General features: G+C 37.9%; 16 protein-coding genes, 1 long non-coding RNA gene and 1 pseudogene across 23 annotated transcripts in view; 8 read left to right on the top strand and 10 right to left on the bottom strand.

Moving 5' to 3' along the window:
- The first annotated feature begins 2867 nt into the window (after positions 1-2867).
- On the top strand, positions 2868-4210 carry LOC114537921 (XK-related protein 6-like). Its single transcript, XM_028559039.1, has one exon. It carries the CDS (start codon positions 2957-2959, stop codon positions 4208-4210), a length of 1254 nt encoding a protein of 417 aa, XP_028414840.1. The 5' UTR covers positions 2868-2956.
- A 2195-nt stretch (positions 4211-6405) lies between these two features.
- LOC114537937 lies at positions 6406-12519 on the top strand. Of its 2 annotated transcripts, none has more exons than XM_028559053.1 (2): positions 6406-6456; positions 11441-12519. In XM_028559053.1, the coding sequence occupies exon 2, from the start codon at positions 11504-11506 to the stop codon at positions 12143-12145; it is 642 nt and encodes a 213-aa protein (XP_028414854.1). In that variant the 5' UTR covers positions 6406-6456; positions 11441-11503; the 3' UTR covers positions 12146-12519. The 2 variants fall into 2 exon arrangements, with proteins under 2 accessions (XP_028414854.1, XP_028414853.1); XM_028559052.1 differs by lacking the exon at positions 6406-6456 and adding an exon at positions 6739-6771.
- Positions 12520-13843: 1324 nt separating this feature from the next.
- LOC114537917 (uncharacterized protein YdhS-like) lies at positions 13844-17597 on the top strand. The gene is made up of 2 exons (XM_028559034.1): positions 13844-13924; positions 15069-17597. The coding sequence occupies exon 2, from the start codon at positions 15111-15113 to the stop codon at positions 17031-17033; it is 1923 nt and encodes a 640-aa protein (XP_028414835.1). The 5' UTR covers positions 13844-13924; positions 15069-15110; the 3' UTR covers positions 17034-17597.
- A 6490-nt stretch (positions 17598-24087) lies between these two features.
- LOC114537922 (enhancer of mRNA-decapping protein 3-like) lies at positions 24088-37978 on the bottom strand. Its single transcript, XM_028559040.1, is given in 9 exon segments — positions 24088-27069; positions 35769-35904; positions 36005-36045; positions 36260-36359; positions 36859-36882; positions 37253-37338; positions 37341-37373; positions 37662-37739; positions 37918-37978. Coding segments are annotated over 8 exon segments (552 nt in total). The 3' UTR covers positions 24088-27069; positions 35769-35775.
- Positions 30515-32535, bottom strand: LOC114537908 (transcription factor Sox-21-B-like). Its single transcript, XM_028559027.1, has 2 exons — positions 32054-32535; positions 30515-31967 (listed from the first exon to the last, which is right to left on the bottom strand). Exon 2 carries the CDS (start codon positions 31762-31764, stop codon positions 30988-30990), a length of 777 nt encoding a protein of 258 aa, XP_028414828.1. The 5' UTR covers positions 31765-31967; positions 32054-32535; the 3' UTR covers positions 30515-30987.
- Positions 37979-41738: 3760 nt separating the features above from the next.
- LOC114537904 (telomerase protein component 1-like) lies at positions 41739-54300 on the bottom strand. Of its 5 annotated transcripts, none has more exons than XM_028559022.1 (22): positions 54218-54300; positions 51510-51959; positions 50859-50927; positions 50617-50723; positions 50169-50302; positions 49889-50022; positions 49319-49435; positions 49012-49104; positions 48748-48804; positions 48103-48248; positions 47792-47900; positions 47295-47399; positions 46900-47073; positions 46565-46752; positions 45815-46143; positions 45478-45637; positions 45255-45360; positions 45035-45163; positions 44596-44711; positions 44376-44508; positions 43637-43753; positions 42348-42629 (listed from the first exon to the last, which is right to left on the bottom strand). In XM_028559022.1, exons 1-22 carry the CDS (start codon positions 54221-54223, stop codon positions 42456-42458), a joined length of 3153 nt encoding a protein of 1050 aa, XP_028414823.1. In that variant the 5' UTR covers positions 54224-54300; the 3' UTR covers positions 42348-42455. The 5 variants fall into 5 exon arrangements, with proteins under 5 accessions (XP_028414821.1, XP_028414822.1, XP_028414823.1 ...); XM_028559023.1 differs by lacking the exon at positions 54218-54300 and adding an exon at positions 54044-54174; XM_028559020.1 differs by lacking the exons at positions 42348-42629; positions 54218-54300 and adding an exon at positions 41739-42256 and having other exon boundaries at positions 51510-52862.
- Positions 54301-55557: 1257 nt separating this feature from the next.
- Positions 55558-60550, bottom strand: LOC114537938 (putative leucine-rich repeat-containing protein DDB_G0281931). The gene is made up of 4 exons (XM_028559054.1): positions 60373-60550; positions 59717-59848; positions 58613-58989; positions 55558-58493 (listed from the first exon to the last, which is right to left on the bottom strand). The coding sequence occupies exons 2-4, from the start codon at positions 59817-59819 to the stop codon at positions 55647-55649; spliced, it is 3327 nt and encodes a 1108-aa protein (XP_028414855.1). The 5' UTR covers positions 59820-59848; positions 60373-60550; the 3' UTR covers positions 55558-55646.
- Positions 60551-61502: 952 nt separating this feature from the next.
- On the bottom strand, positions 61503-67425 carry LOC114537941 (STAM-binding protein-like A). The gene is made up of 11 exons (XM_028559058.1): positions 67195-67425; positions 66816-66880; positions 66544-66619; positions 66124-66225; positions 65739-66019; positions 64942-64985; positions 64506-64627; positions 64118-64255; positions 63922-64034; positions 63331-63433; positions 61503-62091 (listed from the first exon to the last, which is right to left on the bottom strand). The coding sequence occupies exons 1-11, from the start codon at positions 67333-67335 to the stop codon at positions 62032-62034; spliced, it is 1245 nt and encodes a 414-aa protein (XP_028414859.1). The 5' UTR covers positions 67336-67425; the 3' UTR covers positions 61503-62031.
- Positions 67426-67925: 500 nt separating this feature from the next.
- LOC114537939 (UDP-glucuronosyltransferase 2C1-like) lies at positions 67926-76013 on the top strand. The gene is made up of 2 exons (XM_028559055.1): positions 67926-69045; positions 75486-76013. Exons 1-2 carry the CDS (start codon positions 67941-67943, stop codon positions 75992-75994), a joined length of 1614 nt encoding a protein of 537 aa, XP_028414856.1. The 5' UTR covers positions 67926-67940; the 3' UTR covers positions 75995-76013.
- A 1294-nt stretch (positions 76014-77307) lies between these two features.
- Positions 77308-79623, top strand: LOC114537940 (UDP-glucuronosyltransferase 2C1-like). The gene has a single exon (XM_028559057.1). The coding sequence runs from the start codon at positions 77317-77319 to the stop codon at positions 78598-78600; it is 1284 nt and encodes a 427-aa protein (XP_028414858.1). The 5' UTR covers positions 77308-77316; the 3' UTR covers positions 78601-79623.
- Positions 79624-83231: 3608 nt separating this feature from the next.
- On the top strand, positions 83232-83726 carry LOC114537923 (latent-transforming growth factor beta-binding protein 1-like). Its single transcript, XM_028559041.1, has one exon. It carries the CDS (start codon positions 83232-83234, stop codon positions 83724-83726), a length of 495 nt encoding a protein of 164 aa, XP_028414842.1.
- A 2981-nt stretch (positions 83727-86707) lies between these two features.
- Positions 86708-87860, bottom strand: LOC114537924 (2-hydroxyacylsphingosine 1-beta-galactosyltransferase-like). The gene is made up of 3 exons (XM_028559042.1): positions 87852-87860; positions 86817-87779; positions 86708-86767 (listed from the first exon to the last, which is right to left on the bottom strand). The coding sequence occupies exons 1-3, from the start codon at positions 87858-87860 to the stop codon at positions 86708-86710; spliced, it is 1032 nt and encodes a 343-aa protein (XP_028414843.1).
- Positions 87861-90163: 2303 nt separating this feature from the next.
- On the top strand, positions 90164-91960 carry LOC114537926 (annotated as a pseudogene).
- A 1734-nt stretch (positions 91961-93694) lies between these two features.
- LOC114537918 (ficolin-2-like) lies at positions 93695-97123 on the bottom strand. Its single transcript, XM_028559036.1, has 5 exons — positions 96106-97123; positions 95473-95684; positions 95198-95237; positions 94617-95000; positions 93695-94264 (listed from the first exon to the last, which is right to left on the bottom strand). Exons 1-5 carry the CDS (start codon positions 96239-96241, stop codon positions 94005-94007), a joined length of 1032 nt encoding a protein of 343 aa, XP_028414837.1. The 5' UTR covers positions 96242-97123; the 3' UTR covers positions 93695-94004.
- Positions 97124-98713: 1590 nt separating this feature from the next.
- LOC114537948 (sphingosine-1-phosphate lyase 1-like) lies at positions 98714-106692 on the bottom strand. 2 transcript variants are annotated; one of them, XM_028559063.1, is made up of 20 exons: positions 106501-106692; positions 105666-105740; positions 105320-105413; positions 105002-105069; positions 104487-104567; positions 103784-103847; positions 103382-103461; positions 103218-103272; positions 102878-102951; positions 102688-102779; positions 102440-102476; positions 102249-102356; positions 101767-101829; positions 101483-101562; positions 101228-101294; positions 100848-101031; positions 100504-100558; positions 100162-100308; positions 99774-99894; positions 98715-99175 (listed from the first exon to the last, which is right to left on the bottom strand). In XM_028559063.1, the coding sequence occupies exons 1-20, from the start codon at positions 106591-106593 to the stop codon at positions 99041-99043; spliced, it is 1773 nt and encodes a 590-aa protein (XP_028414864.1). In that variant the 5' UTR covers positions 106594-106692; the 3' UTR covers positions 98715-99040. The 2 variants fall into 2 exon arrangements, with proteins under 2 accessions (XP_028414865.1, XP_028414864.1); XM_028559064.1 differs by lacking the exons at positions 105666-105740; positions 106501-106692 and having other exon boundaries at positions 98714-99175; positions 105002-105068; positions 105318-105395.
- A 220-nt stretch (positions 106693-106912) lies between these two features.
- On the bottom strand, positions 106913-113933 carry LOC114537932 (6-phosphofructo-2-kinase/fructose-2,6-bisphosphatase-like). The gene is made up of 19 exons (XM_028559048.1): positions 113605-113933; positions 112784-112927; positions 112371-112467; positions 111910-111976; positions 111578-111652; positions 111250-111306; positions 110780-110901; positions 110386-110447; positions 110033-110106; positions 109771-109842; positions 109517-109570; positions 109249-109341; positions 108997-109101; positions 108643-108684; positions 108507-108548; positions 108244-108289; positions 107768-107830; positions 107386-107453; positions 106913-107187 (listed from the first exon to the last, which is right to left on the bottom strand). Exons 1-19 carry the CDS (start codon positions 113738-113740, stop codon positions 107140-107142), a joined length of 1467 nt encoding a protein of 488 aa, XP_028414849.1. The 5' UTR covers positions 113741-113933; the 3' UTR covers positions 106913-107139.
- A 14711-nt stretch (positions 113934-128644) lies between these two features.
- LOC114537935 (nuclear factor NF-kappa-B p105 subunit-like) lies at positions 128645-135863 on the bottom strand. The gene is made up of 12 exons (XM_028559051.1): positions 135623-135863; positions 134471-134593; positions 133385-133419; positions 132967-133065; positions 132423-132574; positions 131933-132117; positions 131427-131585; positions 131190-131294; positions 130850-130882; positions 130608-130672; positions 130339-130477; positions 128645-129971 (listed from the first exon to the last, which is right to left on the bottom strand). Exons 2-12 carry the CDS (start codon positions 134583-134585, stop codon positions 129619-129621), a joined length of 1440 nt encoding a protein of 479 aa, XP_028414852.1. The 5' UTR covers positions 134586-134593; positions 135623-135863; the 3' UTR covers positions 128645-129618.
- A 2383-nt stretch (positions 135864-138246) lies between these two features.
- Positions 138247-142156, top strand: part of LOC114537909 — a 9166-nt gene continuing 5256 nt past the window's right edge. Inside the window, exon 1 of the long non-coding RNA XR_003688653.1 lies at positions 138247-138321. This is a non-coding gene — a long non-coding RNA (uncharacterized LOC114537909). The remainder of the gene's footprint in view (positions 138322-142156) is intronic.

Consider the following 142156-nt stretch of genomic DNA (forward strand, 5'->3'; position numbering starts at 1 on the left):
GATTTCGGTTTGTTAGTCCGATTTTCTTGCAAGTTTTTTTCACATATACTGTTGTTGGTGTCATGACTAATTTATGAATTCGGTAATGTAAGGCGAAGTATCTATATATTGTTTACTTTTATATGCCTAATTTATGTACTTTTGTAAATACCTATAGCCCTAACTTAGTTCTGTTGAAACTGTGTTTTGTTCAACTACGAACACGCAATGATTTCATCTCGCTCGTGTCTATAACTTTTCCTAAAAAACTTGGCTCATGCAGTGACATAAGACTAAAGTGAAATACAGCTGGGATATTTATATACGAGATCGCTCCTAGATATATTGTAGAGGATGTAAAGTGTAAACAAGGTAATTCTATACTGTAAACTTGAACAACCTTAAAATCTCGCCTGTTTCTCATGTTATGAAGTTCCCGGAACGACGTAGATAAAAACATCGTTATAGGAATCATTTGGTTGAATGTGTTTGAGCATATTCACCAGTGTTTAGTCAAAATTTAACCTTAATTTTTGGCTTCAGTACACAAACTCGGTATGTCTTCAATTGTGACAAGTATTCTCAGTTCAACACTTGGTTTATTATGGAATAAGGTCCGAGACTCAACGGCAGACAAATTCAAAGACGGCGATGTAACCGATGCAGAAATTCGTAAGATTGTCGTACGAGAGTTAAATGATATGAAGTCTAAGATCGATGGCCTTTCCCGATCAACTTTACTCGCCAGTTATAATTTCCTAGAAGAAGGAGTTGAGTTACTCAGTGTTTCTCTTGATAAATCAAATCACGAGCGGAAAGAGAGCGAAACTCAGGACGAACCAGGTGAACCTTCGAGCGTTATTCAGTCTGGTATCTTAAACCAAGCAATAGAGCTTCCTCGTGCCATGGAAAAGCTTAAAATCAACTCGGACAGAGAGTTTGAAGCTGCGAGGGAAAGATTCAAAGATGCGCGCAAGACAGCAACCACTGCTTTCTGGAATGAGGCATTTAGTATTGAAGATCGAATTTTTGCCGCGAAGCTACGAATAGTTTCAGAAATACTGGAACATGTCGATAGTCCTGAGACCGCAATCACAGGGTGTTTGTCGTTTTTAAAGAAGCTGCATAGCTTACCAGCTATTCACGAGATATTCTCGGTGTATTTGAACGGTGGAGTCAAATCGTTGTTGAATAAAACTCACCGAGTGGAGAACGTCAAGTCGGTTATGTTAATCAACTATCTGTTGTTTCAATATGTTTGGAAATTCAGCAGCAAGTATTCGTTTGAAGTGTCCGCCTTCCCCGGCTGCATCCCAACGATTGAACTTCCTGATCGTAGTTTTCACCCAATAAGAAATTGGAAGGAAATTTCAAAAAGAAAGTCTATGGGAGAGGAATTGCCTCATCCTCCAAACGAACAGTTCCTTGATGAAAAAATAATACCCTACATATCTGCTGTGAACAGTCAGAGGGACGTTCTTACTGTCTCTGGTACTGGGTCTCGTGACAACATCATGATTATCCATGATGCAGGAAAAATCAAACGGGTTGAAATAACTGAATTTGCAGGTAATATTTTAGTGGCGCTTGCTGTTGATATGAATAACAGTGTTTACGTGGTGAGAAGACGTTTGAATGTAGGATTCATGTTGACGATATTGGACGAGAATTACAATGTAAAAGCAAATCATACATTGGATTTTCTCAAGGACAAAAATTTTACTCTAGTTAGCATCGCGATATGCAAAGACGATGATATTACCATCATCAATGAGGAAGACCCTCATGTGTATGTTTGTGACAAGACGTGTCAATTGAAACACAAGTTTAAACGTGACTCGAGGTGGGCATTTTCATTGAGTACTTCCCAGCAGAATGAAATCATGATACCAACAGACGATGGTACGGCGGTTCAAATATACACCAAGGAAGGAAATCTGAAGACAACAATAAAAGTCCCAGAAGATCATAAGGTATGGAGCGTCGCATTTCACTACGAAGTTTGTAAAATATTGGTTTTAACCAGAGTTAGGAAAAAAGATTCCTGTTTCATTCTGTGCTACCCTGAAGCAGGCGGCGAGCTGGAGACTCTTACCTTCTTTTGTAAAGATGACAATCAGTTTCGTCCGTATCTGGTATCCCATCCCAGGGGTCCTCTTGTTGTTGTAAGAGACAGAAGCATCACTTACCTTTAAGGAATCATGTTTCATAGGTCAGATAAGACCCTAAAATCCAGATGTGAAAAAATCAAGATCAAAGATTAAGATCCATCGATCCTTTCTATGACATGCATGATTTCCACGTGCAGGGCCCGGTTGTATCAAGTCCGTTTAGCTTAAACGATGGATAAGTTCAAAATAGAAAGCAAGTCTATAGATCGTTTTATTCAACAAGCGAAGTAAATGTTTTTAACCTTAATACAACGATACCGTTTACAACTAGATATATTCAGTGCATAATATTCAAGTTGACTCATTCTAGAGAGATGTAAGAGTGTTTGTTATTTAATTTTGACTTATCCACCGTTTAAGCTAAACGGGCTTGATACAACCGGGCCCAGACAAACATTATCCAGTCTATAATTGAGCAAAACTATATCCTATATCATACAGGCATCCTCGAAACCGCCAGAAAACTGAATTTATTTCATCTCTTTTGCACTTAACAACTGCATGACAACTGTTTACATGCAGAGAGATTACAAGAGATTACTCTACAAAAGGATGCTTATTGATTTATAAGTTATAGTAAATATATGCAGAAGATGTGTTTGCTTTGAACAAGGGTTTTTTAATGCTAAAGTATATAACAGACGATCAAGGATTGATATGCGATATATTTTCTTCAATTGGAAGGTCGACCGTAGTCAACCAAACAGTTTATTTTCATTCAAAACGAGAAGAAACAACTGAAACATGTGTTTTAAAAACTACAGTAATATGGAATACGTTAATTCTAATGACAAGAACATTTCAAGATGAGAGGGAAAAAGGAGTTACTTATATTGATCACGGGTTTTTCGTTATTCATATTCGATTTGGGTTCCGATATATTCGTAGCCGTCAAATATTGGAAAAATGGAAACGTTGCGTGGTTCGCTGCGACGGTATCAATTATATGTGCCAGTTTATTCGTCGTTACAATCGTCGCGCGTGACAAAACGATAGAAGCAAAGAAAATTAGCAGGCTCGAAACTTGCGTGAGACTGTTTTCATCGATATTTTTGTGTTATATCCATCAGTTTAGGCAGTGGAAACGTAGGTATTGGGATACTGCCGGTCCATGCGAGGATAAGTGCGGGCGGGAGTCCTGTGTATTGTGTGAATCGTATCGTAATGAAGACAATAATTGGGTTAAATCTGTGTATATATTCTCTAAGATGCATTATACTGAGGCGATGGTGGAGTCCGCCCCACAATGGTGTCTGCAAATTTACATTATGTTACGACAGTGGCAATTTCCATGGTACACGGTGCTTTCAGCAGTATTTTCTCTACTCTCTTTAGCTTGGAATGTAACCACACTTGAAAGGGGCAGAACAGAAAGGGACACTAAATACAAACGAGGTCAAAAATGGAGCATAGTGTTTTCGTTATGGCAACTTTCCTGTTTCGTATCGCGATTCGCTGCAAAAATGATCTTCGCACATGTGTTTCATCAGCATATTTTTACTCTGCTTTGTATTCATCTAGTCATTGTAAACGTCGGACTGACTATTGACAAAACTTGCAGGAAAAAAGAAAACTTTCGTGATTGTTTAGTGTTTCTGTTAAAGAAGCCTTTGTTCATTTTCCCTCTCGTGTTTCATCCTTCAGAAGCGACGCTTTACTGGTGTGGATACCGTAAACAAACAGGAATGTACTACCGATTGTGTGTTATTTACGTTGTGTTATCTCTGGAGAATATCGCAATGGTTACTTTGTCTCTTGTTATATCGAGGCCTGACGTGCCACATGTTAACAATCTGCGAACATTAACAATAATGTTTCTTGTGATGGGGCTGATCATTGGAACAATCTCCCTTGTGGTGCAAAGAAACTTAAAACTAGCAAGAGTTTGGCCCTTAAGTGTAGTAATAAATACAATGGCAGGAAAAAAATTCAAAGGTACTATTGAATTTCACGTCGGAGGCCGTGATTGCAATTCTCTAGAGGAACCGGAGAGTTTACACGAAACCCAGTCGTCTGCTTATCAGTGTATAGAAACAAAAATTGATAATTTCTTAGAATGAAATAATATTTACGAGAAAGTGCAACAGCATGTTTTTAATAATAATAATTTAATAATCAAAAGCGGCTCGTGTTTTTTATCCTTTCCGAAAGTGTCGCAACATCCCTCGTGCATGGATCACGCAATCCTGCACGGAAAACCATTTGGTAATCTTTTATTCTGGCATCAAGCGTTATTTTTGTAAATTGATGTTGCTCTGACCTGTGCTAGACACTTTCGCTGGTTTTAAAAATAATCTGAGGGTACCTAAATATTGAGGCAGGATTCAAGTCAGGACTCAAGTCAGGACTCGAGCCAGGACTCGAGTCAGGACTCGAGCCAAGGACTCGAGCCGACAAGCTCCGATTTAATGACTCATCTACGTCTTGCTGATCATGATGGAAACTTCTATTGCCGTCTTTCCCGCGTGCCTGTTGGCGTAAGCGGGTTCTTCCCAGTTTAATGGTTCTTCCAGTGTGCGGACAAATTTTAAGCGCTTTTGTTCATTCGTTCCAGAATAAAGTGCCACGAATGAACAAAAGCGCTTAAAATTTGTCCGCACAAGAGAAAAATTTGCTTACGCCAACAGCCACGAGTGATTATTAACTCGGCTAGTTGCTCTCGTGTGCGGCAGGTTTTAAGTAGACTAGAATTTTTCCGAATTCGTTAAATGTGATTATTTATGATACCATTTTTTGAGTCCACAATTTTTAAATCGCTAAATGAATTCAAAAACAGAACTTTGCAAAACTTCTAGTTAGTCAGCAACATTGTATTGGTCGCATATAGCGTTAGAAAGGCTAATTCTTTTACCATTACGGTGCATGCACCATTAAATCGTAAAGATTTGAAAGTTAAAACAATGGATAATAGAAACACAATGTGTTTTTATTCTCCATGCCATGGTCAGAAATGAAAATTAACGATTTGCATCCGATATTTTGGACAGCAATTACCTGTTGGTTACGAGTTATGTTACCCCCAATTTTTATTTCATAAAATGATTTATTATAAAATCAACTATATGTCATCCAAATATGGCGGATTGGTCGCATTGCGTGAGAAAGGTTAATTGACTCGAGTCCTTGACTCGAGTCGACTCGAGTCCTGGCTCGAGTCCTGGCTCGAATCCTGACTCAAGCAATAGTATATCTCCATGACTATATAAAGAAATTCATGACTATATAAAGAAATTCATGTACAAGTTATTTGCCTACTCATCATAATATATAGCTTCGACCTAATTACAATTTATTACGCCTGGCATATGACAGAGATATATGGCAAAGACTTCTCAAAATTTACTTCCGTTAAAACCGCAATCAAATAAATCTTTATTTCATAATTGCTTTTCTTTACACCGGTTATCGCAACGTTTTAATAATGTGGTCATGCAATTATTAATAGATGTACGTATCCCGTCGTAAAAAATTAAATGAATGTTCATTGAAGTCTAATGACGGTGTGCATGCACGGAGTTAAAAATATTTTAAAAGAAGAAATATGCATGAAATAGAAGTGGCTCTTCAATTACATACAGGAAATAACGTAGAATCCCTCCAAATCTACCTCGATAAATATAAAGATTACTTTTAATTAAATTGCATGTGACAGCTATTCAAATCGATTGTTTCACTAGTAATATATATTATTCTAAGAATTGAAAACTCTATCTGACTGCCGTTAAAAGGCTCAGACATTTTTTTGCTTCATTAAGTCTACTCTAACAGTTTTTTATTTTAGCTACAGCGCTTTTAATAATTTTTTTTCAGCGCGTGCTCTAATTATATTTTGACAATGATATATGACTGTTATCAAATAATGCCGCGAGCAAAATAATGTTATGTTTCAAATTGCGTATTTAAAATAGGTTTCAACATCTTATCAGCTTCCCACAGACAGCATTGGGCCATTAAGCCGTCCTGACTTTTGGAAATCATTTTGTACTTCATGTGTATACATGCAGATTACACTATCTATCACCTTACCGTTTAATTACACGTCAGCATTTTTTGCGCAAACAGTAGTTTCCAAAACAATCACATCATCCCTGTCTGTTGGGCAACCTCCACAATTTATTACTTTCATTTAACACATGTCATCTTGTTTACTACAGATATAAATATTTTATTTCACGGGCCAGTGTGTTTTGCTGAGTAAGAAAACCACCGTGATTGTGCTAGAGTAAGAAAAAACTTTTCAACAATCCGTGCTTCAGTGTTTTTAGTAAAATAGGACGAGCTGATAAGATATTGGACCATTTCACGGGTATGTATACGAGTACGACCGTACGAGTACGAAATAATTGTATGTTTTGCCGTTTCGAGTTTAATTAAATTGGAATTATCTAGTATTATTATATATTATGAAGAATAATCAATAAAATGAGTATTAATATACTCCTAGCTGTCCTGCTCTCTCTATATATATAGCTACATGTTTCAAACATGCATGCAGCTATATATGCGAGTACAGAGAGAGAGCGCGCAAAACAGCTGATGTTTCGCTTACATGCATGATTACTTTTAAACATAATTATATCGCTGCTCTATTTGGTTGACTATATATATGAAAATCTGTTTGGTAAGTAGAAATAAAATACATGCATGTCATGGTAATACTATATACTACCTAACACGTTAGCGTTATATGGGTTAAATACATTACACTCGCGTGCTTATAGACGTCAATATGAACTAAAATACTAAAAGTCTACTATACGTATTGCACGCCTGCCGGCACACGTCGTTGACAATTTGTGTGAATATAGAAGCGCAATAGAGCTAGCTAATCTTGGCTATTGGCGTACGCTGTTTCTTCTAGCGTGCGCCGGACTTTAGTTGAAACTTTGTCGTCGCGAAATGTTGCAAACATGCGACATGAAGCAATCCAGGTGATTTTTTTCTGTTGCGGTGTATTAATGCATGCATTTCAACGTTTTGTAGGGGAGAGTTGAGAATTATCCGTGAGAAAACTGTTTGCACAAAAGCTATACATTGTATAAAAGAAAAAGAGTGTCTTTGCATGTGCATTACGGGCATTAGCAATATTTTTACGGTCGCCCCGTACTTGTAGGTGACGTTTTCTTCTCTTTTAGCCTCTGCATGTGTTTTCAAATATTGCGAGACAGTTGTTTTAGAGATTTTAGCTTTTTTAGCCATTTCACGATTTGAATACTTATTTTCCATACTTAAGAATCGAACCAGTGCCCGCGTTTCTTCAGAAATCTTTTGCACGAAGACCATCTTGGTAATTATAAATATACAGGATATCCGAAAAAACGGTTGATCTTACTAAGTATGCCTGGCCCGCTGTTGTATAGCATGACATATTAAACCACATACGAACGTCACATTCGACTGTTTGCGTCAAATATGCTCTGGCAGCATATATAATTAATTTTCCGTTGCTTTTTCCTAGCAAAATAATAATATAAATAATTTATTCACATTATTAGTACTAGGGAAATTTACAATAATCAATCATGCATTAAAATTAAGTATAATAGTTCTACAGACTATTTACAAAAACAACTTAACTAGACTACTCGCTAATGTTGGAGTTCCATTCCGACAACGTAATGTCGCTAGTTGATGTGATGGACGCAGTCCTCCAACTTCGACTGCCACGAACACACACCACGCGAGCTCTAAGCAAAGCAAAGGCGATCTTTCGTCGTAACCAGCTAACCACCATAGATGGAGAATGATTCTTCTTGTCAGCCAGCTTCGCACCCAGGAAGGAAAGAAAATGTTGGGTCTCTCTTCCGCATCCGCCAAAGGCGCTGAAGACGACCGGTGTGAAGGAGCCATGCTCGACCTCAACAATCCGTTGGTTGTAATGTCGCTTCTTTTCCCGTTCGTTGGCTTTAAACGAGCTGCTCAACGTCTGGCGTCGATGTGTAGAGGCGTATGGGTTAAACACCCTTACATCAAAAAATGCCTTTTCACATCTCTGCCAGAAACCTCTCGCAGCAATGTCCACTCTGGCGTCATCGGCTGAGTTAGCACTGGATGGAAGAACCTCGCCAGTCAAAGGAGCAAGAGCAGGTTCAATTGAAACATCGTAAGCAACGTCATCGATAGCAGCAGCAAGTAGATCACGGATCTCATTATGTCTTCGATGGATAAAACCTCCTTTCAGGCACGACAGGGCATGATCTACCGTGAACGATTTTCCACAAGCGCAGAAAGATGGAAGGCGTTTCAAAGGCCATCGATAACGCATGTAGATTGCATCAAAGAACTCACGCTTGGTCAAGATGTAGCCCTCTTCAGCAAGTGGCAGAGCAGTTAGCCAAGCTGAGGATCCTTTCAACTGGGCGAGGTCATTTGCTCGAATCTGCTCTTCACTCATGCTCGATCTCAAGTTCTGTAGCAGCAACGAGTTCCTAGCTTGACGTTGTTTTGCAATCTCACGGCGAAGATCGTGGATGGAATCTCCATGTTCTGCTGATGGTGTACCATTCTGGTGGATGATTCTACTTGAGAGAAGATGACAGATGGTTGTGGAGTTCAAATGTCTTCATCACAGATGTCGTTAAAGATCGGAATACCAAGACCTCCCATACGAGCTGGAAGCGAAACCAATTGTCGCTCATGGATGGACAAGCTACGGTTATCGAGGAGTGCAGGAAGGAGCTTCAGGTTGATGGTGTCGTCAACAAGCTGCATCGCGGTCTTGATACCTGGAACGGCACGAATGTGGTAAGTAAATCTGTGCCGAAAACCCGAGACAAACGCCGTGTATGCTGCTTGGGGTTGGAATTTGGCAATTTCACTCAAAACGTGAAGTTGCTGGCACCATTTACTAACTAAAGAACTAATATACTTATCTTTTCCGTCATCCGATCCAAGATATCCTCCAAGGTACTTATGCCCTTCACTTGAAATTCGTACATTAGTTCCAGCGAAGATCTCAATGGCAGTCTGCTCCAGGTGTGGCTTCACAATCAACCAGGATTTATCAGCTCGCGGGTAGTAACCAAGACTCGGACCATGCACGGCAATCTTCTCCCACCAGGCACGCAGTTGCATTAGCTTACCTGCCCCACTAAGGTCATCCGCGTACGCAACATGCCTTACATCACTAGCTTCACCAGATTTAATCATGAGCAGGAGTGGAGTAATGGCGACGGCGTATAACGGCATGGCTAACGGATCACCTTGCGTGGTACCTTCAGCTGATGCAATTTCTTTACCACCTTGCACGAACAATCTTGAAGCTGTTACATAACAATTGAACGTATAAACAGCCATTGCAGGACAAATGTACTGAATGTTATGTAACATGATCTTGCGGTTGATGGAATTGAACGCATTGGTGGCGTCTACCAGTAAGACAGCGTCTGTTTCTTCTTCTTCAAAAATCTTCGACATGGCGTGAACAGCAGCCTCGCAGCCTGATTGTTGTCCTGCACATAGCTGCAAGTCTCCTGCGCTATCCATGATTTGTGGTTTAATGGCAAAGACAATTGATTTTCCAATTATCCGTCGTAGAACCTCTCCAATCCCAATCGGTCTGACACCAGGGTTTTGTCCAGAGGTATTAAGCGACACGCTAAGAAGGTCTCTAAGCTGGTGGTCTGATCTGCTCCAATAACGACCTTCTGGGTTGCAAGTGTTCTCGCCATTAACGCTATTGCGGATCGTAGATCTTTGCCAGCATCTCCATAGTTGCGAGACACCAAAATATGCCGCCATCCAAGTGCGTCAAGACCTGAAGGACCAGCAGCACCTTGAGTCCTCAATGCTGCTTTTGCTATGGCTGCCTCGTCGATGTTGGCGAATAACGATGGATCGACATATGGAATTTCACCATCAATCATGACGGAATGATCCTCAGGTTGTGCAGGTGGATGTTTCTGCAAGAGGTCCTTGTACACAGCGTCATTAAGAGGAAGAACTCCACCACATGATTGTTCATCCAACAAACGTAGAGCTGCGTTCACTTTGCCACGAAACATGAGACTAGCGAAGGTCTTGGAAAGCTGTTCATTCGAAACCTTTCTAGTAGCCAGTAGTGTCGACTGGATGGTTCTGCATTCCCGAAGTAACCCATCAAAGTTACCTTGTTGCCACAAAGCCATGCGCCGAGACAGACAAGTCACATGGTCTTTCGATCTCGATTTGAAACTCGGTTTTTGTAAGAGAAGAGCAGGCATGATCATAGTAAGTTTTAAAGAAATATCATGCAAGATCTCCGAGTTACTGTTCCAAGCGTTAACAAGTCTCTCCAGTTCCCTGACGTATGACTTTCCAGCAGCTCCACTCGGCAACATAAACAGATTTTTGCGCCAAAAAACCACCTCTTCATAGGCTGCGTTAACAACTTGCTTTAGATCGTCTTTAGTGAGGCTGCCCCAAACACATGGTGATCCGCTATTTTGAGAACTTGAGGGAGTAACCGGATCGACAACAATAGAACCAGGCATACTTGATGTTTGTCCATCTTGTTGACTCGCTCCACCAGTTGCGTGTTTTTTCCTGCATGAATTTAAATGTAGCGACCGTCCTCGTTCCGAACCAAATTGTCTCGGGCACAAATTACATTGAAATACGCGCTCTCCGTCTTTGCTTTCTTGCGGCATAGTTTCTAATTAGCGTGCTTCGTCACCAACCAATTTACCAAATCACGTAGCACGCGGTTAACGGAATAACGTTCGCAAATATAATTTAACGGTCCAAACTCGAGAAATAGCAAAATATTTGCGTAAAAGTTCCAAAAATATATATAATATAACCAATTCGAACTCACAGAATTCACAGTTGAAGTAGCACTGGAAATTATTCACGCTAAAAGCAATGAACGCGTAACCACTCCAATGACCAATGTTCAATGTCCAAATCTTGATAAAGTCACAAAATGCGCGAAAACACCAAGTTAACAAAAAATAACACCAACGTTGTTTTAAAGATATCCTTACTTAAGTAATAACGCAATAATGTTTCTAAAAATTTAGCAGTAATTGTGTAAAAATTTCAAATGTCACGGAGCACTATTTTTTAGCGTCTTTACGCCATAGTGCGCGTGCTCTCCTCAAATAATAGCAAAATAATTGACTAGCGACTTCGAGCTAACCGCGTCGTAGTTCTTCGTAAATTGCCTGTATTAAATGCATGGATGCACATGCGAACGTTATGTAGAAACTTGTTAATTATGACTGTTGCATGCAAATTTATAACGCCATTTTAATACACTTGGCATGCATGTGTAACCATTTGTTTTCTGGCTTATTCATATGTGGTTATAGGTTACAAAATCACGAAGGAAGAGTACTAGATAAGATATCGCTGAATTACTATGAAGACTTAAAATGGAGGTTATTCCTGATCTAGAGAAATTGAAAGACAAGCTTCAGATCCAGAATGGTAAAATTCACAATCTTGATAAGCAGAGCTTTTGGAAAGATGAAATGCCAAATCTTAAGCGAAACTTGACTGAATGCGAGGAAATGGTACCACAGATCATAGAGAAAATCAGAGAATCGCCTCAGCTTTCCCGGGAATATGTGAAAAAACTAGAGGGAAGAATAGAATTCTTGGAACAGCGAGTCACCGAACTGGAAAAACAAAATTACTCTCTCCAAACTGGTCAGATTGCATTTGACTTCGAAAAGGATCTTGCAATATACATATATCCAAACGGTAAGAAATACGGATCCCGAAAAATATTTACGAGCATGAAAAATTGGTTGGAGATGAAAAAGGAGACACCGCAAGGAAGAGAAGCGAACAAGAAGTGGAATGATTTGAAGAAGAAGTTTTCCTGGTCGGAAGAACATGAAAAAGTGTTCTTCAAATTGCTCGAGTTCAGGAGGGTCTTTGCACATCCGCAAGTTGATCGTGAGGCGATTCAAACCCAGATTCCTGGCGACTTCAATGATGAGGAGAAGAAACGCATTCGAGATATGCTTGGCATGAATAAAAAAGTAAACGAACTAATGAATATTGATTGAAAAAAGTCTATCGAGACAGTCGCGACTGTCGCATATATAATTATATTAACGTACACACCAAAATTATACTTTTAAATTAAATGGTTGCAAAAATACAGACCTGTTTCAAAAAATAGACTTAGTCTAAAATTTTGAACACCTGCTAGACCACAGTAATCGGTATATCATAAATATGGGCGTTCTTAAAAATACTGTCACATTCTAAATTCCTTTCAATTTATTACATAGTGCTCCACTAGACTATATAGTAACGAGGCCATCAAACGGGCCCTCAAAAATCAGATGTATGCGAGCCTTATAAACACGGATCTAAACTATATACGTGCACGCCAAGCCGGGTTTTATTAATATTAAATATATATATATATATTATTGTGTTCTATACTATTGCATGTAAATATTGTAATCTAAAATATTAAATTAATGAAATACATATAATAAATTTAATATGCAAATATAATAAACAATTTCGTTAAACGATTCTATAACTGCATCGTCACAGAAGCCACTTCAGTCATACTGCTTGACCATGATTCTAAGCTTAATTGACTGTGAAATCAGACTGAGTGATGAAAGTATACTGTCTTTACTGTGCCAATAGAGCATCGTCAAAAGAAAAAATTGATAGTAAAACGAAAAACTTTTCTTAAATTTTCGTTGTTTTAAAAAAACTTTTAAATTGTTTTCAACTAAAGATGTACTGGTGTAGCAAGTAAAAATAGGGTGATGATACATTGAATTCAGTTGCCAACCTTATCCGAATATACTAGAAAATTAGTAATAATGCATGCATGTGCTATAGACAGAAATACTTCTGTAAAGGCCTTTTTCCCAGTTATCCCAAATTATCAAGTCATATTGGCTTTGCGAACTTCGCATGGGCCGGCATGGCTATATTTTCCGTATTTCTATATCTTGAAGTTAGTTCGTTTCTGGTCGCGGTAAACATTGCAAACTTCGATTCTCGAACGCTATGTTTTTTAACAGCAGGGAAACGGAAATTAACAAACTTCCAAGACAGTGTATTTTAAACTGTATTTATAACAGTAAGATAAATATCAAATGCTCAAAGCGATGGAATAGAACTCAAAGACAACATATTTTCGTAGTCATGCACGTCCGTGCATGAAGTATTTCAGTAATTCCCCGATCTGGGAAGTCACTCTTTCAAAACTAGGAGCTGTTGCTCGAAAGGCGTTTGGTTTAAACGGCACAGATCATCGTCTAGATTTTTTGATCGAACAGCTCGATTTTTTGATCGAACAAAATCTTCGTCTTGATTTTTTTCTCAATTGTGACCGGCCAAGTGAATCCGCTTAGGTCAAATTCCACAATTGAAGCAATAAAAAAGTTCCGCTAAGTGGAAACTGCTCTAAAGATATATTAGCAATAAAGAAATGACGGTCAAGTTACATTACATCTGTTCTATCTCCGTTTATTATTATCAAGTTTCCTTAAATATTTCGAAATCGTTCTTTCAAAAATTCGTTATTTTAGTCACCTTTCTTTTCTTATTCGCTGCCTACATGATGATAAAATAGGCCTACATGATGAGAACAATTAAAGTTCACAATATAAACATTCAGTTTCAACGCGTGATTCTTGGAATGATCGATATGACATCATTTCCGCAATATTACTATAATGAAAGAACACCATATAAAGGTGATGAATTAGTTTAAAGTAAATTATAATTTACATGCAGCAATACTAGTTCATTCAGCTGAACTCAAATCTGGTTGGGAGAAGTTTTTGGCCAAATACAACAGCTTCAAAATTGTAAGTATACGCGACCTGTATGTATATCTAACAATATCAGCGTTATCGATCGATAATTAGATCGTCTTAACTCGTCATCAATTTTAGTTCTATTAGACAAAGCGTATATGTTCTCATACTATAAACTGGCGTTTAATACCTAAACATCTTAAATAACTACAACAGTGCATGTATACCAGTGAGACGACTAGGCTGAATGAGGCCCTGCTTGATTTTCATAGCGATTATACGGCATAATCTTAAAACTATTTTATACAACTTCGGACTTCCGTTTATATAATTTACTTAGTTGTGCTACGTATTAAGAAATATTGCGGTAAAGACTCAAAAGAAAGTGTGATCAGATTGGCACAGCCGCATAGAAGGCCTTTTCTATCGCTCCCATGCAAAAATTAGTAATTCAGGCACAAATGAAGTATACGAAATAATGAATCGTAAAAACTGAAACTGAAAGAACTTGAATACTATATATCGAAACAATCTAGGTATACCTAAACGAATATATATATATACCTGCAGCTAATAAAAGTATGTGTCATTGCTTCCTAATGCATGAGAACTGAACTAGGATATCGTGAAGGGAGTTTAGTTTAATTGCGGTCTATAATACTGTAAGTAATATGTTTGCAGGTTTTTGCTTCATATTTAGGTTCTATTATGCATGCAGAATTAGTCGCCACTGACATCTTTAATTGAAAATTGGCAAATTTGTTTACATTTTTCATGCAGGCAAAGCCAAATGCCTAAATTTTTGATACTATATGTAAATTATTGATTAATGTACCTTTCTACTGGAAGTATTTCAAATTTGTGCATTCTGAATGGGTTAGTAAAATGTAAACAAATTTGGTATTTGGTCTAAAACGAAATTCCTCGATTCTTGTTGGTGTTAATTAGGTTGCTTTTTTGTTTGATCGGGTATTTTTCACTTGAAATATATTTAAAAAAAGACTACAATAGCCAACCTGCAGTGAAAACTAATCAGGTTCTTGGCAGGTTGGTTGTGTCTGTTGTGTATCTCGTGAGAAAAATACCCCATCAAACAAATAAACAACCTATAATAAACATCATTATTCTGCACTTGTTGTATTATATTACACCTGTTGTGCATTGGCGAGTTTGACAAAGTTTTTTCCTTCCCCAGCACAATCAACGCAACTTTGAAGCAATTAAACAAGGCTTAAAAATGAATAAAACAATTCCATCTTCAAATTACGATATTACGATTGTTGGAGCAGGTGCTTTTGGTACAGCTGTGCTTGGTCAACTTAGTCTTTTAGTGAAGGCCGCAGGATCGTTTCGCATACTAGTCGTAGAGGGAATGGAAGAATTTGGTCCGGGGTTACCCTACTCCAAGGAAATGACAATTCCAGATCATATTGTGAATATTGCAGCCGGTTGCACTCAAATAACCGCAACCTACATTCCTGTGTCTGAAAGATCCGATTTTATTGCATGGCTTCAGTCGCTAACTCAAGAGTGCCGTGCTTCGATTGGCGTACCGGAAAGTAAGAGCAGCACAGATTGGGTGTATCGTCCATTTCCCAGATATATCGTCGGTTTGTACCTTCAAGATAGATTCAAATCTTTCTGCAAGACGCTGGCACGCAAAGGTTTTGAAGTGGATTTGAGAAATCTTACAGAGGCTACTTCAATCAAGCCTGCTAACCATGACTCAAAACTTGGCTATGAAATCACATTGGATGATGAAAGTACTGTCTTTACTTGCACCCTTTTTATCGCCACGGGGCACTGGAGCCAGAATCGCCATCCACATTTTTCAGCGTGGATACCTTCAGTTTATCCACCACGCGTGTTGCAAGAGAGATCACAGTCGAAGACAAGCATCGGGATTTTGGGATGTTCTTTATCCGCTATTGATGCCGCACTAGCTTTGGGGAAGACAAAAGGTGTTTTCCAGCGAGTCGGCAAAGAGAAGGAAAAGAAACTGACCTTTTTGCCTTTCCAAGGAGAGGGAAAATTCAAGATGATAATGTATGGTCGCAAAGCAATTCTTCCCCAAGTGATGGGAGTGGTCGTCAATAAGATCTTCTCATACAAGCAGTTGATTCCGGAAAAGCTTATTCCAATAATCACAGCAAACAACGGTTTCCTTCCTTTAGAAAAGTTTTGGTCCCTTCTGAAGAAGGAAATCTATGACGAAGTTACCCATTTGCACCCGTATTTTCCCGATGACTGGGAAACTATTTCTTTGGAAGAAGCAGTGAACAGGCTCAACATGTACCTACGGCAGACGAATTACAAGGAAAGACTCAGTAAAGAAACAGAAGATGCGAAAGAAAGCCTAAAAAGTGGCATCCCTTTACTTCTGCAGAACGTCTTTTACCAATCATACGCCATCTTCGATGAGGTGCTGAGTTATTTCACTGCTGAAGATAGAATGCGTTTTGAAAACGTGAAAACCGAGTTGCATCTGTTAATCGCGCCCTTTCCTGTGCAAAATGCAGAGAAGATACTGGCTCTTATGCAAAGTGGCTTCCTTGAAATTCAGAAACTGGGAACTCAGTACACGATTACTGAAACACCCGAGACCAAGCAAATCAAGATTTCGTGGACCGAACAGAATCAATGTTTGGAAAACACCCATGACTTGGTTATTGATGCGCTGGGACAATGTGGTGATTTTGATAAAGATTCGTCGCCTTTGACAAAATCCCTAAAGAAGCATAACCTTCTACAAGAAGTTCTCGTCCCGTTTGGCGATTCGAAAAATGCCCAAAACCATTCCAAACATCCACAAGTGGTTCAGAGAAATGGTAGATATTTCTATCGTCCGGATGGTGCTCTTATTGATATACGTAGTTTTTCCCTAGTACCTTCAACAGATGTTACTTTAGCCTATCCAGTTTACTACATGGGTCCTCTTACGCAAGGTCAAGTCGCATTTCCTCAGGATTTGAGTGTTGTCACTACAGCAGCTGAGCGCTCAGTTTCCGACTTAGTAAAACGGGGAATCCTTGACAAAGGTATCAATACCTTTTCTCCAGAAGATCCTTCTCCTATGTACGGCTGGGTACTTAATGCAAAGGGTGACCTAAACGGGCAAATGAGATTAATGACGGAAGTACTAAAAGTACACAAGCGATAGGTTGATAGAAGATTCTTTGTTCAATCTTCGAACGAAAGAGACGTAGTTGCTAATTTAGTTTAAACAATTTTCTTTTTTAACTTGTATACTATGAACAGAGACAAGATAGGCGGATGCTTTGTAACATTTAGCTCTTATTCATTAGCTGTTGGGTTGTCCAACTCCAACCCAGTCCCTTTAAAAATAGAATTTTAGTTAAAAGCTGCTTTTAAATTGCTGACAAGATTTCGGCCTTGCAAGTAAAATAAAAAACTTTTGTCAAATTTTCGTTATTTTTAAAAATTGTTTTCAGCAAGGATACTGTGCATGAAGTAAAAATAATCATCGATAATTGCGGATGCCAATATTCATATATTCATAAGACTAGTGATTGCAACGACAACAGATTTCAAAAGAAATTGATAATGCAGAACATGAAAGTATGCATGAATATAGTCCCCCCCCCAATTATCGATGCTGGCTACGCCACTGAACATAATGCGACAATTAAACCTTTTCAGTTGCCAACCTTATCCGAATATACTACAAAGTTAGTATGCAATATATACTAAAACGTATGTGTAAGAAATATTTCTGAGTCACCCCACTCCATCTTCTAACTGATTATTTTTAGTTTTTTTTTTAGTTTTTGCTTTAGTTTAAACCGATTCTCTTTTTGAAATGCCTGTCTTGTTGCGCATGCATTAAATGAAATAGAATTTTAATAAAAGGCTTGAAATTTGATTAAAGGCTGCTCAAAAGTTGTTGATGAAAATCCAGCGTATCAACCCCTTATCGCCAAATAGAAAAATTTATAATGAAAACCGAATGAAAAACTTTTGTTTAGGTTTTTTTCTTCGTTATTTCGCTAAACTCCTGCAAAACGAAGAACGGTCAAGAGGATATACCGAGTAACACTTAGTATACATACAGGTGCTTTTCAGTCTCCGCCAATCTTCTTCTAAGCGTGACCTGTGCGTTTGTTTTGATTCAAAACCACATGCGACAGCTTCATCAGAATTATTTAGAAAATATAACGTTTATTCTTTGTAAATTGCAATTGTGCGGTTGGAAACTCATTCCGTCTCGTTATTCGTCGATATTTGGGAGATATAACCTGGCTGTTTTCTATTCTGCAGTGGTAAGTTCAATATCATATTATGTTATACGCGATATTTGTCGAATCCCAATGTGCGAAACGATAGCCGAAGAATGTAGTGCGAATTCCAAGTAAGAATCACCCTGGTTTTTGTGTTAGAATAGCAACAAATGTAAAAACCCAACAACCTTCTTTACGAACAAAACCTTGGTTTCTTAAATCTATCAAAAGAGGCTGTGTTTCTTTCGAATTCTCGGAATTTCGCCGGCAGGAAAATGCATAAAGTTCGTAATTAGGACAAACGCATTATACATTCAAGCAAGCTATAACGATGCTAGACAAACTCAAAATTTTCTGAAGCGTAATCAAATGAGACGTTCTTCGTATGGATTAAATGCAGTTATATACTAACATGTAGCTGTACCTTTGAAATATACATACATTGAACTTATTCGTCCGCCTAATCATCTGATAAATATCGATAATTATTTGATCTGAGAACAATTACTTTCCTAGCCATTGTGGCCTAGCAACGATTTTTGTTTTGCTTGCACGGTTCTTTCTGTCTGCACCGATGCATGGGCGCTGTTGCTACCGAAAAAGCCGCAACAAAAATATTCTAACTTTAACCCGCACTGTCACTTAACACCCTAACTATCAGGCGCTCAATAGTGTGCGAGAAAACGTGTTCTGTTTTTTTCAGCCGGAGCAGCGGATGACATTGCAAAGTTTGTAAAATTAGAGTTGCAAAAAAGTTGCGGGTACGCGGGTACCACCCGGAGGAAGGTTTGCTTTGAATGAGATTTGTAAGGAGGGTTCGAAGTCGAACACTCTAATTGATCACATGCATGTACCAAAAAACCAAATATTTCTTTATGCTGGTTGCCACTTGACTCAGTGACATAACGTCATTTTGAGGAAGGTTTTCAAAACTTGAAATCCTACCGGAGGAACTCTTTGCAACTCTGTGTAACATGCGGAAAGTTGTATGCTTTTGTTTTACACTACGATGGTGGCTATCAATACAATGGCTCATTGAAAGGGAATTCATAATTAATTAATATGGAGTTTATGAATAATTAAATATAGTGGGAGTTCTAGACGCCGTATACGTTCTGTTTATATACAACTGCAAATCTCCGATTTTCACGTCCTGCACAAAACGACTGCATTTCAGGACGCAGCGGGCGCTACCTCGAACTAGGCTCTATACAATTGATCCCAAACATCAACTTAATTTCGGGTGGAATCATACACAACTTAATCCAAGCAAGTCAAGAATGCTTTAACGTCTTATAACCGCTAAATTAACACTTGTACAGCAATTCTTGATATACTCTGAAGCCTGACTCAGTCTTCGCCGTTGTAGTGAAAATCTCGACTAGCTTGTCACGCGCCTTATATTTTGGGGAAAGTACTTAAAGTGCAGGTACATTTTTGACATACGTAGAGGGGGATTACCCGTTATTTTGCATTCCGTTTGTGGTGCAAATTTTAGATTTACAGTTCATGGACAACTTAAAAAGCACATTTTAGGTAAGGTTTCATTCACTTTTCCTATTTTTAAAGTAAGAAATCGTTCAGCTTGTAAGGGCTAAGCGATATGATACCTCAGTGATATTCACAAGTCTAATATATAATTGTACCTAATATGAAATGCTCACTTCTTTATCGATTATTTACTTGAGAATATACTCAAATATATACTTGGAAATATATACCCTTTTATTTATGCAAGGAGTTGGTTTTCATCGGACCTGGAAATAAGCAGTGTCGAGATTATCATGGCTGCAGTTCTACTTTTAATAGCACCATAAGGATACATAGTATGATTTTTCAGTTTGCCTACAAATTCTTTTAATGATATAAGCGGGAACATATTATAACGGTTACAAATCCTATACTTAAAGGGATATGGAAATAATTAAAGGGATGTAGAAATAAAAATTATTTCTGCATGTTTTGTTGAAAAGAAAATTTGCACTTCTTATAGAGCCTTTTAACAAAATTTGTTTATCTTCCTTACTTCGCAAGATATTGGCGATCAAAAACATCGACTATCGAGATATATCCGCCATGCATCAATAACAACTACATATGTTTACGCTTAATTTAGAACTCTTACAATTCAAACGTCATAATTTGAGATAAGTGTGATTGTAATACCATGGAACTGTCACTTTGCTGGATCGTTTATTTGAAGTTACAGAACTTATTTTTACCCAGCTGGTGACGTCATGCATATCAAAGCAAGAACACGCATATCCAAAATGGCGGATGGAAGATAATTTCATTCAAAAATATCTTGAGAAGTAATAAAGTTAACAAAAATCCATAAGCAAATTTTGTACATAATCATAACGTTCTTTTAAAACAGACAAAGATAATTTTTTTTGGCGTATCCCTTTAATAAGTGAGGGTGCATAGCGTCTATCGCATAAAACCAGTGTTCAGGCGCCTGCCACATGATACCCGTGTTTCAAAGAAGAGGAGATGGTTTCGTATTATTCGTGAGACTGACTGCAACAGACAATTAAGTGAATCACCAAGACCGTAAAAAACATGTTAATTTTACATTCGAGACATTCCATGTATGTTTTTAACAGCAGGGAAACAGAAATTAACAAACTCCCACGACAATGTATTTTAAACTGTATATTTATACCAGTGAGATAAATATTAAATGCTCAAAGCGAATGGAATAGAGTTCAAAGACAACATATTTTCGTAGTCATGCCCTGGAAAGTCACTGCCTCAAAACTAGAAGCTGTTGCTCGAAATGCGTTTAGTTTAAATAGCAGACATAAGTTCAAAATAGAAAACAAAATTATCTATTTTTTGAACAGTTGAGATGATTATATTTTCATTTAATAGTTTTTATTCATTGAAAGTATACATAGTCAATGCATAAGATTTAGGTTGACCATCCACAAGATGTCTGATAGTATATATTTATATACTTTGGCTTATTTATTTTTCAATTAAGCTAAACGCCTTTCAAACAGCTGGCCCTAACTTCAGTTGTGGCGTACAAATTAGGCAGTTGATCGATAAACCGTGCCGGCCGTAATAAAATTGTCGATGTGCCTGAAAAGAATGAAGTTTTCCAAAAGAATAGGTTTTAAAAGCTAAAATACCCACGAAGATGTGAATGACAGGAAATGGTAAAATACTAGGGGCATTTACTAAAACAATATTAGCTCTACAACAAAGCAATGGAGCTCCAATGGGTTCACCTGTGGGTCCTCCATATATACATTTCTACCATGCAGTTTACCAACAGTGCCATGCTGTGTTATTGAAAAGTTCTCCAGGAATAACTGTTAGATACCATTCTGGTAAAATAATCTGCCAGAAATACTGTAAAATATCAATCTGCCAGCTCAATGGGCTAACACCTTTGGGTAATTGTGCATAATTGTCAAAAAAGTTAGTATGCATGCTATAAATCAAATTGAGTAGCACTTTAAATGAAAAATAGATTTCAATTTATTATCACGACCTATGCATGTGTAAAGATGTAAATTCAGCATCCTTTATTACATGCGTAAGAAAACGACATTTTTCAAGCGATAATTTTGATGAAGGAGAAAATGTGTTTTAGCACAAATACGGCTGAAGGCTCCAGCTTAAATTTGGCCTCTGCACCTTGTTTTTATGTTGTAGCTTATTTTAACATTTATTGTTTAAAAAGTTTGTAAACTTACTTTTTTTTAAAAAAACTTTTTTAAAAAGGGCGTCCTTCTTCTCTGAACCTAAACCATACTGAACCTGAGAGAAAACCAGCAAGTGAAAAGAAGTAAAGACGGTCGTATGAAAGTGAACGCGTTCATCAATATCATTGTCTTCTAGTGACGTGCAGGATACGATTATTCAAGAAATTTATGAATCTTTGTTGAGAATTTGCAGGTGATTTAGTAGAGTATTACTAAAGGCCATAAATGATTTTGAACGTCAGAGCGGCCATTGGTACACACTTTAAAGTTCCTTTGCACCATACAGCTTTACTCTTTCAAATTTTGCACATTTATATTCTGGCGAACGTGAGACGTATAAATAAATATCATCTATAAAAAGAATACTCGATCAGTTATATTAAAAAATAACAACGCTCATCGATCATGTCAACCTTAAATTATATTATTAATGCAACAGTAAAGTATATTATTAATGCTTAAAAAATGTGGCTAGTAACAAATCAACAACCAAACTATACAACTTTCATTCATGTTTCAATTTAGACACAGATACAAAAATATACTGAAAGATACTTAAAAATATGGACAGGAAAGAAGAAGAGGAAGTCAGCTGCAGTTCGGAAGAAATGCCAAACGAAGTGCAATATGTGCAAACTAGAAAAACAGCCGAGATTACCTTTGGGAGATTCGCATCTCTGGAAACACTTGTGCAGAAAGCAATGATATTGCTGGAGAAAACAAATGAAAGACAACTACGACATGAATCCAATGGAATGTGGTCAAATGAAAATGAAAAAATACTTTTCTTACTGCAATAGAAGACAAACGGTAGAAGACAAACGGGCTTTGTGAAGGGAGTGCATGATTGCTTCTTTAACGCATGACTTTTAATTTTTGACAAATTAACGCAGGAAAACAAGAAGGAATTTCGTTTTGAACTAAACAAATCAGAATGCCCAAATTTATAATACTTCATATAAAGTGGTAAATGATGTACCTTTTTACCGGAAGTATAATCAATATTTATGCATTCTGATTGGGTTACTGAAAATGTAAAAAAAATACTGATTGGTCTAAAATGAAATTCCTCATTGTTACGTAGAAATAAACTGAAACAAGAAATTGTGAGGCAGGGATTAACTTAGGCTGCGGTTAGACTGTTTGCTCAAAGTCAAAACAGTTTCGTTGAACATAACGGAGGTAGTACCCGTTCTTAAAGACGTATACACATATGTGTTTACCTGATCGCCAAAGAAGACGGGCACCAGTACCAGACACAATGAACACACTTTAGTCCCTCGTGTCTTTCTAAGTTTGTTCCTTATGAGGGATTTTTTAGTTTGTTCTATCTATTTTTCAAAATCTCTGAAAGTCCGTTCTTTTAAGGTAGTCCTAAGAAGAAAGTAGTTCTTATGACTTTAATACACATGCATGTCCAATATATCAGCATTAATGCCAATTTTGTAACTTCCCATATTTCGTTTAACGAACTATATACAGTCTATATCGCGCACGAGTATGGCTTATGCAAACCCTCGAAGGGTTAATAGAGTTTTACTAGAAAACATGTATATAAATGATTGTACCATTTGTAATTAATTTTGTTAGATAATGCACGGACAGGGGTCAGTTGTATAAAAGACTAGCTAAAAGTTAACTGTAGGACCGAATTGGCCAATCAGAGTTGTATATTTCTGAATTAACTAGGATTTAACTATGTAAAATGTAGTTAAAGAGTTTTATACCACCGGCCCCAGAACAAATACCAATATGCGAGCAAGGTGTATTTAGAAACCTTTAATTTCTTAGACAATCGTAGACATACGATTCTAGCAGTTTTGATGGTGACTACAGCAATTGTTTGTGAACAGCTGTGCTTGATTAACGGTATGCGCAAATAAACGACTGAAAAAAAGGCTTCCATCACTAACACCCGTTCAGCTTATCACATAGAGATCGGTTGCAACAACGAGGAAGATTCACAAGCCACTGATCTCAATATAGCAAGTGAACGCCATCTTTTCTGCTTTCCAACAAAGCGCTTGGGCAACATATTGATACGTTCAGTAACCGGATTGAATAAAATTTACCCAACCACAATATTTCCATTCGAAATGACTGGCGTTTCGCAAAAAATAGCAAGCACGATTTTTGAATCGGTCTATGCACGATTTTTATCATGATATTCAAGTCAATATTCATCAAGCGGAAGGCACATGCACTATAACATTTCCGAACACAAATGCACGAACGTGTTATTATTGCATGTGTCTTTTGTATTTGTATTTCCGACCATTAATAATAGGTTTTCAAAACGTTGCTATCTAAGTCGATATGTCAGTTCTTTGTATTCTAAACAGCCTTCGATCCGACACTCTCACAAGGTGATCAAAACCGGCCCACGCAAATTGCTGCTCTTTATACCATTTTCAAAAACCGATTGAAAATTTGCCATTACATATTGTTCTTAGTATAAATAAGTTAAACAGGGGAATAATTGTACGGGACTATCTTACAAGTACACGTGTCTCACAAGTGGTCATCGTGAATATTGGCTGGAACTTTGGCCAGCTTTCTTGGCATATTTCGAGGTTGTCGGATTTCAGTCGCAGCATCAAAGGAACAAAGTCCGATTCAAATTGTTGCTTTGAAGGAGTGCCCAACTCACTTGGGGGAATTCATTACTGATCTTATCATAATTAAATGATCCAAATACTTGGGAAGATATCACCCGCCCCGCAATATAAAACGCAAGAAAGTTCACGCGACGCACACTTTAAACGGAAAACATACTTAAAGTTTAAACTTTTCCCCAAGTTTACAAATCGAAAACTTCAATGGAACGTTTTACGGATTTCCTGAGCCTTCAAAGTCCGAATTGTTATTCAGCAAAAATCAACGAAGCGAGCAATGCACTTTGGAACGCACGAAAATCTGTTCTCGATTACTATTCTTTTTCTCGGCCAAAACTGATTCGGTTAGGTAGGAATTTCAAAAACAACTGCATCACAATTTAATGATGGTGGTTTCCACAAAGACAGCTCTGTTTTACAATAACTAATTATTTCATGTTCTATAGCAAGGTAATCAAACGCTTTCGAAATCGCTGTTCATAATTTGTGAGGAATCCAAAGAATTATAACCGCATTAGACAAAAGGGTTTGTTTTGGGTTGGTTTCGCAGCGGGGCTTAAGAAAATCGCTGTCACGCTGCGCCATAACCTTAATATACCGTTATCACGCGCGCCACCCTGGGTATCGACGCAGCGGCGTTTCGCTGGACGACCCTGACATTCGCAAAATGCAGCCAACTCATCAACTCGTTGGCAAGCGAATATTGGCTTTTGCACTGCCTCCATTGTAGCGTGTACCCCGAAGGCGGAAAGTTAAATTTAGGAAATAATTTATGCATCTGGTGTAGGCCAAGGACAAGCTTCAGAAAGAAACGCCGCGATTTGCTGGAACGCCCAGACAAGCCCGTGCACGGTTTATAATTAACCTAATTTATACCGAGGTTTTCCAAAGCTGCAAAACTGCAGGTCTTCTTCCCCGAATTCAGCGTGAAAATCCTTTCCTAGCCTACGTATGCAGTGTACCATTCAAAAGGAATTCAAACTAAATGCACTTTGTATTTCCTGGGTATCTCCAATAGTTGTTAACTCTCCACGCCAGAGATCCAGTGGCAGTGACATCGGTCGGTATCCAATCTGTTACTGATACAACAAAATTATCTACAAGCGGAATAATTCTTTTCGATTATATCGATACAATCATCTTGTAACTAGAAGCAACTTGGAAGTTCTCATGCCTACCTACTGATTACGTCACACAGGGAAGGTCGCTTTCTCGAATGTTCAGTCTGGTAAAAACACCATGGGTTAAACTTTAATTAGATTAATTCGTAACCTTCCTGGTTGTTCTATTTTATCTTTGATTTCCTGCGAGCAAGCATCTGTTCGCCTGTCTCGAATGTGCAATTTTACCTGATTGATGCTACACGGGGCTCGTGCCACTCCAAGATTCAAAGCGTTATTTAAACCATATACACAATATATTGTTAGTGCTGAAACAGAGTGAAGACCATGTTTTTAAATGTTGGGTTGCTTTTTTAATAAACTCACAGTCACGGCTGTGCTGAAGCATGATATAACATGCAATTATAGAACGTACTGTCTAGAAGGTGGACCATTGTTGCTGTTTGATAATGTACGGAATTTACTTTCGAGTTATTTGATACCATTAATGGTTATTGATGTGAACAACTATATTACATAATTTAAATGTTGGCTTCCAGAGCGATGATGATGATTACAGAATCATATGCAGTATGTGCATGCACGGTTACCTAAAGCACTCAATGCCAAGTTATAGATGATTAGGATTATGAAGAACAAGTAATCTATAGTAGGTACTGTAGGTCTTAAAGTAAGAAGTCTAATGTAGAGAACTCACAGCGAGTTATAAATGATTATATTGTGCAGGAACAGTAAATGCATATATAGGCATGACATATGTGGTTTACCCTATAAGGATATTTTGTGTATGAGAGGCAAGTCACTGCATATTGTGGAAACGTGGTTATCCTAAAGACCCATGCAATGTTGTACATATAGGTAACTGAGGCAATTGGATTTTGAAGACTAATATGTGTAGGCTTATATGCAGCTGAGATTTCAGGAAATTTAATGTTAATATGCAGAATTCGGGACTTTATATGCATGCATGCTTAGATAATGAAAAGCAAGTGCTTTGACGTTGATATTGTGGATTTCCTTAAAATCATCTTAAAGGTTGTACAGTACTGACTGCAAGGTTAAAAGTTCGTATCTAGTCAACATGCAGATTGCAAGTGTATAGACTCGAATTTGACTTCGCATAAGGTGCATGACCTAATCTTGTAACAGTATTAAAGCTGTTGAGGAAGTATGATTAGATTATCGAAAATAAATGTATTTGGGATGACTAGACACATTATTTATGATTATTACAAAGATCATCGCAAATAAATTTTGACCATTTTTTAATTCCGCTGTTAAGAATTTTTTGTTAGTTTATATGTCGAATAAGACGTATATTATTGAACTGGAGTACAATTTTCAGCGAAAGTAATGCAAAAGTGATAAAAAAAACTTAGCTCAAGACCTTCCTGTACATGTGACAGGCATCTTTTCCATCTCAAAATCTTCGTCACCTTTTCAAAAACGGGACCCAATCTCATTTGTCTTGTTGTTAAAATCGGATAAGACTTTCACTTCCTTCCCCTTCAACAAAAACAGAGATGACATTGCGACACCTTAAAAAAATTAAGTACGAATACCGGTTCTAGACCTACTGAAGAGGCTGTGTGAGTGCAAGGGAAATCGCATGCACGAAATTTTACTCTAAAAATAAACCAGGGTTAAAAATGATGTACAGCTCGTATCTTTGATTTCCTTATTTTCATTCAATAACTAACCTCGTTGTATGAAAAAATATTTTCGTTTTTATATTTAGAAATTATGACCGAAATATATCAGCCCCCATTTAAATTATAGATTATATCATGTTATATATGTAAGATTTAATATAAACCCCAGGCTTCGTTGCACTGTCTTTCACACCGTCCTATAGTTTCGGGATATTTCAAGGTATATTTCATAACATTCATTCAATGTATCAGTAAATTACAAGGGGCTGAAATATAAAGTAAAAATCAGCTCCTTGAAATGATTTGCAATCTAATACAGAGGAAATCGTGGGTTGCTGGCCCCCAAGCGAAACTAACAACTTCAAATGTGCCTGCAAAAATGCGTGGCATTTGAAAATTCCAAACCTAAGACTTAAAGCTATAGTTGTGTATTATCGATGCTATATACTCAGTATGCAGGAATATGCAATTTTGAAAGCACAGAACGGGATTTAGTCAAAAGATCTGAAAAGCTGAAATAATCATATTTTATGCATAATAACAGCGAAATTTGAATGAGCCCTCTCCTTTAACCTACGCATCTGCGAGTATACAATGACGCATCCGTTTAAGGAAGCTTTTGAGGGCGACCACAAAATGTGATATAGTGTCTGCACCTATATGTGCCATGTTTAACAATATGACAGGGAACTTTTGTTTCAAGCGATGGTGTACTAAAGTAATGTAAGCCACTCTTTTATTTACAGATATACACATGATGTAGCGATAAAGTCTGAAACAATTCCTCCAAGTGACGCCGAAGCGTTTTCAATACGGTAAAAATCACACCCGTTGAGAACGCTTTGAAACGAGAATTTTCACAACCGCATTGATGAAGGAAGCGTAAATCAAAACAAATCAACACACTGCAATGCACCATCACGTTTATAACCGTCGAAACGAACTTTCAGTGATATATACCCTTTCACAAAGACTTACAGCTACAATATTAGTTTATTGAGAAATCAATCCGTAACCGTTTGAAGATTTGTCAGAAACAACTTATAATCGTAAACCACATTTATTTCAAAACAATTACACGCATCGTGTACCGCCCATTTCAAGTATAGGCTATAATACCTAGCGAGAATCTACACAAACAGCATTTCCAAGGGTTTTAAATAGGTTGAAATAAGCCTTCTGAAGTTCGTATATGCCACAAGTAGTGGAAACGTAACGCCTAAAGTGCATTTCAAGACACGTGCAACAAAAGGTGGTTTTTCACGACCAGGAAATAGAATTATTATGTACACGTATACCTTTGGCTCTGTGCACCACGTAAAGTTCCCAATATAGCCTTTCTTCGACTATATATAACCAAAGTGATCAAAGACATATACGTTTCTTTGACAATGCGGAATTTCATGTCCATGCATGATCTATAGACTATAGTTACATCACGAAAATCACCTCGCTATACAGTATAATTCTCTGCAAACAACGAGCTTTCGTTTCGACTGAACAAGTTTATTTGTTTAGTTTATATACATGCGGATTTATAATAACCCCATATCGTATGGCAAATTGAAAAGAGGTCCTATTTCCCCATCCTCACAATGTTTTATATTTGTTTGCAGATGTAATGCCGTATTGTCTTGCGGCTGCCAACGCATTGTGCTCGCGAATAAAGCTTTTCTTTCCTGACATTTACATGGTTAAGAAACTTGTTAAATAGCCGTATTGTGTGTCGAGGACCTTTTGAATTAACGTTATTCAGTTTAGCGAATAAATAAAGGGGCATACCCATCCACGATTTTAAGTCGAACAGGTTCGTAGCCTCGGTACTGAGATGGTTTTAAAGTCAAAGCATATATAGGAAAGCATATTACGAAGCACCACAAATTATTCTATTGACTTTTTTGTCTTAATTAACATTTATAAATATACTTCTAGAAGGCCAACTTAAATCGACCGAGTTACCCGCGATAATAGCTCAGTAAGACAGTATTGTTAAACAGTAAGGTAAAAAACCAGAATGCATGCAATTAAATTTATTAAACTTCTGTTATGCGTGTGTGAAATTGCCACGTCGCACTCGAGTTTTGAAACTTTCGACGCGAGACTAATGACACTTTAACGTGGGAAGCCAGAAAAGCTTTAAGACAGGCCGACGGGAAGAGAATTTCTACAATAATAAAAGAAGGACTTTCGCTGTCAACGTAATATTTTCGATACTCCCACGATATAGATAAATATATACGTGTATTAGTGAACTTACAGAGGAATTTCCGTAGCTGTTTGACATAATACCCCCAAAGACTTATTATGTATAAGGTATGCAAATATGCCGACGGATTGAAGTGTCAGAAATTCAACGCCCTTATAACAAAATATTTATTGACGATTGCTCTCAAGTCCTGACGCGAGAGTCAACCCTCAAAAATAGTCAACTAAAGCTATTCCCTGTCGAACACCGAAACGCTTGAGCTATCTATATATATTATAAAACTCCAGTATATATAGTCATCTTATTCGGAAATATTGGCAACAAAGTTCTTGAAAAGTATAGCGGGGTTCTTGAAAAGGTAGCGGTTATATAAATGGTCCCATAAAGCGCACAAAATCCCCCGATTTTATTATTATTATTAGAGAGAGAGGATTGTTGGCAGTCTATATAGCTTTGGTCGTGACAAAGAGGATAAGTGCCCTTATTCGTTACGAGTTGTGCACACTAGAGTACCGTTATAAGCAAATACATAAACAAGCACTTATCTTTGAAGAGGTTAAGCCTCAAGAAATCTTTATTTTAGCCAAGACGGATTTTATATTTGCCAACGAGGCTACTTAAATTCCTCCAAATTGCTCACGACAACAAGGAACGAATTGGTGAAGTAATCGTGAATCTCTCTTTATAGGCGCCGTGTTTTGTTGTTTGAAAGAAGCTTTTAGTTCTGGCCGGTTTAGTGAATGATCGTCTAATTGTACGAATAAAACTTAACCCTTCGAGTCACACTGGCGTCTAAGCCCATTATTAGCGCTACATATATATGCTTCTTTCAACATTCACAAGACTTGATAATTAGTGATCTTTCGATCGTTGCCAAAATAATTTTGGCTCGAAGCGATTGCTGTTCTCGAGTACATGCTGTTCTCGACGCTTTCTTGAAGAACTCCGACACATTGGCACCCCGAAGTTCGAGATATAGGACATGAATAAACGCAGCTCAATATTGTGGTTATGCAAGCAAAACGGACAATGAATTGACGTGTATTCACACCCTGATCTTTCCCAGAACAACCGAATATCGCTAGTTTATGTATTCCGTAAGAATATATACACAATTTATGTATCCAGTTCGAAAGTAACAAAAATACAGTACAGAGTAACTAGAATACATTTAATCAATCACACAAATTGCAACACTCCCTTGCTCAGAGTATATGCCGTAAATTAACAGTTATCAAAGCACAAAATTTCAGCACAATCCGACGAGTTTCTTGCCGGCAGTGTAACATAAATACAAATCGGAATTCATTCACACAAAGTTCAATGTAAAACTCAGTTTTTGAAGTGTTTCTTCTGCCTTAGATATACAATGGCTTCCGCCGATGTCTTTCTTCAACCATATCTATAGCACTGAAGAACAGATTTGTTGGACAAGCTAGTTGAATTTTTGGAAGCGAAAACTGCCTAATGATATTCTCGATCAATAAATAATTTCACTAAACGTCTGTAAATCTTTATAAACGATTTAAAAACGAGCCGTCAGTGACCACTAGGAACTAAACGAATCTATAAGTTTATATGTCTCTGGGTAAAGTATTGTTGATAGTGAATTTGTGGGTTATCGGAATTCGTGGAGTTCACCGGCATAGCTGGGCTACTAAGCGACGTTGTGGTGCCACTATAAACCGACGTGGCTTGGGTGGGGACGTTGATTGGGTCAATGGGGTATAGGTGGGGTGGGGCTCCATGCATCTGGACGACATCAGGTCTGTACCCCGTCAGGTCGCGGCCTATATCACTGTGGGTGACCCCAGTTGGAGAATGGACATTTCCTTGAGATTGCGAGTAAAATGAAGCTTGCCTTGCAGCCTGATAGGGATCGTGGTATTGCATGTAGGTGCTTGAGGGCACTTGGTAGTAGGGGTACATGCCTTCTGGGGGCATGGATTGTGGGTATCCTGGTACCTTTAATGCACCGTTATCTGCCGTGGGTGGGAAAGGAAAGGGGAAGCGAGTGTCCTTTTTCACGGGTTTCGGTTTTCGTCGGCGGGGTTTATATTTGTAGTTTGGGTGGCGGACGCTGTGTTCGGCCTGCAAACGCTTGGCCTCTTCAATGTAAGGGACTTTCTCTTTCTCGGGCAATACTCGCCATTGCAGACCCAATGCTTTCGAGATCTCTGAGTTATGCATTCTCGGGTGCTCCGCGGCCATCTTGCGACGCATGTCACGGGACCAGACCATGAACGCGTTCATTGGTCGTTTGATATGTTGTTCGGATTTCGTCGATGGCTGCTCGTTGTTCGTCGCCGCGGCGCCAGTCTGTGTCTGAGTTGTGGTTGCCATCTCTGATCGATAAGTCACTTAACTCGTTTAAATATTTGATTAAAATGTTTTAAATCCTCAAATCTAAGTCTGTATGAAGCCTTGAATATATACTTCCCAGTACGACTTCTTCAACACTTGAGAAATATCGCCTCTTGTTCGCCTTTGAGATTGTCACCACTCTACCGACAGTTTTCCTTTGCTGTATAAGTATTCGCAAAGTCCTGGAATGCACAAGATTTAAACGTATTTTAAAATTCTCACTTTACCCTAAACGACACGTATTTCAATGAAGACAACTTTACAATACCTTTGGGACTGTGTTCGCAGGTTTCCTTCGACGAGTCCCTTCTTCGCGTGAAAATTCAGCGAGAACAAATTCTGTGTGGTGCTGTAAGTCTGGTCCTAACACCAAGTCCAGGCGCTCGTGAGAAAAGCGCTGTTGTATATGTAATGTTTTTAATCGCCTTAACCAAGCGACACGGGATGCAACGCGATAGCTGTGTAAGTGGCGAGGCGAAATTTGTCCTCGAAATAAATCTGTGCTAATCCTTGTCGCTTTGCACGTTTCCTTCCCTTGGCGCGTCGTAAGAGTTTTTAAGTCCGGCTGTCCGTTGTGCAAATACTGTTGTGAAAACTTGACTGTTTTCCCTTTGTCAACGTTCTTATGTGTTAAAGAATATAGTTAACAGATCTTTTCAACTGTCTTTACATCGCAAACAAACGAAAGACTGAGTTAGTAAGCTACGAACAAAGCTATTTAACGTTTACCCCTTGACTGAACACAATACACGTTTTCAAATGGTAATTAACATAACTATTGCCTCCATAATGCGCTCGGACAAAGAAGCGTAGGTTATTTACTCTGAATAATTAATTAAACGGTGACAACTTCACTCAATCCGCAGTAAATTCGCTCAAAACAAACGCGACCCGCGATAGGCTTCGCTAAAACCAGCCCTTTCTCAAAAGACAGCTCACCAACAACCCGTCGGAAAGCACCAAAACTTCGTGCAGATTTTGCCTGCCTCCCAGCAGGGGAGTTAAGCTAGACTTCACAATTCTTGGTATTTATATATCTTGCTACCCTAACGCAGCTTAATTGCTTTTGCGGCGTATTTCAAAAGTATGCTCAAATAACGCGAAGTTTGGAGAAAACTTTGAAAAAACGATGCATCGTTTAATGAAATTATTCATAAGGCTTTTAGGCTCGTTTAAAACGCTTTCTCAAGCAAATTGAGTATGGGTCGATAAATATTTTATCGACGAATTCTTTCCCAAGTTCATTGAGTAGCGGAGTAGATGGCTGGTTGAAATTTGCCTAAAAGCTTTATTGCTTTTAACTGCATCTTCGCAGACTGCTCGCTAGACATAGCATATAAATATTATGTATTTTGTTTAAATATCTCATAGAAAACATGTAACTATTATAGCGCTAGATTGTTTGACGCTTTTCAAAGCACGTTTCGCTCTGTTGCCGAGCGGAAATTGAATTTTATGTGACAGGCACAAACAAGTAAAATCAATTAAAATCATTGCCAATAATGTTCCTCAGTTATTAAGTGGTAACAATGCTCAATTTCATAACTAGTTAACAGTTTTCCTAAATCTACTTTGCACAGTTTTGTGTATGCCTTATTGAAGATTGAAGGAAATCATAAAATCTGTAATTTTCTTGGTCTGGTATAAAAACCCACGTTCTCGTCGGATCAGTCTAGTGATGGGAAAAACTATATGGCCGTAAACATTTGATCTCTACTCCGGTTATAGTGAGATTCTAAACTTGGAGCAACTTATTACCTAGATTATTTAACACTATAAGTGGCCAAAGTATATGTCTTGAGCTTAATCCTCCTGCTTTCCTGTTAAATTAGATTTAAAAGGATTTCTACTCCGGTGACAAATCATTTAAAATTGAACAGACGAAAACAGAACGAACAGTCGAAATGATGAAAGGAAAGATGTTCGCTTTTATATCGATTTTGAATACAAGAAGACATTTCTTAATTGAAGCGAGCGATATTATGTATACCTTCAAAATACACATTAATATCGACTTGAAAGAGGAAAAATTTGAAACGCGAAAATTTGAATTCAATTTACAAATCAAATGCTTCGCACTCGGGGACAAAGATGGCGGAATGTATTATATATTTAACACATTAAACTATACCCCATAGAAATTATCGATTACTGTTAATCTTGATCGCCCCAGAAATATATGTTGCATAATCGCGGCTTTATAGGGTGGGCCGCTCCGCATACCACTGTGATTGTAAACTGCATCGTCACAGAAATGAAAGAGCTATTCCGATAACAATCTGGAAAAAAAACACCGGCAAAATAGTTTCAAACCTGCGTCTAATGGTTCGCAAAACGTTGCTACAATCAACGCTGCAGTTGCATGACGTGAATTAAATGACTACAAGCAGTAATTTTCCATAGAAAAGCATTGAAAATATTTATCAGAAAGCCATTGAAATTTTGTATTTATTTTGACGCGGTATTGTCGAAATGCTTGACAAAACAATATGTAAACGAATTATTATTTCAAAGCGACACACGCGTTCTTTGTCCGTGGGCAAATATCGGCTTTGTATAGAGCATCGATACATTTCAAAAAAGATAGTCGTTTGCTTGTTTTACTGTTTGTTTCGCCTGTATAAGGTACAATGTACGGGAGTAGCGAATATATGATAAGTACATAGAGAAGAATCAATTCGACTTTCAAGAGCAACAATTGTTTGTCGCTGGAATGACATAAATTTGCAACGACGTACGTCAAATTCAAATATATTATCTCGTAATCGAATCAGTATCAATACGTTTCACAAATTACGGTCATTTGCATGCACAAGGATATAAGAATACCAATATCCTTGTACCTGTAATAAGGAATACTCAATGCAGCAATATATGTAGTCATTAAAATGTTCTAGAAGTCGAGAATTCGCTATTTAAATTCCTTGACCTTCTTTGCAAACTGATGCAATAATGTAAAGACTGTCGCCCAGGCCTATTTGTGTCTATAAAAGGTTATAGTTAGGGGAGCAAGTCTGCATGCTTAAAACTCATACACGACATACATAGAGTGTACTTTAGTCTGACAATCCCTAAAGCGAAAATAACCACGATGAATTGCACTTGGCAGTACATATAATAGTTGACCACTATATAGAGGCAGATTTGCTGGCTATAGCGCGCCAAGCAGCCACAATCAGTTTGAACAGTTCATAAGAAACAGATCTAGTCCAAAATTTCTGGAAGTTAGTGTTGGAGCAGATAAAAAATCGAGTCTAGAAACTGGTCCTGGAAACTAGATTTGCCACCTTCGTTAATAATTCGCCCGAATTCGCGGTTTATTGAACTGTCTTCAATAAAAGCGATTTAAAGACGTACTCACATTTGTGACTGTGGGGGTTGGCCCACACAATTGTCAAACGTTAAAATTCGAGCGATAAGCATGCGATGAACGCAGATGAACGATCTTAAGTGATTTTTAAACCTCAGGTGCCACGTAATAATAGAAATATATAAATATAAAACGAGTATATAGATTTGGTATAAGTAGCATATTTGTATTCTTACGAAGTCAACGAGGTGTGGTAGGATTAAGCCATAGATTAGGTTTACAGTTGATTCAGGTTAATCCTAAATCGAACCCTAATCCTAACATAATCGGCAACGATTAAATTCGTGTATTTAGAATTTACACGAGGAACGAGGTTACACGAAACCCTAAATTTCACACACCGCTCATATTCTATGGTCACGTAGCTGCCTAAACATGCACCACTAAAATATATCCGAATAATCAAATGCACTCCGAAGTGAATATTTTTAGCTGAGAATGAGTACTTTCGAAATCCTTAGTTTCGATAGTCCACACTCCAGTTACAAAAAGGAGCATTGCGTCCAGTGACTTAAAATATGCCCTAACCCCCCCTCCAAGCGTTCGGTGAACGATGTAAATTTGTATAAGCTAAAGCACGACATAACAATACAAAGAAAGGAATTCAACAAACCTTGTCACTACTGATTCAATGCAATTACAAACTTCTCTCCGAATGGCGAGGTGTAGTTAATATTAACAGCGGTGTATATTCCTTTTGGCATGCCCAGATCGGCCAGGTACGTCCGACACTCAGTTGGGACATCGATCTAAAGACAAATAATCGAAGTGTAAGATAAAATTTCTTTTAATCCTGTGCATATTAATTTGGGAAAATTGGTCATTTTCAGGTGTCACGGTCATACTTACCAGCGGTAAACCAAATGACAATGACCACTTTGATTCTACTCCTAAAACAGGTGTAAGACAATGGTTGTTAGAAACACCGCTGGATGGCATTTGAATGCGATGCACACCCATGCTGTACTAAACTAATTACAATAAAGATATGGAGACAAAATATCGAATCGTTTGAAAGCTGTCAGGCAGTTCAAAAATACAAACAGCTTGTCTATAATACTTAACAAAAGAAGCACAAAAGTTGGATACATTAACTCCACTAACCCAGCATCCGAGAGCGAGAGCAGGGGTCTAGTAACAAAACTGGTGCTTTATTCTCATTGGCCCATTGATTGACTGACGTAAGCTCTTGTGATATTTTATACTTGATTCATCTCTGGCGAAAACAGCGCGTGGATTACAAGGTCCACCGGCTCTTTGGGAAGATCTGGAGAAAAAATGCATTTCAACATGAACTTATACAGTACATGAAGGTACACGTGGGACTAAGGAAATTATTTAGGTTCTGTAGGACTTATATGCGTGTCGACCAATTATCTGCTCAAAACGTATTTTTGCGAAAAACTAAAGCATTTGCTTCAATCCTCGCTGAGTTAGCATTCCGTTTATTATACTTCAGTGGTGTGGACTCAATGAATGGCAATTTACCTCGCAAAGATTATACCTATACCGTACCTGCAACGTTTGAAATAAGTTTGGAACCAGTATGGAAAACACAAGATGCGGACTAGATTCTGGAATAGAGAGTCTTTTAATGCAAGAAGAAATTGAAATTCTCTATTTATTATCTACTATATTCACAAAGAAACATCTATATGGAACACTGCACTATAAATACAACAATATACCTACTTCTGTTTCACTGGCACTGTCAAAGTCACTTGAACCTAGGATTAGAGAATGTCATTTATAAAATTTTGACAATAAGCTTTTGGACAATGAAGAAGTCCTATAAACTGAAATTTTGCAACATCTTCCCGATTTCTTCCTTCTTTGAAGTTTAGATATTCAAAAATCAGTTTCGATGGATGTTAAACGCATTTATAAGGGCAAAAAATATTAGAGAAATTCTGGAAAGTGTCCGAACACCTTCTTATATAATACGTTTTATATAGCGACTTTTCACTTTTACATTATTGATCATTATTTACATTATGATCATTATTTTACACTCATTGATCATTATTTTACATTATTGATCATTATTTACACTCATTGATCATTATTTACATCATTGATTGTCATAGCAAGACTTGCCTTATGATTGGCCAGATGCCTGGCAGCACAAATTGCTTGAATACCGACAGCGTTTGGTCCAGCCAAGATCACGACATGTGGTGTTGATGAGCGTTACGTTGAGTGAGACGGTTACTGCCACCTGGGTAGAACAAGTCAAGAAAACGTCGAGTCAGCACGCATTATGTACTACACTGATCTAAAAACAATGGCTGGAGAGAGCGCACTGACCCACATATAGCACTGGATTAGCGCCTCTTGTGTTAAAATAAAGTAAATATCAACGATAAGTAGCGATTTAAGGGATTTAATTTTTAAGAGATTTAATATTTTCCTCTACTCTAAATTTAATCTAAATTTGGCGACAATTACAGTAAAAAGGTCGAATTTGAAATCCAAACTTTGGGCCGTTTTTACACCACGTACTTACCCACTAGTTGGAGGGCCATCTGACATGCGCACAGGCCTGCGTTCTCAACCCTCTGTGCCTCACTAAATCCCATGTTTTCTGAAAATTTAGCGAAAATAGTTATCCTTTTTGAAAACTAAGTTTATGATTTAAGCTCAAAACGTTTCACGGGTTCCAGACGGAAAAAGCATACAATACAGTTTTCCAAGCAATCCAGAGATTGTAAAGTCCCGAATAGGTGAACTAAACGGAGCAGATAAAGATATCCTAGACCCACCTGATACTTTAAAGAGTTTATTCTCAATTGTACTGATATACAAGGCACTATAACGCTTCATCCGTGTGGTACTCTCGTCCTGTATGCTAACGGCGCAACAACTACAGGAAGCGAATTACTTTATTAATGGTACTGAAAAAAGGTCATTATTAATTGCACATATTATGCATTTTTTCACAAGCTCTTTTTCTCTCTGCTCACCAACCCTACCCTGTGCAAGCAAAGCTATGCAATTAAATTATGGAAACTAAAGGAAAATTACAAATTATGGCTATTCTTAGCTAACTGATCTCTAATGGCATCTGAAGCAACCTATATGTTTTAAAGTGCCCAGGAAAGTGACTCAATTAACTCTTCAAACAACCAGAATCAACTAATCTACTTGCCTTAAATTAACAGGTTCTGTTCTTGTTCCAAGACATTTTCATCATGTCTCAATTTTCTCTCTCCTTGAGGTTTCTTCACTAGGGGCGTTGTTTTGCTTCCTATAAGATAAACAGTGTGTTAGGCCATAAAATACAATAAGATGAAATAACCTTTAACAGAATTTTAGTATATATAGTGTTAAAATATAATATATCCAATATACACTCTTACTTACCTTAATCCTCAAAAATAGCTCTTATCAAACAACTTCAGATTTTTCTGACAGAAAAGAGAAATTTTAGATACAGTGATTTAACAACCCTTTTAAATATAATATATAATATATATAAAAATAATATAATTAAATATATATAATGTGAATTGTGTGCAAAATATATTTACTTCAAAATCGAAATCAGGTACTTGATGTCATCCAGAGGTGTCCAAAACATTCCTATGAGAAAATAGGGGGTTATAAATTTTATTTGATACATATTACAAAGTTGTGAACAAATTTGTGCACATGTAGTAGTCATTGTTGTGGCATGTGCTTAACATACATAAACAACATAAAAACTTATTTTTCTTTTTAAAACTGATCTCCTGTTTCATTACCACTATTCTTTTTGCTCTAGAAATTGAATATTACAAGAATTAAAAAAAGCACATGGACGGTAAGAATTTTCTACCATTACAATGATTAGTGTTAGTTGTTAGAGTGCTAGACTAAAGAAAATCCGGACACTCCTACCTGGGGTGTAAATTTCTTTGACGCTGAATAAGTTTTCTTTGGAGACATAGGCTGCTCCTGTGAAAGCAATAGACATATATTGCTCAAAATAAGACTTCGTTATAGGTCAGTGGCAGATTAGAGAGGATAGTTCATGTAGTGCCTTATTTTCACTTCTCCAAAAGTGTTCAGGCCACAAATTTATAAGCATATGGCACAAACCATTACAGTTTTAGCTCAAACTGCAGTTGCTTCCATCATTCTGCTCAAATCAGTCTCTCCAGAGAGATATTTTCAACATTTTATTTCAGCACTCCCAATGTCACATCACCACACGGTAAGCTCTACCATCAAGAGAGCGGAAAGTAATGAATCATACATTGCTATATACAATAAGATAAACTTGCAGACTCGCAGATTTCGTCTTATTATGTACAAATTATTTAGAACAAATTCAGTTCAAACTTTTCATTAAATTCGTTTGTAAAACAAATTATAATAATAATTCAATTAACCATACAAATATGACTAAAATTCATTTATCCTAACTACTGTGCTATAAAAAGACAAAATGACAATAGTATTTAGAAATCTACACCAACAAAGTAAACCTCCACGAATATTCTGTTAAAAAATATACCCACCATTCTTAAGTTTCACACAATCAATTTGGTCATCGATCTCCGTGACTTTACCCGCAAAAACTCCAATTTCTCCACAATCCACATCAACTCTACATCCTAACCAACTCATTCCGGACATTGCATAAAAATATCAATGAGGTAAATTATTTTATTTGAATTTTAAACCTTTTAAAAATTGTTCTGTTTTTTAAATTCTTTGAGTTTTGTTCAGTGGTTTTGTTTCTACAGGTGGTCAGCGTGAAATATCAACCGCGGATACTTCATGTTACTACAACAAGCTAGGATTTCGTTTCCTGGCACCAGATTGACGCAGTGTCGCAGTGTCTTGTTCTTATTTGCCAAGGTAGTTACCACTCACCAAGGCTCAACTCCCGCTACAAGAACAACCCAATGGTTTTCTTCATCGTATAATTTTTCATTATTTTATTTCTCAAAAAAATCAAGCATCTGTCAATATTTGCGACAAAGTTTTTGATCAGACGTTTTTGCGAAGATATTTAAGTCGTACACATTACCTCTGTCAACAACAGGAAACATATAACTTCAAGAGTTTGCCGAAACGGAAATGCCGTTGACTGACTATAGACAGTCCATAACTGACCATATAACCCAGTCAATGCGGTTACGTCATACTATCTTATATTTTTACTTTTATTACCCCAAAGAACATTCCAACGGTAACGGACAATGCACTTGCAATGATCATGACACTTAACAGTAAAGCCTGTTTTGTGTGCCAAAGTCGAATAAAAAAAGATAGTGAGTCACCCGAGCTGATTGTTTTAAATGCATGTTTCTAATGAAACACGACGTTGGAAACATCACTTAAAGATCCACTGCATGCATGGTTATTTCTCGTTCTCCCAAACTCTCACGCGTGTTATAACTGTGCAGAAACACGGGAAATGCTTTCATTTCTAAAGTATATAGATTATAAAAACAATGAGAAACGGACTGAAATTCACAGTAACAGCTTATAATAACAAATAAATAATAAGAAATGTCATATCCTTATACAATTTACACAATTAATCAGCTTTCGCTGTTAAGGTTATAAAATTACAATGAGTTATTTCCATGTTTGAAGGCAATTATAGGATTGCATAATCACGATATACGATGGTAATACGCAGCCCAAATTTTCGTGATAATTTAAACGCAACAAATTTTCCCGTAATTTGTCATGATTATATCAAAATCTTAAAATCCCTGAAAAATTTCTCACGTTTGAATAATAACGCCCAGGTAACCACGGAGACCTTAACTAGCTGCATCGCTTTAGCCTGTTTAGTATTGCAAATGTTCATTCGTGGTAATCTTTTTCATTTCTAAGCTGTACCAGCAGCTAATTGCTCTCTCATGCTCGCAATTCTTACGTATGTTGGCTCTTTTAATGTATCCAGAGCGCGTTTTGCCTTCGGGTGACTGGGCCCTAGCACCTGAAAGAGTGGAGCACAGTTTAGCGTTTGACACCAACTGAACAAAATGGACTTTTATAACAACTTTTGTAGTTATTGCGTTTCTGGAGGAGCAATTTACAGATGAGAGAGTTACTAAAGAATCGGCAACTTATCTAAATCTCCTCTTGTATAGTAACGCTACTTCATCGGAATGAGCGACGGAAAAATGACAAGAAAAGCAGCTAAAGTGAAGTTGCACCATACCTCTATGCACGTATCATGCCATTTTACAAAGTAATCGTAGGCTGTCTCGAAATTTCGATTATCTTCATATAAAATACCAATATTGAGATAAAGACGCAACATTAACATGTGTTTTTCACCGTACGTCTTGGCACACAGTTCCTTGGCCGTCATCAGCATCTAAAACGACAAAGTCGTGATAATGTTTCGAGTCAATTTTCAAACACAATCTCCTAATCCTGAAGCAAATTCTCCCCTAGCCAAGGGACAATTTAAACAAATTGCCGTGGCTTGCAAAGTTAACCTGTATGCAATTATTTGACAATTCAAATCGCACAGTATACCTTTTCTTTTTCCGCAAAATGTTTAGCTAGACGGGGATTTATAAAGGACTTCGTCATGATAGCCTCAGCAAGGTGACCATATCATTTGCTAAACAAATGCAATTAAACGATTGTAAACGGTGACAAACGACTAAAAATCTTTTCAGGAGACAACTGTGTGAAATTAGCATGCAACAGCTAGAACATAGCTACTTCGAAACATCAGGTAAATGTTAAATTTGAGTCATGTGTATAATGTCACATTGTTAAATCGAGGATTTGCAGATTGTGCGTGGAAAAACTTGATCAAGCTTCCCTTGTTGCCCCGCATGCATCAAATTTGGATTATCGATCCAGATAGAATAAAACTGTACAGCTTTACCGGTGACTCCTAGCACAAATCATGGGTCTAATTAGTGAATTCTTTTGGAGGTTCTGGCCTATAAAGAACACTGCATTGGGGGTATTTAACTTTTACGGGCGATGGAAGCAAAAGAATATTACCCTTTTAAAGATTTCTATTGCGTTCTCGACTGAAGCAAAAGCCTGAGTTCGCACATCACTCGAGCTTTCAATATCACATATTGTACTGAGATGGTGCGTCATAATAATGTATATATTGCCCAATTTATTCTGCAAATAGATAAAAATAACAGCAGAAATTGTAATCTACGTTTACGCATGTCCAACTAAAGAGGTCGAATCCGGTTTATTGTGACGAGGTTTGCTCGTGATTCATTTTCGTTAAGAAACTTCCTGATGTAGGATTCGTAGGTCCTGGGCGTGAAAAAATATCGCATGTTTTCACGAAAGACGAATAAGGACTCTGTACTTAGTTGGACTTGCGTATCCTTTTAGACCATCCCGCATGCACTACCTTTTTAAATACTTCAATAGCACGTTCAATTGTGGCAAAAGCTTCGTTTCGCTTGCTTTGGCTGTGTTCCAATTCGGCGACAATGCTTAGATGATGAGCTATGAGTAGTCTCACCATTGCAGACTTAAACTACGAGAACGAAACACATTTTGAACATTACAAAACAAACATTTGAAATGATCAAATCAAACTGATAAACAAACAAAAAACGTTAACCCAACATGCACGAAAGCAAACAATCAAATCCAACACGAAAGCATATATTATGGCTTTACGTGCACAAACTGGTACACAAACAAACAAGCGTATAACTATCGATATCATATGATTTTTGCACTTTCGCAACACAAAATACAGCGGCACAAACGCAAACTATAGGAAAGAAACAAACAAACAGTAAACAAACATGCAAACAAACTGAAACAAACCATGCATAGAATTTTGTTGTTTTGATACACGAAGAAGGCAAAAGGCAAACAAACATAACATATAGTAAACAAGGTCAAGGAAATAAAAAATAGTACACAACAAAACACAAAATTTCACATAACTTTTTTTAGTTTGGTTACACCAGTGGCGGATCTAGGGGTGTGCAGGAAAATTACTACAGCTTAAAATCGAAATCGCATTGGCAGATTTTAATGTAAAAATATTCTTTTCAAATAGCTATATATAACCAATAGCGTTGTTATTAAGGTGTTTTGAACCCCTAAACCCACCACTGGGTTACACAACAAAAGAAAACTAGGGCAACGAACAGAATTACAACAGAAAAAGAAAAGAAAAAATATTGACAAGGGGTAAAACATTTGTACAATTGGTGGCCGGGTTTCACGTATTGTTTTCATAGTGATTTGAGTGGGGGTCAACCTAATTGCTTCGACCCTTATGCCGAACAGGAACAAATTATAGTTACGAATTTGCGTATATTTGCTACGAAGCACAAAGCCAACACATACAGTGAACAATTAACTCGTTCCAATTTATACTGTGTCTCGATTTCGAGATGACGCCACTGGAATTATGACGTCACATGAAATCAAGAATAGGTACATGGTTGTGTGGCTCGTATTAATTCCATTTTGTCTACAAATGAATGTTAGAGCAGTTAGAAAACACTCAATCTTAACTGTTACCTCATTCTCGTCCCCACTTAACTTCTCTCGGTAACTGATGCATTTTTCACAAAATCTAACAATCTCCTGATCTTCTTTGAGTTGATTTTTAGTCACAAAGTTGTAATTTTTGACAATCTACAACAGAAGTGATTGTACAAAGAGAACATAATTACGATCTACGAGTTTCAAATCGAGGTGACAAATACAAAATCGAGGTTCCAAATACAAAATCTGAAGGTCCAAAATTGAGAGTATCGATGGAAAAATAAATTTGTAAATTTAGTAATTCTACTAACTCTTACTAGAGAACTGTTTTGTCTATTTAGGCAGTTGTTATACCACATTTGATGCTAAGTTGTTTGAAGACGCTGGCACGCGGCTCCTTGGTTATATTGTAAATTTTGGTTCTAAGTATACATAATATCCCGTCCGTATTCTGAACGCTAACCCACACTCAAATTAACAAATTGGGTGGGAGAACTCAAACACTTCAAATACAGCGATTCTTTTGCGGTATTTTCACGCGAGCTTGATTTTTAATGTTTTGCCTTAAATCTTTCATTGATTAAGAGCGAACGTTCTCAATGATCAGTGATAACACGATTTCTATACGTCACATACAGTACCAAATTTTTGATGCAATCGGAATTTTCACAAAAAATCGCGGCGTATTTTTATCAAATTTTATCTCCCTTCTGTATTTCATGATTCCAAATGCATGATATTTTTAATCATTCAGAAGACATTCTCATCGTACCTCGCTTTTTGTCTTGGACATGAGTTGATAAATTTCCGCCATTTTCTCAGTTCTGGCTCCCATCTGCTCTTCTTCAATCTTTCTGAGTTCCTCCAGAAGTTCAAGAGACTCCTTGTATTGTCCGGCTTGGATTCTGCGACAAAAATGTATTTAAAAATGTTAATAGTACGCATTTACCAATGAATATGAACAGTAAATATGATGCAATCCGCCCGCTTACAAGAACGTTATGACCATAAACTTCCGCTCGGCAACTTCGGCGGCGGACGCACCAGAACTCTCGAGGATATTGAGCGATTCTCGGTAGAGATTTGAAGCTGCTGCATAGCCGCCAGCCTTTCGAAAAGAGATGAAAATATACAAGTTATGAATATAAAATAAAAGAAAACACAGATATAGTATAACACAAAAAGACCTATAAAAAGAACTCCTCTAATTGACTCCTCTAATTTTCATAAGAAAATATGCACATTTTTATGCACAACTCTTTCTTTGTACGAAAAATACCTAACAAAACGGACAATCAATATGAAACGATAAAAAATGGCGAAATACTCGACGAAGCAATATTATTAAGAAATAAAAAACAAACAGCATGATATAAAATAGACAGGCATTGGGCAATGATTCCGTGAAACAAAATACCAGCTAAAACAAACCTTTTGCCAAGAACGTAGTAAGTCAACGCTGAAGTCTTCAGAAAACAGACGCTCGAAAACAGGCCACTCAAGAAGACAACGAGTCAAACGGTTGTTGTCCAGCAATTGTTCAAGATGATACGGTAATTCCTAGCGGGCAAAAATTATAGAAGTTCTGTCCTTGAACTGAATGTTTTCAAGCCCAAACCAAGACGATTTAATCCATCGAAGTAGAACTAACCTCAGATTTGCGATCGAAATCCTCGCAGTGTTCAAAAAACTCTGCAAGACGTCCGTGCCAAAACGTGTACATGTGTTTCTTGTAAGCCTCATCGCCGCTAAAATATCTGTAGGCAGAGTAACAAACGAAAATCAAAGCATGCAGTAGCCCTCTATTTAGCTCAGCAACACCGCTGCAGGACATCTAATACGGAACAGAAAAAATCGTTTAATATCGCACTTACTTTCTTCTTACGGCTTTACTGATTGATCGATGATAGAAGTCTAATCTTCCCTCGCCCAAGTCCCCGCACGGTCTCAACAGCGGCTTCAAAGCGCGGTACACTATGGCCCACTTGACCGCTGGCAGGTGAATTCGCCGGCGTTTCTGGGATGAACTAGCTTCTACAGTTGTTGTTACAGATTGAAAAGAATATCAGCTAAAAACCCCTTTTAAACAAGCTAGAATTTAACGACTGCCCACACTGATTGTCTTTGAACGAAATATTAAATGAACAGCCCGTCCAAAGAAATTATAAAGATCATTGGTGAATATACATATCATTATACCATAACCCTTACCTTCTGCCTCTTCCTTCTTTTTCGCCTCGTCCTTAGACTCTGCAGTTTGAACATACGCAATGTTAACTTGCTCTTGTAGTTTATCAGCCAGAGCCTCGGTCGCGTCACTCATGCCGGCACCCTGGGACGAATTTTCCGCTTTCGTACTGCAGACTTCGTCATCGCCCGCCTTGTATTCCGGGGGGGTTAAGTTGCTCTCATCGGCTAGAAGCTCTAGGAGTTCGGTTTCCAAGAGGCCGTGACGCGAGGTTTCCAATAAACAAACCGTTGCTATGACTAGTTGCCCGCCATTCTCCTCCTCAAAACGAGTCAACACTTGTTCCTCCAGACTAAGAAAAATTAATTCGGATTAACAATTTATTTCCCTCTTCACTACCACCGCGAAAACAGGATTTTAGCCGGTTTTATAGAAATCCATTCTGTAGTATTTTAACGATAATATCTTTTGTTATTTTTTAAAACAAGTCGAAATTTTGGTTTGGTTGTAAGAACTATAGCTCTGACATAAATTGCACCCGAAATATAGAATACTTCATGAGATATTAAGCTGTTCTAACCGAGAAATTGACTTATATATCATAACTAGTCCCAGTCCTTTCCCGCCATCTAAGATGACCCGGTTAGCTTGGGTTTAATACTTCCTGTATATCGTCATAATACTCACTAAAACTTGGCAAACCAAACAGACAAGTTTTATCAGCCACAAACATATGGGACGAATGCCTTAAGGCAGGCCGTCTTATTCAGTACCTTAGTAAATCATCAGATAAAGACTGAATCTTATCATTGACCATCCTAAATACTCCGTAAACGCGAAGTTCCTCGCAAGCGAGAGACAACCACAAGGGATTGGCTGAACCTTTCTTACTAAGAAGAAGCTTCATCTGTTCATCGTCAAGCCGTTTATTGTAACGAGAAAGATTGTTCACGACTATTGCCTGAAAGAGATAATACGAAGACTATCATCTTACATGCCACCTTGTTATCTGCCAAACTGAAAATGAATTTCATATTTTCCCATTCTCAATATATTTTTCCAATCGGAACTCTACTATTCAAGTCATCAAAACCTGAGCCACTGTTACCTTTCTCGAGTCGTAATCCAGTTCACCAACGACAATCTCCGTAGGGTTCGTTTTGTACGCCCTCAGTAAACGATGACAATCCGTTTCGTCAATCATGGACAGAACAATGCGAACATTCGGAGAGACGACCTCCGGCAGCCATCTCGTTAGATACTGCAGTTTATCACTGTCCATCTATGAAGGAACGAAAACTTTCCCGTCAAGAACACGTTAAATATGAATGAATATAACTTAATTGAAGATCTAGAGCATTGATAGAAACATCACGGCCACACCTAAGAACATGCGACCACGGCCACAAAATTGTTCTGGAAGGTAACTTTTGAAATATTGACACCCTGCATTTGACCTAGATGATAGCTTGTTTCACATAGACTGTCATACTTTAGGAGTACCTGATTAATTGCATCAACAAACACAATCGTTGGCGGAGTATTCGGGTTAGAAAGTAGTGAATTCGCCAACTGTACAAGAGAGTCCAGATCACTGACCACGTCCGTCTTAGAAGAAAAAAAGGATAAAATTCTTGTTATTTGGGTTGGTAACTCTTTATACTTCTCCAAGTGTTTTATTTTTGGCTTTGGGAGATGTTTGGAAAGTCTTGGGTAACACAGTTGTGACCATAGCGCTCACGGCAGACCGGAAACAGAAATCTTCAAAGTCAAATGTGAAAAGTAGGCTTTGCCTTTTTTGCAGCCACAACCATTAACACTTCTTTTGAGAATATAGTAAAATGGTTGTTTGCAGTAAGTTCCAATGTTAAAATCTCTATCGTGAAACTGTGGTATCCCACGCATGCCGTAGACAAATATTGTACTTCATGTAAATGTAAATATTGTACTTCATGATGGCAAAAATAGCCACATAATGTGGAATTGGCAGACGTCATTACCTTTCTAGGATTAAGTTCTTTTGTTAAACGTTGAAGGAAAAATGCCAGGTCGGTTGAGCCCGGGGTGGCACCGACGAAATGAAAGTAAACTTTCCACTTTAACATTTGTCTATATAGAAGAGAAAGAAGAATAAAAAGCCATTCTCACTCTATGAAAAGAATCATTCTACGTACAGACATTTCCTAAATTTGCTCTTTCACAATGTAAACCAATTCAAAAGCCAAAATATACACATTACTATCAACGTCTTTAAAGAGCAGTCACACTCGATCATAAATAGTAGTATACTTCTCGCCTTTCTAGAACATACCTGGGGAAATTGATCTCCGTCGAATTATGCGACTTTTCTACGGCGTCGTGCGCTGACTTTGCCATAATAGCCGACTTTCCTGAGCCTGCGTTCCCAACAAGCAGCAACGGAGCATTCCTGGGATTACTACGAATATACTCCTCGATCTGAAAGATATTTCAATGAACATCTAATCTTGGTCTTTAAGTTTTCTTTACTTTAATTTAGTTATGAACAAATAACAAAAATAATAAAAATATCAATATTGAAATTTTCCTTTCGTTAAATGGTTAACGCAAATCGTAAGGGAAGTAAATGTTGCGACAAACAAGCAACTGTGTATTAGTTATTAAGTGGCGAAAATTGGTTAAATGAAGTTTTTAAACAGTCTAAATTGATGAAGAAACCTTCAAATCTTGAGACTTGGACTGTTTATTTTGCCCTGACCACACATCTGATAAGCTAATGAAATTGTCTTTTCTAGCCACCATATAATCTCATAAATACAAAAAATCTAATATAACGACAACGTGTTTAGAGATGGCTCTTCAGTTCTAATTAACAAACGCAGCACAGGACTAGTTCAATTATTCAGTTTAATTATAATAGTTTGATCTAGTTCATTTTTGTCGATGGAAATCAATTGCATGTCAGGGCATTCATTACCTTGGCAAGTACGCCGTCCCTTCCCAGAACACACTGCGACCTGATATCAAGAAATGACTAAAAAATCAAACAAAAATGAACTCATCACAAGACCGCATTAAATCACCGTGCAATGCAGATAAAAATGTACAAAATAATCTTCAAAAGGATCGCATAGCTTTGTACGGCATAACAAAATTTTCAACTATTAATGCATATGTATAAACTTCTTTTTAAAAACATGACCCTATTGGCTATTGGCATATTAACGTCCAACGTAAATACCTCGTGCGCAGTCCTCTGGGCCTCGAGTGGGTCCTCTGGGGTTGGATCAAGAGGATATTGTTCTTCTATCCTTGTCTTAAAGAATTCGTACACCTAGAAAACGCAGAAAATCGTTTCGATGCAAAATGATGATTTTCATTCGTGTAACGTAAGGTACTTCAGTATTCAGATTTAGAATATAAATCATATTTCAAGAGATAATAATTGTCACAATCGATTACCTATTTTCCGTCATTTCACGCTATTTCAGATCGCCTGGTTATTGAAATAAAATGTGGAAGCACTGAACGCTTTAATGTCTACTTACTGTTTTATAAAAGAAAGAGCCCTGACCGCTTAGGCCCTTCAGTTTCACATCTCTCTCAGTCATTCCCTCGACCTGCTCATCACTGCATTCAACTTGGTAATGATGGATGTTTGGCTCCTACAAGAAATAGACAGTAAAATACACTGCATATATATATATATATATATATAACATTCTATCCAATCAATGAACTCAGTCGTTATACAGCTGAATCCAGTTCATGACGTTGTCTTTGGAACACCTTCTACCTGACAAATATTCCGAGGATTTTTATTGAGTAATCTATGCATGGTTAGAAAAGAAAAACCGCATGCGGCTGATTTTATTCAACTACTAAATCGTTGTGTCCGGGGAACAGCTTAGTCCGATGATGATTTTGTAATAAAATGGAAACATCATAAGCTATATTTTGTGTTTCAAGATGGTAATCGTCGGCATCAGTTTCAGTATCTGGTATCAGTTTCAGTTTCATCAAATATCAGCAACATCCCATTTTTTCAGTACTTCCGTAGAAAACCTCAACCGAACTAACATTATTTGATCTACACGCCTAAACGAAGAAATCCTTACCGGGAATTGCTCGCAAATAACCTGTTTTAATTTCACAAGTTTTTTTTGTGCGAATGAGTCTGCGTCGACAAAGGCTTCTTTTACATCTTTTGGCAGTTTTGAAGCAAATTCGCCATCGCGAATCAAAAACAAAGCTAAAGGAGGAAAGAAAATCTTAATATTTGGCGAGTCCTCAAATCCACAACTCAAACAATAAAAGGCACTAGCTTAAACCATAGTTAATATATCAGGCATACTCAAACACTGAGCCTCATATGCTAAAAATCCCCAGCTTACTTACCATTTGGATTGCATTTTCTAAATGCACCATGAACAATTTCCATTTCTGTAACAGAGAGGCCGTAAACCCATCCGTACTGAGCAGCAAGGTTGTACGTAAGATCGCCAAACGTCGGTATCCAACCAGCCCTCTCGCTGTCAAAGCAAACACAGAGAGATCTTTAGAGAGAGTTTTAAGTTCTTTAGGCAGAACTTCAACCTCTCTCTGAATAAAGATTTCTTTCTATAGTTCTGTAAAAGTACTCTTGGTACTCTACTTCTGGAGAAAGATCGTAAGCACTTATTATTAGCACAACAATATCCTACACTGTATGTGCCGTCTGAGTAACATACTCTTAATTCATGTCTTTGCCCTATAAAAGATATTTCTCAAACATTGGGGATATTGTACCCTACATACAACTGTTGCTGTGGTTTTATCATGCACTAGATCTTGAATTAAATCTTACCAAGTTAAATTTAAGAAATATGGTAAAACATTTTCTTCGTGACAACGATCAAGAACCTCCAAACAAATTCGAATTGTTTCCTCCGAGGTAGAGTCTTTCGGCACACCCTGTAACAGTAGAAACTGGTCAATATACTAGCGGAAACGGGAAACTCAAATGTTGAAACTTTTGAAGACGTATAGGAAATAATAATTCAACAATAAATACAAACTGCAATAAGGAAATAATAAAAATGCAAGTACCCATCTGAGATCACACTCCACGAGATGAAGCTTTCGTTGTTCACACCACAAACGAAGATCGGGAAACACCTTTAACCGATAATGCAATTAAAAAATATGACGCATGCCCTCCCTCAGGGGGGGGGTGTGCCTATAGATTTAATGAGCGCGTGCGTTCGACTAAAGCTTGGTCTTCTCTTGTGACATAAGCACAAAGAAAGGCAAAAGCAAAACAATCAAAGGGAATGTAACGTGCAACTCAACCACTGACATATAGATAAGCACAAAACTTCAAGCAGTAGTCATTATAGCTAGGACAAAAGAAATGTCAAGAGAATATATTTGAATGTTTGTGCTCATACTCAGCTATACTGGGAAGCAGGCTTAAAAAAGCTATAATCTAAGATCTTTGTATAAAAGGGAAAGCAGTCGCTTGCGAAGTTTATTTGTTTGTTTTAATTGTTTGTCTGACAGTAAGCCGAATACGCAAAAAATTTAAAGGATCGTACATGGCCCAATTTTGAATAAAATTTCGATAAGATATACAAAAATTGACATATTTGGATAAGATTGACAAAAAAGTTTCCTGCTAAGCAACCTTTACATGCAGGCTTATTTAAGTTCGGAACACGAGTGTTTTGGAATCTCAAAAGCAAAGCTCAAAAAGCTCACCTCTTTAACTAAAACTTCTCTCTCAACATGAAAGTCTTTGAAGGTTGAGGACACAAACAGACGAATGGTTTTCCACCCTCGCCTACTTTTATTCTTTTCTATCGTCCACTTCTTACTCGGGGAGCACGTTTTCCGCACGGCGGCCCACATTTGTGCCGGTGTTTCGAGGCGCAGGGATGCAGCTTTTTCAAAAGAGATTTCCAAGGAATCGAGATCAGAATCAGCTGTTTCCGATCCGGGTTCTTGATCTTTCGCAGTCTGATTGGGAAGAGGGTGATTGTTGTTGGTTTCAGCAGGAGCAGGTAGGGACGAGGGGGAATGCTTGCTTGGGGTACTGGGTGGATGATCCTGGGTCGGGGGTGATGGGGGACACTTGTTTGGAGCAAGTTTAGGTTGCGATGCAAGAAGTGGCTGAGACTTGGAACCTCCACAACCCATACAGCCCTTTGGCTTTTTTGAAAAAAAACAATCGTAATGAAATCGCTTTAAAAAATACGTATAACAAGAAGAATAGTGAGAATAATAGAGAGGTGACGGTACTCTGTAGGGCAAAATAACATGAAGTATTCCTGTTTTACGTGCACCTGAAAAATTGAAAAAGGAGGGAAACTTCATCGTTTCATTGTCGTCTTTGAAGAGTAAGTATTTTTTTAATTTTTTAAAGTTTTTATTTTTTGTTTTAGTGCTACTCTTTGTATTTCCCCCTTCCCCTAGTGATTATTTTAATCAACATTAGTATTATAGTAAAAGCTCCGCAGCTATACTTTGAAATTTTCAAGGAATATAATATATAGTTTCACCCGCTGGTTCTATTTTTGTTTCAGTGTTTTGAATTTGGACCAATTTTAATTTTATTTATGGAAAAATATCAATACTCTATGACGACTGGCAAAACGTTTCATGCAAACGCTACAATTGCGTACAATTGACGATTGCACAAAAAATTCCGATAAATATTTCTTAAAATTAGGCTTGAGCGTAGATGTTTTTCCACGCGCCCGTGGTATCAAAGATTATTAAGAAATGCGATAAAAAAACCTTTCTTATGGTTTGATTTTTAGTTTTTATTACAAGAATTAAATATTTAGGGGGTGTAAGGATATTTTTTCCGCGTGAATAAACCCACTTATCATTCTTTTATATATCTAGACCTTCATATTCTATGCATGCATTTACATGCATACAATCCTATGCTGGTGAAAATAGGAACCCAAAAATAGAGGTGAGAAAGGTTGATAAATGATATTGGTGATTTGCTATAGCCAGGAAATAGCCAGTAATACAGTGAGAATTTTGTGATAAAAATTAAATAAAAGTTTGCACATTTTATTATTACAAAGTTCTACCTACATTATAAAAACAATTATATATATAATGTACATATTCTATATAAGGTGATGGATTGAAAAAACAATGGGCAACAGTTTGCTCGCAGAGGAAGGCAGAGTTTTCCAGAGTGAGGTTTAAATTCATTTAAATCCAATGCATAATGATGTATAAAGCCGGCGCCTGCAGGGAATTCTGGTTTTAGTAGTCACAGCGAAAATTCAAATTTCAAAATTTCCCGCTGTGACTACTAAAACCAGAATTCCCTGCAGGTGTCACAGCTTATCACATCATTATGCATAAGGTCTATTGAGGGTGTACAAAATTGATAGACAAACACCATATTTTGGCCTCTGAGAACTTGGATCCCTGTTGTGTGGTTCTAGGTGCATCTCTTAGCTTGTTGCCTAGCATTTAACCCAAATATGGCATATTTAGCTATTGTGCTGCCTGAAACCTAGCTAGGCTATTCGAACTTCGAAGTATGCTTTTCTCAATCCTGACTGCAGTCAACCAGAGTGGAAGGAAACTGAAATTAATACTGAAATGAATACTGAAATGAATACTGAAATTAATTGTTCGGACATCATCTGGCAACAAATAGCTTGTATTAAAATATTGCTGCTAAGATTCTTGATTTCATGCTACTTCAAGTTTTGCAAATGTTAATTTATAGAAAGGTTTTATATACAGCATTCTTGTCTTGACAACACAAAATGTGAATTATCACACTGAGCTAGCTGAGTTTCAAATAAAACAACTTGAAACCTCTCTTGAAAAAGAATTTGGTACAAGCTACACTTGTTCAAAATGAGGAATAAAAATCTAAATTGTTTGAAGTCTCATTGGTTTCCTAGGTCTAGGACCAGGACCAGTAGATACATGTAGCATGGTTTTGTGGGAACACTGTCATAATATTGCCCTCGGCTAACACATATGTATCAAAACCGATCACATAAATGTCAATATTCACAAATTAGCAAGGTATACTTTTATAAATGTCTGCAGTAACAAGCCGGAAAATATTTTTGACATATTATTAAAATTCTGACACATTTATTATACTAAAGATTAGGCGACGTTACATACGAATAAACATCAAATTAATCCGCTAACTTAACGACGCTGAGACTAAGTCGTAAAATTGGGAATATGACCTAAAAATTATGGTGTTACATACAAATATATTTGGTGTATAAACTACATACTTCTTAGATGATAAGGATAAACAGCATAAAAAATCCTCTGCGTAAATTTGCCACTCAACAAAGCAAATCTTTTTCGATCACCTCTTTCGCGAGCGTAAACAAAAGCGAGCATCTAGCAGCGCTATGGCAACATAGTTATATGTATTTGATGTTGTGATTAGTTATCCAAATTACCTGCATAATACATTCCCTCCATCTTCATCGCAGAAGCCATGTTTATTAAAAAAAAAAATAGAATACGTACCGCATTATCAACATTGTGCTTCCACGAAAAGTTGAGAAAATGACATGATTCCGTGATGGGATTTAAACACAACTTCATATCCTAAATTAGGATTAAGGTTGATCTTAATCAACCATAAACCTAATCTAAAGCCCGTTTTCCACTTAGCGATATTTTTCGCGCGAAGCGACTTTACTCTTTTGTATTTGAGCAATTTGTTCCAGATGGTTGCAGTTGAGAGCTCTGGAACAAAAGTAAAATGACGATTCGCGCGAAGAATATCGCTAGTGGAAAGCCGGCTTAAGAACTAATCCTCGCCCTGATCTCAAGGATTTATATGATAAATCCGTTTAATTAATGAACATGGCATTATTACCGAGGGGCGGAGGGTTGGAAGACAGATTACGGTAATTAATAATATTTGGCTAATTTAATCTGAAATCTACCAACTTTTTTTGGGGGGGGGTATCTGGGATAATTTCGAATTTTAATTTATCTACAAGAACTAAATGAGTATAACTCGAGAGGCCGTTTTCGGTTTTCTAAAAACGACAACGTTATAATACAATTTTTAAGAAACTATAAATTACAAGTTAATACGCAGAAGTGCGACCTGGAATTTACCAGCCCATTAAAGAGCTAAATAAGTGTTTCGCATTCTAAAATGCGCCTAAAATGCTATTTTACAAACACGTATATTAGATCATGGTAATTGTTTCAGCTAAAAAATTGCCGGCACATCGTTATGAGAGAAAGGATGATTAAAATCACTGGCCGTTAAATGTTCAAACTGTCTCAGTTTATTATTTCTCTTTATTCTTCCGGCTCAAAGCTCGGTTCTTTACTTATCTCTATCGCTCCATGTCAAACTACTCTATCCCCCCAGCATCGTTCCGTTCTATTATTAGATGTACTGTCACAAGATGAAGTCTTCCATCAAATCACATATCAGTATTCTAGTTCATAAAATTGATCGCGTATTTCAAAACCTAAATAATAAACTACCCTAGCTTGGAGCATTGAACATCCTTTGTTCTTACTACGGCAGTATTCATTGTTTACAGAAATATATGAAATTTTCATAAGTTTGTGTCGTTTTCTCGAAATTCCAGTGAACTGGGAAATTAGCTATATCAGCGAGTTGAAGATGTACCAAATCTTTGACGCGAATGTGAAGTAATGTCGCCTAACTCGCCTTAATTTCTACAGTTACCCAACAGGGATAAAAATTATTGGCTCCTTTTGGTAAACAATGTCAGTCGAATGTAAAAGATATTTTAAAATTAGCAGCTGTTTTCATGTCACGTCCACGTCGTAGATTAGGCGCATCTTAACTCGCTATTCGTTCTAACTCGTTGATTTTGAAAATTGGAGATAAAACTATTGCCCATCTTCGGCAGCAGATGCTGCGCTATCCGTAGAACCATAATTACTACCCGATTGCTCATTTTGTGAAAGAAGGCTCTGCGTTTCAGAAGCTTGAGCGCTTGCCGGAGGAGTCGGTTGCTCTTCTTTTCTGACCAACCTCATAACAGCTGCGGCGATACATACGACCGTAGCAAGGCTGTTGCCCGCAATAACCAGCCAAAGCAACGCCACATTTTGGCTGTTTCGTGCCGAATCTTGCCCGAGGAAAACGAACGATAGCAACAACACGACGAGAATCAAGCATTCGAGACAATTTTCCACGTCCACCTTAAAGCGGCTAACTTTCAAATATGACGAGCATTCGTAGGGCTTGCACGCCACGATGAAATGCAGGCAAATCAAAAAGCCAACCGTCAAAACAGGCACCTGAAAGGGCGAATGGTACGAAATGAAGGAGAGGATCGCGGCAAATACTGCTCTGCGAAGGAGGAAAAAGATTTCAATATAACTTCGAAATTCCTCTTTATATGCCAGATACAAAGAGCCCATCCAAAAGTCCCTTTCGTTTCCTTCACCGCCAGCTCCATCACGGTTAACTCCATTACCTTTGTTCCAAAAAGCGCAGATCAAGAGGGGAAGGAACAAGATAAAAGGAACGCCTAAAATATACACTCCTAAGGAACAGTAACCAAGGATTCGCATGACTCTATATTCGTGACTTGGGCAATCGACCCAAGGATTCTGGCCCATGTACCGACGGTCGATGTCTTCCAAACAAGGTGCGAGGGCCGAGAAAGAACGCTTGACGATTGGAAAGTAGGTGAGATTTAGAAACATAATTACTATATTGAAGGAAAAGTGCCTGGCTTTCTTGATTTTCTCATCGTCAAAGTGGAAAATCTTGCAGACGATAACGATGATAAGAAACACAAGAAACGCTGCAACTATCACGCCAAGTGGTAGCAACAGAAGGGAGGAAAATTTTCCAACCGGGGTGAACAGATTTGGAAAATAACACTCGAGGCCTTCAAACTTAAAGTTAAACACGTTGCTAAAATATCGCTGAATCTTCAGCACACCGGAAGGCCAACGGTGGTAGTTTCCTATCATGGCGTCGAGCAACTGGAAATAAAACAATGAAATCTTAAGAACACCGCGACATCGGCTGCCGTGTCCAACTAGCGCAAGAATGAAAACCACGATGTTAACCTCAAGCAACCAGGATGGAACAAAATTGAAAACATGTAAAAGGGTTACGAAAAGAATCTGCAGGAAAACAACAACGACAGACCATTTGAGAGATTTCCGAGAGTAAACTAACCATATGACAAAAACCAAAGCCAAGAACCCAGCGATTATTATAGGAAGAAGAATTTCGATTTTGTCAGAATCTTTCGACGGACATTCATTGCAATCACCACTGTGGCTGTAATAGTTTCTCTTGCACTTTGAGCAATACCTGCCGCCACTTCCCTTACTGCAAATACACCCCGGATCACAAACCGTGATTAGATCTCCATCTCTGGTCGAGTTAACTGAGCATTTGCATTCTCCGGTCGGAGTACAAACCGTGCTTATTTCTCCAGCGTTTTGGCACGATACGAGATGCGTTGTGTTGTGCCACGAGGGAGAAGGCCAGTATCCAGAAGTGATTCGCATGACAGAACGGTTGCCACACGATCCTCCGGACATGCAATGCAAGCAACGTCCTTTGGTTCCATAGTAATTCTCGTCACACTCACAAAATACCCTGTCGTAATACGTCGAATCCATCTTAATAATGCCGCTGTTGTATCTAAACCTGATCACAGGACACGTGTAATGATCGTTTTCGTTTTCCCGTATCATCGTGCTCTTGTCCGTCGTCGCAAATCTGGGAATTTTCGGCGAATCCCCCCCGGCATATCTGAGTGATGGATTACGAGACACGTCAAAGGTTTGAAGACTTAAGAGATCGGCGTATGATTCAGGTATATCTCCCATAAGTTTATTCCCTGAGAAATCAAGCGTAATAAGGAACAACATGTTTTGGCGTGGCAACGGTAAGAATCCAGACAGCAAGTTGTCTTTGACATTGAATTCAATTAAGTTCATAAACGACCACATTACGTGTGGAATATCTCCAGTCAGATGACACCCACCAAAGTCGAGCCTTCTGAGAGAATTGATTGCAGATTGCAGTATTTTAAAAACACAAGACAACTGGGTGGAAAAATCTTTATTTTGGGCAACAGTTAAAAGCGCGAGCTTGCTAGAATTGAAGCTGAATCCTTCTTCGAATCCACTGAGCGAGTTATTCGACAGATCGATGACCTCCAAATTATTAAGTTTGCCCAAACCTTTTGGTACCTGTCCGCTGAACTTGTTCCCGGCCAGATTTAAGTGAGCGAGAGCAGTCAATTTTCCCATTGTTTTTGGAATGGTTCCATGTAGATAATTTCTGCTAAGCAGACATTCCCACAGAAGGGGAAATGAAGATCCGAAGTCATCTGGCAATGTTCCATGTATACCGCTTTCTGACATGTGTAGAAATTTCAAAGATGAAAGACCCAGAAACGGTTTTATTGTGGTATCAAGGTCTCCCAAAGATTCAAGGTCGAGAAACCAGAGTTTCGAAAGGTTACCGACTCCCTCAGGAATTTTACCGGTAATTGGGGTGTTTTCTCCTAGGCTCAATACCTGAAGCTCGGTCAGCTGGCCTATAGATGGTGGAATAACTCCGCCGAGCTTGTTTCCGCTTAACTGAAGTTTTACCAAAGACTTTGAACCTGCAATGATTTCATCTGGAATAACACCATCGAGATTACAGCTAGCAAGATCGAGCCTCATTAACCTCGTCATATTTGAAGAAAGAAAATCCTAGGAATGAAAAAAAAAATGCACCACAGCCAGAAAAAGAAAAGTGTCTTGGAATAATTAAAGCTTGCAGTTTTTTCATTCTAAGATGAACTTTCTTACTTTCTTCTAAACTTACTAACCTCCATTTTTCCGTAGAGCCCAGGGTTTGCATCCAAACAAAGTCCTTGCAAATCTCTCAGCATCCATAGCGTCGAAGGAAGTGTGCCTTGTAGTCTGTTGGCCTCAAGAGTCAAAACTGTGACACGTCCATTTGTTATATTACTGCACCCGACTCCATACCACTGGCAATGAGAGCCTGAACCTCCCCAGCCTGAACTATTCGTCCAATTCAGCCCATTGGTCAATCGGTAGATTTCCAAAAGGATGCCCCGCTCGACGGTGGCATTAAAGGTGCTGTTCAAAATCAAAGGTTCCTTGGGGACAACTGGAAGATCGTGCATACACAATCTTACTTCGTGGGGATAATTTAATGTATCCCATGATTGCTCAGTGGAATCTATGGAAAAATAAAAATGAAAGAACGGCGTATATAAACATATCCGTTACAAGACATGAAACTGTTTCACTTTTTTGGATAGCAGATGCCTGAACTGATTGCATAAGGATACAGTTAGTAGGCATGCTGTCTTGACCTTCCACTAAAGTCTTGCTTTTGTCTTTTTGTTCATGTTTATGCAAAATGACATGTGTACGACGGCTGTGTTTTCAGACCAGGCTCTATATGGACTCTGGGAAGGGGCATCAATATCGCAAAACCATCAAGTTTTACCGCACATAAACTGTCTACTAAATAGTCTCCAAGAGATTTACCGAATAGAAGCTGAAATGTATACCTTCAAAGAGTGGTATTTAGATGAAAGTCATTCTAATATTTGCTACAGATCCAAGGAACTTGATAACGGAAGTGCAGTCAAAATTCCGGCTTTATTATATATTTAGTGAAGTTTCGCAATAGGTGTATTCATTAAGCCTGTTTGCTTGATTTCCATATCAATATTCAATAGTGATTCAATCATATGCATTGTCGTTATATCATTGTCTTTTTAAGTGATTTCTATGTATCATAATTAACCTAGGAAGCATTCCGCGTTGAAATACTGAAGTATGAAGTATTTAACATACAGATGCATAGATTTGTACGTCATAGTGCAAATCGGGGACAGATCTTAGTAGAATTAGGTTACACTGCAGTTAAGCCCCCGAAGCTTGAATACTAAACCTACCATTCACATGACTAAATGTCTGTTTATCAAAAACAATACTGTATTTCCCAAGGCATAATACCACCAAACCACATTTAATCATCAAATGGAGTCGCCCAATCATTTCGCCCGATAAGACTGTAACGCGGCCAACTGGAAATGAAGTACAATTCCTTGATAAGGCAAGTCGTGATACTGTGATGTTGCTATGTTGCAAATGATTCAACTAAGCTATTATAAGACGGTTCGAATATGTGATATTTCGGAACTCAATCTAGTCCTTTCTATATCTGTGCGTTTTAAAGTGAATTAGTGATGATGCGTGTGACTCAGGTATAGAAATTCATATTTTGATGTCCCGGTTTCGATTTCCACGGTGGTCAAGCTAAATTCAGCTTACTCAGTTGGTTACTCCGGAATCACAATATTAATTCATATCCCTGAGTCATCTACACGCATCATCACTATCACTTTAAGACGCACAGATATATGAAAGGAACTGTATTGAGTTCCTAGATGAGAAAGGAATTCGATACTAGAACAGTCTTGACCTGGTAGCTCAGTTGAAAGAGCATTGGACAAGCAAGATTCAATTCCCACCGTCATCAACTAACTTTTTAGCTTGCTCAGTTGGTTACTCAAAGTAGCAACATCGCAATATTAATTCATATATATACCTGAGTCACATTATTTCCCTTCTTGAAAAGGTCTCTGTTCTTTATGAAACAACAAATGATCCTTTGTTTTTGGTTAACTTTTTATATAACTCGATTGTTTTATTACAAAATATAAGATTATAATTCCACTTATATATACGCACGGTACTCATATTGATGCATGACCTTTTCTGTTAAACTTTAAACGGCTAATATTATGCGAGACATCCGCTTCTGCTGAAGCTAATTATAAAGGTGACTTATCGTATAGGATTCTTACCCTGGCGTATGTGAAACATATTAAACGTAACATTTTAAATTCTGTTCTTCAAAAAAATGAAAACGTTTTTGGCATAGACCCTGTTTAGCATTCGTCAGAATGAAAACTGTACACAAGTAATCGTATAATCTATAACTGTATAGGCCTTAAGGTAATTGAGGTAGTTCAAAACATGACCAAGACTCCGCAAAATATACATGTTTTGTGGAAGATTGGTAGCCCGTTGATAAAGCCCACATCATGCTCTACTACTACTGGTCCGTGTCAAAAAATTAGAAAAACACATTCTCCCAACGAAGTATTTACTTTAGATATATTCCACATGTGCTATTTGTATTTGAGCCATTCCACTTGAAAGCGAATAAAATTTAACTGAATGTCGCTTCGCGCGAATATTATCGTTGGTGGAAAACCGGCCTTAGCGTGCCTTGCCCCCTCTAGTTTTAAATATTGTGGTTCACAACATCCCAACTTACTTGCTTTCCTGTATTTTGCTCTTTTTCGGTCGTTTAGTTTGACGATTAGGACTTCCTTTCGCTTGGCTAAAGTGCTAAATATTCCTCAACTTCCCCCTATATTAACTACAGTATATATATGCGCAAACGAGTTGTAGTATTCCCTAATGCCTGACAGGTCACCCATACCATATTAATATTCAAATTACAAAATGTTAAATCACTTGCGAAGAATGGTGTTCCACGCAGGATAAAGATAAAAATCAGGGCTAAATATCACGACAGAATTCCAAATCCTTCTTTTCATGCACGACGCTGTCGACGCAAACTATTCCGATTGAACAAAATTTTTCGTTGCATAATTCGCAATGCATGGACCTGTCATTGTTTCAAAATGTGGTTTTAATTATTCTTTATCTTAAAATCGATAAAGTCTGATCAGGATAACGGCATATTAAGGTGATGTTTTAACTATATAGTAAAGCCTTCTTACTGTCCCCTTCAACCCGCTACAAATGTACAGTGTATTTGTGGCTCGTATATATTAGGCCTATACGGATTGAGACAGTAAGACAGATTGAGTGGCAGAGTCGGGCAGACAAGTCAAAGAGTAAACCAATCGGGACCAGCCTTGTGTCAGGTCTGTCTAACGCGCTGGAAATTGTGCAGGGAGTGAAAAGAAGCCAGAAGAATACAAAGCGCGCAAAAGAGAACTAGGGACTAGTCTGAATTGAGACGAAGCACAAGAGTGTCTGGTTACAAACAAGAGTATAAAATGAGTGGCCTCTTCGAGAATCTCTTCGAAGGGATGACTTTCTCACTTTTCTTTCGTCAAATTGTCCTTGTCGATCTTCCTGTGGACAGTTGATATTTTGTCGGGGTATGTTAGTTTATTTCGTCATAGAAGTATATTTTTCCTTAGTAGTTTATTACCATTCAATTGATTCACCGTAAATCGGCTACTATGGCTGACATGTTCGCATCTAACTTGATATGACCACTTTCCTGAAGGAAGAGTACAAATACATTTAGACAGACACTGGCGGCCTTGTCCCCGCCACGAGTAAAGACCCTGGGAACGAGGCTGGCTGGGTTTTTGCTGCTCCCCGCCAAAACACATAGATTAAATTAGGATCGAGTAACTTTTGATGAGCATTTATTTCCGAAAGATTGCTTTATGAAATTTACTTTTCGGGAGAAAAGATGTTCATTGATATCGATATTGACATCTTTCAGGTTAGAGAGAATAATTACACCTATTTTGACGAAAATATGACGGCATGCTGAGAACAAAACTCGAAATCAACAGGAAGTAAGTCAAATTGATGTCAAATATTTCTAAATTGTTTTCTCATCACAATGCAATGGAATGATTTATATTTTCGGCGATAAAAAGGATATTTTCAAAAGAGCTTACTAAAATTAGTAAAACTGCCAAGTTTGGCTGGGAGTTTATGTAAATTACGGAAAATATAGCCATGCGAAGTTGACGAATTTTGTATATTTTTGTATTACGGCCGGGAGTTTCCGCATGTAATACAAAAGTATACAAAATATGCCAACTTCGCATGGCTATATTTTCCGTATTTTACAAAATTTCGCAGCCAAACATTGCATTTGCACTAATTTAAGTAAGATCTTTCTAGCTGTGGTGATTTATTTCCTTCTAGTTACTTCGATCAAAAATTAGTCTAAAGCGCAAGTCGTCCATTGCTATTTGATATTTTACTTTTAAAATATATCAGTATATGGCTGTGTGTTTGGCGAGGTGATGCTATTAGCCCTTTCCCAAAGTCCCGGAACTAGTCGCGCAAATTCCGTTTTGGTAGGAAAAAAAAATATGGCAACACACATTTAAATTAAATGTTTGGTGTAAAATGGAGATATTTCATTTTTTTACAATGTAGTTAGTTGAAATTGATAGTAATTACTTTTAACTTTTGATATATTTGACGCCTGTTGTCGTATTTTTTTCCCTCTAAACAATCCCAGTATGCACTGTGGCCTCTTTTGGGAAAAGGCTAATTGGATGATGTTTTATGATGCAAGACATCAATTGTTTATAATAAGATGTCGACAAGCATGAACTAAGCTCCGTTTCAGACGTCGAACTTTTCATGTGCAGAACCTAATGTTAATGAACAAAAGTCTTTTACGTTTAATTCGACGTCTGGAACAGGCCTAAGCTTAAAAGGAAGTCTGAAACTTAGCCGAGTCTCTACTGACTGTGACATTTCATTTTACCTCGTATATCGGCGGTTCCTTGGGATGGGGATGGAATCCTTCTTGTTTACACGCGCGGATAAATTTCAAACCATATTCCCTCGTGAGGGAGTACATTCCGATTCTAAAGTCAAGAGCCGAAAACAAGACTTTTCAGTCGTGGTTCAGAGATATACATCACTCCATGCAACGTTTCTGTCGATGGAATCAGTCACCAACAGGAATAAACACAAAATTTTGATGACATTGTATATCTTGGACCAAAAAGGGACCTGTAGCGAAAAGGGCAACTGCGAAGTGTAGGCCCTCGGAACTGAATTTGGTTGTGCGCATAAACTTATCTTAACGCATGGAAATGCATATTAACTGTCAAATTTCCCCTTATTTTTCAGTATGCTAGTACTAAATTGGCACCTGAAGAAAGTGCGAAATATTTTGATAAAGAAGCGACCTTACAATTGTTTCTCCACAGTTAAACGTTTAAGACAAAATATTCAGTTTTAAATATTCAATATTCGGGAAAATGTGGCACGTATCGCTCCAGTTGTTATTACAGTTCAGTGACACCCACACGAGCTATAAAACGAGTTGGGAACAAGATATTCAACTTACTGTGAGTGTTTTGGAGCACAGACGATTGCAACAGCTTCAGGCAGCATTTGTTGATATGAACAGTGCGTGTGAAGGTCGATACTGGACATGAACGCCGTTTGAGAGGGATGAGTCTAAATGTAAGTACACGAATATTTGTTGTACTCACAGGAGGCAGTTAAGCCATTTTCTCTTTGAGTAATGATTATGCACTTACGTGAATCCAGCCAAGCGTGTTCAAATTATGCGCATCTAGGTATGTGAATATATCTTCTTCACCGAGTGTCGTACATGAGTCGGACGTTGACGTTTGCTTTGGAATGACCAGATGAGATATATAGAACGCATGGTGGCTCTAAATGAAGGCGAGTAGACAAATTGTACACGTGTACCGGGATATATATCGCGTTCAGCTCGTAATATAGATATCCTGGCGTGCGAAGGGCACAGATATCCATATTAGCAGCTGAATCCGATCTTTCATGCCCGGGTACTCGGCCGGATATATTCTAATATAACGCCCGGGTACTCGGCCGGACCAGTTAACCGCGACAACCTAGGAAGGGGGAGCCTCGAGGGTAGCTTCAATTTAGTTTTAATCTTACCAATTTGCCAGCTAATATCCCACAGGTTTCCCGATTCTGACGGGTATTTGGCGATGCAACATCAATAAATTTCCTCATTAATTCCGTTGGGACGTTTACAGTTCGCAAACCGCTGTCGAAATCTACAAGAAGTAATAAAAATGCGCTTTTCTCAAACTATTTTTAAAAGCTCCCTCAAAAATCCTTACTATGCTTTCTAAAATTTCTCTACAGTAGCCGAAACAGTCAACCTCGTTCCTCGAGTCAACGATCGTGGGCTCGATAAACGAGACTGTAAGACGGTCTTTCCTGCAGTGTACCGAGCGTTTCCTCCATTTTACATACCACCAGAGTGCAGATTATAAAAAGTGTAAAAACTTCCATTCTCAACATCATAGGAAATGGCGATATATAGATAGTAGAAATCGTTTGAAATAACGTGGGAAATAAAACCAACCTAACCAGCTTGGTTTTGTAGTTCTATCAATAGAAGGAATAGTTCTAAAAAAGAAATATTCCATTGTTAAGCCCCTGTCAAAGTAGCCAGGCGAAAGTTGATAAGTTTTCACAGTCAAACTTTACGCACAAATACTTGGAATTTCGAAAATTCGCAAGTTTGTGACAAAGCTCAAAAATTCACAATGCACTTCTTTAGATCCTTTTGATTTCTGAACCAATAGACCCTTTCGATAATTACGTCACAAAATTATCGATTTAAATTTAGGATCACCTTAACTGAGATGGGCTTCAAGTTTTACTCTCATTAGCCAGGTGCAAGATGCAAAACATCCTTCTTCAACACATGCATGAAAAAGAATTTCTCATTTTGACAAATCAGTGTGGAAATTAGCCATTACTCGAGAACGAGGCTCCTGGTCGTGGCCTGATAGCCTTGTTTTAGTGTTACGGCTTATTTTCACATTTATTGGTCGAAACAAAAAATATTTTTCATGCAATTTGTGTTGAAGTAAATTTGAAACGATAATGTTGTGACGTAATTATCGATTGTAATAACGAACTTAAGAATTTAGAACAACTTCCGAGTTTACAGAAATGCTGGAGAGAGCAGATTAAAACTGATCAAGATATCAGTAAAAAAAGAAAAACGTTTAGCACGTATATTCAAGATCTTAAGTGGTTTCTTTTCTACATCTTACTTGATGAATATTAATGCATAGGAAGTTAAAATAGGGTATTTCTTTAATGTTTGTGACGTATTGCACTCTATAGGATTTTAAAAGTATTGTGGATCACCTTTCAATTTCAGATGTCTGAACTTGCGACAAGTCATCATTTAGGCTTGAATACACCTTACTGGTTGTGTTTGAACTTTTTCCAGAATCTTTAACTTCGAGCGGAGGTGCGCTAGGCATGACCGTAGGTAAGTTATTTTTTGCCACCTGTGCGCTTTGTTTTCTCTCTTCATCTTTTTGTTGCTCAAATTGTTTTTGCCGTTCTAACTCCTGTTGTGCAGCATGTTCCTTTTCTTGTTGGAGAAGTCTGGCATGTTCCTCTCTTTCTTTTTCCAATTGTATCTAAACAGAACATTTCAGTACTTTAATAGAAATTAGCCCACTGGTTAACATAACATATATCAATCTTACTCTCTTTTCACTTAACTGAAATCAAAAGCAATTACCCGTTTAGCTTCCTTCACTTTCCAGATTTCTAGCTCTTCTCCATATCGTTTTTTCAAGATTTCCTTTAGTTCCTCAGCTCTTTTAAACGCTCTATTAACTCTCTGTAAACCACCATGCAGTTTCAGTTCATGCAATATTGTATGGTAGCTTAATTAGTACTTAGTCCACATAAAATTGATTGTATACCAGTAACGTATCATGTATGTACTATATACTTTGAAATACTGTATTACTATTATATATATTGTCTACTGCAATACCAGACACCAATTATTAACACTCTATCTTAGACATCTTGACAAAAGCAAATGATATATATATTTAGATTTATATATGTGACTTAGTTTATTCACAATCACTGTAGATGTGTGATCCAGTTATAGTCCCTGGTATATATCTGTGGAATCTGATCATAGTACCTTTTTCCCATCAGCTATGCTGGCAGTTGTTATTTGCTTATACTGAGAATGGTGTGGTAGTTTCTCTACCAACAATCTACAAAACACGACCAATAAAAATAAATTGTACAGTATATACATAGTTGCAACGTTGGAGCTTAGGGTCAGATTCAAGGCTTTTTATTTCAAATATATTATTTGTAACAAATAAATATTACAAATAAATTCACAATTGAAACTGTTCTAATGTACAACACTTTTACTTTATATCCCAAGACTTTGTACAAACTCACGTTATTAATTTGGTGTACAAAATAAAAGCATGTTCAAGATTCCCTTCCTCCAAGTAAATATTCGCCTAAAGTGAGAAATCGAGATTTATATTAGTATTTAATATAATGTTGCAATAAATTCTGTATGAAGTATTATGAAGAATCGTTGTCAACTTGACAACCAATATCATTTGCCGAAAATCTAGCACATCATTTCACTATCTCTCTTAAACTTTACCACGAAAGCTAAAGTTTATCGTTATAGTACCAGAATTAGTGAACAAACTGGCGACACATTTAAACGAACAAACTTCAACCACTGTTTATAATTATTATTAAAACATTGTAAGCAATAAAATGCTACAATAATAAGAATACAAAAATTGCTTATCAGTTTTACCATTCTTTCCATCTCTAAACCGGATCTTAAATATCTTCTTGCCGGCACATCATTCTCAACAGAAACGGCTGAGCCTAATTTACCCAAATTACGAAGTTTCGAAGCGGGATCGATGTTTTGCGGTACCGTGATGGCCGCCATATTTGTTGTCTTCTCGATCAAAACATTACGTCATTTTCTAATGTTTGCAACGTCAGCAAAAAAACTAAAAATCCCGAATAAGGTACGTTTCATACAGACAGTCACGATTGTCAGTCATTAACTTGTGTGTGCTTACTCCATATTCGCGTATATAGAAATTTCACTTCCATGTTGGTTGAACGAATCGTTAATGTTGAAGCGTTTTCCCAATAGAAACCTAGTATAGTGTAAGGTTTTTACGCACCGAGGGGTGTGTTAAAGTTAAACCTTTACCGAAGGAGGCTGGACGTTTTCCAACTTTGAGGCTGGACGTTTTCCGAAACGAATGCAGATTGCGTTCATTAGAAAGTGTGGCAGAAGCTGGACGTTTTCGAAGAAATCCGCGTAACATATCCGCTTCGGTGCAGTGTAAACGCAACTCCGTTTTGATACCTTTTACACCGTTTTCAGACTAATCCAAAGACAATCCGTGCAAACCTAGTCTGAGACGGTTTTTCGAGATTAAGATAGAGCACATCCCATCATTTGAAATTATTGACGAAATTATAGAAGTTTGAAAAGTGTGTTGTGGAAACACTGGTGGAAACACTGGGAAAATTCTCAGAATGGAGCGAACGAACACACTGCCATTTCTTATAATTTACCTTATTCTTTTATGCCTATTTTTGGTCAAGCAAGCGCAATGTGGACATATAGTTGGCTTTGCATCGATGAACTATGTAAGTCATCACAGAATGTTGTGGAAACTTGGCAAAGAGCTCCAAACAAGGGGGCACAAATATACACACATTTTACCAAATTTTGCAAAGGAAACCTACGATGACGTTGACGTGAAGATGTTCAATTCATCGGTGACCAGCAAGGAAATTCTGGATTGGTATCTGAATTTATCAACCTTTGGCGACGTAGGCAAAGACATCTTCGCATTAATCGAAGCACTGACTACAGTAGTTCCAGAACGCTGGCGGTTCTATCGGCAATTCTGTGAGGATCTTTTGAAACACGAACGCTTGATAGTGGATCTCAAATCATCCGTTGATTTAGTGCTGTGTGATGTGGCAAATGAATGTTGCTATATTCTGGCTGATATGTTGAATGTAAGTCGCGTTGACGTCTCTACCGTAGGATTTGCAAGTACACATGGTGTATACTTGTTCGATTATCCTCAAGCATCCATATATATCACCCTAGAAGCTTCACTATTATTGCCAAAGGCAAGCAAACTTTCATTCATAAACCGTTTGAAAGGTTTTTTGACTTGTACAGGCTTTTGGAGCTTTTTTGCCAGTTCTAAACTAGAAGATCTCTGGGAAAAGCACGGAAAAGCGAACTCGAATTTTACGCGCGCAGAAGACGCACGCAGAGTGCACGGTATTGCACTCATCCCACATGACTTTGCACTTGAACAGTCTCGCCCTCTTGGTGCGAATATCAAAGTCATCGGTGCACTTTCACCGGAGCCTGCTCGGAGACTTCCCGAGTATTTAGATAAGTTTATGAATGAAAATAGGGTCGTTGTAATAGTTTCATTTGGTACAATTTTTTCACACTATCCATCAAGCCTTGCTCAAACTATCGCTGATGAATTGAGCCAGGTTCGTGCTGCTGTTTTATGGAAATACTCTGGTGTAATGCCAAAAAATATTGGTAAAAATATCAAGATAATTCAATGGTTTCCAAAAAACGAGTTTTCGTTCAACGACTTATTAGGTGGATTGACAGTTTATATACACGTGCGTAGACACGAATGGAACTCATTATAATTGAACTTTGAAACTATGATGACAATATTAGGTATCAAATAGCAATCATAGCATTAGCATATAGACGCACAGCGAGACGGAAAAGGTGTAAATATAACGCATGTTTTGTTAAATAAGTAAATGAAAGAAAGACGGGCTAACCTGAACGATAAACGATGAAATAGACAGCTAAAGGATCTCGCCACAGAAGTAAGACATTGACTTTATATTCTAGTTTGTTTACGCAGAATTTATGCATTGTATGGGTAATTTATACGCCACACGTGCGAACATTTATAGGCTTATATGCATGTTTACTTTAATATTTCTTTGTATTAATTTGCTCTATTTAGATCGAATTGTTATTATATAATTTATAATGCGATTTGCGAGACTTCTTTGGTTTAATGTCTGAGATTACTTGCTAACCGGTCGTCTTGGTTCCGACGAAACACTATTCGATTTCTTGCTAACCACGGTTCGAAGGAATTTGAGACGAATTATACTGTAAAACGACAATGGAAAATATGACATCGAAAGACGGCAATTGCGACGATTTTAAGAAAGCTAAGATGAAACGACGAAACGGCAAAGCAGCATTAACACGGCTCGGGAAAGTTATAATAGTCCAAATCGAGGGGAAACGTTCGACCGATGAGGTTCAAAGGGCGCTTGATAATTATGAACACGCATTTGCCGACCTGGAAGCCAAACACGAAGAAGTGACAATGCTAATCGAAGATGACGAACAGTTCAATGAGGGGAAGAACGATATATTGAACAATGCCAGGAAACCTTTCTGCGCTTAAAAATTGACGCGCAAGATTATATAAAGCAACAGACGAAAATATCAGAGATGAAACAAAATACTGTCGAAACCGGAAGCGTAAATACTCCCGCAGAGAACTTGTCGAATGAAGAACAAATTAACGAAATCCCGGCCGGCGAAGAAAGTCATGCATCGATACCGAATGAAGAAAATCAAGACAACCAGATATCAGCACCAGTAGCTCAAGAAACCCAAAGTCATCCTGTACAACCCAGCACATCTATTAATGATTCATCGTTCAACACAACTGAGAACACCGCGGAGACAGCAACTCATATAAGCAAAGGAGAAAGCCTATTTCGAATTGAGAAGCCAAAGATGCCAAAATTCACTGGTGACGTCAGAGAATTTGGAACTTTTAGAGCGGACTTTAAGCACTTGGTGGAAAATAGATACAGTAAACGTGATGCAATAACCATTCTGAGGTCTAGTCTCCAAGGAAAACCGCTGGAAATGATCAAGGGAATTGGTCAAGACTATGATGCCGCATGGGAATATCTCGATTCCGTGTATGGAGATCCACGATTTGTTGCTGACATCATCACTCACGATATCTCCAAGTTTAAGCCAATAAAGGACGGAGAAGATGCCCGGTTTTGCGACTTGGTCCATTTAATAAAGCGGAGTTTCAACACCCTTAGAGAAGTAGGACGGGAGAATGACATGGATAACAACCACATGCTGGCTATCATTGAACAGAAAATGTTTACCGACGATCGCAAAGTCTGGTCACGCTATTTGGAGAGTTCAAAGAGTCAAGCCACATTGGAGTCGTTAATTTCCTGGATGACAAGTGAGATGAAGTCGAGAATGAGAGCAACGGCACCATTAAGAAGCTCATGGCAGTCACCCAAGCATGTTGGACATGTTACTGGAAAAGAAGATGGGAAGCCAACAAACCATAAGTGCTGGTTCTGCAAAACGTCTGAACATTGGACCGACCAATGCCAAAAGTTCCTTGCCCAGAGTGCTAGCGACCGCCTGAAAGTTGTGAAGGAGAACCATGCCTGTTATAGCTGCCTGAAGCGAGCTGGTCGTGGTCACAACATGTCAACCTGCTCTCGAAGGCGCCAGTGCAGCGAGACCATCAGCGGAGTTCAGTGCAAGCATTACCATCATCCACTATTGCATATTTTAAACATATCTGCTGTGTCATCTGTTACTACTAGCGGAGAGACTATGTTACCGACTATTCAGGCAGAAATCCTGGGACCACAGAAGGTCAAGAAACAGGCTAATATGTTACTAGACACTGGTGCTCAAATCAGTTTAATACGGACATCAGTCGCTGAGGAGCTGGGTCTCAAAGGCAAGAGTGTCACAGTAACAATGGCGAAAGTTGGAGGAGAAGAAAATGAGATGTCAACAAAGATGTATCGATTCCAAATTCGATCCCTCGAGAACCAGTCCATCCACACAATTGCAGCTGTGGGAATCCCAAGTATCAGTGGTGATATTTCCGGAATGAAACTTGATGGCATAGCTGAAGCTTTCAACCTTGAAAGAGAGAAATTACGAAGAGAGAATGGTCCAATAGATGTCCTGTTGGGAATTGATCAACCGAAGTTGCACACTGGTGAGACAAAAGAAGCTGGTAATCTTGTTGCAAGATATTCGCCATTGGGATGGGTTGTCTTTGGAGCCACGTCTGAAAAGTGTGACGTCAGTCAAGTCTACCATGTCAAGTGTTCAAATCCCATCGATATGACCGACTTTTGGACCACCGAATCAATGGGCGTGGAAGGGAATATGTGTTCTTGTGAAAGCAAGAAGTTAAGTCCAGTTGAAGCCTACGAAGCCAAGATTATAGAACAATCCTGCAAAAAGATTGGTAATAAATGGTTAGTTTCATACCCCTGGGTCAAAGATGCATCTGAATTACCGGATAACAGAAGCCAAGCGGAGAAGAAATTGGAAACAACCGAGCGTCGATTAGCCAAGAACCCAGATCATGCAGAAGCGTATGACAAGCAGATGAGGGAAATGAGTGAAATGAACTTCTCTCGAAAATTATCAAGTGAAGAATTAAAGTCATACAAGGGACCAACCCACTACATATCCCACCATGAGGTAGTCAGACCCGAGAAGAAGAGCACCCCCATCCGAATTGTTTTCAATTCCTCAGCATCGTATAAAGGGCACCGCTTAAATGATTACTGGATGAAAGGACCCGATTTACTAAATAATCTGTTTGGAGTTCTCCTACGATTTCGAGAAAATGAAGTGGCTATCAACGCGGATATATCCAAGATGTATCACAGAATCCTAATCCCGGAAAGAGATCAACATGTTCACCGATACCTGTGGAGAAACATGGATACGGATCGAGAACCTGATGTTTATGTCAAAACAGTCTTGACATTTGGTGACAAACCAGCCCCAGCCATGGCACAGACCGCGCTGCAAAAGACTGCTGAAGAAGGAGAAAAACGCTACCCTGCAGCTGCTGAAGTCTTAAAGAAGAATACTTACATGGACGACATATGCGATTCGGTCCATTCTGAAAATCAAGCAAGAAAAATAACAGCAGAGATTGACGAAATCCTTCGCAACGGTGGTTTTAACGTGAAGTGTTGGCTCTCAAACCGGTCATTAAAGAAGAATGATGAAAGCGTTATTGAAAAAAGTGAATTGGAATTAAAGCTCCTACAAGGCCCAGTTGAAGAGAAAGTTTTGGGAACTGTCTGGAACCACCACGACGACGTTTTTGGGTTCAAAGTGATTCCTCCTGAACTAGTTAAACTTACGAAGAGAGCAATACTAAGCCAAGTAGCTCGGATCTACGATCCTCTAGGAGTAGCTGCAGCTTTCCTGATTCGCGCCAAAATAGAGATGCAAAAACTGTGGTTAGAAGGACTACAATGGGATGATGAATTGCCGCCGAATCTCCAAATAACGTGGATACGATTCTTCCAAGAGATGAACGACCTGAACAACGTCACCTTCGAAAGGTCTCTTACGCCAGATTCCGTGATCGGAGCGCCAGTACTATGCATTTTCTCGGACGCATCGATTGAAGCCTTCGGAGCATGTGCTTACATCAGATGGGAGACAGAAAACAACACCTTTGTAACCAGGTTCATCGCAGCAAAGTCAAGAGTAGCCCCACTGAAGTCGCTGACCATACCTCGTTTAGAGCTACAAGCAGCTGTCCTGGCGACACGATTATGTTGTTCTATTCTCGAAGAGTCTCGAATGAAGTTTGTGAAGATAATTTTCTTCTCTGACAGCCACATTGTTCTTTCATGGATCCGTAACCAACCCAGAGAGTTTAAGCCGTTCGTTTCAGCCCGAATTGCCGAAATCCAGAGCAAGTCTGAACCAGATCAGTGGAGACACGTTCCTGGAGAGCTAAATGTCGCTGATGATGTGTCGCGAGGAATACCTGCTCTGCAACTGACAGGCAGATGGAAGTATGGCCCCGAGTTTCTGAAGTTACCGGAGGAAGAATGGCCGAGCGAGTCGTCTTCTGCTACCATCACTAAAAGCGTGGATATCGATCAGTCTGAACGTCGAAAAGTTCAACCTGTCTTTCAAGTAACCCAATCGCCAGAAGTCATTCCGTGCAAGAAGTTTTCCAGTTGGGGGAAACTTATCCGAGTCACAGCCTATGTGTTACGGTTCATCAACACGCTACGAAACAAGCATCAAAACAAAGACAACACAGAAACGACCCGACCGAAAGACACCTCAGATGATAGATCAATCTCAGCAAAGGAGTTAGAAGATGCCGAGTTGTATTGGGTCAAACAAAGTCAGAAGTCACTTCATGATCGCCTGAAAAAGGGAGAACTGAAAGGACTCACCCCGTTTACCGATGACAACGGAGTTATCAGAGTCGGAGGTCGAGTAAGCGAAGCCGTAATCTCGTACGATGCCAAACATCCAGTTTTACTCCCACGTGAACACTGGATATCCCTGCTGATCACTCGTAACTTCCATCGAAACGGCCACTCAGGAGTTGCAACAACCGTTGCAAAGATCAAGAAAAAGTTTTGGATTATCCGATGTCATGATCTTGCCAAGTCAATAAAGTTCCGATGCGTATGTTGTCGCCGAATCCAAGCCAAAACCGAGGAGCAGTTCATGTCAGACCTACCAATTACCCGACTGGAGCCATTCACACCACCCTTTCATCGCACGGCATGCGATTACTTCGGTCCTTACCAAGTTAAAATTGGCCGAAACAAACAACCAAACACTATGGCGTACTGTTTACATGTCTGAATACTCGTGCCGTACACCTGGAAATCGCAGTGGACTATTCCGCTATGGAATTCTTGCAAACCTTACGTCGATTTTTCGCAATCCGTGGACAACCGGCTCTGATGATCAGTGACAACGGGACGCAGCTGGTGGGAGCTCAACGTGAACTCCGAGAAATGATAGAAGGATGGAACGAGAAAGAGTTGAAGGAATTCAGCGCCGAGAAAGGAATGGAGTGGAGATTTATTACTCCTGCAGCACCACATCATAACGGTTGTGCTGAGGCTCTTGTCAGAGTTCGAAGAAAGCATTAAAGATCGCGATTGGTGAACAAATTTTGGCTCCGTTCGAGCTGTACACATGCTTGCTGGAAGTTAGTAACCTGATTAATCAGCGTCCTATTGGAAGGATCCCCAATGATCCAGATGACGGTTCTTTCCTTTGTCCAAACGACATTTTACTTGGTCGAGCATCAACAATGGTACCACAAGGGCCATTCAGAGAAACGAAGAATCCTCAACATCGTGTTGAATTTGTCCAGAAGATCATCGATAGTTTTTGGAAGCGTTGGAGCAGAGATGTATTTCCCACCTTAGTTCCCAGAAAGAAATGGACTACTGAAAAAAGAAATGTACGAGTGGATGACATCGTCGTGGTTCAAGATACGAATGCGATTCGTGGAAACTGGACTACGGGCAGAATTGTTAATGTATATCCTGGAAATGACGGACGAATTCGTACGTTAAGGTGAAGACATCCACATCGCACTACGAAAGACCTATTACAAAAGTCGCAGTACTGTACCCTGCAGAAGGATATGAAGATAAGTAACTCACAATTAGTAACATTAAGTGATGAGGAAGAGTCCTCATCGGGGGGGAGAGTGGATTGACAGTTTATATACACGTGCGTAGACACGAATGGAACTCATTATAATTGAACTTTGAAACTATGATGACAATATTAGGTATCAAATAGCAATCATAGCATTAGCATATAGACGCACAGCGAGACGGAAAAGGTGTAAATATAACGCATGTTTTGTTAAATAAGTAAATGAAAGAAAGACGGGCTAACCTGAACGATAAACGATGAAATAGACAGCTAAAGGATCTCGCCACAGAAGTAAGACATTGACTTTATATTCTAGTTTGTTTACGCAGAATTTATGCATTGTATGGGTAATTTATACGCCACACGTGCGAACATTTATAGGCTTATATGCATGTTTACTTTAATATTTCTTTGTATTAATTTGCTCTATTTAGATCGAATTGTTATTATATAATTTATAATGCGATTTGCGAGACTTCTTTGGTTTAATGTCTGAGATTACTTGCTAACCGGTCGTCTTGGTTCCGACGAAACATTAGGGCATTCATCCACCAAGGTTTTTGTCACCCATGGTGGGTTGAATGGCTATCAGGAAAGTGTGTACCATGGGGTGCCAATGGTTGTCATACCAATGATGGGTGACCAATACCGACAGGCAAATTTGGTACAACATAAAGAGCTTGGTGTTGCTGTCAAATGGAAGTCTTTAATTGCCAATAGAAATGTATTGCAAGATGCTATTAGCAAGGTGCTAAATAACAAAGTTTATGTGGAGAATACTAAACGACTTTCAACAATAATAAAAGACAGAAAGCAGAGCCCAAGCCAGGAAGGTGCAGATTGGATCGAATATGCTTTACATCATGATGGGGCCCCTCATCTCATAAGCGAAGCTATTGATTTACCACAGTATAAATTACACATGTTTGATGTCTGTATCTTCCTGACTCTTGTAGCATGTCTCCTAGTTTATTCATTACTACGTTTGTGTTACTGTTTATTGGGTGCTTGTGGCAGAAGGATGCAGGTTAAGGAGAAGCAGACCTAATAACCCTGGCAAATAATCTCGTCTGTTCAAATTAGAATACATTGATGCCTTTATATAATATGTATTTTTACAGTCTGTTAATATGAATATTAGCCCCCACTAAACATTTCTCGTCGCCACTATCCAAATTTGTTGCTTCACTAGGTTATTCATATACTAGTTTGTCATTCAAAATCCGCTTCCGTTGACTTGTCACAATTCAAAAGAAAATTAGGCAAAAAAATTTCGCTTGATCGATGTATTCGCCCAGTGGAAAACCGCCTTTGCTTCAGTGAACTGCAATACAGTGATAGGGTCTCTAAAATCCTATAATTTGTATACTTAATGACCCGCTTTAAAAGTTTTATACAAGGTGGATAAACAAACGCAACAGTAAATATTCATGAATATTCGCTTCCTATTCGCTCACAAAAGATCGAATATTCATGTTTTTTGGATACACCCTGTGCAACCGGCCGCTGGAATACGATTGGAAATGTAGTCTAGGCTTTTTAGGCCTAGGGAACTAAAATCTTATGTACTTTGAGGTCAATGTGGGTTCTTGCGAAATTCCAAAGTTACATTTTTATACACTCGGCAGATCAGTGATATATGTAATATATATAATGTTCAAGTACCACTTGTTATTTAATCACATTTCGTCAAATTCTGCGAATAAATGAAAAGCTATGAAGTTGTAAATGCCGGAGACACAAAGAAATGTATACCAAATCTGTTACACCAATAGGCATTTGCTGCAAAATGTTGTATTCGAGGGCAAACGAAGACGTCGTGACTAGCGAAACCGGTATGGTGTAACGGGTCATGCCTATATGGCTTTGTTTCCGTAGTATGACCAACGTCCATTTGCCATTTCAATGTTAAGAACATACTTAATTTACTTACGTCTCTTTGTATACGTCTCTTTACATACGTCCCGTTAATACCCATATTACCATACCGTAATAGGGAGACATATGTGCGGTTAATCCTCGTCAATTCGTGTAGGTTTTCATTATGAATAACGCGTACACGCGGTCTTTCCGTGTACCTTGCCTAATCCTAATATGCGTACATTTGTTCATCATGCGAACACAATGTGCACATATAGTTGGCTTCGCAACGTTAAACCATGTCAGTCATCACAGAATGTTATGGAAACTTGGCAAAGAGCTCCAAACAAGGGGCCACAAATACACTCACATTTTACCGAATTTTGCAAAGGAAACCTTCGATGATGTTCATGTGCTGATGTTCAAACCAACAAGGACAGCGCGGATTGGTTTTTACGTTACGCGAGCTTAGGAGATGTCGGCAATAACATTTTCCGACTGTTTGAAGTTATGGCCACGATGGCAGCAGAAATACAGGAGATTACTCGACAGACTTGTGAGGACCTTTTAACACACGGAAGCTTGATTTCAGAACTCAAATCCGTTGATTTAGTGCTGTGTGACAATACAAACCAATGTTGCCATATTCTTGCTGATATGTTGAATGTAAGTCGCGTAGACGTGTCCATTCTAGGATTTTTTAATCTACTTGGCGTATACCTATCTGATTATCCACAGGCATCGGTATATGTGACATTGGGAGCTTCAATACACTTGCCAAGCGAGAGTAAATTTTCATTTATGAACCGATTGAAAGGTTTTGTGACCTGTGCTTGCTTTTGGAATCTTCATACCTACTATAAATCTGAAATCGACGATCTCTGGGAAAAGTACGGCAAAGCAAACTCGAAATTCCCGAGCTCCACAATCGCACGCCGAACGCACGGTATTGAACTCGTCCCACACGATTTTGCACTCGAACAGTCGCGCCCTCTTGGCGCGAATATCAAAGTCATCGGTGCACTTTTACCGGAGCCTGCTCGGAGACTTCCAGAGCATTTGGATAAGTATATGAGTGCAAATAAAGTCGTTGTAATAGTTTCATTTGGTACAATTTTCTCGAACTATCCATCAAGCCTTGCTCAGACTATCGCTGATGAATTGAGCCAGGTTCCCGCTGCTGTTTTATGGAAATACTCTGGTGAAATGCCGAAAAATATTGGTGAAAATATCAAGATAATTCAATGGTTTCCAAAAAACGAGTTTTCGTTTAACGACTTATTAGGACATTCATCCACCAAGGTTTTTGTCAACCATGGTGGGTTGAATAGCTATCAGGAAAGTGTGTACCATGGGGTGCCAATGGTTGTCATACCAATGATGGGTGACCAACACCGACAGGCAGACTTGATACAACATAAAGGACTTGGTGTGGTTATCCAATGGACGGATATAATCGCCAATGGAAAAATATTGGGAGATGCTATCAACCAGGTGTTGAGTAACAAGGTGTACGTGGAGAATACCAAAAGACTCTCTGCAATAATGAAAGACAGAAAGCGAAGCCCAAGTCAGGAAGGTGCAGATTGGATCGAACATGCTTTACATCATGATGGAGCCTCTTATCTCACAAGCGAAGCTATTGATTTACCACAGTATAAATTGCACATGTTTGATGTCTTTATCTTCCTTATTCTTGTAGTATGTCTCATAGTTTATTTATTACTACGTATGTGCTACTGTTTATTGGGTGCTTGTGCCAAAAGGATGCAGGTTAAAGAGAAGCAGACCTAATAACCCTGGCGAATAATGTCAGCTGTTCAAATTAAAATACATTTATGCCTTTATCTCACTGCTAGTTTGATTAAGAAAATATATGGAAGTCTTTAATTGCCAATAGAAATGTATTGCAAGATGCTATTAGCAAGGTGCTAAATAACAAAGTTTATGTGGAGAATACTATAAACGACTTTCAACAATAATGAAAGACCGAAAGCAGTATTCATTACTACGTTTGTGTTACTGTTTATTGGGTGCTTGTGGCAGAAGAATGCATGCAGGTTAAAGAGAAGCAGACCTAATAACCCTGGCAAATAATATCATCTGTTCAAATTAGAATACATTGATGCCTTTATATAATATGTATTTTTACAGTCTGTTAATATGAATATTAGCCCCCACTAAACATTTCTCGTCGCCACTATCCAAATTTGTTGCTTCACTAGGTTATTCATATACTAGTTTGTCATTCAAAATCCGCTTCCGTTGACTTGTCACAATTCAAAAGAAAATTAGGCAAAAAAATTTTCGCTTGATCGAGGTATTCGCCCAGTGGAAAACCGGCTTTGCCTCAGTGAACTGCAATACAATGATAGGGTCTCTAAAATCCTATAATTTGTATACTAAATGACCCGCTTTAAAAGTTTTATACAAGGTGGATAAACAAACGCAACAGTAAATATTCATGAATATTCGCTTCCTATTCGCTCACAAAAGATCGAATATTCATGTTTTTTGGATACACCCTGTGCAACCGGCCGCTGGAATACGATTGGAAATGTAGTCTAGGCTCTAGCCCTAGGGAACTAAAATCTTATTTACTTTGAGGTCAATGTGGTTTCTTGAGAAATTCCAAAGTTACATTTTTATACACTCGGCAGATAAGTGATATATGTAAATATATATAATGTTGAAGTAGTTGACATGCACTGAAGGACGTTTGCGACGTTATATTCAGTTATGTAAATGTACAAACATACAAGTTCTTCATTGTTATTGGCTAGATTTATAATGATTGCAAATGACACGATGTGGGATGCGCTTGGATGCTTGTTAAAAAATAATTAGTCGAGCACAGATTTAATTTCTCTATATTTATGGTATTTTTCGTTAGGTTTACAGGCTTATAGCATGGAACTGCGGACAACACACCCCGTATACTTGAACCTAAAACTATTAATTTTTATATGCATCCAACGTTGTAAATAGTCAGAATTTTCGTCTCATACGACAAATAAAAACTCACAGTCCTTTGGGACGAGTTTTAGGTTAGCAAAATTAATATAGAGAGAGATAAAGCAGTCTTTTACAAACAAACATTTATTCAGTTAAAATTACCGAGCTGCGATAATAGATGAACTTCTATAAAACTAAAAGTCTTACTACCTTCAATATGCCACCGCGAGAGAAATTTGCGGATTTACGATCACTATTAAAGGAATGGCGTTCTCCGCATTGGATTTCGTCGTAAATGAAGTCGTTAGCGACGAGAGGTTTCGACATGCTTCGAATTCCAGCAAACGTTCGACCCTTGCATGTATATACCGAGATGCCGGAGAGCGAAATGTTGTTTGTCGAAGAATTTTAGGCGGGAATTTTAGAATCTACATTATGTCAAATGAATTTGCATGAATGTACATAAGCCACATAATTATCGGTCAGTGCAAAGGCGTTTTAACGTTCTAACGGATCCTAAGGCTCACGTCAGTACAATAGCACACCAGCACTTACACTATATTTTTGCCCGCTGCCGATCGGTAGGGATGGAGACGGTATCCGAGCGAAACGATCGGGCTAGGGGTGAAACGGTGTTTCTTTTGAGTTTGAGTTCTATTTTAACGGTACCTCCTCCATCCCGTGATCAACTGTCACACGTGAGTCACAGAAGTGAAACCGTGGAATAAACGATACGAACATCAAAGTACACACACACACACAAAAAAAGAAAAATACCTGTAAATGTGGCGATCATTAATGAATTTACCTTTACCCCAAACACCAATTCAACGACCAAAGCGGGTGTGAAAAGAATTGTGCTTAATCCTGCAAAACAAAAACTAACAAAAAAAACCAAGCGAGATTAATAAGACGCTTCTCCCGTAGAGTTCACAACATCGCGTGAAGTCGTTAGGGAAAGGGGAGGGATGGGTCACGCAAGCAACTAACAACTCGATCAGGCAGCTTGGGCTCATATTTATACTCACCGGAGGGGGCAAGTAACCGACCGGACCGGCGTCCTAAGACCCGAGACACTACGATACGAAGACCCGTATAACATTAACTTCCTTTATTATTTAATAATAAATACATTTAACGTTCTAACGGATCCTAAGGCTCACGTCAGTACAATAGCACACCAGCACTTACACTATATTTTTGCCCGCTGCCGATCGGTAGGGATGGAGACGGTATCCGAGCGAAACGATCGGGCTAGGGGTGAAACGGTGTTTCTTTTGAGTTTGCTGTTTTCGGCGCAGATAATAACTCTACGAACCATGCTATTTTAACGGTACCCCCCAAGTATGTCTCCAAGCCAGATGAGGGGTTGGAGTTAGGTTACCGTTAACCTTCTCCACCAGTCTCCAACCCTACAGCAGCGGGGCAACGTTGAAAATGACTGCGGAAATGTGCGAACGTAGCGAAGGTAAGCTTGGCTAGTCCAACGTCCAATCGCTTGAATTAGATGATCCGGAATCCCATCCGCGGCGGCGGAAGTAGCAGCCCCAATGCGAAAACTGTGAGAAGAGTAGTTCCCCATTACGCCGGCCCGCTTCCAGATTTTGCGAAGGAAAAAAAAATGACTTGTTGAGCAGCTCCGACACCAGAGACAACGGGACAGGCGTGGGACGAGGTTCCGCGTTGGGATGAAAGCGACGAAACTCCTGAAACCGAAAGCGAGAAAGGCAATCACCTGCCGAATTATGCCGTCCAGGAACGTGGCGCGCGAAAACTGAAAAATGGAACCGGCAGGCCACCAACACCAGTCTGCGTAACAAGTGCATGGACAACTAGTCTCGGCAGGTCCCCGAATTGATTATTGCGACGACAGCGTCGTTGTCGTATAAGAACTCGATCTGTAACCGATGCCATAGATAACCCCAAACATACGCTGCAACGACAATGGGAAACAATTCCAAAGGCGTGAAGGAGGGCCACGAACTGGCAAACCAAGCGTTGGACCAAATAGCACCAAAGCCGATAGCTCCCGAGGAATCAGAGGCAACAACGAGTCGGGAAGCGAACGAACGGATGACATGCGGAAGAAACTGATTCCAATCCAGGATTGCATGAATTCAAGCCACCAGCCGAGATCGAGACGGAACTCCGTATTGAGCCGAATAGGGTGGGTATAGGCGAACGAAAAGCGCAGAGCCAATTACCAGATGATCTGATATGGCGGGAGAGGACTAGGACTAGTTGTCATATAAAAATCCATTTCTTCGTTAAAAAAACTTAATATCTCGTGAAATATACTTTATTTCGGTTTCAAATTTATATCAGAGCTATAGCTCTTATAACTAAAGATGAACACAAAATTTCGAATGGTTCCATCAAGAATAACAAAAGATACAATCGATTAAACACTGCAGAATGGATTTCTATTTTCACAAACTTTCTGAGCGCTGATTGGCTGAAATATGAGCGCGAGATCACCTGGTAATCATACGCCGGAGGAACGTGCGACCGGAGGAACGTGCGACCGGGCGGAACAACTTTCATAACGTGGTGAAGCGAGCCGATAAGGGATTCTAACTCTCGACGAGTGCACCAAGACTTACGACTCCAATTTTGGAGAAGCTCTACGATAGCCACAAATTTAGCGGATGGCAACCAGCGGATGGACGGGCAAACCCAAACGGAGGAATAAGGACCTGGCGATGGCTACATTACTAGCGCACTCGGTGGAGTTGCCGGGGCCAAGGTCAGGAAATCGTCCCGGTAGTGAAGTAGAAAACGAACGCGATAATTAGCTTTAAGAATCCATTCCACCATCTCGGGGACGAAGTTGAAGATAAATGGGGCGGAACGCAGACCAAACGGAAGAGCCAAATCGACGAAATATGACTCGCGCCACCACATGCCAAAAGAAACGTTCGTCAGGCCTGAGAGCGATGTTACGGTACGCACATTCCACGTCAAATTTTTTTTTTTTTTTTGGCTATAAAGGCACCCGAACCAAGCTGTACTAAACGAGCAATGGCATGATCGACGGAGATGTAAGTCAAGGAGAAAGGATCCTTTGGGATGCCGTCATTAACGCTATGGCCTTCGGGTGACGACAAATCCAGAATGAGACGCCATTTACCAGGCTGGCCTTTCTTTGGAATGACCCCCAAACGGGCTGCACTGTAGATTAGGAAACGGTGGCGAAGCAAAAGGACCCACGACACGACCATGCGAAATTTCATTTGCCAAATATTTGTCGATAACATCGGGATGTTGCAAGACCGATTTCATGTTGCGGTGCGATGATCGTAAAGAGACTAGCGAAGGATCAAAACCCGACGGAAAGCTGTGAGCTATACCATCCAACACGTAGCGAACCGAAGCTTGATTGGGATGGTTGATTAAATTCCCGATGAAACTCGACGTATTGAAGCGGCAAAACTCGGGAGACCAGCGAAACAGCATTCGGGATTCCGGCAATGGTGGATCTACAACACGAACGAAAGCACCTACAACAGCGCAGAAAAATAGCAAGCACAGCGAGCTTTAGCGAACGATGCGAACGATGCGATCAGTGCGAACGATGCGAACGATGCGATCAGTGCGAACGATGCGATCAGTGCGAACGATGCGAACGATGCGATCAGTGCGAACGATGCGATCAGTGCGAACGATGCGATCAGTGCGAACGATGCGAACGATGCGATCAGTGCGAACGATGCGAACGATGCGATCAGTGCGAACGGTGCGAACGATGCGATCAGTGCGAACGATGCGAACGATGCGATCAGTGCGAACGGTGCGAACGATGCGATCAGTGCGAACAATGCGAACGGTGCGAACGATGCGATCAGTGCGAACGGTGCGAACGATGCGATGAGTGCGAACGATGCGATCAGTGCGAACGATGCGAACGGTGCGAACGATGCGAACGATGCGATCAGTGCGAACGGTGCGCAACTAATCACAAGTGATCTAGATAAATATTTTAGTCAGCAAATTCATAACCGAACACGAATTACAATAAACAATAAAAGTAGCACACAGAACAATGTTAGCGACCGGAACAAAAACAACACACACACCGACGACTAAGGACTAACTAACGACGCGAGGTGTCTGATGATCGAAGCTTCTTCGCAGGTTGCGAGCGAGATGGTGAACGAGGACGCCGTGTAGACTGGTGGGCAATGCCATGACGATGGATTGCGGGACAACCCGGATAATCACAGGCATGACGGAACCGACACCTAAGGAATTGCGATGAACACCGACCAGCGTTCCAAGAGCGACAAATAATGGACGACGACGGGGTACCGGACGCTTCAAGGAAGCTGGAGGACGAGGAAAACGAAGTAGATACCCGCGAACCAGGAGTAGAAGAAACACCGGCGCCGAAGATATAAAAATTATGCAGCTCCGGTTGGAGATGTGACCAATCGGGGAGGCGGAGAGCAGCTGCCTGGCCGGACCCCGAGCCAGGATGCTTCTGAGCGGAGCGGAAACTAAGTAACTGGTAGCGAAGCAAATCCGGGGTGCGAGACTGCCAAAATTCGTCATCACGAGGATATAAACAGAAAAGGCTTGGAGCCAAGTTAGAATATCTGTAATTTCCTTAGGGCGCTTTGACGGTCGCAAAACTAACTCGTTATCCCCGATGGTAAACGGAGGAGTGTCATGAACTGAAGTTTCTTCGATAAGAGAAGCCAACTCGACAAACCCGCCGTTGAAAATTGATGCTATAAGCTTCGGGGATACCGGAGGAAAACCAGGCCCGACCACGAGGGGAGAAAAAAGGCCGATGCGGTGACCGTAGAGAAGCGAGGGGGCGAGGCAATACCACCAGATGCTAAAAACACCCGGGGAAACAAACCCCCAACCCGGGGCCCGGGGACGCAGACGATGAAAACAAATATGGCGTACCTGAAGGGATAGGATTTTGAATCCGATACAACGGCTGCAGCAGCGTCTGTTGAGGCGGTTGCCTATGTCCAGCTAAGGCTTGATCTTGTTGGGAACCGTGGATGTCGCTGATTGAAGTAAAACGAGTTGTGGTGGCTGCTGAGCAAAAAATGGTGTCAAACTTGGATGACTCGATGGCCAAGTAGAAGCAACACTGACGATTTGCTGATTTGCAATAGCCGGCGATGGAACACGCGTTGGGAATAACGGCGAAGAAATATGCTCGTCTAAATTTAGCTGAAGTTGCTGAGATAGCGAAGAGCGAACGACAAGGGGAGCCGTAGCGATCAACTGCGATGCCACTGTTGAATTTGTAATAGCAGACACGACTGGAGAGCTAGTTGGCGTTGAACTCAAAGCAACTCCTTGAAGAGACATATTTTCCTGAGCCATAATAGTGAAATGATTTTGTTGGACAAGGTTCAAGGTTGTGACGGCATCGATTCACGCAAGCAACTAACAACTCGATCAGGCAGCTTGGGCTCATATTTATACTCACCGGAGGGGGCAAGTAACCGACCGGACCGGCGTCCTAAGACCCGAGACACTACGATACGAAGACCCGTATAACATTAACTTCCTTTATTATTTAATAATAAATACATTTAAGATTAGAATACATTATAGGATTCAACTTGCGTTGAAAGAACTTATGCAAAACAGAACTGCAAACAGTAGCGTACAGGGTTGGTATAGATAGCTGCATATTTGAGGCCAAACAACATCACACTAGTTCTTTGTTTCCTTTGTCTTTGCCTTTTGTTTTCTTTGTTTTCTTGATAGCACTAATGACAATTTGGCCTCAAATATTTGCATATCTACCAACTCTGGTAGCGTAGCCAGCCTGTCGATTTGTCCCGCTATGCTAATATTTTCGTGTTCACTGACTGTGAAAACAATAGATTTCTAAAGAAATGAATAATTATAATAACTCGAAATTTACATAGCGGGACAAAATCGTCAGGCTGGCTACGCCACTGACTGCAAACTTATTTTTCTGAATATATCACACTAAACTTTCAACCAATACGAGCCCGGGATTTTACGGTAACGAACGAATTTGGTAGTCTCAGCCAATGGGGAACAATGATCTCAACGTAAGTTTCGTTCGTTAATGAGGCTATAAGTCTTTCGGTGCATGTTAACTAATAGGCGTATATAAAACTGTTAAAGCTGGTGGTCTTTTAGTATACAAATCAGATTCAAATCGGTTTCAACCAATCAGAGACCTTATCATTGCAGTTATCGTTCCAGTTAGTTGTATTGGGTTTAACTGAGGCAAAGGCGGTTTTCCACTGGGCGAATAATTTATAATCGATTATGAATCGATCAAGAATCGATCAAGAGAAAATTTTTTGCCTAATTTTCTTTTGAATTGTGAAGTCGACGGAAGCGGATTCAATGACAAACTAGCATATGAATAACCTAGTGAAGCAACAAAGTTGGATAGTGGCGACGAGAAATTTTTAGTGGGGGCTAATTCATATATTAATTCATGTTAGCAAACTGTAAAATACATATTTTATATTTCATTCTACAATCATTTTCAAAAGAGTTGGGACAGATAGCCAAATTACCGATTTATGAGACAAACCCAGATCCCCCACGCCCCCTTTTCAATGTTGTGTCCCAAATAGACGGACATTTTGTCCCGAAACGTGTTTGGATTTGAAAACCAACATTGATTGGGGGGAGGGGGGGGATGTATGGAAATCATCCTATATAGTAGATTTTAGCTAAAAATAGTAGGTGTCCCAACTACTTTTGAAAATGATTGTATATATGAATGCCGGGGTAGCAAGGAGATCTTAGGTAAGGAGGTCTTCAAAACTTCACACAATTCTGACCAATTAAATTGAGGTTTATTCATTTGATACCAAGCATAGAAATTTTAACATAACCTGTTAGGGGTCAGTGTTAGGGAAATATATTTTCTTAATCAAATTAGCAGTGAGATAAAGGCATCAATGTATTCTAATTTGAACAGCTGACATTATTTGCCAGGGTTATTAGGTCTGCTTCTCTTTAACCTGCATCTTTTTGGCACAAGCACCTAATAAACAGTAGCACATACGTAGTAATAAATAAACTATGAGACATACTACAAGAATAAGGAAGATAAAGACATCAAACATGTGCAATTTATACTGTGATAAATCAATAGCTTCGCTGGTGAGATAAGAGGCTCCATCGTGATGTAAAGCATGTTCGATCCAATCTGCACCTTCCTGGCTTGGACTTCGCTTTCTGTCTTTCATTATTGCTGAGAGTCTTTTGGTATTCTCCACATACACCTTGTTACTCAACACCTGGTTGATAGCATCTCCCAATATTTTGCCATTGGCGATTATATCCGGCCATTGGATAACCACACCAAGCCCTTTATGTTGTATCAAGTCTGCCTGTCGGTGTTGGTCAGCCATCATTGGTATGACAACCATTGGCACCCCATGGTACACACTTTCCTGATAGCTATTCAACCCACCATGGTTGACAAAAACCTTGGTGGATGAATGGCCTAATAAGTCGTTGAACGAAAACTCGTTTTTTGGAAACCATTGAATTATCTTGATATTTTCATCAATATTTTTCGGCATTTCACCAGAGTATTTCCATAAAACAGCAGCGGGAACCTGGCTCAATTCATCAGCGATAGTCTGAGCAAGGCTTGATGGATAGTCCGAGAAAATTGTACCAAATGAAACTATTACAACGACTTTATTTGCACTCATATGCTTATCCAAAAGCTCCGGAAGTCTCCGAGCATGCTCCGGTAGAAGTGCACCGATGACTTTGATATTCACGCCAAGAGGACGTGACTGTTCGAGTACAAAATCGTGTGGGACGAGTTCAATACCGTGCGTTCGGCGTGCGATTGTGGAGCTCGGAAATTTCGAGTTCGCTTTGCCGTACTTTTCCCAGAGATCGTCGATTTCAGTTTTATAGTAGGTATGAAGATTCCAAAAGCAGGCACAGGTCACAAAACCTTTCAATCGGTTCATAAATGAAAATTTACTCTCGCTTGGCAAGTGTATTGAAGCTCCCAATGTCACATATACCGATGCCTGTGGATAATCAAATAGGTATACGCCAAGTAGATTAAAAAATCCTAGAATGGACACGTCTACGCGGCTTACATTCAACATATCAGCAAGAATATGGCAATGATTGGTTTGTATTGTCACACAGCACTAAATCAACGGATTTGAGTTCTGAAATCAAGCTTCCGTGTGTTAAAAGGTCCTCACAAGTCTGTCGAGTAATCTCCTGTATTTCTGCTGCCATCGTGGCCATAACTTCAAACAGTCGGAAAATGTTATTGCCGACGTCTCCTAAGCTCGCGTAACGTAAAAACCAATCCGCGCTGTCCTTGTTTGTTACTGACGAATTGAACATTAGCACATGAACATCATCGAAGGTTTCCTTTGCAAAATTCGGTAAAATGTGAGTGTATTTGTGGCCCCTTGTTTGGAGCTCTTTGCCAAGTTTCCATAACATTCTGTGATTACTGACATGGTTTAACGTTGCGAAGCCAACTATATGTGCACATTGTGTTCGCATGATGAACAAATGTACGCATATTAGGATTAGGCAAGGTACACGGAAAGACCGCGTGTACGCGTTATTCATAATGAAAACCTACGCGAATTGACGAGGATTAACTGCACATATGTCTCCCTATTACGGTATGGTAATATGGGTATTAACGGGACGTATATAAAGAGACGTATACAAAGAGATTAAGTATCTTCTTAATATTGAAATGGCGAATGGACGTTGGTCATACTACGGAAACAAAGCCATAGGCATGACCCGTTACACCATACCGGTTTCGCTAGTCACGTCTTCGTTTGCCCTCGAATACAACATTTTGCAGCGGCCTATTGGTGTAACAGATTTGGTATGCATTTCTTTGTGTCTCCGGCATTTACAACTTCATAGCTTTTCATTGATTCGTAGAATTTGACCGAACCGAGAGACTGATTAATATTCGGATTGATGCAAAAATGTAATTAAATAACAAGTGGTACTAGTTAACATTCACCGAAGGCGTAAACGAACGCAAAGTCTCATTACTGAACGAAACAATCGTTAAAATACAGTTTCCCATTGGCTAACAGCGCTGAATCCCCGTAGAATACCAAGCTCTTATTGGACAAACGCATAATAATGTTCGGCTTAATTTATTCGCACGAAAGTTGGCAGCTTGGAGAACTGGAGCTTGCTCGGTTGCTTACGTACGGAACGCGAACATGGAATTTGCTTGCATCAGTTGCATGAGATGTTATAACTCTGGACCTGTGGCATGTCACAAATTTTATATTTCATAACTCGGGGAAACGGTATATAGCTTACTCACTAACTTTCTAAGATCATCGTGCGTGTAGCTCTGTGCGAATGTATCCTAGACCCAGTTTTAAATAATAGTACTTGCTTGAATATATTACGAAAATATTTCTATTCCCGAAAGTACTGAATATTTTGGAATTCTTAAATCTGATCGTGATTTTACTAGACTATACATGTAGCGATAACAAATTAATCGATATTTCACAGGGGATTAAGGTATAAACGAGTTTTATATAACTCGATAGAAAGGGTCGCTGGAAAGTTTTATTGCTCTTTATTATGTTGTCGGGGCCGCACAAATAACTAATGTTATTCTCTTGTGGCTGTGCCTAGAAACGTTTCATATTTTTAAACTTTGCACGATTATGAACAACTTGACAAGTACGACACGATAAGTTAGGAAATCTAATGATCTATAGATTAGGCCTGTACAGGTACCGACATAGCTACGTTCGATCCGAAATTGATATCAGCGAATTGAAGCACAATAAATTCTTCAGAATTTGCACATTCTACAGTACATATAAACGATATGCGCATATAAACATTTACATATACTAGTATTACAAATGCTGCCAATCACAATTCAAATTCATACGTTAGAAATTTACATAACTGAATTTACGTTCGTTAAAGCCTTTGGTGAATGTTAAGGTGTATAAAAAAGCAATACTAAATATTCATGATATCCGTTTCCTATTCTCTCACAAAAAATCGGAATATTTAATGTGTTTTAGGATACACCCTGTACAACCGGCCGTTGAATACGATTGGCTCTAGGGAACTAAAATCTTATGTACTTTGAGCTCAGTGTTGGTTTCTTGCGAAATTCCGAAGTTACATTCCAAAGTTACACTCAGCTGATCAGTGATATCTAAAATATATAATGTTCAAGTACCACTTGTGATTTTATCACATTTAGCATCACTCCGAATATTAATTTCTCTCGTCTCAAGAAAATTCTGTGAGCAAATGAAAAGCTATGAGGTTTTAAATGCCGGAGACACAAAGAAATGTACCAAATCTGTTTCACCAAAAGGCATTGCTGCCAATTGTTGTTTTTGGCAGCAAACGAAAATGTCGTGACCAGCGAATCCGGTATGGTGTACTCGGGCCATGCGTATGGCTTTGTTACCATGGCATTGTATGACGAACATCTATACTGCCATATTGTTATTGTTGATTGTTAATTTACATACTTTTCTTTATCTACCTACGGTAATAGGAGAGACATATGTGCAGTTGGTCCTCGTCAATTCGCGCAGGTTTTTATTATGAATTACACCTACACTCTATCTGTCCGTGTACCTTGCCTAATCCTAATATGCGTACATTTGTTCATCATGCAAACACAATGTGCACATATAGTTGGCTTCGCATCGTTAAACTATGTCAGTCATCACAGAATGTTATGGAAACTTGGCAAAGAGCTCCAGACAAGGGGCCACAAATACACTCACATTTTACCGAATTTTGCACAGGAAACCTTCGATGATGTTAACGTGGTAATGTTTAATTCGTCAGTGACCAACAAGGACAATATGGCTCTGTGTTTACGTTACGCGAGCGCAGGAAACTTCGGCAAGGACCTTTCCCGACTGTTTGAAGGTGTGACCACGATAGCGTCAGAAATCCAGCGGATTCATCGACAGGCTTGTGAGGACTTTTTAAAACACGGAAGCTTGATTTCAGAACTCAAATCATCCGTTGATTTAGTGCTGTGTGACAATACAAACCAATGTTGCCATATTCTGGCTGATATGTTGAATGTAAGCCGCGTAGACGTGTCCATTCTAGGATTTTTTAATCTGTTTGGCGTATACCTATCTGATTATCCTCAGGCATCAGTATATGTGACATTGGGAGCTTCAATACACTTGCCAAGCGAGAGTAAATTTTCATTTATGAACCGTCTGAAAGGTTTTGTGACCTGTGTCTGCTTTTGGAATATTCTTACCTACTATAACTCTCGAATAGAAGATCTCTGGGAAAAGTACGGCAAAGCGAACTCGAAATTCCCGAGCTCCACAATCGCACGCCGAACGCACGGTATTGAACTCGTCCCACACGATTTTGCACTCGAACAGTCGCGCCCTCTTGGGGCGAATATCAAAGTTATCGGTGCACTTTTATCGGAGCCTGCTCGGAGACTTCCGGAGCATTTGGATAAGTTTATGAATGAAATAAGGTCGTTGTAATAGTTTCATTTGGCACAATTTACTCGAACTATCCACCAGGCCTTGCCCAGACTATCGCTGATGAATTGAGCCAGGTTCGTACTGCTGTTTTATGGAAATACTCTGGTGAAATGCCGAAAAATATTGGTAAAAATATCAAGATAATTCAATGGTTTTCTAAAAACGAGTTTTCGTTCAACGACTTATTAGGGCATTCATCCACCAAGGTTTTTGTCACCCATGGTGGGTTGAATAGCTATCAGGAAAGTGTGTACCATGGGGTGCCAATGGTTGTCATACCAATGATGGCTGACCAATACCGACAGGCAGACTTGATACAACATAAAGGGCTTGGTGTGGTTATCCAATGGACGGATATAATCGCCAATCGCAAAATATTGGGAGATGCTATCAACGAGGTGTTGAGTAACAAGTTGTATGTGGAGAATGTCAAAGGACTCTCAACAATAATGAAGGATAGAAAGCAGAGCCCAAGCCAGGAAGGTGCGGATTGGATCGAATATGCTTTGCGTCATGATGGAGCCTCTTTTCTCACAAGCGAAGCTATTGATTTACCACAGTATAAATTACACATGTTTGATGTCTTTATCTTTCTTATTCTTGTAGTAATGTCTCATAGTTTATTATTACTACGTTTGTGCTACTGTTTATTGGGTGCTTGTGCCAAAAGGATGCAGGTTAAAAAGAAACAAGCCTAATGTAATAACTCTAGCAATTTATGAGACAAAAAGTGTAAAAAGTCACCTCTAATGTTGATTTAAATAAATTATAAGTAGATGATAATTAAATAAAAATAATACCACGACTACGAGTTCATTGGATTTCAATTGAAAAAAGAGAGCGGGGATGAAGCATTTTTGGGGGGTTATAGGGACAAGCTTCAAACTGAAAATTTTGAAATTCGGGTATATCAGATGCGACTTCCAATTTTTATCGATTTGTTTTGGTAGTAATAGTATTTATGATACTTCTGAAATATATTACATTGAAACAGAACGCCCGTTGTGTTTTTCACGTACCAGGCTAAACTTTTCGATGGAATGGAAGTTTTCTCTCGATTTTAATTGTGGCTCGCCAGAATTAAACAACCAGCGATGCAGAGCTATCATCATACAGACTTTCCAAATATCATATAATATCTAAGTATTTATTTGATTTCTTTGGCCTAATACTCTACATCGTAAAACTCCTGATTTTAATTACAACAACGTGTTTCTTATTTTTAGGTTTGTCGCCTGGTCCGTGTTTCCACTTAATTTATGCATATAATGTCAATAATCATACTGTACAGGGTGTCTCAAAAAAACGCAACCACTTAAATATGCAAGAATATTAATATTGTTCATGTTTGCACCATAGTTCATCTAAAATGACTTTTAGCATTTTGCGTTTTTTTTAGACACCATGTATATTGTTCTCGCAAAACAAATTGTGTTAGGTCAAGGGAATCCAATACTTTAACAGTTTTATACGAACCTATTACACCGTTTATTACTCATAACGATAAAACGATCATTTCTTTGTTATATTTTGCTCGGTTAAGCACTTACACTAAGCAAAATTATTAGTAAAATAGTTTATAAGTTTGAAATATGGTTCACAGAGTAATAATTTGGTAATTATACTTTAGTTGATGATAAATATTTTAAGTTGTGAACAAGTTTTAACAATGATCGATTAAGCAAAAGACCAACTCGACTAGTGCGTCAACGCCCTTAAGTAAACAAAATCGAGAGCTGGACCGAGCTTCTAACGCCAACTCACACTTGTAACATACAACGTTGATTGGATAGAGTGAATCACACCACTGCTTAGGGCGTCTTCGAGATTCCTTCAAATTTTAGCTGTGCTAAAGCCACTCGCTGCTTTTTGTCAACAGTACATCATGGGACAAGCACATAAAGATATATACCTACTAAAGAAGTTATAGTTATAAAATAGCTATATTTTCATATAAATTTTTCATAATTTGAAGAGCATCATGATCTACACATACGTCTAAAATTGGACCTCTTTTGAAACCGGTTCAGCACTTAGCACCATGCATGTAATGTTTATGGTCTGAATGCATATTCACGACATGCATGCATAACTGCGTTACCGTATAAACATTTCACTCATTTGAAAACGAACTTTAAATTTATAAGTAAACTATACATTACAAAGGCAAAGCTTAGTATATTAAAGTTTGATTTTTTCAAATTTTATTACAAACTTCAGGAGACTTATAGCTATACATACTTTACTTCTAAGAGCTATCAAATGTTTTACTATAAAGCTATACTATACTATACTATAAAACTATATGCTATACATCATATGTCACTGACCGACGGTCGAGTAAATTATGAAATGATAACTGCATGCATTGAGTAAATTATTAAACAATAATGATGATTAAATATGTTATATTTATTTAAGATACTCATTAATATTCAATAGACGTTTTGACCAATCCAATGAACCTTTTTAAACACGTGAGTAGGCTTTTATACTCGATAAAGCACTATCAGGACACTGTTTTATATAAAGACACATGTGGCTTTATATAAAGTTCATGTTCAATCCGATTAGTCGCAACGTCTATTGAATACTCGTAGCTCGTGTTTTATGCGGTATAAAACGCGAGGCGCAGCCGAGCGATTTAACACACTCCTATACTCGTGTTTTAAATACTACGTAACATCACTTTAGTATACAACATCCGGTTAGCCGGAAATGTCTTGAATTATGACCCTTATTTTAGACATCACCAGGTCCGACTTTCATTTCAGCAACTTTAAAAGAAAAATTATCTTTAAATCTTCTCCAACGGATACCAATAGCCAACTCGTCTTCCGGAGCCTTTGAATATTTCCCATTCAGGTTTGAAGCACCGCACCTACGAAACCACCAAGCACCACTCCACTCTTTAGCACAGTTTTTCGGCAAAAAGTCATTGTGAACATCTTGAGTGGTGAACTTCATCCCACTGTTTCCTTCGAGAGAATCTCCGGCAGTACCTGCATGTGAAATAAAATTTCATTAAAATAATCCTAAAACTTTCATTGTAATTCTGAGATTGAATGAACTGTTATATATTGCTTGATTATATCAGATTTACAGTAATTAAACATTGTCATGGTGGTATATTTCTACAATTGTGAACCTTATTCAAACTCCGCAGGTGAGAATAAGAACGATCAGTTTACATGAAGTTTATAAATAATTTAGGCATTCTGCATGTTTAGCTTAGCCTGAGAAACATAATTATTCATTGTTCTTGTGTATTTCATCCGTCGTTGTATAAATGCAATGAAAAATATAAATGAAGTAAATTTTTACATTATTTGTTTATATATCTGTGTGTTTTACCTGTGAATGAAGTATTATCCAATTTTAGGCGATAACCGTGACTTTCGTTCGCCACAGTAAACGATTCATAAACTGCGTACGCTGTCTCATTTTCAAATGTTTCGAGATCAACTCTCAATGTATTCTGCCCGCTAGCTGTCAGACGATGGATCTTGTCAAGACCTAACCAGTATTCACCAGTCAAATTACCAAAACCAACTTTGTAATCAGACCAATTTCTGTGGAAGTCGACTGATCCATCGACACGTCGCTGGAAAATGGTCCAGCCTCTTCCTGGGCTGGTTGTCATATCACAGCGAACATCAAAATCTTTCAAACCATCCGGGTTGATTGTATAAGTGCCCGTAGTTACCTTGCCTGATTTGTACAAAGTATCACAAGATTCTGGGAAAAATATGAAAAATAATTCAAATATTGCAAATTGGCATTGAAGGCACATCCGTATACAAAACTGGAAATTCACTGTCACGACATGCAGTGGTATATGCATGTTTAGAAGAAATTATAGATGTATAGAAGAGTAAATTAGTATGCCAGGTATGACATTCATTAAAACTTCGGTTGATCGTATTTAATCTTACCGTTATTTAACGTAGAATCTCGTTTTATTGTTCTCTGCAACTATAAAAATAAAAAAATATTGGTAAAAATTTCACCGGCGTGTCACCATGCACTTGCATGTTTTTGTAAGAATAATTGACACTAAATTGTTTTTCTTATATATATACATGGGAAATTTAAGAAACTGTATTGTACACTGTGCAGCCACTTTTATATTTATTTGAAAAACTATATATATATCGCACAAATATACACGCATAAAATATAAATATACGCACAAATATATCTTTCCTACCTCTTTCAGCGGTTCATAATAATCGTAGTCTTCATCGGACATTAATTCGTGAGAATGCGTATTTTTCGTGGCGTTGTTGAGTTGACAATTTTTTGAATTTCGTTTAAAATTGACTGATTTGCACACAGATGATTTTTTGAGACAGTGTAGACAACATTCCAAAACATCATGTGTGTCAAACTCATTGATGACATTTCCACCCAGGCGATGACCTGCGGCAAATTTAAAATAAGGAACATATTGAAGAACGTCTGTTATCGCCCCCCAATCATCGTTCTAGTTACGCCACTGACGCAGGCAACGATTGAACGATTCCTCTGAGTGCGCGCATTGCAGCTGTTGCTCACGGCATGATGTTTTTTGCTGTAAATTAGTTGTGTTCAAATTGCTTCGCTAAATTTCCTGTTAAACCTTATGCACACTAAATTAAATTGAAAAGGATAAATTATGCTTTTATTTGCAGGTAAATTTTTTGAACAATGAAAATGTCATGCAGTTTAACTGGAAATGGAGATAAACTAATTAAAACGAGCTAACCAAGCAATTTTAAGCCTTGTAGAAAAAAAGGGAACAAGTAACTAGCTCTTAATATAGATGTATAATGAATTTTAAAATTACGACTGCAACACTTGCCTGACAAGGTCAATCGGAATACAGCGTGTGAAACCAAGGAAATACAGATCTGCTTGTAGTGCAACAGCAGAAAGACAGACAGAATTCTATGGTAATTCATGACAACAGCAGACAGTAATTTCGTTTCTAAATGCATAAAAAATGTTTAAATATAAATATATAAATCGCCGAAATGACAAAACGCCTATATTACACATTTACACATAAAAAATTTACACATAAAAAATTTACACATGAAAAACTACAAATTTGTTACGACAGCACTCTAGCGAGTGTTCTCTCGTCAGGTCTAAAGTGTGCCATGCAGCTAACTTCGGTTTTATTTATGCTCGTTCGCTACACGTTCTTTAAATAAAAGCTTTCCTCCGTGAGTATCTTAGCCTTTGGGCCCCAAGGCCTAGGCACTCGTATAATGAGTGATCTGGTGAGGGAAAGGGACAAATTTACATTCTTAGGTTTGAATATGCCCGTCAAGGGTAAGTATATATGGTAAACACGGAGAACATTTTTGCCTTTCTATCTATATATTTATTCGTGTTTAGAAATATCAGAAACACGCTAACTTTAAGATTAGCAGACCCTGCATTGACATGCATGCAGCGTTGTTTCTCTGTGCAGAACCGATGCGAAAACACGATTGAAGATTTCGCTCATTTAGATTATTGTATACGCGTATATAGGTAACTTACTTGTAGGTTATGATATGTTTATTCTCTAACAGGACCGCCGGGCACCAGAGTGCTGCGTATAAAGTATGCTTTTTTACTGGATCTCGTTTGTCATTCAATAAGGTGTCCCGACAAATGCAAATTGAGAAAAAAATGACGGCATGTACATGTGGCAAGTGTTTAAAAATCCCATCTCTTAAATACAAAGCATTATGATTGGCTACTGAAAAAAGACTATAATGTAAATAAACACAACCTGGTCTAACGATATTTTCATCCACAACTTCCATTATAGACTTAAGTGCCATTAATTGACCCTATAGACCTTTCTTATAATGACGTCAAACGCGGAGAGTCTGATGTTACACGAAATTTAATTGGCTCCACAAAACTATCGAGCCAATCAAACTTCGTGTAACATCAGACTTTCCGCGTTTGACGTCATCATGAAAAAGGTCTATTAAGTTAGTCAACCAATCTCAATTAGAGCAGCCAGCTGATCTGAGATAATGACGTCGTTAAGCGTCTCGACAAAACTTAGTTATCACGTTCCTGGTGTTATTTGTCCCTATTCTTCCAACTAATAGTATAAAGGGTAAAAAATTTAAATTCTAATTTACAGTTGGGAAAAAATAAACGTGTTTTGACATAAATAATTACTTGATATATTCGAGTGTCGAAGTCATATGCAATGAAGGAAATGATAATTCAGTTTTGTCGAAGATCTGGCTTCTGATTGGTTGAGCTTTATACTCAGATCAGCTGGAGGGGAATAATGCATTCTAATTTTTTAGTTAAAAAATGCATGTGCGCACTGCAGCTATAGCATATATTAGTAGGCCGGAGTGTTTCGGAGGGAAAAATTTATTCATTTCCCATAAGTCGCATGTAGACTAAGGTGCTTTTTGCCTATAATGGAAATACATGAACATAGTTTGTATACATGTAGCTTTAACTGCCTTACAAGGGTGAATCACCCCTATTACATTAGACTTTTTTTTTAAACATAGCGATACGATCGGTTAGGAAACGAGGAGACGAAAAACGCAATGAGAATGTATACATTATTTTGCGAAGAATAACTAATTGTACATCTGCTACTGGTATATATACATGCATATTTTCATTTTTAAATCAGTTTATACAGAAACGCGTAGATAAATGCATGTCGAGAAGGACATGATAGCATGTGGCAAGTGTTTAGAAATCCCATCTCTTATAATATTAAGGCATAATAATTGGTTACTCAGTGTGGGAAACGACAATTTTGAGCACTGTATATACCGGTTCCTAAGATATTTTCATATTTTTCCATTAGCCCATTAAGGTAGTTTTTAATTAGTTCAATTAGTTTTAATTAGTTTTTAATTAAACATTTAGTAACTATGCATAAATATCAAATAATTGCGCGATGTATAGCATTTCAAAAATTTTAAACCTATATTAATTTTAGCTCTTATTATAGACGAGCTGTCTTAGTATATAGACATATGTTCCTGTTGCCTTTCTGCAATTCGATGCAATTGTTCAGCGTAGGTGCATGTAGCTTGTGAACACAAATTGGCAAGAGTGCCATTAAAACTGCAGCTTTGCAGTAAAATAAAAAAGTCAGATATGTCAAACGTGTATGTGAAAAGTCAAATATTTGTCCTTGGATTAAGAGACCAACGTCTTAACCACTATACCACCATTCTTGTGCCTTAAACAGTCGGCCATCAGTGCTAGTAGTATAATTTTGTTCCTTTTAAACTAGATTTTATATGAAATATTAACAAAGCTATTGGTTGATTGATATTGAGAGACTTTGGCATCGCATTCGTACGAGTGCCCATCTATTGAGTGGCCAAAGCTGGAAACATTTTTCAAATTTAATCCTTTGGAACCTAATTATTTCTGTACAGTTATCTGTTGCAGCAGAATTCAATTTTATGGACATAGAATATTTCTGAAAATCGATTGCTCTAGATCCTTGGGAGTGAGCATGTCATCGTCTAATCAGAGCCATTTTCTTGCATGACAATTTTATTCACAGAAAGACGTGTAAGTAAAAACTATTACACTTTAATTTAGACCATTTAATAGAAAATAAAATAAATTTTTTTTAACAATTATTCCAATTGAGCAACTTTTTTCAAAACCTGCACGCTACTGCTGAGGTTCGTCATGATTCCTAACAAGATATTCTTCTTAAAATGCGACTCTTGGACTTAGAAATAGTTCATTATATATATTAAAACTGGGAGATGATTGGAAATATACAATATACTCTACTGCTTGGCGTGTCCATTTTTAATGAGCTGCGGTGGTTTCTCCGTCGCATACAGGTTATCAATAAAACTGCAAGCCAATTCGGCAACCATAGAACGGTCTGGAATCTGCTGCGCCATGCCATAAATAGCTCCCTAACAATACACGATACGTCACATTATACAAAATTCCCTATACATCGATACAAATGGAGAATATTGTGACTGAATGTAGTCGTATACACAAAAAACAGATGTACAGTCAGCTTTTTTTGACACAGCACTTTGAAACTTAGGAATTGACGTTTAAAAATGCCACTTGTGATCGCAGAAAATTTGGCAGTGTTGAACCAGGTCTATTACTATACATTCTTATCATGAATTTTGATTACAAAATAGAACAATGTTTAAGCTAGGCCCGGTTTACATCAAACTCTGTGACCACAGTTCGCGTTTTCAAATCCAAAGTTTCAAAGTAATTGGTAAAAATATTCAAGGAAACTAAAACAGCGCGTGGTTAACGATGAGTAGTTAATTTATCGTGATGTACTCGATGCAAAATATTTAGAACTAAAATATTTTGGGATTTACCAAAGAAAATTTCTAACTGTGAATTAACACATGAACAGTGTAAACAATGCCTTACAAACCTTCTAACGAAAAAAAACTTCGAATTGCAACTTATATCGAAGTTGTTTTGATACACTAAAGAGCGAACTGCGAAGCAATAATATTTCACTAAAATATACTTTACCCCTCCAGTCGTTTTCTTTTTCGGGCTCTTTAATATCTTTTCGGCGGCTTCTTTGACATCTTTAATAAACTCATCGGCGACTCCGGGTTGGGTGACAGGCATCGTCACGCACAAATGAATGCTAAAGGGGGAAAAGAACGAACAACGTCGCATGCGTGTTCATCGCAAGAGCTGGAGACATTAAAACACGAAACAGTTTTAAAACGTCAGGTTTAAAAGGAAACAAATCTACTAAATCCATAGATTGTAGTTGCCTCAGACGTCATTATAACAACGAAGGGGAATATTTGACAATTTTCATGCTTTGGAATTTAGATGCGAGCTTTGGAGTAACCGGAGGAAAATATAACCTAAGTCTCGACCAAAATAGAAGCAAAAGTCGTCATACCCGGAGGGGAATTGTAATGAGTTCAGATTCCATCCTTTATCGGTGAGCTCGTTACCCAGAGCAAATACATCAAAATCGTTTGATCCAATGCCGACCACAGATACCTCAGGTTCTCCAAAAACAAAGACGCCGTTGATTTTGCGAATTCTGCAAATAAACAGCAAGATTATTGTATGCTGATTCAATTGTTCATTCTAAAATCATGTTTGGATTTCGGAAAAACGAGACACTAAAAGGGCAAGAGAGTATTTTTATGATGTTTATAATTTTCTGGTGTTTACCCAACCAGAATCGAGAAAATCCCCAAAAAAATAAATTACATGCAATATATTACAGTCTTACCCTTCCTCGATATATTGACGTGTTTCAATAATCTTCTTGGTACAGTCAACATAACCTAGACATAAATATGAAATAGATCTATATTGAAAGAAGCACAAGCGCGGACTCCACGAATGCTAGATTTTGCCGCTAAATGTGGACTTTCCTTACCAGCAGTCCCCTGCATGAACAAGGAGGAATTTCGTTTTAAACTAATTGACCTATTTGTTTATAAGCCAATCAAAATTCCTAATTTTTTTATACTTCATGTAAAACGGTCAATAATGTACCTTTTTACTGGAAGTAATCAATATTTATAGTTTCTGATTAGGTAACTGTAATTTAGGTAATTTCACAACACCCACCTTTCTGACCCATGTACATCATAGCCGTCCAACATCCGGCGATAACCCCGCCAGAACGACTGCCAGGGATTGTGGGACACGCGTAGATGCCGCCGGTCCAATCGGTCGAAACGAAAAACTGGTGATGACGTAATTCTTGCGAACGATACAGAATGACCGATGATCCTTTGGGAGCGTAACCGTACTGGTAAATGCCAGAAAATAAAGTTTGTACAAAGATGATGAACTCAAAGCGTGTAAACACTTTAGTAAATGTGTTTGGGGCTGAAGCATATACTCAGATAACTTTCATTATAAAAGAGATGTTTTTTTCTTCACTGAAGAAATATTTAAGCTTATAGAAGAAACATTCCCTCATTAGAGTTAAAATTTTGAGTTACCTTGTGAGTGTCGGCAGAAATACTGGTCACGCCATCCACTGAGAAATCAAAGGGCGACAACGGAAAACTGAAAAATAAACATAGGAAATTCAAGAAAAAATACTTTGAAAATGACACCAAAATTTTTAAAACAAATCCTCCCGAATAAATGTTCTTAAAGTGGCTTGCATCAAGACAAAATTGTAAGATTTTTAAATGCAACTTGTCCAAACAACTTTTCGTGTTCGTAATAAACTAAAAACCGATTGTATTTACCCTGCTTCTTTCATGAACGGGACAAGAAACCCGCCTAAACAGCAATCGACATGAACACCAGTGTTGTATTTTTTACCGAGCTGGAACAAAAGAATATATTCTGATTGAATAAGAAAAGCTTTAGCTTTAGCTTTTGTATTGAAAATCTTTTTTACTATACATGCAACCTCTTTTAACCTTTTTCAACAATGTAAGCCCGCTTTTTAGATACAAATTTCGAAGAAAGGAATTACAAGAGAGGATATTACGATCATTTTTGTTGAAGTTGATTCGAGATAACACACCTTAGCAATTTCCTCTATAGAATCAATAATGCCGTGAGGAAAGGATGGACATGAACCAACCAACTACGAAAAAACAATGAAATTACAATTTACAATAATGCGTCACATTTTAGAAAGTTACGATTAAGATTAGGATTACGGTAGGATTAAGATTAGGATTACGAAGAGATTAGGATTCAGTAGGATTAGGATTACGGTAAGATTTAGATTACAGTCGGATTAAGATTAAGAGTCACATTTTCACAACAATCACATTTTCGCACATGTATTTTCTAAAATGTTCAAGGTTTTTTGAGGTGAACGAAGGCTCTTAGGTTCAAAGGATTAAGATTGGCATTAGGTAAGGATCAAGATTATTTTTGGCTAGGATTAAGCTCTGGCTCTATGGTCAAACGGTCTGAGTTAAAGATCAACCGCCAATGTGAGGTTGCAGGGTTTTTCCTCCAATCACCAAAATGTTATTTTTATCAAACATCACTTACTAAAACTGTATTCTTTGTGATAGCTCGTCTCATTGCTCGGACATCACCCTTTCGTGTTTTTTCATCCACTGGAACCAAAATGAGTTTCATTTTAAAATAAGCTGCAGCCTAAAAGGATGGAGAAACTTCAATTTAGACCTGTTGTTCACTGAATTTGAAAGAGAAAATATATTTCAAACACATCTACTTACTTTCTCAAATGCAGCGTGAACGGAGACAGGAGCAACGCTTTAAAAAAGAAAAATGAAAAAATTCTACAAAATCTCATCTCTCGGTCTGAAAATCGCTATATTTCGTTTCCAGTATTAAAAATTGACTTTCCTGCAAAATTTGCGTGTTTTCCGCCCTGTTATTTTGAAGTTTGCACCACTCGCGAGAAAGAGCGTACTTTGAAATAATTTTCTATGCAGTATGATTATATCTTGACGAAATCCCTTACATTTCTGGTTTAGTTATTCCCTTTTCCTCCTTGGCCCAATCGCGGTATGTCTTGCAAGCTAAAAGAATGCTCTCTGTTCCACCACTGGTGGTCTGCGAAAGAAACGCGCATGTTCTCTTAATTACTGGTACAGACAAGTTCTATAATCCACTCCAGTTTATTGCAAGGCAAATGACTAACTCATCCTTACCGTGCCACAAGCGTCAGGGCCGCCGTTAAACATTTCCACGCACATTTGAACGATCTCTGCCTCCATTTTACGAACTAAAACGATATGGTTGCTGGTTTATACTATAAGCTCTTAGATTGGGTTAGGTGGTAACACCCTAAACCGTCGGGGATCTTTGAGTTTACTGAAAAATAGATATTTTGGCTCATTTAGAACGTTTTTCAGTGATATAGATATGGGTGGTACCTACAAACTAATAATTTATATATTGTTGCTTGCTATTTAAATTTTCAAGAAATTCCTAAACTTAACATCCATCCACAACTGTTACCGACTTTTGGAAATTATCAATAGTTTATACCTCCTGGGAAAACATCGGGATGAAGTGGATTTGCCCATGTGAAACGTTTGTATGCCTAAAAAAAAGCAAGAAAAAAACAGTTCTGGGAATTAGCACTAGCATCTGGAATCGAGAGAACTAAAATCACTATGAAAATCGGTAATGGTATAAATATGTACACTCACCTCTGTCAAAATATCAGTCAGTTCCTTCCCGCCATGATAAACCGTACCAGATACTTTGCCCGCGTTCCAGTCAATTTTGCCTGAAGCAGGGTAGTCACACCGTTAGTTATCATGGAATAAGTATTTTTACTCTTTATTGCTAGAGATCAAAGTAGACCGTGCCGTGTTATTGGAGAGAGGTGTGTATTAGAGAGATTCATGCATTAGAGAGTTCGGTCATGGAGACAGGTGTGCAATAAAGAGGTCTGTGTTTGAGAGAGGTGTGTGCATTAGAGAGGTTCATATTTGAAAGATGATCGTATGGGGATATCAGAACTATGGAGATGTTCTTAAGATGTTTATATTAGAGAAGGGCCAAATTAGGAGGTAATGCATAGGGGGTGTCTACACACAAAATCTTACCCAACTTCTCATATTTGTCTATTTCCTTCATCAAGGCCTCTTGGCCCATTCCTTTATTTGGAAGCTAGTTAAAAAATAGTTTCCTGATAAAATAGATATCATGCATGCATTCATGTATGGGAACAATTATAATATATAATACTTTTACACCTGTACTGACAGCCTAGGGTCTCTTATATCTAATTATTATATGGATGGGGGTATTTTACTGAGAACTAAAACACTCGTAGAATTCATACGGCACTACATCCGGGTTCAGTGCGGATATTTTTCGTATGTCAAGTTTTTCCCGCCATTTTCATTGTTGTTGTTGTGAAAATACATATGGTCTTTGGTTCGTATATAAAACGAAAATAACGTTGGATTTACAAACGAAAACATTTGAAAGACATTTTTAGATAAGTATAATTTATTCTTACTTTAATGTTTAGGCTATAATTTAAAAATATTCGCTTTTATAATGGTCTTCTACTTGCCGTCTTTTATACGTGTACTTTTGTCACTCTGAATTCTCAGGCAGAAAAACAATAACCAAATTCTGTAGGTTGCAAATTATTCATAAGCTGTGTTTTTTAAAGTTATGCCTAATCTTTGGGAATATCTTATTTATTTCAAATTTCTTGATACAAAGAGTCTGTAGCAGTATCCGGGCATCCCACTGAATATAGCGACTTTGCCTAACAAAAATGGAGCGAGAGCTTACCTTAGTGTAATAGCTACCAGAATCACCGCTTGTCAGGGCTTGGCGCATCTCTCCCTTTGTCTTTTCCAATTCTGCATTTATCTGAGGGAAAAGCACAGTGAATGGACTGGTTATGTATTGAGAAAAGTTTAAATTGGTAGAGCTGGAAGCATCACCCTGAGTTTTGTAAAATATCAGGAAAATACAGTCCATATGACATTTTGTATTTTCCCGTAATAAGCAAAGAAATGGACGAGTGTCGAGTTTATTCCAGGAGTGGTATCAATTTTACATACATATTAAATACAAAAATGAATAAAATGTGGAAACGTCATGCATAGGGCTTAATATTCAGCAGCATGCAGGAGGAGGGAAGTTGCTGTTGGGAGCAGGTTTGCAGCTGGTTTGTTTACTTGGTTTGGTATCATTGCTTTGCAGTTATTATAGGTGATATTTTTTATTTTTCCATTATCAGAGCAACTAAACTTCGGAGAGAAAAGGTGTTTTTACAACTTGTATAATTACTTTACTGGTACCTTATCCTTTATGATGGGAATACGGCGAACATTTTTGAAAAAACCTTTTTTGACTCTTGTTAAAAAACCTAACAGAGATAAATGCTTGATGAGCACCTAATTGAATGATTAATGTCATTCGGATATATTAAAAACTGAGAAATATATTTCCAAGATGAGAATTGATCATGAAGCAGAATTAGGTGAGGATCATCAATCTCCCAATATCAGGGACCCCTTTAATAAATATGTCATCAAACTTTTAAGCCACATAAGATGAATTTATGAAGATACACCCCCTCCCTAATTAAGTTTCTAGCTACGGCCCTGCAAACTTACTTTCATCTTGACAAAATATCCAGGAATATAACCAGCGTAATATCTCAACAGTAAACCAGACACCCAGACAAACAAGTACAGTGTTTACCACAATCTAGACAAGAACAATCAAACGGTATGATATTAAATAACATCAAAAATACATAACTGTCATAAGGCATTAAGTCACCTCTACCTGCATAGCACAGCATCTTACTATTACATCTTACTATCAATTATTTTAATGTATGTCGAATAGTTACTCAATAGACTCGCAGTGTATTATATGCTCATGCACATGATATGATATCCAGCACCATTAATTCTGCAAATTTTAAAACCTGCTGTAATATGAAAATTTCTATACCTCCCAGGAATCCAAGCCACGACACCACCGGTGTATGTGTCTCCTGGCTTCGGCAAGATAAAAGACAAATGTCCACTACAAATTTAATAAGTGTAAGGAAATTGAGCATCATTTAGGGTAAGATATATAGTCAAAAATGGGAAACTATATACACATATTATGGAAAAAAAATTCGAGGCTCAAACTGCCAATCAACATATTGCCTTGCCAAGTCAAATTCCCTTTATTTATGTATTTGCAAAAAAATTTGAAATTTCCATTAATGAGAGGTTTGTTCAAAATCTGGTAATGCTTCCCTGGGTATATGTTGTTGTAATGTAATTAATAAATCAGAGTGGATGGATGAATGCTTCTATAGGATAAAAAATAAACCCTGAGAGGAAAACCAGTCAAATTTTAATTTTTCAACTTGTTGCACAACAGCACAAGCAAGTATAAAGATAGAAAATCCAGAATATTTGTCAATGTAAATGTGCTGCCCATATGGGGTTATTCTCAAAACAATTACACAATGGCCTGCTTGCCAAGCTGACTTGTTTTCAACAAAAAGAAATTCAAAAGTACAAAAACCAGAGCGATTGGGTGAACTCAACTTTAATCAAATGGTTACAGAACATCACATGACAGGTTAACCAAAATTTGCAAAATAACCTGTTTTTATTTAATTACGCATTACGATCGTCGAATTAAATTTTATCACACAAAGCTGGCGGCCCTTGTGTCAAAGTACTATATTTAAACAGTTGATGTACACGTATTGAAAAAAAGTAAAATCGTATTATCATTAGTATGCCTATATGGAATCATTTTATATATAGGATGTACATATACTTACACATATTTCATTCCAGTGTAAATATTCAGGCAAATGAGGCTCTACGATGCCTAGAAATCGTTCCCAATAGGCTTCCAAATATTCCAAAGCCATGCTTCACAAAAACGGTAACATGTGCAGTGAAAAAATGTAAAAATTTGAAACTCTTATATGTGACGTTCGAACCAAAGACAATTACGACAATTACAGAATTTTTAATAAACAAGAGACAAAGGGCAAAGTTCAATTCACTGATCTGGATAAACTGGATAGTCTTCTCATGATGATGACAATGGATGATGATGACCATTTTCTAGTATAGGTCAGTGCCATTTTCATTTAAGTAGGTATGCCATTCATTTCATAATTATTTACCACCGTATTCTAAAAGCTAACTCACATTTATGTTTTAGTGCTTAAAAATAATTTTTATTTTAAAATGTAATTTTTACACGCGATGAATCAGGCAGTTCATATATATTTCTGATAAATAGGGCTATTAAAATGTTTTATATAGTTGTCTTGCTGTGTATTTTTAGAGATATCGGATTATATTTTATAAAATAGCATTATTGCATTAATTTTACACAAGCACAGATTGGTTAAATACGTTTAGTTCACATGATCTATATAACTGCACGGTGGATAGCTAACTTCAGTCTATGTCGATAGGCTCTGGCTAAGCGGCGACTCTTCTCCCTTGCTTGCCTTGAAAAAGGAAGAAATGTAAAAATGGTTGTCTCTGTTTTTTAGCTAGTGGTCGATCTTTTAGAGGAGATGTTTGTGCATGCGTAAATGCAGTAAACCCGGCGATGTTCAATAAATCCTAAGGTAGGACTGATGAGCAACCCTGTGCATATACCTATATTAACGCTTCACTATGCATAAGTAACAAAATATGTTTACCCTGCTGGGGTGAGGAACGTGTGTGTCCACAGCATCAACGTCAATAGCAATTTTTTCTACACGACATCCTGAAATGACAACCATTTTAGTGATTTCACATTATAAACATCACAAGTTATACACCATTTTGAAATATTTTTTAAAACGTAATATATAAGTTGCAGTACTCCCAGTATGCGTAAATGGTAATATGGGGGCCAGAAAAGTCTATATTAATTAAATCTCGTTTATGGTTAGATAAACGGTAAAGAATATTTGAAAAACATCGTCTCTTGAACTTCGCATTTCTGTTTCTTCGCTTCTACTTTGGATATAGAATATAACCATTAAAATGAAAGGCAAAGGGGGCTACCATATACTAATTCTAATATCCAAAACTTACCGAAGGCTATGGGTGTAAGTTTATATACAGTGTGAAGAGGGACTCTCATGTATGGCAACTGATCTATATACAAGATAATTTGAAATAAAGAATGAATTGTGTGCAAAACAAGAATTAAACTTATCAGAATAAACACGATCAAATCAAAAGTACTTGAACAAACAACGAGAGAATGAATGAATATGCAATTCCAGTTATGGTAATCTTTCGATTTTGTTCTTCTAGGACCGGTTTTGTAAACCTCGTAAGATAAGTTTAAATTTATCTTACGAGGTTTACAAAACCGGTCCTACAAGAACACCAGGCGAAATTATTACGACAACATATACAACCTAGGACAGCCGTAGTAAAAAATCGAAGATAATGTAAACTTCATGAGCTTTAACTGAATTTATGAATTTTATATGGTATACTTGGATGGTTGACTGCAAAACACACGCCGCCACGATCGTGACAGCGGAGGTACGGGAGCTAACCTGAGGGATGATCCAAAAAATATGCAAGTAAAACTCGAAGAACTGCCTGGTAAAAGGAAAAAAAGTTTTAATCGTCTCTTCATTCATACCCAAAGAGATTTCTTGTTTACAATGGTATTTAATGTGTGGTACGTGATTAGACATATTTATTCTTGCATGGGTGGGGTGGGGGGTTCTTAATTTGGACACCGACATAATATGGAGGGTTGAGGTGAGGGTCAGATCTACTTTCGGCCCTAAGACCTCTGAAAAATTCAACGCACCTGATGACAAATAACAAGTATATTCTGCTGTCTTTCAAGCTCCTAAAGAACAATAAAAGCAAAATAGCTACATACAGCAGGCTTTTCTGACGCTATCCGATCGGCACAAAATCTGGAAATGCACAGATGCACTTACCATAATAACTGGCTCCAATCTCACCTTCAGATCATTGTACGACTAAATACAATTAATAACGTTGCAAAGTTAAGAAATTGCAAATTGAGACATGTTCTTTCTCAAGTATAGTGGGTTTAGCTCTTCTAAGGCTCTGATACGTTGATTGTAGCAAAGAGTAATCTTTAAAATATTCTGAGCAATTGGATTGGTTCTACTAAGAGCCAATCAAGGCTCTGTTTTAATCAAAGATGTTAACAATAAACCTTTAAACAGCCTTTAGAGCAAGTACAACAAAAATCAGCAATGCCCGCAAAAAAGGAGCATTTGATTTAACTATAATAGACCTCATTCTTAAAATGTTGTTATACAAACCTCTCCTCGCGGTGATCTGTATTTAAACTTATCTTGATACCGTTGGTCATGTTCTTCGGGATATTTCTCCTGCACTTCGTCATACGTCATACCGTCAAATATGCCCTGGGAAAATAATATCTGAAACTTAGCCAGCCAATTTCGGAGGTAGGGGGAAATCTCTTTCGGGGGTTTTCTGGTAGCAATAGGGTATTTAAAAATTCATAGCCCTTCGCTTCTTCAAAACTCTTGTTTGACGAAAATAAAACGTACCGCTTCTAATTCATTCAAGGCTTTCCACTGTTCAATGGGGGCATCGATACTTTCAGCCGTATGAAAAGCTCTCTTCAGTTGACTTGTCCACACCTGAAAACATCAAGGAATCCAGGAGTGACAACTTGGACTAATCCCAATTAATTATACAACGACCACGTAAGTAAGAAACAAAATAATAAGGATTTGGGTATTTTGGGGATTGGGGATTACAATTTGGGTACTTTAGACCATTCTGATTGGCAAATCTTATCACAATCTACAATACCTTAAGGTTTGGAATCTTCTGCTTGTTCATATACTCACCAAGTCTCATCGCAAACTGAAATCAATATAAAAGGATTTAGCACCACGGGTAGATACAGAGCACCACCCCCCCCCACACACATAATGGGCACTGATTTTTCATACACATGCATGATCTCCCCAAATTTGAATTGATACCAAAATTTGAACCACTTCCGCACTCACGATTTTAACAATGCTCAATGCTGCCATGATTAAAAAGCTAGTTTACTGTACCTCTTTACCACCTGGACTTAGGTCTGGATTGCCCCCAATTCGTTGTTCAAGATTATACAAGCTTTCTCCGTGCTTAAGAAAGAAGTTTTTATCATTATATACAGAGCCTTACTGTGAACGGTTACGAAAGACCTTACCCAGGTTTATATACTATATATGAGGTTCACAGGGTCATATTCTAATTAGCCAGAGTAAATGCGCTTTGCTCGCCAAAGACCTCTGTTGCCACTAACCAGCAGCACACCAAAAAAATCTACCATACCCTTGTAAGATATATAGATCTTCGTTGAACGTGAGTGTTCATGAGATAATAGACGACACGACTTTGGACATAGCCTAGAAAAGTATGCAAAGGGATGAAAATCGGAAGCATCCTCAAGACAAAGTTTTCGCCGGATTTCCACTCTATCGTAGAAAGGTGTTTTATCCACTTTGTCGGATAGAATTATTAACTTTTGATGGATGCTTTATTGTCTGCTCACTTGCAATGCGAAACAGACCCGACAAAATTGGTAAGCAGTGGTAAGCAGGCAAGATTTTATGCATGGTATGTATTTGGAAATCTGAAAACAACATTCTGCGTATATATTCTAATTAAACCATGAATACATTTACCATGGCTCCTGTTAACGACAAACTGTTGACCACAATTTATATTCTTTATAAACGATAACTGCCTACATAAGACAGAGCAGGGTAGTTAATGCAGGTGGTTAATGCCAAATGTGGTGTATAATAGCGGATATCATAATAGAGAGCATGCATGCTACTTTGAGAATGGGTGCATGATCGTGAGATGTGCTGCATGTGTGCGATACATAGGTGATGTTTGTTGTCAAAAGTTGTTTTTTTCAGAAAGATGTCCACATTTCCGAGATATTTGTACAATAAAGTTGTCCTCGTATGAAGATACGGCAGTTTGAAGGTGTTGGTATTGGGTATATAGTAGGGTATTGGATATATGCCTTTTTACAGAGCAAACGGTGAAAATCGGTGAAAGATTCCTTACTCGTCTGCTTCCACTGATAATGGTTCGTATGTTGCTTTATAATGTTCAATACGTTTTTTGAAATCTTCGACCGCCTCGTCACTCTGCATTGTCTTGTAGTCCGGACTGAAAACCTTCACCTCCTAAACATTAATTATTCTGCCTCAGAATCGTCCTCATGCTTAAAGATACAGATATCTTGGTAATAATTCTACGTTCAGTAAATCCTTAATACACGAATTTAATCTCTCAGATTAGGTTAGCATTAGGGTTAGATTTAGGATTAGGGTTAACCTAAATCAGTCAATCAATCAGGATTAAATTTGTGTATTTACGATTTACTGCACATGGAATTTTTCCCGAAATCGTAAACCAAGTTAAAAATGATCCGACACTGCAGAGGATACGAAGCAAGCTTTTGTATCTCTGTGATTAATTCTGAGAATAATTTAGCGAAAAACGTCAGTAGGCTGTCGGCATCAAAAACTTGCCCTTATATTCTCGGAGACAATCTCGGCGTCCTCGCAAACTGATTCGATAAAGAAAACCTAAAGAAAATTTATAAACAAAATATAGTATTGGCTGGAGATTGCTAGTTTGCTACTTCCACCACCGCCACCTCCAAGAAAATATGAACCAATCAAGTGCGATAACTCTTTCAGAATAACCAATCACGAGCGTATTAGAACAACAAAAAGGGCGGTAGTAATTAGAACAGCTCTTCTGTCGCGCTTGGCGCCAAAAGCCTAGTTCGGCCTCTTTCTGTGGCGCCTGGCGCCTTTTGGTCGCGCCTGGCGTCTTTCTGTCGCGCTTCCTTACCTTATAACCGCGTTCTTCACAGAAATCCAGAACCATTTTACGCCTTTCCCGTGTTGTGTTCGTTGCATCGAATATCTTACGTAAATAAATTGTTAAAAACAATCATTAAACCCGTCGGTGGTATATAGCTATTAAATATAGGCAATGTCACCCCGTGGAACACCCGCTGTTCACGCAGATTTTTTAAACAGAAAGTGAAAGCTGTTGTTTACTTGTTTTTATCGCAGGTTATAATCAAAATTTTGTTTTTTGCCAGTTGCAATCATATGATACAGTGGAAATCAAACTCCAATTTCTAAAATCTGCACCTTTGCATGCATTTAATAACTCACCGCAACAAATCCTTCACGATTTGAAAACCACCGAGCGACATCCTTTAACGCGTCCATAGCACATCGTCTAGTACGCGAAACATGTGTATTACTTTCAGATTAAAACCTCAAACTACCGTAGCATAGACGGATTTTCAGTGGGGGTGCATACCGTACTCCTCCTAGACTATTCTGCATACCTCAATTCCAAATATAATTATAAATTGAATATAATTAAATATAAATGTTACACTTTGTGGCACTTCACTCGAAGTAGGTAAATTCTAAAGGTTTTTAAAGGGTCTTAATAACTTTTCCTGGCTTGAATTGAGTTGTGTAATGCTTCCACTCAAAATTAAGACCCTTTAAAAACTTTAAATACAAATGTATTTAACCCCTAAAGGATTCCAGCTGTGACACAGACAACAGTGTAAACTGCATGGACTTAATTCATATTATCATTAACGATTTATCTTTAATACCTGCGTATTTCTATAGCTTCAGTGTTATCTGCACGAAAGAAGTCATGTTTTCTATCAGCTCCAACAACATTTCTTCGATATTCCCCGACATTGAAGACTTATGGAAAAAAATACACTTTATGCAAACGCATAATATATTGCAAACAAAATCAATCTTTTGGAGTACATTCAGGTCAACTGATGAAATCACAATCTCTGTTTACTTGAAGCACCTTTTCTGGTTCAAAGCAAACAGGGCCGTAGCTAGAAGCTTAATTGGGGGAAGGGGTATATTCATATATTCATTTTCAGGGTAAAAGCAATCAATATCACAATCAGGAATAGGATGAATATTTGCCCCCGCCCTCCCTAAAGCTTCTACAGCACTGCATGTAAGTAAATAATTTCCAACAATGCAATATCTAAGCAGAAACCTTTTGTTTTAATCCCAATCCAGTTTAGATATCGTCCCAATTTTTTTGCAACATATGTCTTTCCTCTTGCAGGCAGTCCAACCAAAACAATGACAGTCGGGATATTCACAAATCTGGGATTGTAATAGTCTGGGTAATGGTGTTCTGAAAAAGATGAAATGATTTAGTGCATGATGATTGGCTGTGCCAATAAGGATATATACTAATACTTTATAAGTAGGTAAGTTTGTATATAACAATGATAGCAAGATTTTATTTACCTACAACCTACTTCATTTCAAAAATAGAAGTGTCCACAAAGCAGGCTACTCCAGATCTAACTATGCTGAATTTAGCCTGTGGTACAACAATAAGGAACATAGAGGCTGGGTATAAGTCTCAATGTACCTTGATATACACATCATGGTTGCACAGCTGAAAGCTCTCATAATAACAATTTCTGACAGAAGAGCTCACTCAAATTTTTTCCATAACATTGCCATGGGCTAGCTTCCAAACACCTTAAGTAGAATTGGCCTGCAACAGTGCATGGCTTGGAACACTGCATGGCTTGCATCCGTTTAGGCAAAATGATTTCTCATCAGAGTTTTATTTTACTATAATTCAGATGAAGCACTTTTTGTAGAAGACAGTGGCATGTGATGTCCCGCTGTGAAAAATGCCTGTATATATGTTAATACGGCGACTACCTGCCATGACAGTGCTGAAACAACTTGGTCAACTTGAACAATCGAGTTCCTGCATTGCATAAGCACAGCATAGCTACGTAATAAGCATTAGATAACTTCAATACTACATAAACATCAAAAATGACCACATACCAACTTTATATTTATAGTCAGCCGGTAATATATGCGAGTCGTATTTCTCCCTTAGACCGCTAACTTCGTCGAAATATGCATCTGGCTGACTCGTTCCCGGCTCTTTCTCTCCTGCCTGAGCTTGCTGATTCGACATACTAAACGATTTCGCAAAGAAACGCTGAAGACACCAACATGAAAGAGATATTTCTCACTCTTTAATTATCAATTCTCAGCAAACCAGATCAACGAACTTATCAATATTGTGCAGTTGACAATTAACAATTTATTACGACCACTGAACCACTGTGAAGTACGCACCTATGGTACGCACCACATTCAACACGACATTCAACATAATAATCAACACGCATTCAAAAACACCATATGACTCATTTCCATCGTTCAAACGTTCGAAATTCAAATATTGTGTAAAACCCTTTCCAAACATTTATTAAAAAGAATAATGTACTAAATCGATCAAATGGAGCTTAAACTCTATACCTTGTGTCATTCTGTACTATTTACGAAAGTATAGTGAAGTTCCACAGAATAGAGGCTGAGAAAATTGCGATTGTTTAACGAGTAGTCTTTTCCGGCGCGTTTTTAAATTTATTAATAATGCGCAGGCATGTCTTAATATCTCCCAATTTTCTCAGCCGCTATTTTATAGAATTTCTTCAAAACTCCGTATTTAGTTCGAAGTAATATGCTCTTTCAAACAATGTGTAACATGAAAGTGGGTTACGCCAAAAAACGATGAAATTCCGTCTTTAAATGAAACATATTTGCTCGCGCGTTTCTTAAAAGTAATTACTAATTCCAATTAGCCAGTGCGTGTCGACAACGGGACATCATTATGGATATATCTCCATAGATTTTGTCACTTTCATCGACCCAGAGACGGTGAGAAAAATCTAACCCCCACCCAAGAGTTTCCATTTCAACTTTTCATTTTTCTATCTCTTGTTTTGCGTTGCATTTTAACACATTTACTTTCCGGTATTTTCTGACTTAGTTTTCAATAAGTTTGGCTTCTTTTTTGAATTTTTGACGGACTTTTGTCGACATTTTTTTCCAGCCTTCACCAAGTCCATGTCGTTATGCGATATTCAGTTCCGGCTCAACACAGCAACTTGAGTGTGATTCATTACAGCGTCTTCTTTCAAATGTGTCGAGCACATGGTATCGGATTAGACATGAAGGTAGGGCCTGGATCCAACCAAGGTTGCCCCTTTTATTGTGTCAGTTAAGAATACAATAGATATCTAAAATTGTTCATATTTTTCTTTAGGAGAAAGCGGGAACAATGTTTTGTTTGGTAGATAGTTATAAAAAGGAATTCCTTACGATGATGTAAGTGTTTAGTATAGTTTTCATAAGTTCATGTCTTCCAAATATCAGCACTACCAAAAAAATCACCAAGCGTCTAAGTAAACCTATAGCAAGGGCTGTATAGATAGCGTGTTTAGAGAACCGGTAAAATTGTTGCTTCGTTTACTTGCCAGGGTAATGAGTGATGATCTTCAAGGTTCGTTATCGACTTTTGCACGCAATTTGTCTGTAATACATCAAGAAATATCAGCTCCAAATATTTAAATAAGAAGTAACTTTCAAGTAAGTTTTTCGTGGACTCAATTATTTGATATAAAATTACGTTGGGTGCGCCTCTAGCTCTAGAACACTCGATTTAGTTCCTACTGCCAAGGAAACTTATAATTCTTACGAGGATCTGGTCTAGGCTGTTCTTTTTGTTCCCACACAGGCCTACTCAGATTTGCCCATTCTTTCTTCATGCCTCAGGAAGCCATAGACGACATTGATGAAATATTATTGGGAACGACAGAAGAGAATCTCAAGCAACATCGTGACGGAAAAACATTTCAGCTTCAAGCCCCGAGGCCAAAGGAACTTCAGCGCATTCTACAGGAGCATCAGAGAAGCGTCTCGAAAGGTGTGGGGGACAAGCAAACAGAGGAGAGAGGGGCGACTCCAAGAGATGATGCTGAGGGTGGAATAGCAGGAGATACAGAGGAAAGGGCGAGCGAAAGGGGAACAGTTTCGGCGATGCAAGAAGCACATCACGTTTCAAAACCTCACCGTTTGCGTCAACTATCGTCCGCGTCTGTGAACATAAACCCACCTCCCCCCTCCCCTCGGGACGCAGCTAACAGTCACGTGAACGAGAAGAACGTTCAGCCAAACGACAAAAGATAACGTCGTCAAATATGACGCTATATTTTGCCTAACTATTAGCGACTGATATTTTGTGTGGAATTTATATAATATAATATTTCTGTAAATTGTGTCCCGGTTTCGTTTTTATATTGTTCGACTTTAAAACCATGCCTTTATGCTGAGTACATTTAAAACTAAAATTTACAAGCATATTTTTAATCGTCGGCGAATGGTTATTAAATATATTGCATTATAGGTTGATATTTTATTCCAAAATCTCCATCAATATGCTTCGTATATCAAGCATTCGGTAATTCAGAAGGTTTTGTTTCTGAAAATCAGCGCCCAGCAAGTGGCAACCGTAGAAATTCTACGTTTCCACAATTGAAGGAAATTTCCTTCAAAATGTCAACAATGAGGGAGGGAGGGTTAGTCTTAATAGGATATATTATGCATTCTTTTCAAACGTTTTTTGTTTCTCTCTTTTTCATTACCATCTCCCCATGAGGACAGCCTTGTGCAAATAAGTTGTGGAAACGCTGCGTAGAATCAAAGCTATATATTTATTCTACCCCTTCCTCGTGCAAAATAAAGTCATCCTATTTGATGAACACTCCCGGCCTGACAGCTCAACATTGCTTTTGATTGGGCGAGCATAGTAATTTGAATAATATGATTAATTCTTTCCTTTCATTTCTGATGTCCAGGCTCAGGAGGAGAGAATTAATCATATTATTTAAATTACTATGAACATCCAATCAGAGGCGTTGTTGAGCTGTCAGGCCGGGAGTGTTCATCCAATAGGATGACTTTATTTTGCAGACACGAGGAGCGGGTGAAATGAATATGTGCTTTTGATTCCAGTTTGAGACATCACTTCAACGCTTGTCTTGGAAGAATAAAGATGAGTCTCCTCCATGCGAAGAAAATTTCAACAGAAATTTTTATCAGATTGCTATCGTCTTCAGCAGAAGAGAAGTTTAATAGAAGTTTACTATCTCTGACAGACTGTCGTTGGTGTTATACCAGGTAATATGCCTTTCCCTTTGCGTGTTTTATCAGCTTGTTTCATCGTGAGCTTTTGGGCTGAGGTTCCACGTGTCTTTAGTTCACGTTTTGTAATGCCTCTCTCGTGGAGTTTTTGTTGTGTTCAGCTTCAAATACAAACTTGAATAACACTAACGTTGCTTTATATTCTTTTCATGCAGAATTTTGATGAATTAAAGCGAAGTTAAACGATGAAATTTGTGAACAAGAGATTGGCGACCGATGAATGGTGGCTGAACTTGCTCAAGATAACTCGCCTTTGAAGAGAAAGCAAGTCTAGGCTTTTTCTGGGGATTTCTTTATGATATGAGAAAGGTAATATACGCTAAATCTTACCGTTGAGCCGCTAACTTTCCCTCTAACCACGCGCAAGTTACGTTTGAATTGAGTTCTAAAGACCTTAGCAGTGAACTAATGGTGCCTTTTATTCTTCCAGGTGGAGTTTGAGAGCTTAAAACCAAACTGAATGAAGTGAAGTGAGCCAGAAGTCCGTTACCGTAGCCGCTGAAATTGCTCGAGACGACTTGCATTTGACGCGAAGAATAGTGGCTGAAATGGCTCAAGATAACTTCGCCTTCGAAGAGTAAGCACGTCTAAGCTTTCTCTGGGGACTTGTTGATGATATGAGAAAGGTAATATACGCTAAATCGTATGTGAGACGCTAACCTTTGCTCTAATCATATGCTCTAATCGCACGCAAATTACCTTTGAATTAAGTTCTAAAGACCAAACCAGTAAACTACCATTGCCTTTTGTTCTTCCAGGTGGAGTTTAAAAGCAAAAACCAAACCGAATATAGAAATGAGCTGGGAAAGAAAACCCATAGCTGAAATTCCCCGAGATGACTCGCATTTAAAGAGACGGCAAGTCCAAAGCTGCTCTTCAACACTTGTTGCTGAAATGAACAGGTAATTTTGGGTCTATTTTATTCAAAATAGGATGGGAAAACTTGAAACGCTTGATCAGGCATCATGCGCTCTCTCAACTGAATAATCACCGCAAGTTTTCTCCCGACATTTAAGCTCCCTTCATCGAAGGTAAATCCTTGAAATCGCTGTCTATAACAAGCATTCTTTTGGTTTTATTGCAGGTAGCGATTTAGCGGGTCAAGCTATTTGAAACGACGACAAAACCTGTTCATAATAAAACGTGAGTATTAAGCAATTAAACATTTTTAGATAAACCGAACAATGGGGAGTTTATGCATGATTCAGGTCAAGAACGACAACGGCCGCATGATAATTTAATATGAATAACGACAAGGAAATACTTGAAATCCCAGAGGGGGTTTATAGATTTTGTTTTGGGTCTGTTTACAATCCTGATTTTACGCGTGTTTCTTCTCAATAACTGTAGTTTGCTTATTTCTTTAATTTTATTTCAGGTTGATGGGCTGTGTTGAGCTATTACCGACAACCCCAATCGACGGCAAATCTACGTCAAAAGTAGGCAATCTCGACGGTAAATCTACGCCTAATGTAGGCCAACTCGACGGCAAATCTACGCCTAATGTAGGCAACCTCGACGGTAAATCTACGCCTAATGGGTTGGCAACCTCGACGGTAAATCTACGCCTAATGTAGGCCAACTCGACGGTAAATCTACGCCTAATGTAGGCCAACTCGACGGCAAATCTACGCCTAATGTAGGCAACCTCGACGGTAAATCTACGCCTAATGTAGGCAACCTCGACGGTAAATCTACGCCTAATGTAGGCAACCTCGACGGTAAATCTACGCCTAATGTAGGCAACTCGACGGCAAATCTACGCCTAATGTAGGCAACCTCGACGGCATCTACGCCTAATGTAGGCAACCTCGACGGCATCTACGCCTAATGTAGGCAACCTCGACGGAAATCTACGCCTAATGTAGGGCAACTCGACGGCAAATCTACGCCTAATGTAGGCCAATTCGACGCCATAACTACGCCAAATCGACGCCAAACAGAAACGCATCAGCGATGCCCGAGCATCGTACAGGTTAGAGTAGCCTGGTGGTCAAAAAATGTGCATGCAGGGGTTAGTCTGTGCATGATTAACTTAACGAAGTTAACTAATTTAGTTAACGAACTTAAGTTAAATAAAGTTTTACGTTCAGTTAACTAGGTTCTGGCCACCAGGAACATAGCTAATGCATGATGCATGTGAGTAAACGTTTCTTAAATTCGGTTAAATATTCTAATCGGTTTTGCGCTTAGGACTGCTCGCCTGTGCTTAGGGCTGCGCTAAGGTTTAGGTTGATAATTTGCTTGTTAAAACTTAAAACATCACAACTGTTATATATACCCATATTTCACATAAGAAATGGCTAAAAAGCCATACACATGCACTAACACAAATCACAGCCACCAATGGCAGACATAATCCCGTAGGTTCTTTCTTCTTTCTCTTTCCTGTCCTGACTGAAATCATCTTCGGCTCTTGAAATCCGGTCAATTGCGGCTTTCGGAATTAACATTGTAAAATGATAACTATAGGGTCACCATTCGGTCTGGTTGTAAAATTATTTGTATGTAAATACGTTTTTGATTTCTCAGCAAACATTGTAAATATACGATTATATCTTGCCTTACTATATTTTGTAATTGAACATATAATATTGTGTATATTTATGAAAAAACATGATTTATATCAAATAAGAACAGATACAAAACATCTTGCACTATACCTCATGATCTTGTAGCTGCACATAAAATAGACACGCACACGAGTAAATACATTTGCAAACCATGGCCTATAATGGCTTCTAGTTTATCTCTTATCTCTTGCATTCACTAAAGGCTACAGTTAATATTCTAGCCAGAAACATTGATTTTACGGCATATCTTGTACTCGGTCTTGCTATTCTGAAATACATGAATTTATGCAATCAAAGTCAACGCACACATGCTCTCAATTAATGAATTTGAACTTACTTGAAGAAAATAAGGAATGGGTGGGGGGGGTGCATGCTGTTATCTTGAAACGATATATATGCCTTATTTCTACTATAGTAAGAAACCAATTACGAGACAAACATTGGCAGTGGCATTGTAACTTTATTATTTTTCCAAGGTCTCTGTGAGATTTCCAGTCATTTAGCTTCGTCGAGCAGTGCTTATGAAAAGTAAGGCGCCACTTTTTGTCTGTACTGTTTGACTTTGCTATGTGGTTCGAAGTGTTAGCAGGTATCTTGGGATATCTAATAACGTTGCAGTGTTATTTTCATTGCTGTTTCTATAAGAGCAGCTTGCTTTGGCTATATGCCTTAGCTCTAAAAGTTTTTAAACCAGTTTTTCAAAGAAAAAAATGTACTCCTGGGGCTGTTTCTATACTGAGAGCAGCTTGCTTTGGATATATGCCTTGGCTTTGAAAGTATATTAGTCCAGTTTCTCTGAAAAAATTGTACTTTGGTGCTGTTCCTATAAGAACAGCTTGCTTTTGGAATATCCCTGTTTAAAAATGTTGACTAAATTTTTTGAGAAAAAATATTTACATTCGATGCTGCACTTGGTTTCGACACTTTGTTGCTTTGGCTATATGCCTCAGCCTCAAAAATATAAAGTCAATTTCTTGTGGTATTTTTTCCAAACCTTGTTTCTACAAGGGCAGCATGCTCTGGCTATATGCCTCAGCTCTGAAATGTGCAATGAAGTTTTCAAGGACAATTGTGTATACCTTCATGCTGTTTCTATAAGGGCTCATGAAATATCTTAAAGTTAACTCGATCCTTGATATTGCACAGTTTGACAGCTTAAAACGAAACTATTAGGAACACTGCCTATGATTTGTCAGCAGAATAATTTTAGTTTTTGGACGAACGTAACTTGAATTTAAGTGCTCTGAACTCAGGCTGTATTATTATATATTAGTCTCGTTCTCATAAGCTTTATTCAGCTCTCTATAGTTAGTGGGTTAAGTCTATATAAAGAACAAAAAAACACATGATAACTTAGAAACACTAGCTACTTACATGAATGCATGTTTTACTGATCAGTCTTAAACATTAAAACGCAATAGTACACTGTAAAAAGAAAATCACAATTTATACTAAAATATGTCGAACATTTAACCTGCACTGTTCTATAAATTTAAATGTCATCTTAAAACGCACCTACTTTGTAACCGGTTTTAGATATAGTTTAATGTCTTCGTATATTAATGATGTACTATGTAAAGAAAACACACACGCTTTGTAATACATGTTTAGTGAAGTATTAATAAAAATAGGACCAAAATTGTCCGTCTCCTCTCTCTTGATTTCAATATCTTAAACTCGCACACACACTTTGTTGTAATACATGACTTTGTTTTAATAAAATCTCAAACTTGTGTACTTTGTGTTTAATTCCGGCTTTCGGTGAGGGTTTTTCTCCAGGCACTCTGGTTTCCCTCGTAAAAAAACAGTGTCCGTGTGTTCGGAACCGTGTTACGGTTGGTTTTCCATACGAAAATTGAACTTTTCACGCGAGTAAAATTGCATGAAAGCTAAACATTTCTGTTGATCCGCATAATTGGTATGTCTCGTTATACTCGATAAAAAGTTTAGAATATTTTCGCAACCCATGCAGTAGACTTAAATTTCTGACGTAAGCGCCCTCAAAATAGAAAACATATGGTCTAATGGAAGCTGACTTGTACACACGGTTACTGGGTTCAATTCCCGGAACACTGTTCTTTGTCGCGATGAACTTCATGTTCTTCAATTAAAGCATGCAAAGCTTCGTCTTTAGACTATAATTTCACTTGACGAGTTGTTGATGAGCACTTTACTGATTTTGAAAGACGTGATACAGCCATATGGAAATGCAATACTTCCTCATCCTGGTGCTTATAAAAGAACGACCACATTCCAGATACGTGACTTTAAACGTGGAATAAGTGTTCTTCAAGACTTCAAGATTTTCTTAATCACCACCTCATCCGTATCATTTGGCTAATTCTCAAGATTTAAGACGAGATAGTTGAATATCAATGAGAACGAAGAGACAATCCGATTGGCTATAAAGTGATGCTGACGATTCCTTAGCGACAAAATGATGCGAGCTTGTTAAATCCTTACCTTACCTCCTGCACTTACTGTGAAGGTGCTTCCTTTTAGAACCAGCGCATGATGCACTGGGATTAGATTTTAACTTTATTAGATAAATATTCTTTTTAGTCCGTTTTGTCACATCAAATTCTGTCTTTATTTATGTTGTCAACTATGACTGCAGAAAAACTGGACGGTAATTGTGATTATTTAAACCGATGATATTTGTACGGGTATATGGCATCTTATTTCCTTATGTTCACGATCTCTGTTGCTGCCGTGCTAGTCTTCCAGGACGAAATCTGACAAGCAGCCCAAGTTAATTCTGAAGATGATATGAATGTAATGTCATTGTTTCAGTAGTGATGTGCCCCACGGGAATCGTGTGTTTAAAGTTTTTGTGCATGAGGTTAACGGGTACTCCGGTTCCTCTTGACTCAAGATTTTCAAATAATCACTCAAATATCTAGATTTTCATTGACTGTATTGTTGTAATAAAAATAAACAAATAAACCAAATTGCTTAAACCAAAAAGCTTGAGGCGAATATTTGTTATTAACTACTTGTAAACTATTCTTTCAAAGGCTTTGCTTCTTAGTTTTCTAAAACATTTTAATGCTGTGGTTTTCTTTGATTTGGGTGCCCTACGGGAATGTTCTTGTTGGTTAGATTTAAAAACGCTGTCCACAAAAGGTAAAAGAAAATCGTAATTTGGCAAGGTTAGCATTACATGCAAAATGTTGAAAAAGCCTCAGTAGTTTGATAACGGTATAAGTGTTCATGTACTGGCATTACGAATACCGATGGCAATACCTGCCAGATTTTTTCAGTATCAATGGACACTTTGTTTCATTTTGTTAGTTATTCTATCTAGTTTAAAGAATATAAAAAGGCAACTGAATTCTTTCTTTTGTCTGGCCTAAGAAATAGACTTTTCCCTAGCCTTTATTCTGAGTTACGCTGTTCACGTGTTCTCGTACAAATTTGAACGGTTTAATCTTTAAGATCAAATCAACAATAATCAAAATCTCGCTGTTTTAATAAGTATATACCTTCTTGAAAACTTGAGCATGATTTTCGAGATGTTTACGAAATAATTATCAAATACCAGTTTTGCACCAGTTTTGCGGAGTTTATTGAAACAAAAATACCCTTAAGGCTTCCATGGAAAATGCGTGGAAGCAATCATTGAAAACAAAAATTTATATTGGTCACAACTTACATACGAAACAATAATGAAGAACGCCTTTTCAGTATACCAGAAAATTGTATATTTGGGGGACCGGGACTAGTTGGCATGCCGAATGTATAGACTGAGATGCATATGACAATGACTCTTCAATGGCAGCAATATACGGGTATGAAACTATTCTTGTGTATTATACAACTTACATTTGTCATATTTATTATCAGCATCTTAATATGCAAGCAATAATGATGTACTCGCAAAAAAGGTGCAGATTTTGAGAATGCAATATATCCCTCTAGCTGTAGAAATTATATGAATAAATATATACACTACGTCATAAATATCTAAAAGAAGAAAAATTATATTTTTTCGTGATAGAAACAATGACATGATTGTAAAGACGGAATTTCATCGTTTTTTGGCGTAACCTACTTTCATGTTACACATTGTTTGAAAGAGAATATAACTTCGAACTAAATACGGAGTTTTGAAGAAATTCTATAAATTAGTGGCTGAGAAAATTGCAATATATTAAGACATGCCTGCGCATTATTAAAAGTAAAAAACGCGAAAAGACTACTCGTTAAACAATCGCAATTTTCTCAGCCTCTATTCTGTGGAACTTCTCTATACTTTCGTAAATAGTACAGAATGACACACTCTTTTAAAAAGTTTGCAATGTTCAAGTGATTTTTCTTTCGAAATGTATATGAAATTCGTTCTCAAACTCAACCGCACCAAAGTGCGAAGTACGCACGACATTCGAGACTTTTGATTTGAAGACGTAATTTCACTTTTTTTTACGTAACCCACTTTCATGCTACACACTGTTTGAAAGAGCATATTATTTTAAACTGAATACGGAGATTTGAAGAAATTCTATAGAGTAGCGGCTGAGAAAATTGTGATTCTTTAAAAATTACTGTCGCCCGGGTTTGCTGCGCGCAAATAGGTATTATTAATTAGTTTTTAAGAGACGCGCGTGACAAATATGTTTGATTTCAAGATGGAATTTTATATATTTCTACGGCTAATCCACTTCCATGTTACATACAGTTTGAAAGAGCATATTATTTCCAAGTAAATACGGAGATTTGAAGAAATTCGATAAAAATTGGGGCGGAGAAAATTGTGATTCTTTAGGAATTACCGTTGCCCGGCTTTGCTACGCGCTAACCATGCTTTGGTTAAGAATGTCAAATATTTTGACATAGATAACCACGCTGTTTTAATGGTCAAATGCTTGTCCTACGCAAATTTGCAAGCATGTTTCCTGCTCATGTACAAACAGTAAACAACAAGATAACCTTGGTTATGATATCAAATAGTTTGAAGTGGATAACCATGCACTCTGTTTTAATGGTCAAATGCTTGTCCTATGTAAAGTTGCAAGCATGTTTCCTGATCATGTACAAACATTAAACAACAAGATAACCTTGGTTATGATATCAAATATTTTAAAGTGGATAACCATGCAAGCTGTTTTAATGGTCAAATGCTTGTCCTATGTAAAGTTGCAAGCATGTTTCCTGCTCATGTACAAACATTAAACAACAAGATAACCTTGGTTATGATATCAAATATTTTGAAGTGGATACCATGCGAATAATAATCCCACATAGAGCAATGTCATATATACTAAGCCTAAGCCTTCGGCCAATTTTTTATTACGGTAAGGCTTACCCCTTACCTTACCTTACCTTACCATTTTTGGAACAACGAAAAAGTGGTCAAAATTGACTAAAATGGTAAGGCTTACCCCCTTATCATTTTGGTCAATTTTGACGACTTTTTGAATTGTTCAAAAACTGCCTTACAATGCTAAAAATAGCCTCCTAAGACTAATATCTTTCATTTAAGAGCATATTTGGTCGGTTTTTGGAACAACGAAAAAGTGGTCAAAATTGACCAAAATGGTAAGGCATACCCTGATCATTTTGGTCAATTTTGACGACTCTTTGAACTGTTAAAAAATTGCCTTAAAATGCTAAAAATAGCTTCCTAAGACTAATATCTTTCATTTTAGAGCATATTTGGTTTGTTTTTGGTACATTGAAAAATCGTAAAAATTGAGCAAAATGGTAAGGCTTACCCCTTACCATTTTGGTCAATTTTGATGACCTTTTCAACTGTTCAACAGCGGTCTTAAAATGCCAAAAGTGGCTTACTAAAACTAATATCTTTCATTTTAGAGCATATTTGGTTGTTTTTTGAAACATTGAAAAATCGTCAAAATTGACCAAAATGGTAAGGCTTACCTCTTACCATTTTGGTCAATTTTGATGACTTTTTCAACTGTTCAACAGCTGTCTTGAAATGCCAAAAGTGGCTTACTAAGGCTAATATCTTTCATTTTAGAGCATATTTGGTTGGTTTTTGAAACATTGAAAAATCGTCAAAATTTAGCAAAATGGTAAGGCTTCCCCTTACCATTTTGGTCAATTTTGACAACTTTTTGAACCGTTTAAAAACTGTCTTAAAATGCTAAAAATGGCTTCCTAAGACTAATATCTTTAATTTTAGAGCACATTTGGTTGATTTTTGGAACCATGAAAAAGTGGTCAAAATTGGCCAAAATGGTAAGGCTTACCCCTTACCATTTTGGTCAATTTTGACGACTTTTTGAATTCATCAAAAACTGTCTTAAAATGCTAAAAATGGTTTCCTAAGACTAATATCTTTCATTTTAGAGCACATTTGGTTGGTTTTTGGAACAATGAAAAAGTGGTCAAAATGACCTTTTTCAAAAAGTGGTCAAAATTGGCCAAAATGGTAAGGCTTACCCCTTACCATTTTGGTCAATTTTGACGACTTTTTAAACTGTTCAAAAACTGTCTTAAAATGTTAAAAATGGCTTCCTAAGATTAATATCTTCCATTTTAGAGCACATTTCGTTGGTTTTTGGAACATTGAAAAAGTCGTCAATTTTGCCTTGAGGTATTAAAATGTATTATTTTATGGTTAGTATCAACACACTATGCGGTGGCGTAGTGGTTAAGGCTACCCCCTACCAGGTTGGGATCGTAGGTTCGAATCCTGCAAGGGAAAATTGTAATTTTTCCCACCTAATTTGCTATTTAATTTAAAATTCTGCGAAGAGGATATAAGTCGAATAATGCACAAGAGCTTTTGATGAATGATGCTGTGGCCTAGTGGTTGAGGCTACGGCCTACCAGGTTGTAAGTGCGGGTTCGAATCCTGCATAAAAAAGGTTCGATTTTTCCACCGAAATTATTCTTTAATTTAAACTTCATCGAAAAGGATAGGTCAAATAAAGAACAATAGCTTTCGACAAATGATGCGGTGGTGTAGTGGTTAAGACGTTCGTTTCTCAATCCGAGGACAAACGTATCAACTCCGGGCAATGCAAAACAATTAGCCTAAAATTTCGGTGTGATCTGGAAGCTTTAAAACAGACTCCTCGGCCTTTAGTAAAGACTGTAAATTGGCAAAAATTTGAAATAAAAAAAAAATTAAAAAAATTTCTCGCGTGCAAAAGTACTTGAAAACCGAAAAAAAAGCATAAGAAAAAAAGTTTTAAAAACATGTGCCTTCTAAAAAGCCTGAAGAAAGTCAGAAGAAAAATTTAAAAATTTCCCGCTTTTAAAAAACTCATGTTTACTTACCATAATTTTTTTTCACGAAAATTTGACAGGGTGATTTTCTCGAGACTGGAAAAATTTAATTTTTTCACTTTTTTGAAATTCTCTTAGATTTTTTTTCGACGCGAAAGTATTTTGTCTTGGGCTACCTGTGTCAAGCCAGACACAGGTAACCCAAGACAGACACAGGTAGCCCAAGACATAATACTTCGTCTAAAAAATATTTCGGAGAATTTTAAAAAAATCTTTTTGAGGACGAATATTTTTTTTAGACGAAGTATTATGTCTTGGGCTACTGTGTCTGTCTTGGGCTACCTGTTTCTGGCTTGACACAGGTAGCCCAAGACATAATACTTCTTGATAAAAAAAAATATCTAAGAGAATTTCAAAAAAGTGAAAAAATGTAAATTTTTTCAGTCTCGTGAAAATCACCCTGTCAAATTTTCGTTAAAAAAAATTTGGTAAGGTAAGTAAACATGAGTTTTTTAAAAGCGGGAAATTTTTAAATTTTTCTTCTGACTTTCTTCAGGCTTTTTAGAAGGCACATGTTTTTGAAACTTTTTTTCTTATGCTTTTTTTTCGGTTTTCAAGTACTTTTGCACAGGAGAAATTTTTAATTTTTTTTTTATTTCAAATTTTTGCCAATTTGCAGTCTTTACTAAAGGCCGAGGAGTCTTTTAACTGTTTTAAAGCTTCCAGATCACACCGAAATTTTCAGCCTAATTTTTTTGCATTGCCCGGAGTTGATACGTTTGTCCTCGGATTGAGAAACGAACGTCTTAACCACTACACCACCGCATCATTTGTCGAAAGCTATTGTTCTTTATTTGACCTAATCCTTTTCGATGAAGTTTAAATTAAAGAATAATTTCGGTGGAAAAATCGAACCTTTTCTATGCAGGATTCGAACCCACACTTACAACCTGGTAGGCCGTAGCCTTAACCACTAGGCCACAGCATCATTCATCAAAAGCTCTTGTGCTTTATTCGACTTATATCCTCTTCGCAGAATTTTAAATTAAATAGCAAATTAGGTGGGAAAAATTACAATTTTCCCTTGCAGGATTCGAACCTACGATCCCAACCTGGTAGGGGGGTAGCCTTAACCACTACGCCACCGCATAGTGTGTTGATACTAATCATAAAATAATACATTTTAATACCTCAAGGCAAAATTGACCACTTTTTCGTTGTTCCAAAAACCAACCAAATATGCTCTAAAATGAAAGATATTAGTCTTAGGAGGCCATTTTTAGCATTGTAAGGCAGTTTTTGAACAGTTGAAAAAGTCGTCAAAATTGACCAAAATAGTAAGGGGTAAGCCTTACCATTTTGGTCAATTTTGACGATTTTTCAATGTTTCAAAAACCAACCAAATATGCTCTAAAATGAAAGATATTAGTTTTAGGAAGCCACTTTTAGCATCTTAAGACAGTTTTTGAACAGTTGAAAAGGTCGTCAAAATTTACCAAAATGGTAAGGGGTAAGCCTTACCATTTTGCTCAATTTTGACGATTTTTCAATGTACCAAAAACCAACCAAATATGCTCTAGAATGAAAGATATTAGTTTTAGGAAGCCATTTTTAGCATTTTAAGGCAATTTTTTAACAGTTCAAAAAGTCGTCAAAATTGACCAAAATGATAAGAGGTAAGCCCTACCATTTTGGTCAATTTTGACGATTTTTTCAATGTTCAAAAAACCAACCAAATATGCTCTACTGCAGCAGTTTAAAATTCTTAAAGAACAATAGGCTTCAGTCGACAAATGACGCAGTGGTCTAGTGTTTAAGATCTTGGTCTCTCAATCGTAGGATAAATGGTTCAAATCCTGGAAGCGCAAAAAAAAATTAGCCTTAGAAACTTTTCACGAAAATTTGACAGGGTGATTTTCTCGAGGCTGAAAAAATTTACTTTTTTCACTTTTTTGAAATTCTCCGAGATTTTTTTTTGACGAAAAAGTAGTTTGTCTTAGGTTCCTGTGTCGGTCTTGCTCGAGCCTCGAGGAAAAATTTCAATAACGTGAGCTTAGATATACATTACATAGATGCATGTAATTATATATTATACCATATATCGTGGAGGCATCTCATAGAATCAGTTATCTATTAGATATAAGGCGCTTATAAACATCATAATGCAGAAATTATTAGGTATTTGAACAGAAGCGTTACAGTATTTTAGACGAGTCCAACATTCTAGTTCCTTCAAAATGTCAACCATTCTTAGTTTCAGGTGCCTTTTATAAAGAATTTAGTTCTGATTTGAGGCAAACGGACCGCGTTGACAAAACTCCAGCATAAAAGAGTATAATGCACCCCACATTTACAACATCAAAGAAACCACACTGATATCATTTGTTTATTAACACTGAAAGACTTCTTGAGAAAGGCCATTGCTCACGGGGCAATTTTGATCGCAATCAAACTAGGTCTTTCGTTAATTCGCTGAGAAATTGCTAGATTTGTGAAAAGAACAATAAATAGAAAGAAATGACAACGTCAGTGGATAATGCATGCGTTCTAGCAGAGTCGATAAACATCTAGTCTGGAAATCGGGCCGTAAGTAGCTAAAATTTGATGTGCATGGAGAAATTTTGACCGTCGATCGTTGAGACAAATCTTTTAAAAGTTTTCCCGCAAGTTAGATATTAAAAGATGCTATTGGATGAGTGCTGTGGCAAAACAACATTGCCCTAAATCGATTAAAAGTTGACCACAGATTTTAGACAATTTCCAGACCCAACCTTGAGAGATTGATTGTGTGTTGCATATTAGGTAAAGTCACGGCCTTATAGGTATAAAGTCACCGCACATTTAAATCTCGACTTCCTGAAAGCAATACGAATGCTTAATTTCCAATGTTTCACCAGAAAGTGAAACGTGGGGCCTCTCTTATTTCGGACAAATCCAGGGGATTCTTCCCTCCACCGGGTTTTTGTCACGCGCGGATCATTTGCCGGTATTGCCCGCAGGCATCACGACTTATATAATACAACAGAGTAAACTATCATGATATATTGCTGGTCGATGGATCTTGATCGGATGGTTGAAGGGGCTGTTGTTGACTACCGTCAGCCCCACCGCCCATGCCAGATAGGCCCCCTGAAAAACTAGGATATCCGGCGAAGAGTGAGGGCATCGGCACAGCGGGAAAACCAGTGCCACTACTGAGAAACGAACTGAGGAAGTTTGGATTGAACAAAGCAGGGTTGTACATAGGAAAACCAGAGGCACTACCTTCGGCCGTCGAGGGTCCAGCCCCGGGATCACTGCCCTGCATACCACTCGAGCTGGTTGTCTCAAATTCGCTGAAACCTCGTGGGATTTTCTTGCGCCTTTTTGCCCCGATCTGTTCGGGATCTAAAAAACACGTAACTCTAGATTCAGATCTGCTTTCTTGGAAAGCCGAGTGAGTTATGTACACAAACTGACCCAAGGAGACAACCTCTTTCCCGGGGTATTGGCTTTGCCCACACTTGAGCGAAGTACTTTGGTTGCCCAAACGACAACATACATCTCAACAAATAGTTGAAATAATGAAATCTGATCGTTTAAGTTACTCACTCCAGTTGCGATGTTAGTTCACTCACGTCCTATTATGCTTCGCGTTCACCTGAACAATGACACTGAACTGAAAGCGCAACTGGAGTGAGAATTTCAACGCTCGGATTTGATGATTTCGAATATTTATTGTAATTCTTAAGGTGACAATATATGATGTACTCACCAAACTCTTGAGGTTTATAAGTAAATTCCACCGGGGCGCTCGTTTCCTTGTCGCTCTTTCGTCTTAGTTCAAGAAGCACTTTGACCGGTTTTTCAATCGCCGTATTCCAGTATTCTGGCGTTTTCAAGACGATGGCAAACTATGGCGGAAAAAAGACAAATATTTACTTGTGTGAAAATATAATCAACTCCAACCCTAACCCTATTACGCGGGTTCCGTTTTTTGAGGATATACTGCAATGCAGATTATCACAATCGTCTAAAACTCACCTGACGATGGACATCGGAGGTGGAGAACTTCCCAAATGCCTCCCATGGTTCAGGGCGGTCTTCCTCTATTAACGACAAACAATATCGGTCATGCAGTGGTCTCCACGTGGCTGAGCTCTAAAATGAGCTCTAAAAGCTCATTGTAGTATTTCCACTCGGATAATTAAGTGTTTTAACTTAAATCTTTCCATCGATTAAGAAAGGGCTATATCTTTTTTTCTGCATGCATTATCAATAGTTACCTTGATTTTCAAAGAACCGCACTTCGATATCCTCTGAAATACACAAGAGAGAATACAAGCTGTTAATTGTGGTTGTTTTCAAGTTAGGCTGTTAGCATCCATCGGCAATGCAAGGGTAATTTTACCCAAGATTTTTAAATGTTTATGTTTTTCTTTGAGACCTAGATATCGGAGTACAAAAATCAGAAGCAAGATCCTCTAGAAAATGATCAATTTTTCCCGCGTATGATGAGCTTTCGCAGCGACTCCGCATGTAACTCAGTTTTGTCGGCAAACTCTCAGGCATCAGTGGCGAACACTCCATTAGAAAATTATCAAAAATTATCGATTGAGCTCGTACCTTTTTGTACTTTATCACATAGCAAAAAGATCTCTTCGCCGCCTTGCACAAAGCCGGATTGTCGATCGATGCGACAAATCTTCAATTCGGATGCTGCCGCAGCCTCTGTAGCAAAAAAATAGACAACATTTTATATTTTATCCTCACCTTACCGACGGTTGTAGCTGATTCATTCCAACACTGATTCACATATTGTGGTTGATTCTATTGATTCGAAAAACAATGCTATCAACTTACTTGAGTCGTAGATAGGATGCGAATATACTGGTTTGAGACAAATGACAAACCGGCCATCCTGGTCGGGTAAATATGTTTGAAAACAAAGCCGGACCGTGCTGAGGTTCATTTTATCTGCTTCTTGTTTGGCGATGACCTCGATACTTTTCATTTCTTCATCTGAAAACAAAGCAAAGAAATAAAGGTAAATATTTTAAAAAACACTCTCATTTCGGCAAAAAACGGTAAATTAAAGCCAACTACTTTAATTTGGATTTAAAAACTTTCCATTTAAAAGGTTCTTAAGACGCTGTTACACTATTTCCCTTGAACTTGCAATACAATTATAATTTTGAGGGATGTTAATCTGTAAAGAGTGTTCGAAATGCTAAGAAACGTTAGAAGATCGCAAGAAACATCAAGAAATATTCGTATTTGACAACCTTAGATGTCTCAGGAGTAGAATTGCATTGCTAGTTGCAAGGAAAGTTGCATATTGTAACAGCGTCTTTATTCCGAATTTTTACTTGTGATGGCTTCAGCGATCGCACCGCTGCTGGCGGGATCGTGGAAATCCACGTGCATCACTTGATCACCGCTGCTTACGCCTGAATTGAAAGATTTTTCCAGGCGATGTTTCTTCAGGTATCGCTCTTTTAAAATAGGGAGAACATTCTTTTTCGTGACATGCTGAACTCCCAAATTTGGAAAGCTGAAAAACAAAACAATGTTCACTAAATATTGTGGTATCGACTTGATTCAACTTTCCGAAGGAGAAATTTAGGAAAAGTGGCGAAATTTGTAACGGTCAGCGTTCTGATATACATCTGTCCCCAGAAACTTTCCTCTTAGACACTTTATAATAAGTGCTATTTTTTTAAGTGATATTTCTGTGAATGTAAATTCTGCAAATTTCACAGAATTGTTTTGACCAAAATTTCCAAGGGAATTAAAATATTAATTTCACTCCAGTGCTGCAAGCAAGTTGTTTTAAACAATATTCTGTGTTGTTTTTACCTGGCTGTCATGCCACAATCTGGCCCAACTTCAACAATGCATGCACCGTCTCGGACATTTTTACCAACCAAACTGTGTGCATGGGGTTGCGGCGGGTCTGAAACTGTCACAAGCGTCACCTCAATTCTCGCTTTACCAGAATAATTAATGATCTAAATGAAAGTAGAGATTGGTTTACTTAAGGCCAATGCTTAAGGTCTCCACCATGTCAGAGATATGCCAGAAATGGTTTGAAGATTGGTAAGTGTGAACATGGATACTGTAGTTAAAAGACTAATTGTGGTTTTATTATCCATGGCATGAGTAAGTGCTGGTACTTAATTGTTGTGTCTGTTCATATTGATTCAGGCCCCATGATAAACCCAGACACAAACCAATAAGGCAAAAATTTGCCATTCCTATTGTATAGCCAATAGCAGTAAAAAAGTATTTAATACTTCTGAGCCATGTGCAATCAAAACACTCCTAAATAGTGCAATAGAACTTGCTCCCGCACTGAAGTAAAATAAATTTGGTTAATTTTTCCGCATGCATTACATCATACCTGCACAGAAGGGAAGGATTTTCTTCCTTTAGCTGAACGTTCTCCAGGAAGACCACCATGAGATGGTCCTTCGCACGAATACCTGAATCGGAATCCTCGCTGTAGAAAGAATAAGAATTATTAAATATATGATACAGTACATAATAGTTGAGATATATAATAAAATTAAAAATTATATTATGGCCAGTTTCTCTTTTTTCTATGTACTTAAATTAGAAGTAAATTTAAATATAGTTAAAGCCCTTACACTTTTTGCACCAATAAATCAAAGTATCTTTTTAAACATTGGACTTTACATACATTAGACTTTAATATTTAATGCATGTAAAAAGTAAAAAGTATAATCCTATATACCAACGAAAAATCTGTTGCATGCATACATACTTTTTTAAGTAGATATGTACAGTGTGTAACAAACCTGTTTTGGTTGCTCTAATATTTCTAATTCAGCTCCTAAGCATAGTAGAAATATGTTAGGATTGTTAATAAAATCAAGAAAAAAATTTCATAGCTAGCATGATGACAAATACAGACAATATAAACAAAAATACCAATGTTGACATATTTTACTGGCAATACTACATCTGTATTTCTTATTATATTGTTATAATGCTATTAAACTATTTTTATGACAGTGTTCTTCGATTCTGAGCAATAATCTTAGCCATTATATATAGAAGCATAAATTGGTTTACTATATAAAGATAGTTATAGCTATGGCCATGACACACTTTAATTTAACAAATGTTTTCCATTCTTGCTTTGTTTATTTCCACCTTTTAGGTATAAAATTAGTATCACAAAAGGTTTATCAAGACTCATTTTTTGGGTTTGTAAGTGCTTGATTAGGAATTACTAGATATTTCTTATCAGAGTGGCATTGTCATGTTTATTTGTTCTTTGAGTAAAACTTTCTACTGTATCATTAATATAAACACACAATCTCCATAGCAGTAGTAGCATCAATTAGACATGTGGGTGTGTTTAAGGTATATCTATTAAAGACAGATTACAGTGGCTTCTGTGCATCGGTTCTGCTCATTTATAACATTGGGGACTCCATGATTTAGAAATTGCCCAAATTTAGCATGTTTTGAATTCTTCTGAACATAAACTCTATCTCTTATTCATTTAGAAATTTAGTAAACTGAAATGGTGATAAATATTCTGACAGAACAGAATATTTTAAAAAATAGCAATGCGATATGTAAACACATTGTTTGTTTATACATTAAGTTTGGATTTGGAGTGAATATAACTTAATGTACATTTGAAACTTGAGATAGGTTGTAATGTACAAGGCTACAAATATAAGCTATGATGTCATTTCAAGGACTCGGCGCTTCTGTCAACTATAAAAACTCACAAGGACTAACTGATGCAATCTGTCTGCATCGGAATATCTCATTGCTTTGGACGTTAATTGATACTGAACTAGGCATATGAATATTAGTAAATAATTAACTGAATGCTGCATACAAGCACAGCAATAATTGTAACATACCAATACTGTCACCCATACTCCCAGGAAATATATCAGTCAAGGATTCGCCACCAAACATACTCAACAAATCTGTTGTATTTATGTTTGGCAACGTGATATCTGACCCTTCGGCCATGTTTGAGCCTAACCAAGAAATAGAAACAAAATGTTAACTTGCAAAGGCAAATTAGCTAGAAAATGATGAAAATTATTACTAAAATTTATTAATCAATGAATGAAAATTATGATTATATTTGAATTAAGCATATGTATTTTTCCCAACCCATCTTACTCTATTAGCTGGAACACAAATTGCTAAGACATAAAAATTATTGTTACTCTAGTCCATCTAATTGCACAAGTTTGTCCTAGTTTATTTTTTCAATCTGATTGCCATTCAATGCCATCCATTATACCGGTATATATAATTTTATTATCCTACGTATCAATGCCATTTAGTTCTACTGTTCATTCAGTGGTAAATGTCATAAGTGGATAAATGACCCATTCGCTCACAGGCAGGGAGTTTATAAACATTAACATGTGCCAGAATAAGTTTGGATTTGGAGTGAATATAACTTTGGTTATGTCAGACTTTGGTTAGGACTTGGATAGAAAGAATTTATAAGGGGAGTGTCAACTTGTTCACAAATGCAACGTGCAACTTTCCGACAAGTTTGTTGCAAGTCAGGTGAAATATGTGTTTGGTGGAAAACATACCTATCCTTAAGCAAGAAGTACATAATAAACTACTACACATTTAACATTATTTCTTCTAATATTTAATATTTTTAAAAGCGTACATTTGTTTAGTTGAAACTGAAAGAATTTAAAAAATCCTTTTATAAATCATGGTTTCTTCAACATTGGGGTAATGTACTGGCATTTGGATGACAAAAAGTTAGAACGCATGTTTGTAATACAAATATGTGAAATACAGCCATATATATAGAGTCCTGAAATCATGAAATTCATAGCAATATTTTACACCATATTAAATTTCATTTCATATATTCAAGGCAATATATACCTTAAAGAATAAATTTGTGATTAACAAGTAGAAAAAATCTGTATCCAAGCGAAGAGTACAATAGAAAGATATTATTTTGTTCGATTTGAAGACAGACTTTCACATTTTTCATCTTAAATGTTTAAGGAAGAAATGAAACCTACCTGAATAAGCAATTTATGTCCGCCAAATTGTTAGTCGATTTGTCTTTTATTTCTCCACTACGGCACTTCGCGAAAGCGACGAAAAAGTGAGACCAAATCGGTTACATTTTAAGTACAGATATAGATGATGTATTCGTTTCGAAAGCTCTGTATATTTTGGTAGGAGCATAAGAAGGGACTTTCCAAAATCTAGTGGGGCTTTCCCACACGTTTCATTTAGTAAAAGTTAGTAAAGTTCGAAATAATCATGTGACGCAGAATAATTACGTCATTTTACCGCCAAGTCTAAATTTAGACGCCGAACTCTGTATAAAAACTGGAGCGTGGCGGGCCTCGTCGATCTAATTCCTGTCGGCTGATATGCTGCATAACGACGTCGTTTTTGAAAATTTCATGTAGAAAAGCTTTACAAATTTCTAGTTTCACGTAATACTAATGAAGTAAAATGTAACTTGAATTAATTAAATTGTCAATTAGGATGAAACAGGGCCGTAACTAGAACGATAATTGGGGGGGGGGGTGTTTATTCATATATTCAGTTCTGCCCGACGGATTTCTTTTGTAAGTGCAATAGCTCACAATGGAAATCCGTCGGGCAGAATTGAATATATGTGTTTATGATGGAGAGAATATTCACGAATATTTTGGTGTAATTGGCCTTATCAGCGAATCTAATTTTCGTTCACAGGAACGTTCGAGAAAGTAGCTTCTACGCAGACTGAATTTTAACTTGCTGGAATTTATCCCTTCACAAACCTCTAGCAAATTAGAATTAGTGATGGTATGAATACGCGTGCCAGGTCTGGGCATTATAATATTCGACAGAGTAAAGCCGGTTTTCCACTAGCGATATTTTTCGCGCGAATCGACATTTTACTTTTGTTTCAGAGCTCTCAACTGCAACCATCTGGAACAGATTGCTCAAATACAAAGGAATAAAGTCGCTTCGCGCGAAAAATATCGCTAGTTGAAAACCGGCTTAAGTCGTACTCGTTGTCGCTGCTAAAATTGACTACAAAGTCGTTGAGGGATCGCCGAGAAAAATTATGTGAACAACAGAAGTTCTTTGAGAACAACATTAAACGTACATAATTTATAACTAATTTTAAGAATTTTTTATCACTGCACATATCATCACGATAGTATAGTGGAAAGGGGCATGATGAAAATGGTCCTAACTGGAAATTGGTAATTTAAAGATGGGCCAGGAATTGTAGGAGGTCTACAGGATCTCTTGCAGCAAATTTTCTGTATTTTTGAGTTCCTATGACTTGATTTCCAGCATTTTGGGGATCAACTACTTATGAATCCACCTCGGAATCCACATTTCTCACTTTATCACTGCACATTCCACTTTTATCACTGCACAAATTAGTTATCACCGCACACTAAAATTAGGTATGACATAATTAACGAAAACTCTGAGATGAGAGATCCGAGTATTACCACCAACACTGATTGTATCCGGATACGATTTACAATATTACCAATGTGTAAATCAGTATCGTAATTATTTATGTAGAACTAAATGTTTTAGGAATTCGTTTTCCCCCCAAAGTATTTTAATAAGCCGGAACACTAATAATAAATAGGTTAATTTTATATCTATTGTATTCAACTGTACGTAGTATTAAGTAGTTCTAATTTTTGATCAATTTTAGTACTACAGGTGTAATTTAACCTTTAGAGTTACAAAGTCAGTATGATTTTTAATAATAATAATAATGATTTATTATTTACTCTGTGGCGAATACAACTGAAGTCTGTGCTATTTTGTGGTAACATAGTCCAAGAAGACAGGCATTCCCTCTGCATGAGGATTATTGCTCTATGGAATATTTATTGATTTTATAACCTATAATATAGTTTGTTATTATTTTTGTTAATTGTAATGTAGCGCTAGTGAGTGTAGTGATAAAATGATTATTCGTCATTATGCGTCAGTCGTAATTCGTTGTAATTCGGTTTTCATATGTCTCACTGATTTCGCATAACAACGAATCATGAAGTACAGCGAGTTACGACATGTGAATTAAATTCTGTAAAAGCCTGTTTTTCATATATCGTGATTCAGCGGTGATGACAGTTGTCGGTGGACATTGATGCATGAAATAATTATTTTGTAGGAAAATATTCCATTTTTATTAATCACAGACAACAGACTGTCGTATAGGAAGGACATTAGATGGTTTAAAATAACGTCATTATCAGTTTTAATGAATTCATTTATTTTTACACACGGATATAAAGCTGCACTGGTCTGAATTGGCTAATTGAAATGTTTAAAGCTTGTGATAACCTCCTCCCTCGGGCCATTTGTTCAAAAGCCGGTTAGCTTTACCCTGGGTTAAAGTAAATCTTTAAATCAATTTTTTAATCGCTAGTTTACAAAGTTGCATGAATATCTTTTACCATAACTGATATTTTCTTGACGAATAAAAGCCATATTTTGTTAAGGTTTTAGATCCATGCAGGATTAGCGCTAACCCAGCTTTGAACAACTGGTCCCTGCGTGGCTTAGTATCGGTCTAATGAAGCGTTCGACATTTCCTTGAATAGAACACCAAAATCTTTTATATTTAAAAACATGCAACCTGTATACGTTGTAACTATTTCAATTGACGGTTGTGATTACTGAAGCTAGCTGGCCAAAAGGGAAACTCTTTTTTCTAAAAGTCTCACCTCGCACAAGTTTTGAGGTAAGAAGATGATAATATAGATGACACGCAAAGTGAAAGGTTCACACAAACATGTGCAGTAGTAATTTATTTAAATATTCTCAAAAATATTAGCCAAAAAAGCATTTCTCATATACATCTTTAATTATTTTTAATTAAAAAAACCGAACCTAAAGTAGGTGTGATTAACCTGTATATATAGGAATAATCACAGTTAATGGCAATGGGGAATAATGTAGGCGAGACTAACTTTTAGAAGTATTTTGAGTGTCAGCAGGTAGCAACTAAATAATATATTTTTGAAGCTAAAGCGGCAACAAAGGCAAACTCAAGAATTTCAAAATTTACCGTTATTTTCGACCAGTTCACGGGCGATCATGAAAGGAGTAGGTTGAGTTCACCTAGCGTTTTAAACCGTTCAATGCTCACGACAAGAATACTCGGAACACCAAAACCTATATACAGTTTATCACGTTGTTAAACTTCTTTATAATGGTTGATATTATAAATACTAAAGCTTGGAATTTAATGAAATTCTATTCATGGGCACTATGCATATAAGTAGCAACTTCAGTCCAGTGTACTTAACTTAAATATCACTGGATCGCCAGCGACCTGATTTTGCCGGATTGTTGAGTGAAGCCAAGATGGGGGAAATTGAAGCCTTTCTTAAAGTGGTGTTTTTGCGTGGTCACGAATTAAGAGTGAAAACATGGTCAGCAGCCCGTGCCGGATATGCTGTGGAAATCGAACAGGAATTATATATTAAATAATAATCCTTTAAATAGAAACGTTCTGAATTCAGCATCGATGCTAAAGCATGCATAAAGAATTCCAATCAACCAATTCGGAACAATGCAGCTTTATATCTCGACCAATGAAACGCTACGAACACCAAACTTTAACAAGTGGTACGCAGTGTTAGGCAATAAAAAAATTTGAGTAGGTAACCCCCCCCATACAATAACGGAAGTAATTAGTATTCAAAGTATAGAAAGGGTAATTAGTATTCAAAGGGTAGAACTGAAAGGTAATTAGTATTCAGAGGCTGATTTTCCCGAAGTTATGCGTGGTCTCCACGCAGGGTGAGAGTGTGAGGTTATTAAACCGTAATTAAGTACACAGTAAGGATTTGCGAGAAAAATATTTTATTTGTCAGGTAATACACACTTAGTATGTCAACATTTTAATAGTATGTTTCTTTCCATAGCATTAGGACTGTTTATTTTACTACGTGATATTATGAGAATGTTTCTTTCAATCCTACTAGGACTGTTCGTTCATTTTAAGAGTTCATTTCTTAAATAATCTGAAGGGAACAGGTTTCTTATTTCTGCTTGTGATTACATTTGTCTCTCCAGCCATAACCCGTACGCTTCTACTTCAACTTTAGGTCAATGTTGATATGCGTCGGTTGCCAGGCCGAGGAGATCCTTTTTGCGAGGAGATCCTTCTCGTATCAAACATATTGTTTACAAAAGGTAATTAGTGTTGCGCTACGGTGTGCGCTACTCCCACGCGTGATGATGTGCGCACAAGCATTTGTTTACACACATTGTCAGTTGATGACTTTGTTCAAACGCGTTTATGCATACATTACTGGTAATAGGTTTTAATGACAGGACGAACCTGAACATGTTCCCCTCCAAACAAAGAGTAACTTGCACATAAATATCGCACATCAAACAAAAATTGCCCGAGAAAACACAGCAATGGAGTGCTTACATGGAGTGCCTGCGACCGCAATCTCTACCAAGAAAGGAAAGTTTTGGGTTTGTAACAAGAACAACCCTAAATGTTGTGAATTCTTTTGCCCTGAACAAGATCGTTCGCTCTTTGATACGGCTATGATGATGTGAAGGGCGAATGGCGCGATTCATCCGCTGTGTGACACACACCAAAGACCGACCAAGATGAAAGTTGTGAAGGATCTAAGAAACTGACGTAACTTTGGGAGACCGTTCTTGTTGCTGCGATCGTAAAAATCCGTGTAACTTTTGGCAATGGGGTGACAGATTAGAGCTCCCGAAACCGAAGTGTCAGCACGGGATAAACTGCTGTGTGGGGGTTGAACGCCGGAAATAGTTGTATTAAAACAGATATAGATTTGCGTTTTAACATTTATTCATCTAACGATTAATTACAGCAATAAATTGTAATACATCAAAATCTCATTTCGTATCCCTTTTTGTTCGTTTGCCATGGATTCGTCAACAAACGCTCTATTAGTAAACCTTTTAAATCGCTTTCTTTATTTTACTATTTCTTCAAACTTGTATTCGTTCAAAAGTCTTTTGATAAGAAACTTTCTCTTATCAATAGCAGCTTCTATTGCTTCTTCTGGATCAAAATCATCGTTTTCAACAAATGCATCTTTTGTGTTCATTATTTTCTTATGTATCGGGTCTTTCTTTAGTTGTCTCATCCACAAAAGGCGCTCCATATAAATATTTTCTAATTCTTTCTGAAGGTTAGGCATGATGTTCGAGAAAGCTTTCCCTTTGGCAGAGTGCTCATCAAAACCACTGTTTACAAGGCTTTCTTGCATTTCTTCGAAAGCTCTATTACTTCTTTGCATTGCTTCTTCTATAAGCGGCATCCATGGGTCCATTTTTTTTCAGATTCTGAGTCAGTCGTCGTCGCCGAACTTTCAGACTGCTGACTGGAAGTGGTCGAGACATCCTCTCGGAAATCTCCACCTTCGCTGTCATAGTCTGTTTGAGACATGTTTCTTTCTTGCTCTCGTAGTGGACAATACTCCCGTTCGTGTCTGCGCTGATTGTAACTGCGGCTGAAGTATCTTCCGCAAAATTGGCAGCTCATCCCCTTAGCACTAGCAGTGTGGAAATGCCTTGTTATCGAGCAGCAATGCAGGTTTTATGAACAGATGAGCAACTGCTCATGAGCAGTTATGAGCATGTGCTCATAGGCCCGTTTGGGCCCTATATGGCCTTATATGGCACTATTAGGCCCGATGGCCCGATTGCTGACTGGGCGTCCCAACCCGCGAATATGGACAAATATTCCATTAAACATCTACGCGGTACTTTAATTTCGTAGTCCAGTACATGCACACAAACTAAAATGTTAACCATCCCTTATGTACTTTCTTCGTTTTCCCCGAGGTAGAGGTTCTTCGTTTACGACTAGGCTGCACATGCTTTAATTTTGCAGTGCTTAAGTAAACATTAAAGTTTCTCTCCATCTCTTCTTGGCGCTCTAATAAATCTTCCAGACACTCCTCCATATTGAATTCCTTTGGTTCTTTACTCTGTCGAGGTACACATATTCCTATCTTACTCCACTTTAACCATTTCTTGCGTTCCTCTGTGTCCATACCGTGTACTTGGTCGAGATGATTTGCTAACCTTGCTAAATTTGTACTACCACAGCCAAACACAGGGCAGTTCCTACGCGTGCGACCCATATTTAGATGATTGCTCAACAAATTCCTAATAATAATTGGCTCATTTTTTCGTGTGTCAGGTATTTTATTAGGCCCGTTTGGGCCCTATATGGCCTTATATGGCACTATTAGGCCCGATGGCCCGATTGCTGACTGGGCGTCCCAACCCGCGAATATGGACAAATGTTCCATTAAACATCTACGGGAGCAAGTAAAACAGGAAGAACAAGCCAACATGACAAAATTCCCAACGTCTTCGCAAGCTCTACCAATACTAACACGAGAGGAAATGGTCCCCTACAAGCATTATGGGCAAGGGAAAATTTTTGTCAAGTTAGACTACGGCACAATCTACCAGGCTGGGGATAATTTGGAAGAACAAAAGGGGGTATGGTGAATGCGAAAATGTATACATTTTTAGATATATATTGGTGTTATGGACAACGCGTT

The sequence above is a fragment of the Dendronephthya gigantea genome, unplaced genomic scaffold (assembly GCF_004324835.1).
Source record: "Dendronephthya gigantea isolate DGI-Jeju-01 unplaced genomic scaffold, DenGig_1.0 000169F, whole genome shotgun sequence".
NCBI lineage: Eukaryota > Metazoa > Cnidaria > Anthozoa > Malacalcyonacea > Nephtheidae > Dendronephthya > Dendronephthya gigantea.

Bases quoted from the DNA above. Each gene is read 5' to 3' on its own strand.
- LOC114537921 (XM_028559039.1), top strand. From the start codon at position 2,957: ATGAGAGGGAAAAAGGAGTTACTTATATTGATCACGGGTTTTTCGTTA.
- LOC114537937 (XM_028559053.1), top strand. From the start codon at position 11,504: ATGGAGGTTATTCCTGATCTAGAGAAATTGAAAGACAAGCTTCAGATC.
- LOC114537917 (XM_028559034.1), top strand. From the start codon at position 15,111: ATGAATAAAACAATTCCATCTTCAAATTACGATATTACGATTGTTGGA.
- LOC114537908 (XM_028559027.1), bottom strand. From the start codon at position 31,764: ATGGCAACCACAACTCAGACACAGACTGGCGCCGCGGCGACGAACAAC.
- LOC114537904 (XM_028559019.1), bottom strand. From the start codon at position 52,124: ATGAAGTTTCCCTCCTTTTTCAATTTTTCAGGTGCACGTAAAACAGGA. The intron at 47,901-48,102 runs GTATGTTCTAGA...TCTTCTATATAG, and splicing joins ACGGAGATCAATTTCCCCAG to ACAAATGTTAAAGTGGAAAG. The intron at 47,400-47,791 runs GTAATGACGTCT...TTTTCTTCTAAG, and splicing joins AAGAACTTAATCCTAGAAAG to ACGGACGTGGTCAGTGATCT.
- LOC114537938 (XM_028559054.1), bottom strand. From the start codon at position 59,819: ATGATTGGGCGACTCCATTTGATGATTAAATGTGGTTTGGTGGTATTA. The intron at 58,990-59,716 runs GTAGGTTTAGTA...ATTTTTCCATAG, and splicing joins GACATTTAGTCATGTGAATG to ATTCCACTGAGCAATCATGG. The intron at 58,494-58,612 runs GTTAGTAAGTTT...TTTCATTCCTAG, and splicing joins GGCTCTACGGAAAAATGGAG to GATTTTCTTTCTTCAAATAT.
- LOC114537941 (XM_028559058.1), bottom strand. From the start codon at position 67,335: ATGGCGGCCATCACGGTACCGCAAAACATCGATCCCGCTTCGAAACTT. The intron at 66,226-66,543 runs GTACTATGATCA...GGTGGTTTACAG, and splicing joins GCATAGCTGATGGGAAAAAG to AGAGTTAATAGAGCGTTTAA. The intron at 64,986-65,738 runs GTGATCCACAAT...TTTCTTTTTTAG, and splicing joins CAGACATCTGAAATTGAAAG to AACTATTCCTTCTATTGATA.
- LOC114537939 (XM_028559055.1), top strand. From the start codon at position 67,941: ATGGAGCGAACGAACACACTGCCATTTCTTATAATTTACCTTATTCTT. The intron at 69,046-75,485 runs GTGGATTGACAG...ACGAAACATTAG, and splicing joins TTCGTTCAACGACTTATTAG to GGCATTCATCCACCAAGGTT.
- LOC114537940 (XM_028559057.1), top strand. From the start codon at position 77,317: ATGGCCACGATGGCAGCAGAAATACAGGAGATTACTCGACAGACTTGT.
- LOC114537923 (XM_028559041.1), top strand. From the start codon at position 83,232: ATGGTGGATCTACAACACGAACGAAAGCACCTACAACAGCGCAGAAAA.
- LOC114537924 (XM_028559042.1), bottom strand. The intron at 86,768-86,816 runs GTATGTCTCATA...ACTGTTTATTAG, and splicing joins TTATCTTCCTTATTCTTGTA to GTGCTTGTGCCAAAAAGATG.
- LOC114537918 (XM_028559036.1), bottom strand. From the start codon at position 96,241: ATGCATTTAGAAACGAAATTACTGTCTGCTGTTGTCATGAATTACCAT. The intron at 95,685-96,105 runs GCAAGTGTTGCA...AATTTGCCGCAG, and splicing joins ATTCCGATTGACCTTGTCAG to GTCATCGCCTGGGTGGAAAT. The intron at 95,238-95,472 runs GTAGGAAAGATA...TTATTTTTATAG, and splicing joins ATTATGAACCGCTGAAAGAG to TTGCAGAGAACAATAAAACG.
- LOC114537948 (XM_028559063.1), bottom strand. From the start codon at position 106,593: ATGGCTTTGGAATATTTGGAAGCCTATTGGGAACGATTTCTAGGCATC. The intron at 102,952-103,217 runs GTATAAACTATT...ATATCGTTTTAG, and splicing joins TCCCGATGTTTTCCCAGGAG to TTCGTAAAATGGAGGCAGAG. The intron at 102,357-102,439 runs GTAAGTAGATGT...CCATCCTTTTAG, and splicing joins TTCACGCTGCATTTGAGAAA to GCTGCAGCTTATTTTAAAAT.
- LOC114537932 (XM_028559048.1), bottom strand. From the start codon at position 113,740: ATGTCGAATCAGCAAGCTCAGGCAGGAGAGAAAGAGCCGGGAACGAGT. The intron at 112,468-112,783 runs GTTTCTGCTTAG...TTTTTCCATAAG, and splicing joins GATTGGGATTAAAACAAAAG to TCTTCAATGTCGGGGAATAT. The intron at 111,977-112,370 runs GTATTAAAGATA...TTCGCGTACTAG, and splicing joins GAAGCTATAGAAATACGCAG to ACGATGTGCTATGGACGCGT.
- LOC114537935 (XM_028559051.1), bottom strand. From the start codon at position 134,585: ATGGCCGAAGGGTCAGATATCACGTTGCCAAACATAAATACAACAGAT. The intron at 132,575-132,966 runs GTATGATGTAAT...ACTTTCATTTAG, and splicing joins AATCCTTCCCTTCTGTGCAG to ATCATTAATTATTCTGGTAA. The intron at 130,883-131,189 runs GTACGAGCTCAA...TGTGTATTTCAG, and splicing joins ATGTGATAAAGTACAAAAAG to AGGATATCGAAGTGCGGTTC.